This window comes from Mustelus asterias, chromosome 5 (genome assembly GCF_964213995.1).
Source record: "Mustelus asterias chromosome 5, sMusAst1.hap1.1, whole genome shotgun sequence".
NCBI lineage: Eukaryota > Metazoa > Chordata > Chondrichthyes > Carcharhiniformes > Triakidae > Mustelus > Mustelus asterias.
The window spans coordinates 72,365,669-72,509,847 of NC_135805.1; the positions used below are offsets into that span (position 1 = coordinate 72,365,669).

Below are 144,179 nucleotides of genomic sequence, written 5' to 3' on the forward strand. Positions count from 1 at the left end.
CAGCAATAACTCCTCCAATTAACGCACTAATCTGTGGCCAGGGCAGTGATTATGTCTGTTTATCTATTGCTGCTGTTAGTGTAGCCTGGACATGGGATCTTTCTGATCTGTCTATCGGCAGCTACCGGGCGGCACGGTAGCACAGTGGTTAGCACTGCTGCTTCACAGCTCCAGGGTCCCGGGTTCGATTCCCGGCTCGGGTCACTGTCTGTGTGGAGTTTGCACATTCTCCTCGTGTCTGCATGGGTTTCCTCCGGGTGCTCCGGTTTCCTCCCACAGTCCAAAGATGTGCGGGTTAGGTTGATTGGCCAGGTTAAAAAAAAAAAATTGCCCCTTAGAGTCCTGGGATGTGTAGGTTAGAGGGATTAGCGGGTAAATATGTGGGGGTAGGGCCTGGGTGGGATTGTGGTCGGTGCAGACTCGATGGGCCGAATGGCCTCCTTCTGCACTGTAGGGTTTCTATGATTTCTATGGTTGTAGGTGGATCAGGGATAGTCTGGTTGGGGGCTAACGAGGTCGGCACAGCAGCAGTCAGATTGTGTGGGGTAATCAGATCTGGTAGGTGGAGGTAGTCGCAGTGTAAGTGACTCAGGGTCAATTCTTTAGTTGCCCATGAGCTAGACTTGGATTTTTCTGTCTAATATTGCCTACATAATTATTCAGATAAGTCCCGTGGAAGTGTCTGAAATCTTCGACTTTAGCTCAGATTTGGAGACATTCAGGGAGGGTGCTGGAGAATGTGGGTATGCCCATTAGAAGCTCAAAGTTCCCATGGAATTCCTACAGAGATCAGTGTGCCAGAACTTCCATGGAATTCCAATGTGCATCTTGGATCATACATTCAGTTTCTGAAGATTGGAGACTGGAAGATCTATCCCTGTACCTTTCTTCATTCTCAGCTTCTGGATCCTCTTCAGCCTGCCTCTACTACACCACTGGACTCACCATCTGTTGAGCTCTGATGGCTCTGTCTCCTGTTATATAGTTTCAACCAGGACTTTGGTTTCCAATTTCAGTTTCAGTCGTGGTTTCCTTTAAAACTGGGAGTGTCAGTTTCCTTTCTCAATTTCCCTGATTTGGGTCTATCTTAAAATCTACAAGTTTTGGCCACAGATTTAATCACAAAGATGATGGTAACAAATCAGGAGAGGTGTAAAATAGACTGTTGATGCAATATTGGTTTTGATATGTACTTCAGAGCACATAATGCTCCATTCATAGTGAGTAATAGTGTATGCTACTGAGACTGACCAGGTAATTTGTGCTGTAGTATATATTAATTTTCCTGCTTTCATAGTACTGAATTGCTGTCAATTAACTCTCAATACCAATAGTAATATCTAGATATATGTACAGTGTTCATGGTGCCTGCTATTCTGAGGTTCTAAAATGTTCTCCATTTCTAAAAGAAGACCACACTCAGACCACACTCCAGCAACATACATTTTGATTTGTCTTAATTTCATGTTCAGTTAGTCACTACTTGGTCACTCAGGAAATCAACCAGAGAAAGATAAAGCAAAGCAGAATATTTCCTGAGATGAATTCTGAGGTACCAATCATTCCTGTTTTTTTTCACTTTGTAATGATGTCCTGTAATTCCCACAACCATGGAGAGCCTTCATAAAGACGTTTACTGAAGCTGTTGGGAGATCAATCATTCAAATAAATTCTTATAAGAAGGAACACCATTTAAGGAACAAATTTGTGTCCCTATTTTATCCTTGACAATTATTGGTCAGTTACAAGAAGTGTGCCTACTGCCAGCATCAACTAATCTTGACTTTGTTTCAGCCTGATGCAGCAAATTGTAGGGCCATCGTTCAAGTGATAGAAAAGCTTTGGAAGCATTTTGTTTCTTTTGCATCTGCCACTGACAGCCTGCGAATGTGAGAGATCAGCACAAACTGTGAGAGACCACCACAAACTGTGTGAGACCACCACAAACAGCAAGAGACCACCGCAAACTGTGTGAGACCACCACAAACAACAAGAGACCACCGCAAACTGTGTGAGACCACCACAAACAACAAGAGACCACCACAAACTGTGTGAGACCACCACAAACAGCAAGAGACCACCGCAAACTGTGAGAGACCACCGCAAACTGTGAGAGATCACCGCAAACTGTGAGAGACCACTACAAATGTTCTCCCCACCAACGGTAAGCCTTTCTTAAAATCTTCTTACTCAGTCCCTCAGGTTCAGGGATGACTCCCTTCCACTCTGGATTCTCAAATGACCGATTAGTCAATGCACGATCTAAAGACTCTGCAACATGTGGGGCAGATGGTGCTTGGAAGGTTGTGTCAATGAGTAGCTTGGAGGTTTGTGTTCTTTCTCCACAGTCTCAACTTCACTTTTGCCTGTTCCTGAAATAGTCAATAAGGAGACACCTGGTTGCCTGGAGGGACAGGAGGTCCTGCCTCAGAAAGCTGCCACCCAATCAAAAGCCATCAGCTCTCCAGGACTGGAAGTATCACCAGAGCAGTGGCCAGTGCCAGTAATGCGCTCACGGCTGGAGGAGGTGAGCTATGTTAGATTATGACTTTGTAAATGCTTGCGTCTTACCAAGTGCTAAGCTGACAATCCCTGGCAAGGGAGTGGGGGGTGTGGTGGGGGTGCGTTTTGAGAAGCCATGGCAGGATGGGGGTGGAGGGTTGGGGAGGGGGGCTAACACCTTGAGGGGGAGGAGCTCTCCAATGGGCCCAAGGGATCCATTAAGGATGATCCTCCTTGCTGCCATCAGTCCACACAGAGAAATCCGCTTGGTGTGGACCTTTCCCAAAGTCAGTTATATCCAAGTGGAGGCAGAATAAGGCTCTTGTCAGGAGGGCCACCTGTTGCCTCCCCAGTTGCCAGTAGAACTGTGGTGGGGGCAGGGCAAGGTGGGTAGCAGAGGAAGTACCACCCTCTGGATTTTACCTGTCATCTTGGTTTCAAACCCGATAGTGCGGAGCATAAAATCCAGCCCATAGGAACAGCAGCGGGCCATTTGGAAACTTCAACCTGTTCCGCCATTGAATGAGATGTGACCTAACTCCATGACTTAATACATTTGGCGAAGAAAAAAACTATCAAACTTAGTTTTAAAATTAACAAATGGTCTAGCATGAATTGTCATTTGTGGAAAGGAGTTGGAACATCTACCACCCTTTGTGTGAGGAAGTGTTTTCTAATTTAACTCATGAAAGATTTGGTTTTTATTTTTTAGACAATGCCCCCTAATCCCAAACTTGCCAACCAGTGGAATACTTTCTCTATATCTGCCCTAACCATTCCCCTTACTATCTTGAAAATTTTGATCAAATCAACTCTCACTCTCCTGAATTCCTGGGAATATAACCCGAGCATGTTGATTAATTGATCCGATTTATTGTCACATGTACTGGGACACAGTGAAAAATATTATTTCCTGCACACTATACAGGCAAAACATATCACTCATGAAGTACATAAGGGAGGAGGAAAAGATAGGGTGCAGAATATAGTATTGCAGTTGCAGATACGGTGAAGAGAAAGATCAGTTTAATATATGATAGGACCGTTCAACAGTCTGATGACAGCATGGAAGAATCACAGAAACGAGAAGCAGGAGAAGGCCATTCGGCCCTTCAGACCTGTCCTGCCATTCATTTTGATCATGGCTGATCATCAAATTCAATATCCTGATTCCCCCCTTCCCACCATATCCCTTTATCCCTTTAGCCCCTAGAGCTATATTCAACTTCTTCTTGAAATGTTTTGGCCTCAACTACATTCTGTGATAGCCATTCTACACATTCACCACCCTCTGGGTGAAGAAATTTCTCCTCACCTCAGTTCTAAAAGGTTTACCCTTTATCCTCAAACTATCCTAGTTCTGGACTCCCCCACTATTGGAAACATTCTTCCCGAATCTACCCTGTCTAATCCTGTTAGAATTTTATAGGTTTCTATGAGGTCCCCTCTCACTCTTCTAAACTCCATTGAATATAATCTTAACCGACTTAATCTCTCCTCATAGGACAGATCTGCCATCCCAGAAATCAGCCTGGTAAACCTTCGCTCTACTCCCTGTATAGCGAGGACATCTTTCCTCAGCTAAGGACACCAAAACTGTACACAATACTCCAGGTGTGGCCTCACCAATGCCCTATGCAATTGTAACAGAACATCCCTATCCCAATACTCAAATCCTCTTGCTATGAAGGCTAACATATCATTTGCCTTCTTTACTGCCTGCTGTACCTGTGCGCTTACTTTCAATGACTGATAGACGAAGACACCAAGGTCTCGTTGAGAATCCACTTCTCTCAATTTACACTAATTCAAGTAATAATCTGTCTTCATATTATTGCTGCCAAAGTGGATAACCTCACATTTATCCACATTATACTGCATCTGCCATGCATATGGCCACACACTCAGCCTGTCCAAATCATGCTGAAGCTCAGCATCGTCCTCACAGCTTATGCTCCCACCCAACTTTGTATCATCTGCAAATTTAGAGATAGTACATTCAGTTCCCTCTGCCAAATCATTGATATATAATGTGAATGGTTGGGGTCCTAGCACAGATCCCTGCGGAACCCCACTAGTCACTGACTGCCAATCAGATAAAGACCCATTTATGCCAACTCTTTGCTTCCTATCTGCCAACCAGCTTTCTATCCATCTCAAGACATTACCTGCAATCCCATGTGCTTTAACCTTATATCGTAGTCTGTTATGTGGCACCTTGTCGAAAACCTTCTGAAAGTCTAAATAAACCACATCCACTGGTTCTCCTCAGTCAACTCCACCAGTTACATCCTCAAAGAATTCCAATAGATTTGTCAAGCATAATTTCCCTTTTGTAAATCCATGCTGACTTTGTCTGATTATACCACTGACTTCCAAATGCTGAGATATGAAATCCTTGATAATGGAATCTAGCAACTTCACCAGTCCTGATGTTAGGCTCACTGGTCTATAGTTCCCTGTTTTTTCTCTATCCTCTTTTTTGAATAGCAGGCTTACATTAGCCACCCTCTAATCTGTAGGAGCCCATCCAGAATCCAAAGAATTTGGGAAAATAAACACTAAAGAAGCTGTTCCTGAGTGTGTTGGTAAGAGTTTTCATACTTTTGTATCTTTTTCCTGTTGGAAGATGGTGGAGTACAGTATGTCCGGGGTGCTTGGGGTCCTTGATTATACTGGCTGCTTTCCCGAGGTAGCGGGAAATGCAGACGTAGTCAATGGATGGGAGGCTGGTTTGCGTGATAGACTGGGCTACGTTCAGAACCCTTTGTCGCTTCTTGCGGTCTTGGTCAGAGCAGGAGCCAACCCTTATCACTACTCTCTTCAGGCTAACATACCCTTCAGAGGGCGTGGTGCTTGGAACTGCTCACAGCACTCCAGATGTGATTGAACCAGGGCTTTGTATAGCTGAAGCTTCACCAAAGGCAATGAGAACTATGCCAACTGCTGCAGTGAGACCTGCAGGAAAGATTAGTCGCCTGGAAAGCTCTGCCTATAGCCATGAAAGACACTAGCAATTAGTGAAATTTAATGTCAGTGGTAACATCTTTGCAATGATAAAGCTAGTATTTACCATCATTCAAAAATTGTACTTACCACGACTGACTGATGGTAGTGTTCAATGCCAACATAATAAAGAGCTAATTCAGCTGGTAATTAGTTCCAAAATGGCAAGAAAATTACTCCTACATTCAATGACAAATTCTGGTGTTAATCGCTGGTTGTATTTAGGCCATGTTGAAGTTATTCTTAACAACATCAAAACATCTATGAAACTCATCACAAAGGAATAAATCACTCCAGGACAACACAAGAGGTAAATGCTGCAGATGCTGGAAATCTAAAATCAAAACAGAAAATGCTAGAAATACTCAGCAGGTCTGGCAGCATCTGTGAATTTGGACACAGCAGTGATGTTTTAGGTCTGGCTGGAATTTCAATGAAGGAGAAGGGGTGGTCAAATGGCAGTAGGAGGCTTCAGGAGAGAAGATGGACATGGTCCGGCCACAATGGTAAGTTTAAGTTTATTTATTAGTTACAAGTAGGCTTACATTAACTCTGCAATGAAGTTACTGTGAAAATCCCCTTGTCACCACACTGAGAGAGCAATCATTGGATAATGGAACTAAAGAATTGCCTACGAACCAAAACAATAGTTATAAATGGACAGATGAAATTCAATGCTCCTAAGTGCAATTCTTGCATACTGATTGAAAGATAGGATCTGCATTTATATATTTCATTAGGGCATTCAATGTTCTTCACACCCAATTAATTACTTTTGAAATATACTCACTGTTGTCTTGTAGCTCACTATGACAGTCACTCTGCACATTGCAAGGTCCCGCAATCAGCATTGAAACTAATGACTGGTTGATCTATTTATCTTCTTGAAAGAATTTGGGAAAGTGAATTCACAGAGGATTAAAGACAGCCACAAGTTAAGGGCACCAAAGCTATATGTTGAAACCAGATAAACCAATGTAAAATAGTCTATATTATCATTGTCTGAGTGCAGACCACTAAGCCTGGATGACCACTGTTCATCCTGAGAATAGTAAAAAATATTTTACTTAAAACCAATATTCCAAGATGGCAGCTATTCTTAGTGACAGATGATCAAAGGAAAAGTTAGCTATGCTGAGGCTGTCTACGGCTTTAAACAAGCCACATCTATAACATTGCAGTCAATTCTCATCATTTATACTACTGATGAACACAAGCAAACACAAACACTAGAATTGGTGCTGAGAATAACCATAAGGTCTGGGTTATTCGAAAAATGATCTCCACCCACATAACTCTGCTGGCATTCAGCTCCATTTTCCATGAGAACCTTAGATACATTTGCAATATGGATTGAATGTCAGGCCTACTCTACAAAGTGATAGCCATGATGTGGAGATGCCGGCATTGGACTGGGGTGGGCACAGTAAGAAGTCTCACAACACCAGGTTAAAGTCCAACAGGTTTATTTGGTAGCACGAGCTTTCGGAGCGCTGCTCCTTCATCAGGTGATAAAGGGGCAGTGCTCCAAAAGCTTGTGCTACCAAATAAACCTGTTGGACTTTAATCTGGTGCTGTGAGACTTCTTACTGTTCCTACTCTACAAAAGAAGTACAATTCCAGAATATAGAACTTATGTTCAGCCAGTGGAGATTGTCTCCTATTAGAGGTTGCAGAAAAGGAAATAAGTTGATCGAGCAGTGCAGCACGGTGGCACAGTGGTTAGCACTGCTGCCTCACAACACCAGGGACCCGGGTTCAATCCCAGCCTCGGGTCACTGTCTGTGTGGAGTTTGCACATTCTCCCCATGTCTGCATGGGTTTCTTCTGGGTGCTACGGTTTCCTCCCACAGTCCAAAGATGTGCGGGTTAGGTGGATTGGCCATGCTAAATTGCCCCTTATTGTCAGGGGGACTAGCTACGGTAAACGTATGGGGTTGTGGGGTTGGGGCTGGGTGGGATTGTGGTCGGTGCAGACTTGATGGTCGAATGGCCTCCTTCTGCACTGTAGGTTTCTATGTTTGGTCATGAGCATCATCGGCAGCATGTTACAGAGAGAGGCGATGGAATAATTTTTCCCCTTTTTACCGCTGCTCTTGGTTGTCTGCAATTAGATGTGTTTAAGAGGAAATGCTTTAAACCTTTTGAGTGTTGTGATTTTCAGTAATAAACATGCAGACTTTCGGGTCAGTTTAAATCAAAAAAAAATTAATGTTTATGCACAAGACACCCTGAAATGTAAATGTAACAAAACTGACTCACTCCCTTCTGCACACAAAGTAAAAATGGACTCTGATTTGATTTGATTTGATTTATTATTGCCACATGGATGAGCATACAGTGAAAAGTATTGTTTCTTGCACGCTATACAGACAAAGCATACCATTCATAGAGATGGAAAGGAGAGAGTGCAGAATGTAGTGTTACAGTCATAGCTAGGATGTAGAGAAAGATCAACATGATGTAAGGTTGGATTTGAAAGTCTGACGGCAGCAGGGAAGAAGTTGTTCTTGAGTCAATTCAAAGCATGCATTTAGTTTATTAGCAAAAAAAAACAAGAAGCAAATCACCTGGATAAATAGTTTTAGGAAGCACACATAGCAGTTTTGATGGGTTCTTTCTAGTTCAAAGTCTTTGGATTTCCAGACAAAGTTCTGGCCAAGTTTCAGTGAAGTGGAGCTTTGCAGGTGAAAATGAATTAAGTTTAATTTTATTTATTACTGTCACAAGTAGGCTTACATTAACACTGCAATGAAGCTACTGTGAAAATCTCCTAGTCGCCACATTCTGGTGCCAGTTCGGGTACATAGAGGGAGTTTAGCATGGCCAATGCACCTAACTAGCACAACTTTTTTTGGACTGTTGGAGGAAACCAGAGCACCCAAAGGAAACCCATGCAGACACAGGGAGAATGTGCAGACTCTGCACAGACTGTGGCCCAAGCTGGGAATCGAACCCCAATCCCTGGTGCTGTGAGGCAGCACCAGTGTGCCACCAAGCTGCCCAATTAGTCCCCTTTGCAATGCATGGGTTGAATGGTCTTTAGACAGGGTTCTGTTCTCCTGGCTGGAAGAATTATGCCTCTTGCCCTCTTGGTTTCAGGCTGCCCGATGTGGTTTTCTTGTGGAGTTATAAGATCTCGACTCCCCTCCAGTTAGTTTTGATAATGTGATGGCAGGTTTTCGTGCCTTCCATTGTCCACATAATGGGTTGGTACACAATGGGGAAATGATTGCTCACATATGAATGTACCAGCTATAATTAGCTCACTGGAAGACTTTAATTGGTATTCCATACTCATGACCCTGACAAATCTGGTTGTCATCATCTGCTAAGTCTGTTCCAATAAGCAGGTAAGGATGGTTAATTTGCACATGGGAAATACATTTGCAAACTTTCCAGAGGCAGGTTCAGACATTAGTTAATTCTTTATCTGTACTGAAATTATGGACAGTAGTCACCTGACTTGAGGCAGCCATTTTCAAGTATCATTTTGATGACCTTTTGAGTCAATTTTCAAAAGTCTGCATTGATTGAAGTCCATATTCTGAAAGTTAGGAGTGCTTTACCCAGGCATTACAAACACATTGAAACAGGCATGTCACAACATGTGGATCAATGTGGTGAAAGTAGCAGCAAGATGTCTGGAAGTCATTCTAAGCATAACTGCAGCTTCAAAGGGCTTGCTTGGATTCCCTTAAAGCTCCCTAACTCAGAACTTTCAGGGCTTCCTTGGAACTATTTGAGTTAATTCATTCAGATCATTAGCTCAAATGAATCCACGCTGCAAGTGGGCTTAAAGAACAGGCATTGCCATTTCAGTGTGGCTGCATTATCTCGACTTCATTGCCAATATAAAAGGGATTTCTGGGTCATTAAGGTATAGACAACACCAGTGATATGATACAGAGGCAGGCTCAGCAGGGTAGGGTCAATGATCAGGCAGGTTGATCTCCCAGGCTAGAGTCGAGCCAATGGTCAGGGTAGCCAATGAGGTTTAACCGAGGTGTCGCCGGACGCAACTTTTCAAAGCCATCTCGGCCTTTTGGTTAAGATGAAGTGTCGGATCAAGCACAAGATGGGGTGCAATGCCTCAACTTGTCAGCTTGGATCTTGTTTGTCTCTCTCATGAGGACTGTGAATTGGATGGAATAAACATTTTTAAAAAAGGACATCGACATCACTGAGTTGAATGCCATTCCAAACCCTAAAGGATCTATTAGTGCTGTCCCAGCCACCAACATCAGAATCTCCTCAGGTAGCACATAGGAGTTACAAATTAGGCACAAAAAGTAAGAAATAATAGCGGAACACATCAACAGATATTCAGTGAATGTGAAAATCTTTGACAAATTGTTTACAATAAGTTTATTTATTAGTGTCACAAGTAGGCTTACATTAACACTGAAATGAAGTCACTGTGAAAATCCCCTAGTCGCCACACTCCTCCACGAGGGGACATAGCTTCAAATTGAGGGGTGATAGATATAGGACAGATGTCAGAGGTAGGTTCTTTACTCAGAGAGTAGTAAGAGCGTGGAATGCCCTGCCTGCAGCAGTAGTGGACTCGCCAACATTAAGGGCATTTAAACGGTCATTGGATAAACATATGGATGATATTGGAATAGTGTAGGTTAGATGGGCTTTAGATTGGTCTCACAGGTCGGCGCAACATCGAGGGCCGAAGGGCCTGTACTGCGCTGTAATGTTCTATGTTCTATGTACACGCCAGCGCCCGTTCGGGTACACTGAGGGAGAATTTAGCATGGCCAATGCACCTAACCAGCACGTCTTTCGGACTGTGAGAAGAAACTGGAGCACCTGGAGGAAACCAACACAGACACGAAGAGAACAAGCAGACTCCGCACAGACAGTGACCTGAGGCCGGAATTGATCCTGGGTCCCTGGCGCTGTGAGGCAGCAGTGCTAACCACTGTGCCACTGTGCCGCCCTTATTGATTAGTTTGTGAACATTTTTTAAAAGTTTGGGCCCTCAAGTGAATTTGTGTTTGTTTGCGAATGTTTGTAGGTGCTCATTCCTTGAAAGAATGGAAGCCTGTACAGAGAGATTGATCTGTCTATTGTGAGCATTGCAAATGTTCCCCAAATTAAGTGCTCTGAAAAATGGGATACAGCAGGTGTTAGATGTTGTGCATATTTGCAATCGTTTGTGTTGATTTACATCTTTGAACTAATTTACTTCATGAATTTAGGGTGACTTAGTTTTTTTTTGTTTTAATTTTAAGCCTCATATCTAATGAATATCTTACCCAATTCTGGAATTAAATCACTAATGAAAGGAAAAGGATATAGCAGCAGAGCATTTGACTGCAGATTAAGGCATCCCTGCTTCAAATCCAGGTGCTGCCGTGCAACATTTTAAGAGGCCATAAAAGCAAAGAGAAGGAGTGAGAGTGAATTCAGGGCTATAAAAGTGGTGAGAAACAGTGAAAGTTTGGGGCTAAGTGGTGAGAGAGACTGGGAATGAGAGAATGGGGCTATAAAAGTGGAGCGAAAAGGAATGGAAGTTCGGTCCAAGCCTGTGGACAGTCAAAGCATTCTGAAACAGAAACCGAGGTGTCACATTGTAGGAAAGTCGTAAGTTAATTGGCTGGTGGGTATTGCTGCTTCGGGACTGTTTCTAAACAGCTAGCAAATTAAAAATGATAAAAATATTAAGTGGTAGTAAGTAACAAGTGAGTAGCTGATGGACAGGGCACTCCAGTTAAGGCTGCAAGTGTTTTATAAAGGCTTATTATAATTTCCTTACTTTTGTTCTCTATGCCGCTATCTATAAAACACAGGATCCTCCATGCCATTCTCAACCTGACCAGCCACTTTCAATGGTCTGTGCATGTTTACTCCCAAGTCTCTCAATTCCTGCGCCACCTTTATTTTCTAGTAACTTTTCTTGCCTTTATTTATGAAAATTGTATCACTTCACACTTATCAGCATTAGATTTCATCTGCCACATATCCACCCATTCTACCAGCCTATCGATGTCCTTGAAGTCTCTCTCTATCCTCCTTGCAGTTCACAATACTTCTCTGTCTATAAGGTTTTAGAATGCATCCTTTATGGTTCACTCTAGCTGATGTTGAGTAATGGGCCTTTAGATATTGTTTTATCCCCCTTCTAAAAAATTGGAACTATGTTCTCGATGCCAACAACCCATTAAAGATATGGGCAAGGCCTGTTGTCCTCATTCCTTAAGGATCCTTAGTGGATATTGGCTGCCACCCAGATCTATTTTAAGGTTCTGTGTTCTTTAGAAAACAATACCTTAATCAATGTTAATGTTAACTTTATTATTAACAGCAAGACTTTTTATGCTGACAGTTGTACATCATCTTCGTTTAGTATTTCTGTCACACTATGAGTGTCCTTCCCCCTGTTCTTGAACATCTTTCAATGGCTCAGTACACTCTTTGGAAGCTCTCTGACACTTATCACTTCAAAATTGTCCCAATAACACCACAGTTGCCCACAATGCTTTTTTCATGCACCTTTTAGCTGACCTAATATTACCCCTGGTTATTTGTTATTGTCGTTGGTCCTCGTCTTTGTTTGCTGTGTATTGGATACTGTTTAGCTTCTGAAGAGAGGATCCACAAAGCTGGAGGATCTTTGGTTGTTCAGCCTAGGAAAGAGACTTGTGGAGTATGGCTTGAAATCAAACAAGAAGGGTTGGACAAGGGGCCATAAATTTACACCAGGAAAAGGGAAACTTTGACTTGATGTCAGGGACGTTTTCGTTTCACAAGTTGTGATCAACCTTTGGAAAGAATGTCCAGGCAAACTGGAAGAGTTGTACAACCTGAAACCTTTTAGAAATAATTTTGTGTGGAAATGGATGGACTATCAAGAACTGTCGGATCCATGAATTCAGAAGTATCAGATAATTGGCCCTTTCAAATCCATAAGACCATAAGACATAGGAGCAGAATTAGGCCACTCGGCCCATCGCGTCTGCTCTGCCATTCAATCATGGCTAATTTTTTTTTCATCCCCATTCTCCTGCCTTTTCGCCATAACCCTTGATCCCCCTATCAATCAAGAACCTATCTATCTCTGTCTTAAAGACACTCAATGACCTGGCCTCCAAAGCCTTTTGTGGCAAAAAGTTCCACAGATTCACCACTCTCTGGCTGAAGAAATTCCTCCTCATCTCTGTTTTAAAGGATCGTCCCTTTAGTCTGAGGTTGTGCCCTCTGGTTCTAGTTTTCCCTACTAGTGGAAACATCCTCTCCACGTCCACTCTATCCAGGCCTCGCAGTATCCTATAAGTTTCAATAAGATCCCCCCTCATCCTTCTAAACTCCAATGAGTACAGACCCAGAATCCTCAACCGTTCCTCATACGACAAGCTCTTCTTTCCAGGGATCATTCTTGTGAACCTCCTCTGCACCCTTTTCAAGGCCAGCACATCGTTTCTTAGATATGGGGTCCAAAACTGCTCACAATACTCTAAATGAGGTCTGACCAGAGTCTTACACAGCCTCAGAAGTACATCCCTGTTCTTGTGTTCTAGCCCTCTCGACATGAATGCTAACATTACATTTGCCTTCCTAACTGCTGACTGAACCTGCATATTAACCTTGAACAATGGCTCCCAAGTCCCTTTGTGTTTCTGATTTCCTCAGCATTTTCCCATTTAGAAAATAGTCTATGCCTCCATTCCTCCTTCCAAAGTGCATAACCTCACACTTTTCCACATTGTATTCCATCTGCCACTTCTTTGCCCACTCTCCTAACCTGTTCAAGTCCTTCTGCAGCCCCCCTGTTTCCTCAATACTACCTGTCCCTCTACATATCTTTGTATCATCTGCAAACTTAGCAACAGTGCCTTCAGTTCCTTCCTCCAAATCGTTAATGTATATTGTGAAAAGTTGTGGTCCCAGCCCTGACCCCTGAGGTACACCACTAGTCACCAGCTGCCATGCTGAGAAAGACCCCTTTATCCCCATTCTCTGCCTTCTGCCAGTCAACCAATCCTCTATCCATGCCAGGATCTTACCCTGAACACCATGGGCACTTAACTTATTTAACAATCTCCTATGCGACACTTTGTCAAAGGCCTTCTGGAAATCTAAATAAATCACGTCCAATAAATCACATCCACTGGCTCTCCTTTATCTAACTTCCTTGTTACCTCCTCAAAGAACTCTAACAGATTTGTCAGACATGATCTCCCCTTGACAAAGCCGTACTGACTCAGTCCTACTTTATCATGCACTTGCAAGTACTCTGCAATCTCATCTTTAATAGTGTACTCTAAAATCTTGCCAATGACTGAAGTCAGGCTAACCGGCCTATAATTTCCCATCTGCTGCCTCCTTTCCTTCTTAAACAGCGGTGTTACATTAGCTACGTTCCAGTCCTCTGGTACCCTCCCTGCCTCCAATGATTCCTGAAAGATCACACCAATGCCTTCACAATTTCCTCAGCTATCTCTTTTAGAACCCTGGGGTGTAGTCCATCCGGTCCAGGTGATTTATCCACCTTCAGATCTTTCAGTTTCCCCACAACCTTCTCCTTAGTGATGGCCGCTACACTCACCTATGCTCCCTGACTCTCCTGGAGCTCTGGCATCCCACTAGTATCTTCCACCACGAAGACTGATGCAAAGTAACTATTCAGTTCCTCTGCCATTGCTTTGTTTCCTATTATTACTTCTCCAGTTTCATTTTCCAGTGGTCCAATGGCTATTTTTTGCCTCTCTCTTACCTTTTATATATTGAAAAAATCTCTTCCTATCTTCTTTTATATTACTAGCTAGCTTATACTCATATTTCATCTTTTCTCCCCTTATTACCTTTTTAGTTATCCTCTGTTCATTTTTAAAGGCTTCCCAATCCTCTGGCTTCCATTAATCCTTGCCACTTTGTATGCTTTTTCTTTTATGTTGTCATTGACTTCACTTGTCAGCCACAGATACCTCATCCTCCCCTTAGCATGTTTCCTCCTCCTTTGGATGAATTTTCGTTGTGCCTCCCGAATAACTCTCAAAAATTCCTGCCATTGCTGTTCCACTGTCTTCCCTGCTAGTCTCCCTTTCCAATCAACTCTGGCCAGCTCCTCCCTCATGTCTTTGTAGTTACCTTTATTTAATTGTAATACTGTTACATCAGACTCCAGCTTCTCCCTCTCAAACTGCAGGGTAAATTCTATCACATTGTGGTCACTGCTCCCTATGTTCCCTAATCACGTCCGCCTCATTACATATCACCAAATCCATAATTGCCTGTTCCCTAATAGGCTCTGTCACAAGCTGCTCCAAAAAACATCTCTTAGACATTCCATAAATTCCTTTTCTTGGCATCCACTATTTATCTGATTTTTCCAGACCACCTGCATATTGAAGCCCCCATGATTATTGTAATATTGCCTTTTCTATCTCCTGATTTATTTTCTGCCCCACATCCTGACTATTGCGAGGGGGCCTGTACACAACTCCCATCATTGTCTTTTTACCTTCCATAACTGTTTCATATTGAATCACAGTGTGGTATAACACAGGAGACCACTCAGCCCATCTAGTTTGCGGGCTCTGCAAGATGTAGGAGGAGAATTAGGCCATTTGGACCATCGAGTCCGCTCCGTCATTTGATCATGGTTGATAAGCTCCTCATCCCCATTTTCCTGCCTTCCCCCCATAACCTTTCAACCCATTACCAATTAAAAATCTGTCTAACTCCTCCTTAAATTTACTCACTGTCCCAGCATCCAGTGCACTTTGGGGTAGCAAATTCCACAGATTCACAACCCTGTGGGAGAAATAGTTTCCATGGGAGAGCAATCTAGTTCATTGCTGTGTCACAGTCATGAGAAATGGAAGCCACTGTGCCAAAATCACATTTAGAGGTTCTGAAAAGGGTAGCAGTAACTAGCTGGAGCTCAGTGCTACCTCATATCGGTCTAGTTCAAACGAGGAGAAGAGTATGTTAGGTGTTGTATTAATTTAAATCGAGTCGGTGTGATCCAACTGCAAGCACTCGGCAGCGGCTACATTCATTGCTCCTGTGGTGCAGCCCAGTCCTGTCAGGGTACCAGCGCTGATCGCAGCCTCCTTTTAGCAGCAGATATCACACTTTCACCAATCGACCATTGGGGATGTTCCAACTCCAAGTTGATGCCCCTGGCTTTATTCGAATTATGTGACGAATTTTCATTGCGCTTTGCCTATATATAGCAATGTTAATATTAAAAGCACGTGATAACATGAAATGCTGGTGGAGGTATATTATCTGCTCCATTTATCGGGAGGGGCACCTGTTCTGTGTGAGATATATCGAGGTCTGAGTGGAAATAACAAGATCAATACAGCGCGACATTTCCCCCGTAACAATAAAAATAAGGTCCTTAAATTCATGTAAAATGCCTGAAAACGATCCCTAATACATCTCGCATGTTCGCTAAGAGAATCCAGGTATTTCAGTAAAGGGGGAAAGGGAGACCTGCACAGAAAGCACTCTCAAACTAATCGATATAAATGATAAAAGCTTTAGCGCCCACGAAAGGTCACCCTGTCATTAAAGCGCAGATCCATTTTCCCAATGTGAATTGGGGGAGGGAGGGAGTCATCGTTTCTTATTGCCCTGATTTTCTTCTGGGATGGGAGACAATAGAAGGGGAGGGAGGAGGCTCTTTCGCTTTAAATAATAAATGAGATGAGCAATGGGGCTGGTGGAGACCAGAGCAGGTGGTGAGCATCTGATCCAGCTCTGTCTCTCTCTCTGTCTCCAGCCATTACACGCCCAGCTTTTCCCTGAAATTACATCGAGTCACTTTCACCACCACCTCCACTCCTGACGTAAACCTGATAGGACGCAGCAGCAGCAGCAGCAGGACGCCGAGTCATTGAAACAAAACAACACCCACCCTCCCCTCCCCACACACACCACACACATGCACACGGGTGCAAGAGATGTACAGCCGAGTGGAACTGCTTAAAGTCGACGTGAAGCTTCACTAGCCGCCTGTGGTAAAAAAAAATCAGTTGGTGAAAATTGAGATGACTCTTGCTGCAGGGTGCCGCATTGCCTGGACTATGGTAGGAACAGTGTTCTGCAATTTGGTGCTTGTTGTATTGATTTGAGATACATCCAGTGTATGTGGGCACCACATGCCGTGGGATTGCGCCTGCTGAGGTTTTTTTTAGCTTGTCCAGCCTCGCAGGGTGTTTTTTTTTAAATATTTCGATTGAATTACCGGATTCGCACGTTTCCAAAATAAAAACGACAGCAAGAATGATCATCGGAAGCTAAAAGGGCAGGTTGGCTCCCCCGTCCGCTGGCTGGATCAGTAAAGATAAACCCATTACAAAGGCAATCGGAGAACAATGACTCATTTGCAAGCGGGTCTGTCTCCAGAAACTCTGGAGAAAGCCAAACTGGAGCTGAATGAAAACCCAGACACCTTACACCAGGACATCCAGGAAGTAAGAGATATGATTATCACCCGGCCGGACATCGGCTTCCTTCGGACTGACGATGCGTTCATCTTAAGGTTTCTGAGAGCCCGAAAGTTTAACCATTTCGAGGCTTTCCGCCTGCTGGCTCAGTATTTTGAGTATCGTCAGCAGAATCTGGACATGTTCAAGAACTTCAAAGCCACCGACCCCGGGATCAAACAGGCGCTGAAGGATGGCTTCCCTGGAGTGCTCTCTAACCTGGATCATTATGGCAGGAAAATCTTAGTCCTCTTCGCTTCCAACTGGGACCAGAGCAGGTACAAGGCTGAATAAAAGCATTCGATCAGCCCCAAATGAACGTTGTGGTGTCTGATCCATTTCGAATATAGCGTGAATGACAAACAAAAAAAAAATCCCCCCCCCCCCCCTAATATTAGGTTTTTGTATGAATATGCCTCCTGGATGCCCCTGGCCTATATCCCACCGAATTACATAGGACAAAAAGAAGCATCAAATGGATGTGACCATCCTTCAAATACTGCTGTATAAAAATAAGACGATCCGAAAAATCCTTAGTTAAAAAAACCCAAAATCACAATTAAAAACGAAAACAATGTATTCCTGAATCCAACCTATTAATGTCAGAGTACTATATTGAGGTGGTAAATATAACACAGCAGGGGTTCTTATCAAGGCGAATATTACTGATTGATTTTAAAATCAAAGACATGAAATAATCAGATATCTTTGTAACATGACATCATCAAGCCAGTGCCAATCCTCACCATCACCGTTTCAGGAATACTTGTCTGGTTGCTAATTATGTTGAGGAATATTAAATGAATACCAGTGATGATGTATTTTCCTTTAACCCAAAGCTCAGGATTTATCTTTACACTTGAGTCGGTGGGGACGGGGAACCCATGGAAAGATCCCAAAAATGACTTCTCCGAAAACCATGGGGAACCAAATGCTTCTTGACGACATTTTAGGTAGCAACAGTTCAGTCTTTAATGGGGAAACATTGAAAAAATTGGCTCATTTGAATGCTCACTTAAAAATTAATAATATATGAAGTGAAAAGGAACAAAGCTTATTAATTTCCCAGTGTTTGATTACAGTTCTTACAGTTATAGCAAGTATCAATCAGATCAGTGGTCATAACATAATATATGCTCTTCAGCAGGATAGGAAGTTGTTAGTGATATATTAGGAATATGGTATTAATCTGAGCAGATTCATCACTAGATTTGCAGTAACGTATCTCTTGCCTCCCCTATTCCATCATCTGCCATGGAACTTGGATGGTAGCATATTTCACAAACTACCTTTAATGGCAACATTATCCAACTGCATTACATCAATGTAAAGTACTGACCAGTACATTTTCAGAAGCATGTTAGTTCTCAGGTTGTAAGTGAAACTTAAATTAAAATTTACATTCATTCAACACTTAAATATATAAAAGCCATCTTAATGTGCCCAGCATTTGTAAAGTTCTATGCTTCCATGATATGGCAGTGGAGCCATTTATTGATGTTATAGGTGCCTTTAACAGGATTTGGAAACTTTTGAAATATTTATTTTATTAATATTTGCAAATCCACAAACAAGGACTGTTGGAAATGAGCAATCTCCATGCATCTTGACTGCTGCACAAAGCTTGTTTACACCAATTACAGTGTCATAGCTTGCAGGCCCATAATTGAACTTGAAAATTTCTACAGTAATGTAATCTCATTTGAAAGGTAAAGTTTACCAAGAATTTGTGATGTATACAATCTGGATACAAGGTAAATGCATGTTGTATATAGGAACATCGAAACACCACTGAACTTGGAATAATTGTTGTGGGTCACCTGACTGGTACCAGAGTTCAAAAATATAATATTTCTTACACTATTCAATTGCTTCAGTCACTTAAGAAAATTCCAATTCATTTTGAATTTACTGTCACTATTTCCCTTCACTGTATCCCTGGTTATTTGTTCAATGCATTTGTTACTTTCTGTGTTCTGCAGTTAAATTTAAATGTCTTCTTCTTTTTCTTTCTTAGTAACAAGAATTGCTTGTACAATTCCAGACATGGATATACCATGTTTTATACAAACTTCCTATCGTCTTCAAGGCCAAGTTTTATTCCTCTTGCTGCACATCCTAACAACTTATTTGTGTCTTCAATGCTGTGGCACTCTGTTGAAACATCCAATGAAATATCCATCAGCATATTTCGACTACTATCCTGAGTTATATTTGTCTCATATTTTCATGAATTTTTTTTGACTCTCATTGTCTTACATTTCTTCTCACCAAATCACATTTATTTTCTCAGCCCAAAGCTATCAGTCTATGTTTGGCTTACTTATTTATTTACACCTTATACATTAAAAAGACAGGGAACTTATGTTACACTTGTATCAGAACTTAGACCACACTTAGAATTGTGCACAACTCTCCATATTGTAAAAAAAAGATATAAATGTGCAAAAAGACTCACAAGGATGGTACCAGAACTGAGAGGATGTATTTATCGGAAATGACAGAATTTTTTTTTAATACCTGATATGATCTTTAAAATTAAGAAAGGGTTTACAAGGGTAATTTAGAGATGTTTCCACTTGCAGGGGACAAAGTAAAGTTAGGGTCATAAATGTAAGGTGGTCACCAATAAATTTAATCGGAAATTCATGAATTTCTTTACCCAAAGGGTGGGCAGAATGTGGAACTCTCTATCATAAGGAATAGTTGAAGTGAATAGCATAGATGCATTTGAGGAAAAGCTAGATAAATCCATGAAGGAAAATGACTAGGATATGTTGATGTGATATGATGGAGTAGGAAGAGACTCAAAGCAACACATCAGTTGGACCAAGTGACCTGTTTCTGTGCGATACATTCTATGCAATATCTGTAACAATTTTGTATTATTCCAAAAAAAAAGCAACTGTCCCTGTCCAAGGTGACTTTCAAATCTCATGTTCTATTCATCCATATCCTTACCTCAACTCTAGACTTGATTAGTCAAACACTCTCCCTTTTGCCTTAAAATTTTTTGCTCTACATAAACTCAACTGATATGTAACTCATACTCCTTGTTAAGTAATGCTGGTCTATGTACCTTGTCTTGGCCAACCTCAATGATGTCTCCACATTTTTGTGGATTGATTTTTGCTCTTTTCTACCTTCTCTAGTCCTTCATATCAGTCTACTGTTTATTTATTAGTGTCACAAGTAGGTTTACATTAACACTGCAATGAAGTTATTGTGAAAATCCAATACTCTCCATTCTTCCAACTCTTGGCTTTGGTATAACTCCCTTCCCTTTGTCTGTTCACTGGCAGAGTCTTCAGCCATCTTGGCCTTATAAGCTATCTTCCTAAACCCACTGGTTTGCTGTTACTGTCCCCTGCCCTATTGCACGGAAATGTTCAAACATATTTGACCATGTATCATTCACTTTCTCTAACTGATCTACCCTTATTTATCTCCTCTGTGAAACAACCTGGAACATCTACTGCATTAAACAAACTGTACGAATACAAGTTCTTGATTTGTTTTTGTGTCTTCTGATGTGGTGGACCAATTTTTTGTTCAGCACTGAGCCAGGTCCTTTGCTAAATTCAGAAAGTTATTTAGCCTGTCTTATTTGTAATGACTCTTTGCTTAGGCCCACATCCCACCTTTTTGTCTGTAACCCTGTAAGTTACTCGTCCTCAAAATCGGCCGACTCTCTTTGAAATTTAAAAAAAAAATCATTTATGGGATGTCGGCATCACTGGTTGGACCAGCATTTATTGTCCATCACTAGCTGCCCTTGAAAAAGTGGCCGTGAGCTGCCTTCTTGAACTGCTGATGTAAGTACACCCACAGTGTTATTACAAAGAACAAACAAAGAACAAAGAACAATACAGCACAGGAACAGGCCCTTCGGCCCTCCAAGCCCGCGCCGCTCCCTGGTCCAAACTAGACCATTCTTTTGTATCCCTCCATTCCAGTATTCCAGAATTCCAGTATTTTGACCTAGTGACAGTGAAGGAACAGCGATACATTTCCAAATCAGGATGGTGAATGACTTGAAGGGGAACCTGCAGGTGGTGATCTTCCCATGTATTTGCTGCTCCTGTCCTAGATGGTAGTGGTCATGGGTTTAGAAGGTGCTGCTATGAGGAACTTTGGTGCATTCCTGCAGTGCATCTTGTAGAAGGCACACACTGCTGTCGGTGTTGGAGGGATAGAATGTTTGTGGAAGGGGGTAGTAATCAAGTGGGCTACATTGTCCTGGATGGTGTCGAGCTTCTTGAGTGTTGTTGGAGCTGCACTCATCCAGGCAAGTGGAGTGTACTCCGTTATATTCTCAACTTGTGCGTTGTAGATGATGGACAGGCTTTGGGGAGTCAGGAGGCGAGTTATTTGCTGCAGTATTCCTAGCCTTTGACCTGCTCTGGTAGTCACAGTATTTATATAGCTAGTCCAGTTAAGTTTCTGGTCAATGGTGACCCCCCCCCAGGATGTTGATAGTGGGGGATTCAGCGATGGTAATGCCATTGAATGTCAAGGGGCAATGGTTAGATCCTCTCTTGTTGGAGATGGTCATTGCCTGGCACTTGTGTGGCTTGAATGTTACTTGAATCAGTTTCTGCTACCTTTTGATCTGGAGTGGTCAAGCTATTAACAACTCACTGAGTGAAAGCATTTTGTCTCATCTTCCCTCTAGATCTTTTGTTGGTAATTTTAACTCTAAGATTTCTGGCTGTTAGCCTGCTCGCTAGAGGGAGTAGTTTTTCTCTATCTACTTAATCAAAACCACTATTAGAAACATAGACAATAGGAGTAGGAGTAGGCCCCTTTGGCCCTTCGAGGCTGCTCTGCCATTTACCATGGCTGATCATTCAATTAGTTCACCCATTAGCCTTCTCTGCTCCAAGGAAAACAGTTGTAACTTTTCCAATCTATCTTCATAACTGAACTACTTCATTTTTGGTAACATCCTGCTAAATTTCCTCTGTACCCTTTCTTTGGTCTTTACATCTTACTTGATTGTGGTGCCCTGAATTGTCCACATTACTCTAATTGAGGTCAAACCAGTGATCTATAAAGCTCCAGCATGATCTCTTTGCTTTTATCTTCTGCGCCTCTATTTATAAACCCAAATAACTCATAGGCTTTTATAACCACCTTACCAATATACCCTCATACCTTTGATGATTTGTGTCAATGGACGCCAAGGTCTCTCTGCTCATCTGCTCTTTTCAAAATCATGTAAACTGTCTTTACATATCAGTCCTCCCAAAGTGCATCACTCCACACTTCTTCACAATGAACTCCATCTGCCATACTTCTACTCATTTAAACACCTGTTTATCTCATCCTGAAGTGTCCAACTGTCGTCTTCATAATCTGCTACATTGCCAATTTCTATATCATTTTCAACACCCAAATTTAGGTCATTGATAAAAATTGAAGAGAGTAATGAACCCAAAACTGACCTTCACAAACACCACTGCTAACCACCCCACACACCAGAAAGTCACCCGCCACCTCTGCTTTCTGTCAGTGAGTTATTTTCCTTTTTATCCATATGCCAGTTTCCCATTAATTTGATAGGCTTCCATCTTCTTAACTATCCTCCTATCTGGCACTTAATTGAATGCCTTTTGGAAGTCTCTATATGTAACATCTGTTGCATTTCCTTGAGCGAGCTTCTCTGTTACTTCATCAAAGAATTTAATCAAGTTAGTCAGACACAGATTGCCTTTACCAAATCCATGCCGGCTCTTCTTGATTAAGCCATGCCTTTCCAACTCATAGAAGTGTAAAATTTGACAGCACAGAAGGAGGCCATTCAGTCCATCGTGTTTGCACTGGCAGATGAAAATTTATCTTGATACTATTGTTAGACGGTCTGTTTTTTATTGAACATTACATTTGATGGATGTAGGCAACGAATACATGAGGAGGAAAAGGAATAGATATTCTGAAAGGCTGAGATGAAATGCAATGGGAGGAGACACATGGGAACAGTAAACAGCAGCACAGACAAGTTAAGCCGAATGACCTATTTCTGTGTTATATATGCTATGTCATTCAACGCAATGTTTTGCACACAATGAATGACATTGGCCATTCATTATAGAATGATCCAATAAATAAAATTTTTCTATACATTAGTACCTTAAAAAAATTATTTAGCCTTGGAAGGAAGCATTGCTGGCTCTGTGATTACTAGTTATCCTTGAGTAGATGGAAAGCTGCCTTCTTGAACCAGTGAATCCATGTGGTGAAGATATTGCACAGCATTGTTCTACATAAATACAAATATACAAACTAGAGCAGGAGTCGGCCATTCAGACCCTGGAGCCTGCTCCAACGTTTAATAAGATCGTGGCTGATCTGATAGTAACCTCAAATCTGCATCCTTCCTTCCCTCAATAACCTATCACCTCCCCCCCCACCCCTTGCTTACCAAGAATCTACCCATCTCTGCCTTAAAAATATTCAAAGATTCTACTTCCACCGCCTTTTCAGGAAGAGAGTCCCTAACACGCATGACCCTCCAAGAGAAAACATTTCACCTCACCTCTGTTTTAAACGGGTGACCCCTATTTTTAAACAGTGGCCCCAGTTCTAGATTCTCTCACAAGAGGAAACATCAGAATCATATATTTTTCAATCAAGTCACCTCTTACTCTTCTACACTCCAGTGGATACAAGCCTAGCCTGTCCAACCTTTCCTCACATGGGAACAGTAAGCAGCAGCACAGACTAGTTAAGCCGCATGACCTATTTGTGTGTTATATATGCTATGTCATTCAGCGCAATGTTTTGCATACAATGAATGACATAGAATTGCATTGACTGTTGGTCAGCAGAGACAAGCCATGGTCATTCATTCTAGAATGATCCAATAAATAAAAAATTAGTTCCTTAAAAAACTTATTTAGCCTTGGAATGTAAGCATTGCTAGGACAACCTACACATTCCAGGTATTATTCTGGTAAATCTTCTCTGAACTCTTTTTAACCTATTTACATCTTTCCTTAAATAGGGTGACCAATACTGTACTCAGTACTCCAGATGTGATCTCACTAGTGCTCTGTATAACTTAAAAATCATCTCCCTCCTTTTGTATTCAGTTCCCCTTGCAGTAAATGAGACCATTCTATTACCTTTCTCAATTTTTTGCTGTACTCTGTGCATATGCCGTTGCAGTTCATGCACTAAGATACCCAGATCTATCTGCGTCTTAGAGCCCTGCAATCTCCCACCATTTAGATAATATGCTTCTCTTTAATTCTTCTTGCCAAAATGGACAAATTCAGTATTCCACTTTATACTCAATTTACCAGATCTTTGCCCACTTACTTATCCTATCTATATCTTTTGGTAGCCTCCTTATCTCCTCTTTGCAACTTACTTTTCTACTTATCTTTGTGTCATCAGCAAATTTAGCAACCATCTCATCCATCACTTCATCCAAGTCATTTATATAAATTGTAAAATGTTGAGATGCCAGCACTGATCCCTATGGCACATGTTAGTGCACACATCAGAAACCCTAAGTTTTATTATGAAGTTAGACTGGACCCCCCCAAATATTTGCTATTTTGGCATTAATGTAAGGATATGATGTTTCACTCCAGGTGTGTTTCTACTGATAAACTGGGAAGCTTTTTATCAAAACAAACTTCATTTGACAACACGGTTTAACTATAACAAATTATTTAGCTTAACATTTACCAACTTAACAATGCTTAAATATGACAAGATACAATTCTTAACTGCTAACCTATTCCTATGAGTTCCAATTCAAACATTATTCCTCTTACAGACTTAAACTGTTCTTTAAAATCATTTCTCAAACCCCAGGCTTATGTGCTTGTACTCAAGTTGCCAGCCCTGGAGCTCTCAGACAACCTCCACAGAGTGAGACATGCATTCCTCATTTCAGAACCAGGCAGGAACTGCTTGTCTTTAAAAATTGAAAGGAAGACCGTGTATATTCCCTGCAAGTTTAGCTCCTCCCATTGACTTGGTCCCTGTCAATCAGCCTAATCAAAATTCAACTCTGAAACCCCAAGGTAAACCTAGGTAAACACAAATGCATTAACTCTGTTTAGACAAACACATTATGAGCTAAAATGAGTTATTATCCCACAGCCTCAGCATGGAGCTGCATGTTTTTTCAGACAAATTGACTCCTTGCAACAAAACACTATATCTTACAAGAAGCATAATATTAATATATCTTAAAGGCACAGTATCATCACACACATCTCTCATTACATCTTGCCAACCTGTAAAAGACCCATTTATGACTACTCTCTGCTTCCTGTTAGCCAACCAATCTTCCAACCATGCCAATATATTACCCCCTTGCATCATGAACTTTTATTTTTCGCAATAACCTTTGATGTGACACTTTATCAAATGCCTTCTGGAATTCTAAGTATAGTACATCCATCAGTTCCTCTTTATCCACACCACATATTACTTCCTCAAATAACTCCAATAAGTTGGTTAAACATGCTTTCCCTTGCACAAAACCATATTGACTCTGCCTGATTAGCTTGAACTTATTCAAGTGCTCTGCTATAGCTTTTCTAATAATAGTTTCTAATATTCCCCTAAGATAAAAAGCTTATTATCTAAATGTTGAGAGAGATTGCAGTGCTGTGAGGTTGAAAAGGGTCTGGGTACCCTAAAGGCTGGTACACAGGTAGAGCAAGTAATTAGAAAAGCTAATAGAATGTCTTTGTTTATTATGAGGGAAATTGATTACAAAAGTAGGGCGGTTATGCTCGAGTTGTGCAGGCATTGATGAAACAACACCTGGAGTATTATGTACAGTATTGGTCTCCTTATTTAAGGAAAGATGTAAATGCATTTGAAGCAGTTCAGAGATGGTTTACTAAACTCATTCCAGGAATGGACAGGTTGTTGTATGAGGAAAGGTTGGGGAGCTTAGGTTTTTATTCACTAGGGTTTAGAAAAGTAAGAGGTGACTTGATCAAAACCTTAGATCCTGAGGGCTGTTGGCAAGGTGAATGTGGAGAGGATGTTTCTTCTTGTCAGAGAATCAAGAACTCGGGGTCACTGTTTAAAAATAAGGAGCGGGATTTTCCTGCCGTGTTTGTCCCAAAACCGGAAATTCCCGCCCGTGGTCAATGGACCTTTCCATGGTCTGCCCCTCACCTGCTACGACTCCCATGGTGGGCAGATTTGCCCCTAGGTGTCACTCATTTAAGACGGCGATGAGGAGGATTTTTCTCTCTCAGAGCATTGTAAATCCCTGGAATTCTCTTCTTCAAAAAGCAGTGGAAACAGAGGGGGCAATTCTCCCATTGTGACCCACACATTTTCTGGCGGGTCCGGTCAGGAGAATCACGTGTCGGCCATGTCGCGAGATTCGCACATGCATTTCCAACGCATGCGCGCGTTTCCCAAAGCCGGAGGACAGTCACAGTCGGGACCGCGCTGGAAACCGACGGGAAGAGTGGTAAGTCATTTAAATTTTTTTTAATGCATTGTAAATATATTTTGCATTTGATTATCAGGCCCGGCACAGAACCTGCCGGGCCCGATAGCATCTCCCACCCCGCCAGGAGTATTTCATTCCGGCAGGGTTTAGAGTAGCTCCCCACATTCAGGGAACTAGCGGGAGACTCCACCTGAGTGAAAGGGGGCAATTGGGACCTCCCAGGGGGTCAGGCGGTGGGAAGCTGGTGCCCCCTGGGCATGAGCACCCTGCTAGTGCCAGCCTGTGCCTCCTGGCACTGCCCAAGGGGCAAAGTGCCTATGCCCAGGGAGCACCTTGGCACTGCCCATTGGGCATCGGGCAGTGCCAAAGAGGTGGGGCCTATTGTGGGCAGGGCCTAGGGCTGATTGGAGGGAGTGGGGGGTCCCACTGCCACTCTGTATGTGGATCGGTCTTGGATGGAGAGAGGCCAGCGATTGGGGTGGGCTGGGGGGTGGGGGGGGGGAGAGGCAGGGGTGGGATCTGCCTTCTGGGGGGGGGGGGGGGTGGAGGGGTCTGACCCCGGTTGGGGAGTCAGCTTGGGGGGGTCTGCCAGGGTGAGGGGGGTGGGGGGATCGCCACTGCTGGGTGCGGGGGGGCTGGACATCGGGGCGCTCCAAGGCAGGGGTGGTCAGGCTAGCCCGGGAATTGTTGTGGGGATTGCGATCGGGCCATGAGGGGGGCCATGAGGGGCAGCTTTGCGGGGGCCCTGGGCTGACCAGCAAACAGGAGACTGACAGATCGGGACCACTGCGCATGCGCAGAGTTCCGGAACTGTCAAACTCCGGCGCAAATAGGCCTCGCCCCCCGCTGGGTTTTTAATGAGATTCACGATTGTGACCTCTGCATTACAGAGTGCAGAGATTCAGGTCTGAAGCTGCACTGAAAAACAATTATGATCTAGAAAAGTTTTCTCACCAATTCGGCACTTTTGGGAAAATTGTCCCCAGAGTTTTGCATATTTTTAAGGCAGAGCCAGAGAGATTATTGATTAACAATGGGGTGAAAGGTTATTGGGGTAATCAGATAAGATCTTATTGAATGGCTGAGCAGTCTCATGAGGATGAGTGGCCTACTCCAGCTCCCAATTCATATTGTCATATATTCACACCTATCCTAAAGGGTGTGATCGCCTACTGGAATAAAGTGTCCAGATAATTTTCCTCATTCCTGATGTTCTGCAGTGTCTGCGGTTCAGCCTCCAGCTCAATAACTCAGAGCCAAAGTTCCTGCAGCTGCAAACACTTACTCCAGGTGTGTTTGCCCTGGATCACACCAGTATCCAGAGGCTCCTGCCTCCTGCAATCGCAGCACATCACCTGCATTGCATAGAGGGCTAGAATACAAGTGCAGGACTATACTTCTGAGGCTGTATAAGGGTCTGGTCAGACCCCATTTGGAGTATTGTGAACAGTTTTGGGCCCCATATCTAAGGAAAGATGTGCGGGCCTTGGAAAGGGTCCAGAGGAGGTTCACAAGAATGATCCCTGGAATGAAAAGCTTGTCTGTATTCGTTGGAGTTTAGAAGGATGGGGTGGGGTGGATCTTATTGAAACTTACAGGATACTGCGAGGCCTCGATAGAGTGGACGTGGAGAGGGTGTTTCCACGAGTGGGAAAAACTAGAACCAGAGGGCACAACCTCAGACTAAAGGTTCAATCCCTTAAAACAGAGATGAGGAGGAATTTCTTCAGCCAGAAAATGGTGAATCTGTGGAACTGTTTGCAGCAGAAGACTGTGGAGGCCAGGTCATTGAGTGTCTTTAAGACAGAGATAGACAGGTTCTTGATTAATAAGGGGATCAGGTATTGTGGGGAAAAGGCAGGAGAATGGGGATGAGAAATAAATCAGCCATGATTGAATGGCGGAGCAGACTCGATGGGCCAAGTGGCCTAATTCTGTTTCTATGTCTTATGGTCTTATGGCATTGCCATCTCCAATATGTGTTCATTAATTAATAATTGCTAATTAATTTATAAATCTCTCAATATGTTTTGGCACTGCCAGTAAACTTTACAAAACTGATCAAACGTACAGGTTTTAATAATACCAGTTACTAATTTATCTACTCCTTTTCTGCACCAATGGAAATCAAATACTGGAGGTTGAAAAAAAGCACCTCCTCCCTGCCCTTCACTGAACTCTGTACTCGGCACATTTTACTTCTTGCAGTAAATCTTACCTAAATCACCTGTATCCCCCTATGTACTGAATTCCCACTTTGAATCAAATTCGCAAATATATTCACTCAGTCTCTGTCTCACTCAGGCCGAAGTCTCTCCTCACTTGACCGTGCCTCTTTTATTGATCTTGTTACTTGCCTAGTCTGTGGCACAGCTCCCCTAACTTTGACAGAAATCTCCAGATGTAACTGAGGACAATTTTGCTTGGTCAACAAGGCTGGATGTGCTTTTGGTGTACCTGAATTTGATCCCTGGGTTACAGCTGGGGACACTTTTATTTTTTTTTAGTTTGATCCAATTGTGTGTTATTTCAGAGGGCAATTAAGAATCATAGAAACATAGAAAATAGGAGCAGGAGTAGGTCAATCAGCCTGCTCCACAATTCATTGTGATCATGGCTGATCATCCAACTCAATAACCTGATCCCACCTTCCCTCCCATTTCATTTGATCCAATTTGTCCCAAGAGCTATATCTAACTCATTGAAAACATACAATGTTTTGGCCTCAACTGCTTTCTGTGGTAGCAAAATCCACAGGCTTACCACTCGCTAGATGAAGACATTTCTCCTCATCTTAGTCCTAAAAGCTTTACCCCATGTCCTCAGATTATTACCCCAGTTCTGGATAACCCCACCATCCTTCCTGCATCTATCCTGTCTCGTCCTGTTCACATTTTATAAGTTTTTATGAGATAGAATCATAGAATCCCTACAGTGCAGAAAGAGGCCATTCGGACCTTTGGGCCTGCACTGGCAACAATCCCACCCATGCCCTATCCCCAAAACCCCATCTATTTACCCTGCTAATCCCCTGATACTAGCGGGCAATTTAGCATGGCCAATCAACCTAACCCACACATCTTTGGACACTAAGGGGTAACTTAGCATGGCCAATCCATCTAATCTGCACATCTTTGGATTATGGGAGGAAACCAGAGCACCTGGAGGAAACCCACGCAGACACGGGGAGAACATGCAGACTCCACACAGATAGTCAACCGGGTCCGGAATTGAACGTGGGTCCCTGGCGCTGTGAGGCAGCAGTGCTAACCACTATTCCCCTTCATTCTTCTAAACTCCAGCGAATATAATCTTAACCGACTTAATCGATCCTCATACATCAATCCCGCCACCCCAGGAATCAGTCTGGTAAATCTTTGCTGCACTCCCTCTATAGCAAAAACATCCTTCCTCAGATAAGGAGACCATAACTGCTCACAATATTCCAAGTGTGGCCTCACCAAGGCCCTGTATAATTGCATCAAGACATCCCGGGTCCTGTACTCAAATCCTCTTGCTATGCAGGCCAACATTCCATGTGCTTTGTTTACTGCCTGCTGCACCTGCATGCTCATCTTCAGCAACTGAAAGACGTCTGAAAGACATGCTGGTTAGATGCATTGACCCGAACAGGCACCGGAGTGTGGCGACTAGGGGATTTTCACAGTAACTTCATTGCAGTGTTAATGTAAGCCTACTTGTGACTAATATATAAACTTTACTTTGATGTATGAGGGCACCCAGGTCTTGTTGCACATTCCCCTCTTTTATTTTCTTGCCATTCAGATAATCTGTCTTCCTGTTTTTGCTACCAAAGTGGATAACCTCACATTTATGCATCTGCCTTGCATTTGCCCACTCACTCAACTTGTCCAAATCACATTGAAGCATCACTGCATCTTCCTTACGACTCATCCTTTGTGTCATCAGCAAATTTGGAGATATGACATTTAGTTCCCTCATCCAAATTATTAGTGTACATTGTGAATAGCTGGGGTTCTAGCACTGATCCCTGCAGTACCCCATGAGTCATTACCTGCCATTCGGAAAATTACACGTTTATTTCTACCCTTTGTTTCCTGTCTGCCAACCAATTTTCTATTCATCTCAATACACTACCCCCAATCCCATGCGATTTAATTTTACATGCTAATTTCCCATGCGGGATTTTGTCGAAAGCCTTCTGAAAGTCCTACTAGCTCCCCCTCATCAAGTCTACTAGTTATATCCTTGAAGAATTCCAGTAGATTTGTCAAGTATGATTTCCCTTTTGTAACCCCATGCTGACTCTGTCCATTTCTACCATTGTTTTCCAAGTGCTCTGCTTTGAAATCTTTAATGGATTCTTATTTTCCCCACTACTGACAGCAGGCTGACTAGTTTATAATTCCCTTTTTTCTCTCTCCTTTTCTCTCCCCTTTTTAAACATTGGGGCTACATTCACGACCCTCCAATCTGTAGAAATTGTTTCAAAGTCTATAGAATCTTGGAAGATGACCACAAATGAATCTACTATTTCCAGGGCCACTTCCTTAGTTCTCTGGGATGTAGATTATCAGGCCTTTAGGATTTATTGGCCTTCAATTTCATCAATTTCTCCAACACCATTTCTCTATTAATACTGATTTTCTTCAGCTCCTTCCTCTCCCTGTGTTCCCTAACATTTCTGATATGTTATTTGTCTCCTCCTTTGTGAAGGCAGAACAAAAGTATGTATTTTTCATCCCCCATTATAAATCAAATGCATTGCTGTGGGTGTGGTCTCACAGGGCCAACTAAGGAAGTCTGGTTTCCTTCACTGATGGACTTCGATGAACCCATTGGGTTTTTGATTTAATGCAATAGCTTCATGCTCGCTATCATCAACATTATTGATACTAGCAGTTTATTCTAGATTTTATTTAATTTTTTGAAGCTAATTTGAAGTCCACAAACTGTCAATGTGTGGTCTGTGATTATTAGTAAGAGTTTTAACAACACCTGGTGTTGTTAAAACTCTTACTGTGTTTATCCCAGTCCAACGCTGGCATCTCCACATCTGTGATTATTAGTCCAGACTTCTAGATTACCAACCCGATAGCATAACACACTTTCAAATTTAAGTTATTGTTAGCCAAATGAACTAATTGGCATACCAAGAACATTTTCTGTTTACTATTTTGGCTAAATTAGTATTTCAGTCACCCAGAGAATGTGGTTATTGATAATATTGGTGACGATTAACACCAAATGCTGGAGTTAACCAAAGAGTTGTCACAATTCTTTGGCCACACTTTGTTGTTCATTGCTTAAAAATGTTCTGATTGTTAATGACAGAGTCTCTGTTTATAGGTACACATTAATAGATATTTTGCGTGCCATACTGCTATCATTGGAAGCAATGATTGAAGACCCAGAACTTCAGGTGAATGGATTTATTCTGATCATAGACTGGAGCAACTTCACCTTCAAGCAAGCCTCGAAACTAACCCCGAGTATGCTTCGACTGGCTATTGAGGGTCTGCAGGTATAGATGTTTTCTGCTTGTTTAATTAACATACAGAGATTTCCAGTGTAATATTTTTATTCATATTTGTGAATCAAATCCCCGTATTTTATAGAAAATATAATATTGCCCAAGATTTTCTTTTGTATGTTATAATTATATTTTGAGAGCAAAATACTTCCTATGCATAATTGGATATTCCCCAGGAGAAACTTGTGCTATTAAGTACATGAAGGACATTGCTTTTTCAAGAAGAAATAATTCAGGTTGAAGTGATTTTATGGAATGAATATACTGCAATACTAATCAAATTATTCTCATACTTCCTATGTTTTATCTACCCAAGGAATATGTATCCATCTAGCATTATGAATATCCCATTATGTTAAATTAACTCACCAAATATATTTGTGAATAGATTAATTTAAAATAAAAACATTTGCACTGAGAGATGTTGCTCCAGGATGGGGAATCAACATGTATATTGCTTAATTTTTACTTGGCATAGACTGTTCTTTGAAGCTGGGAATTTAGTTCCCGTAACACATTTCCCTGAACATCTGAACATTATAAACTGAAACAGAATTGCATTTGAATGAAGCTATTAGCACCACAATAATCAACTCAAGCAGCATGATCAGATTTAAGCACATTCCAATAGTCACTTAAATATACCAGTTTGTTCACAGAATTTACTTATGCGTGACCAACAATCACTGTTTTATTGAATGGCAAAGATTTCCTCTTTATTTTAAAAACAAACTGGAGAAATTCCTATTTTCACCTGAAGTGATGATCCAAAAATGGGGTGCTTTTTGAAATGAAGGATTGCTGAGTATGGGATTTGATGAGAATGGGACAAGAATAGAAAAAGCGGTCATTTGTGACATGTTTACATGCACCTTTAATGCTTCTCAGTCAGCTATTGAGTCATCTAGACTATACACATTTGAAAAGTTCACAATTGCGTTTGAGGATAACATGGCCACAAATGCTGGCCTGGTCAGTGACACCCACATCCCATGAAACAATTCAAAAGAATACTTGTGAAGAAGAACTACTCAATAAAAAATATGGAAAGCTTAGTTTTCCACTCAAACTTCAGTAGGGTTGGTAAACTCTGTAAAGGATTGTTACAAACGGAATTTTTAATGGGAGAAGGCAACTCCAGGGTGCTAAAGTGACAGAAGGTGAGATTTAGTGGACCCGTTCGCCGCGGGTGCAAATTTCATACTGGCTGCTAAATCTTGCGAGAAGGCCACAATGCGATTTGCGCCGGTGAGATTTTGGTTTGAGATCTTTCCATCCCCCACTGGTGATGTAATCAAGGCGTGACCATCCCCCACTGGTGATGGGATTAGGGTGTGAACCTGATTTTCATGAATTTAAATTAATTTAGTTATAACTAAATGGCTTTATGCTGTAGCAACCAGTCCTGTGGAGTGCGCCAGCGTGACATCACAGCGGTGCAATTCACTACCGGTTTTAGAAATTGAAAAGCATTCGAGATGACCGTGTTGGGGGTGCGGAGGTTTCTGGAGGTCTTGGGGGTTGAGTGCCAATGCTAGGCATTGCATCCTGGCAATGTTAGGGGGCATTGTCAGGGGGCATTGAGTTAGACACTGCCAAGGGTCACCCTCCTTCATTGGGGATACTTCCCTTAGTGTGTGGTGGGGGGAAGGGGGCACATGCAGAAGAAAGTGCAGAGACGTGGAGGGAAAGAGCCCTCCGACACTTTCGTGGGGTGGGGGAGAGCTGTGGGGCGGTCACCCTGAAGCTTGTGGGGGTGGGTCCTCCATGGCTATGGAGGGGGCGTGGGAGGGAGTTTTTTTTTCGTCAATCAGGTTGCCCTTTAAAGACGGCACCCTGATCTCTATGAAGTCAGCCTTGCCAGCACTATCAGGCCCCACCCTGCCACAATGACAGCGCAGATCATGCTCACCGATTTCTTATTTTGGCAAGTGTCAGAAGATCTGGCCAGAAAATTTGGCTGTGTTTCTGGGGAGAAACTCGCTGTTTTTCAGTCAGAACTTGACTCTTTGCCACTTGGAGGAAATATGTGGCTGAGAGAGTAGCAGAGTGCCGATTACTTGATAGAAATTCCTGAAGAAGCATACAGAGAATGAAAAGGTGGAGGATAAAAGAAGACAAAGTGAGGGAGGGAGGTGGGAGGGGTGCTGGCGTGTGGAAAAGGAACACTCCTCGTCTTTCTGGCCCCCAAACAGTGCTGCTAAGACACTTACCTCCTCTCCACTACTGGCATAAAGGTGCTAAAAATAAAACATTTTTTAAAATGGAGGCACACAGTCTCCGTAAAATACTTTAATGACTGATCTACCTCCTGAGAGCAGGTTAATCACCTGACCTACTGTTGTGGCACCATTAAAACCAAAAAAACATCAGTTTGAAGGCAGATTGGGGTCAAGTTGTACTCTTTATTTTTAACACTAGCAGTGAAACTTGCGACTTTATGGGGATTAAAACTGGTAATATTGGATCAGCTGTTCACTTTGCACCACACATAATTTTCCTTTTCCATGCAGAGCATTATGATGGCAAATCTGCTCACCGCCATTTTACTGACACCCCAAGTCTGCATTTGACAGTTATTTGCCTCAAGAAACATTGGGCAGAATCCCCCCATTTTGAGACTAAGTGCTGTGGCAGGGGTGAGAAGGTGGATTGTTTCCCGCTGAGGCGGCCAATGGGAAAACATGCCACATACTCCAGTCCTGACCTCATTGATGATGCACCTGCTATATTCAGTGGCAGGACAGGGCAGGATGGCACGTAGTTCACCATCATGTCCAGGTGCCATATTGAAAAGCGGCCAACATCGTTGACCCACTATTGCAGAAAGAAGGTGGAGCACCTGAAAATGAAGATAGGTCTCTGGGAACACTCTGAGACCAGAAGATGGACTTCCTGAGAATGAGGGTGGATCTTGATGAAGATTCCGAGGCTGTAAGATGGACCCCCTATCCAGGACAACTAATCTGGAAGTTCTACCTGCAGATGCACCCCTGACCCACTGCTGTGGTGTTCCACGGTCCAGGGTTGCAGGCGGCCTCCATCCTAAACTCTGGAAGCAGCCCGAGGCATTGTTCTGATGATATGGTGCGGTTGGTGAAGGATCAGCTGGTTCAAGATTTGTCATGTCCAATTTCAGTCCATTTGGAGAATAGTTATGAGGAGCTACAATGGCAATATTCTTTATAAATGCCCAGTGTTCCTTGTTTGCAGAGCCCAGTGGACATTGCAAGGAAATATAATAATTACATGTGTGGTGATTTACTGTCAATATCAGTTTTGTCCAATTATTCAAGCCCTGTTCATGGAACATAAGCAGTGGCTTTGAAAGCAATAATCCTATAGCAGAGGCAGTAAAGGAGACATCTGCTACCAATCTAGGTTCATCAGGATTTGTTATTGATAATGAAATTAGGCTTTTTGAATCCCCTGCAATTGAGTAGTTGGCTGTGTATTCATTGACTGGTGGTGACCTTTCATCCTGTAAGATAATGGTTTGTACTGTGATGGTCAATAGTATTACAAGAAGTATCAATAATAATTTGTAATATTGACTGATACAATTGGGAAAACACTTATAGCAAAACCCATTTACAAGCACCAAAGATGGTGAACTGAGCTCACTAAAGCACTGTTGCTTCATCATGTCTAAATGGCTGATGTATTTCTGGGCCATCCACTGGATGTATTTGGAGTTGCTCGGAAATGGTGACTGACCCCATACACTGGGGCAGTATATCCTTCAGTACTACCCAGTGCTGCGGTGAGATTTCAAATCTTCTCGAGTAGAATCACTGACTAAAATTTGGATTTAAATACTCTCCTTTTGACTTTCTCCCAAATTGTGTAATTGTATGCAAGTATTTTTAAACATTTAACAATGATTTATATAACACTTTTAATGTAGAAACCACCCCAAGGCAAAACAAATAAAAATAGAATAGGTAGGGAAGGGCCCAGAGAGGTCAATTAGAGGAAACTTTTGAAGAGGGGAAGATGGTGATGGGTAAACCTTCGTAAATGTAAATTTACTCTTTCTCGCTCTTTTAATTAACGTTTTTTTGGATTAGTATGATCTACAAATATTCAGTAGGTTTGAAACAAAATGTCCATTGGTGTTTGCTACTGAAGTGTGCCACTGCTGGTGTACATTTATTTATTTTTTCACTAAGATGATAAAAAAAAAGTGATGAAATAAAATACAGTCCATCAGGAAATTCTCCACATTTCAAGTGGTTTTATAGCAGCTCTGTCAGGTTCTCTGTGAGAATTCATGAGCTCAGTTTGACGTTGTTAGATGGGAACAACCCACTGGTTCAATTGTCTTGCCTGGTTACTAACAACAATACAGGAGAGAATCCTTTCTTGCATTACAAAGAGAACCCTCTTGTTGATTGACCTTTCAGACTCAGATGTGTGTACGTCTTTTTATTTTATTTCAATGGCAAAGTACTTGCATAGAAGCCAGTTTTTGATTCATTTGATTGCTTTTGTTCACGCATGGTACAATTTTCTAACTGGTGCAAAGCTATATGCATCCATCACGATGGTTAGCAAGCTAGCTGTCAGCCATGAGATAAAAAAGATGCATTGGAAAGAAAAAATGGTAAATAAGATTGGAGAGTGGAGAGACCTATCGTGAGGAGAAACAGGGTGAGAAGCCAACAGATAAGAGTGGGAGAACCGGTGGCAATCAGTGAAAGCAGAAAGAGAGTGGGACAAATGACAGCAGGGATTTAGTGAGAGTGAAGATAGCAGGGACACAGTGAGAGCAGAGAACACAGGAGAACTGATAGCAGGGACACAGTGAGAACAGAGAGCACAGGAGAAATTATAGCAGAGACACAGTGAGAGCAGATAGCACAGCAGAACTGATAGCAGAGACACAGTGAGAGCAGAGAGTGCAGGGGAAATGATAGCAGACACAGTGAGAGCAAAGAGGACAGGAGAAATGATAGCAGACACAGTGAGAGCAGATAGCACAGCAGAACTGATAGCAGGGACACAGTGAGAGCAAAGAGCACAGGAGAACTGATAGCAGAGACATCAGGGGCGATCTTATCTTCTGTGGTTGTGATGGTTGAGACAGACATGTTGAAACATTTAACACTTATCTGGATAGACGCATGAACAGATAGGGAATAGAGGGATACAGGTGGTTCATCCAGATAAGGCAACATGATCGGCGCAGGCTTGGAGGGTTGAAGGGCCTGCTCCTGTGCTATACTGTTCTTTGTTCTCGCCCCGCTGGCTGATGGGCAGGGCAAGCTGGTAAGATAGCAAGAGAGGCACAATTTTGGATTTGTGCAATATTTAAATCTATTTTAAATAGAATTTATTTAAGTAAGATAGAATCTATTTTAAATAGAATTTGAATATTATGCTCGCAATCACCTGGGCTCATTTGCCTCAGCAGCCGCAGTAGTTACGGTCCTTACTGGCAAGGATTACGTATGGTCCCCATCAACAGGGACGTGTTGTGATGGCCTCGCCAGTAGGACCAGAGGCCATTGAGGCTCCCAGTGGGCCCCAGGAACTGAAGAGCTGCCGGCCATCCAATCTCGCCTCTTAAAGTGTCAGAGGTTTCTACTGCAGGCAGTTCACTGTCTGATGTATGCAACATGCTGTCAGCCTTCCGTGACCAGTCAGTTTGGTGTTGCCCCCAAGTCCCCGATCTGCGACCCTGTGAATCCTGGCCCCTATATTCAGAAATGAAAGAGAATGAAAAGGAGACGGGGTTATGGTAGTATTGATTAAGGATAATGTTATAGTTTTAAATTGAAATGACCATAATAGATTAATTCAATTTATTTGATTAGAGTTAAGGAACAGAAGGGGAGCTGTTATGTTCCTGGGAGATTTTGTATCGAGCTCCAAACAATGAGGAGGAGGTAAATGAGCAAAATTTGTTAGCAACATTCACACAAATATGTTAATTGGAAGCAGGTGTAGGCCATTCGGCCCCTTGAGCCTGCTCAGCCTTTCAGTAAGATCATGGCTGATCTGATTGTGGCCTCAACTCCACATCCTGCCTATCCCAGGTAACCTTTCACTCCCTTGGAAGACAAGAGTCTATTTACCTCTGCTTTAAAAATATTCATATTCATTGATCCAATCTCCACTGCTCTCTGGGGAAGAAAGTTTCAAAATTCATAACCCTCTGAATAGAAATAATCTTCTCAACTCCAACTTAAATTGGAGACCTTATTTTTTTAATAGTGTTCTCCGAGTTTTAGTCTCTCCGCAGTTGGGAGGATCCTTTCAGCATCCACCTTTCAAGTCCCCTCAGGATCTTATAAGTTTCAATGAAATCACCTCTCAATCTTCTGAATTCCAATGAATACAGACCCAACTTGTCCAATCTATCTTCGTAAGGTAACATCCCCAATCCCAGCTTTCAGTCGAGTGACCCTTCTCTGAACTGCCTCGAATGCATTTATACCCTTCCTTAAATAAGGAGGCCAAAACTGTACACAGTACTTTAAAAGTGGTCTCACAAATGCCCTGTACAATTGTAGCAAAACAATATTCCATTCTCCTTGCAATTTGCCTTCCTAATCACTTGCTGAACCTGCATACTAACTTTTCCTGATTCATGTACGAGGGCATCCACCAGATCCCTCTTTGCCTCAAGTTCTGCAATCTCTCTCAATTTAAATAATATGCTGCTTTTCTATTCTTCGTGATAAAGTGAACAAGTTCACATTTTTCCACATTATACTCTGAAGACCTATATTGTTATTTAAGAAAGGGAGACGAATAAATCAGACTCCAAGCCAATTAGACTCCAAGTCAATCAGCCTAAAGTTTATGGTGGGATAGTTATTAGAGACCATTATAAGGGTAAAATAATTTTATTTGGGAAGGCATGGGATTAACAGTCAGCCTGGACTTGTTGAAGAAAAGTCATGCTTAACTCACTTTGGTAGCAAAAAAAGGGGTTTGATGCAATGCAGTAGATGTTGCATATTTGGACTTCCAGAAGACATTTGCAAAGTGCCACTCCGGAGACATGTTAAGAAGGTGGAAGCCAATGGAATTTTAGGGAAAGTGACAATATAGATGCAAGATTGGCTCAGTGACTGGAAGGGGAGGGTGGTGATGGTGGAGGTTTTTCAGACTGGGAGGTGTTTCCAAAGGTTCAATTTTGGGTTCATGGCTCTTTTCAATTTTTATAAACGATTTGAATGTATGGAGCAGCATTATGGAGTTTGCTGATGATATAAAACCTGGCAATATAATAGATAGTGATGAGAAAAGTTGCAGATATCGGGATGATGCAGGTCACCTCTTAAACGCTTTGATTCCAAGAACAGTCTTAACTTTTCCAACTTCTGGTTAAACAAAAAGTAAAGTTTATTTATTAGTCACAAGTAAGGCTTACATTAACATTGCAATGAAGTTACTGTGAAATTCCCCGAGTCGCCACACTCCAGCACCTGTTTGGGTCAATGTTACTAACCAACACGTCTTTCAGGCTGTGGGAGGAAACCGGAGCACCCGGAGGAAACCCATGCAGACACGGGGAGAAGGTGCAAATTCCACACAGATGGTGACCCAAGCTGGGAATCGAACCCGGGTCCCTGGTGCTGTGAGGCAACAGTGCTAACGACTGTGTCATCATGCAGTGAGAAGCATGGAGATCATAATGCAGAAGCGTGAAGTGATGCATTTTGGAGGATTGACATGGAAATACAGGGCACAATGGCATACATTTAAGATCATCATTCAAAGAATGAAAGAAAGGCAGAGGGTTGTTAAATCATAGAGTGCTTTTTTCCCAGGGAACAAAATAGCTTTTACGAAGGATAAATATCAGAAAAAGAAAAGAAAATGAAAGTGGTTAAGGGATGGGACTAAGGGAATCAAGAGAAATGGAGATAGAACTGGAACGTGGAGTTGATATAGATAACCAATCATGAGCCTATTGAATGGTACCAGATCAGGCTTTACATGAACCACTGCTGCTTTATTTCTTATAGTTTTATGTTCCTATAGCTCTCTGCACCAAGCTGGTATAGATTCGTGGACCAAATGATGATTTCCTGGGTCATATATGCTGAAATAAATGAACATGTGAAATTATAAGGTTTATTTTGTGCATTAAAAAAAACTGAGTTATAAATCAATCTCCCACTTATGCCATTCTATTCATATTAAGAATAGCTGGCTTTATGAATTGTAAGTTCATTAATTTGTTTGAGTATGTGGCCTGCGAGCAAGACTCTGCTCACTTTAGAATTACCAGCAGGATCAGGTGGAGTCAGAGCTGTCAGAAAATTCAGGGCAGCGTATTGCAATCAATCTGTGTATTAAGGGCACTATATTCCTGTCTGCTATTCAGACTTTACAGAGTCTTTATCTGGCACATTTCATTAATCTTTGGTCATTTCATAGATGAATAATCCAATACTCACTATTTATGACAGTAATGTTTCAATCATGCTACAGGACGAATGTGAAATGAACAATACCAGTTTCATATCTGGTTGATTTTTCTGTCATTTCTGTTTTTTTAATTTGTTTTGGATAAAATCAGCCAAAGTAGAAATTAAAGCATCCATCATTTTCACTGTTACCCATTAAACCCAACCAAATGTAAGATCCAATCACCTTAATTCCTGTCAGTTTATTTTTCTCTACCAATCATTTCGTAGAATAGCATAAACATAACAGCACAAAAACAGGCCACTTGGTCAACTTGCCTATGCTAATGTTTAGGACAAAAGTCTTCTCCCGCCTTACTTTATCTCACTCTGTTAACGGGATCTTTTATTCCTTTATCTTTCATGTGATTTAGCCTCCTGTTAAATGCATCTTTGCTATTTATCTCGACTATTCCATTTGACCTCATGGGCTGCATTTCATCTTTGAGCTGGGGAGAGGGAGTTGGGAATATTCCTGACTTTGTCTGCCCGCCTCAGGAGGAATTATCCGCAAGGACGGGGTTTTCATTGCCGGGATATCGGTGAGAGCCGCAATCAGCTGACCTGAGAATAAATCTGGAAACAGGATGTGGGGGTGGGCTGATCAAAAGGCTTTCCTCAGTGCAGTGGGACATTCCCCCAGTTATAATGAAAAGAGAAAGGCCCTCATCCCTCCCCATGCACACCCTATGTCCCATACATGCCACTTTACACCCTGCACCTAACCCCAACGGCTCTTCATGCCCCCATGTCAAGGTATGACCCCCACTCTTTCCCTGTGGACATTCATGCCCCCTATTCTAATCTAAGTCTCCCAATCACCCCCTTTGTCTCTTCATGCCCTCCATTCCAAGGCTTGGTGGTTCCATGCTCTTTCATCCACTACATAAGGCATAGAATTAATTAACTCTATACTGACAATAGCACATGTAAAAAGTAATTCATTGATGAAGGAGCTCTGGTCACTGTCTGTGTGGAGTTTGCACATTCTCCTCGTGTTTGCGTGGGTTTCCTCCGGGTGCTCCGGTTTCCTCCCACAGTTCAAAGATGTGCGGGTTAGGTTGATTGGCCAGGTTAAAATTGCCCCCGAGATGCGTAGGTTAGAGGGATTAGCGGGTAAATATGTGGGGGTAGGGCCTGGGTGGGATTGTGGTCGGTGCAGACTCGATGGGCCGAATGGCCTCCTTCTGCACTGTAGGGTTTCTATGATTTCTATGATTTCTATTGGTGCAGTGGGTAGCACCCCTCCCTCTGAGCCGATGGCTCTAAGTTTGAGTCACGGTTGGCAGCACGGTGGCACAGTGGTTAGCACTGCTGCTTCACAGCGCCAGGGACCTGGCTTCGATTCCTGGCTTGGGTCACTGTGTGGAGTTTGCACATTCTCCCCGTGTCTGCGTGGGTTTCCTCCAGGTGCTCCAGTTTCTTCCCACAGGCCAACGATTTGCGAATTAGGTGGGTTGGCTGTGAAAAATTGTCCATTAGTGTCAGGGGGATTAACAGGGTAAATATATGGGGTTGCAGGGATAGGGCCTGGGTGGGATAGTTGTCAGTGCAGGCTCGATAGGCTGAATGGCCTCCTTCTGCACTTTAGGGATTCTATGATTCTGAGTCCCACCCCAGGACATGACGCCATTTGTTCATAATGTGGCCAAAGTGGTTAAGTGATGACAGGCCAGCAACCTGTCCCAGGAAATTCTAAGCTATAGGAAGGGACATGAGTCTGTGCTCATACGTATGCATTCATTGATGACTTTCCATTTTATTAAAAAACTACAGCCCAATAAAATGTCAATCATCATTTGAAGTATCCATATCAGAAAGGGCAAGCACTTGAAACCTTTTATCTTGTGTAAATAAAACGATCCAATAACAGCATAGATCAGAGAGCCAGAACTTCTGGTTTGGTACTCCAATGATGTCTGGGCTTTCAGCCAAGAATACACAACAAGGCTTGGCTTAGAGCCCAGAAATTCATTAGCCTGTTGAAACACCTGAACCTCATGGAAAATACTGCTTGATTGACAGCTCTCACTCTCTAATCTATGCTGTCAATTTCAAAATGTTTATTTACACAAGAGCTTGTGGTTTCTGCTATTGATACTTTAAAGGGTCTGGATGATTGACACTTGAATTGGGCTGTAGTAAAAAGTTTGTTTTAAGAAATTGAAAAATATCAAAGGATGGCTTTATTTTACACATCCTCTTGGCACGATAGGATTCATTGATTCTATAGAGTATATGTTGGGTGAAAGGGCATGGAAGTGAGCTGTAGGATGCATTAGGGCGGGTGAAGGGCATGATGTGGCATGAGAATATAAGGGACCATGGGGGATGGTTGGGGACATGTCATGGCATGGGAGGCAAAAGAATGACCTTTTCAACTTACCTTAAAAATGTAGAGTATAAGTCAGGACATACTTATCTATCCTTGCAATGCAGATTGCCAACACAGGAGTATAGAGTGCGGCTCCTTACCCAAACCAGTATGAACCCTAAAAAGGGACCCTTGAAAATCGGAAACTCAGAGAATGGGATCAGTAATCCCAGAATCGGAACCTGCCCACCATTTTAAAGAACTCACAAGTCATCTGAACTGAGTGAAAATCCAGCCCCATGTTATACAATCTACCACTCTCTGGGGAGAAATATTCTGAATGCCTTAATGGTTTTATTATTGCCTACCTTATATTTATGACCTCCAGTTTTGAACTTCGCCAGAACTGAAAATATATTCTCTACATCCTATCCTATCAAACCTTTCATATTTGAAAGTGTTCCATTAGATCACCCCTGTCCTCTGCCAGCCTATTCGGTTACTTCTGATTGTTACAAGTTCTCAGTCTTGCTGCCATCCTCGTAACTTTATTTGCATCTTCACAATGTGGAGACCAGAATTGTTAACAATCCTCCTTGGTGTAGTCAAATCAATGTTCTACAGAGGTTTAACATAACCTCTCTGCTTTTCAATTCTATTCCTCTAGAATTGAATTCCAATATTTTGTTTGCCTTTTTATTGCATTATTAACTTGTCCCATTGCTTTTAGTGATTTGTGTGTCTGTACCCCTAATTTTCTTGGCGCCTCTATCCCATTCCTATTTTTTCCAACGTGTATATAGCCTCCTTATTCCTGCAGCCAAAATTAACTGCTTCACACTGAGCTATCTTGAAATTCATTTGTCATTTAAAGCAGAGGGGAATAACTTATATTGCTCAGCATGCCATAACTGCTGCAAACATATCAAATGATAACATTGTTGCTGATATCATCATTAAGAGTGGGAAAATATGAGTTTTAAGAGTGGGGAGCCAGTGAATGAAGATATGCCGAACTCCAGTGGTTATCACCAAACGCAGGAACAGTCGCCAAGATACGGAGAAAAAAAATGCTTCAGAATTATGGTAGGGAGAAATATCTCAGATAAATAGCAAAAATTTGGAAATTGCTGTCTGCATTATGAATGGCCAAACACTTACATGTTCATATGGTGTTCCTCGATCCACTGTGACCTTTGTTAAAATAGGACACAGAATAATAAATTAAGTATGGGTTAATGCATTAAGTATTCTCCATTTACTACCAGCAATGGAAACAGCCACATGTTGCATAAAAACACTGAAAAAAAGGATGTCCTGAATAGACTTCTAGTCTATCTGCTATTTATCCTAATTAACATTTTCCAACAATTGGACTATTTACCTGTGTCTCAAGGAGAACGATTTTCTTGTTCCTGCACCTGGACCTACTGGATCACCTGGTCACAACACATAGTGGACCATTACATGAGTCTTTAAAGTGTGTGTGATCCCCAGTTTTCCTCTATGCTCTGCACTCAATTCAATCTGGTCTAGGAATAGAGAAACCTGTCCCACTGTCTGCATCGATAGCATTTATTACATTCAGTTTCTTTTAGCTGGTATGTTGAATGGCAACTGAGGATTTAATGCAATGTTGATAATCAGTCATGCAGATAGTTGCTCCTGGAATGCGCACATGAAATTTCACCCTCTCACTTTGAGAATTGTTCATTGTTTTCAGACGAGATTCTGGATCTTCTCCTATCTTTTACTGCCATCTATTTGGTTGGCTATCTTGACAATGACCCTTCATTATTTTATTCGACTTTTGCTTTTTAATGAAATGCAGGAAAATCTTTTCAATAATTAGAGGTGTTTGCTGTATATCTTGTGACATCTAATTGGAATTGAAGAGCTGTAATCTTTGCATCATATTGCCTTATTGTTTTGAGCAGTGATTGTTTACAAGGTTGCTGAAAATGGAGTAAGGGGCTTAAAATTGAGATTTTTGTATTTACTAATGTGTGATCTGTAAGGTCAATACTGTGTCATATGCCAGCAATCGATTTGATTGTGATTGCATGGTGGCAAATGTGATCGATACCTTAATTTCACAATAGCATCTGTAAGATGTCATAGTATTATGGTGTGAATTTATCTTCACAATACATTTCATGGGGTGGCACACTGCTTCACAGTGCCAGGGACCCAGGTTCGATTCCCAGCTTGGGTCACTGTCTATGCGGAGTCTGCACATTCGCCCCATGTCTGCGTGGATTTCCTTTGGGTGCTCCGGTTTCCTCTTGCTTCCTCTTAACCTGCACGTCTTTCTTTTCCGAAAGACATGCAGGTTAAGTGCATTGGCCATGCTAAATTCCCCCTCAGTGTACCCGAACAGGTGCCGGAGTGTGGCGACTAGGGGATTTTCACATTGACTTCGTTGCAGTGTTAATGTAAACCTACTTGTTACACTAATAAATCAACTTTAAACTTTAATAACAGTTGTAAACTGTTAATGTAGTGTTTCAGTTCGGGTTTCCTGAGATCACATATTTACAATTTTTAGACCATTCTGTTTGCTTTATTGTAATGTTATGGACTGTGCTGCATATAAATTTGGAAGGATCTGACAGTATCTTTAGTTACTGAACTGTCACTTAAGGTCAGACCATTTAATCATTTTGAGGATTATAATGCTGACAGAATTAGGCACAGACATGGTAGCCGTGTTATGATTGCAGGCTGCACAGTCATAAAGCGAGCACTGAGAAATTCAGGGTGTTGCTATCTCTCACACAGTGAAATAGATGCTTTTTTCAGTCATGTCAGAATGTCTATATGTTTGAATCCAGTAGGGTAGAGGATTAGAAAGGTGAAAACATAGGAAGGAAAGCAATAGTGATGGACAGGATTATCAAAAACAAACAGAAGAATCAGGAAACGTGCAGAAAGAGGAATAAATAAATCTGAGAAAAATAGGAATCAGCCAACCAGTCAGATGGTAAAGGGAAAATAACTAAAGCAAACCAAATTACATATAAAGAAAAGGAACGGACCGAAAATCAGGCAATGTGCACTGACCTCCACGTGTGAAGCTCAGCCTCAGGAATGCTACTTTGTAAAATCTCCCTGATAGTCAAACAACAAAGATAGAGATCTGGACAGCAGCAATTAAGACATTTTCTTATTTCTTTTTTCAGAGTTAATTTTTTCATCTATATTCATTCTGTCTCTCCTTTCCCCTTTACCTTCACCCATTCTGCTTCTCCCAGTATTACAATCATCGTTAGTGCAGTTACACCAGCCCCCCCCCCCCCCCCCCCCCGCACCCCGTCCTTTATTTAGCTTTGTTGTGAATCAGTCCTGCCTGCTCTAGTCAGTCACCTCGGGTTCATTGTAATCTCCCCAGACAGAGGAAAAAGTAGCTAGAATATCAAGTAATTAAATTAATCTGTATAAAGAAGGGTAAGACAGGGGAATGAACAATGAAAACACTTAAAGAAAGGGGAAGGTTTGAAAAATAGAAAGGCAATAGTAAACATGGCTTCTCATTGAATATTTTCAAACGTTTACATTGCAGTTCCAATTTCATTCTCCCATTTTGTCAAAGTTTCCAGCATGTTTTATAATGTGAATTATAAAACATACTCCTCCAGTGGTCCTCAGCATCTCAGATGCCAGCGTCCAGCCAATACGATTCACTCCACGTGATATCAGGTAATGGTTGGAGGCACCGAATACTGCAAAGGCAATGGGCCCTGATAACATCCGGCAATAGTACTGAAGACTTGTTCTCCAAAACTTGCTACTCCCCTAGCCCAGCTCTTCCAGTACAGTTACAACATTAGCACTTACCCAACAATGTGAAAAATTGCCCAGGTATGTCCTGTACACAAAAAGCAAGGCAAATCCAACCCAGCCAATCAGTCTACTCTCGATCATCAGCAAAGTGATGCAAGGGGTCATTGACAGTGCTATCAAGCAGCACCCGCTCAGCAATAACCTGCTCAGTGACGCCCAGTTTGGGTTTCGCCAGGGTCACTCAGCTCCTGACCTCATTACAACCTTGGTTCAAACATGGACAAAAGAGCTGAATTCCAGAGGTGAGGTGAGAGTGACAGCCCTTGACATTAAGGCCGCATTTGACCGAGTGTGGCATCAAGGAGCCCTAGCAAAACTGGAATCAATGGTATCAGGGGGCAAACTCTCTGCTGGTTGGAGTCAAACCTGGTACATAGGAAGATGGTTGTGGTTGTGGAGGGTCAGCCATCTCAGCTCTAGGACATCTCTGCAGGAGTCCCTCAGGGTAGTGTCCTAGGCCCAACAATCTTCAGCTGCTTCATCAATGACCTTCCCTCCATCGTAAGATCAGAAGTGGGGATGTTCGCCGATGATTGCACAATGTTCAGCACCATTCACGACTCCTCACTTACTGAAGCAGTCCATATTCAAATGCAACAATATCTGGACAATATCCAGGCTTGGGCTGACAGTGGCAAGTAACATTCGTGCCACACAAATGACAGGCAATGACCATCACCAATAAGAGACACTCTAACCACCGGCCCTTGACATTCAACGGTGTTACCATCACTGAATCCCCCACTGTCAACATCCTTGGGGTTACCATTGACCAGAAACTCAGCTAGACTCACCACATAAACACAGTGGCTACAAGAGCAGGTCAGAGGCTAGGAATACTGCGGTGAGTAATTCACCTCCTGATGCCCCAAAGTCTATTCACCATCTACAAGACTCAAGTCAGGAGTGTGATGGAATACTCCCCACTTGCCTGGATGGCTGCAGCTCCAACAATACTCAAGAAGCTTGACACCATCCGGGACAAAGCAGCCCGCTTGTTTGACACCACATCCACAAACATTCACTCGCTCCACCACCGATGCTCAGTAGCAGCAATGTGTACTAGCTACAAGATGCACTGCAGCAATTCACCAAAGATCCTTAGACAGCACCTTCCAAACCCACGACCACTTCCATCTAGAAGGACAAGGGCAGCAGATACATGGGAACACTACCACCTGCAAATTCCCCTCCAAGCCACTTACCATTCTGAAATACCACTCGGAAATATATCGCCATTCCTTGGCAATGGCTGGGTCAAAATCTTGGAATTCCCTCCCTAACGGCATTGTGGGTCAACCCACAGAACATTGACTGCAGCGATTCCAGAAGGCAGCTCACCACAACCTTCTCAAGGGCAACTAGAGATGGGCAATAACGAGAGAAGAAGTATTAGAGGAGTTGGAATCTTTAAAAATGGATAAGTCACCAAGGCTGGATGTTGAAGGAGGTCAGGGAGGAAATAGCAAATGCTCTGAGGATGTTTCTGCCCGATTGGTAAGTGGGTAACAGGATAGGATGATGGCGGTGAGTGTGGTTAATCAGAGTGTCATATTAGTCCGGTAGTCTGGGGTGGATGGGGGAATCGGGAGGGTAATCAGGTGGTTGGGAGTGAGGAGCTGATCATGGGGGTGTGGAATACACTTGTGTGGAAGGATAGTCATTTGGTGGCAGGTAATTGGGTGGGTGTAAGGAGAGTGGGGGCTATTTAGTGGGGTAGTAGGGATTGGGGTTAGCCAGGTGGTGGGAGCTAGATGGGAGGAATGGAGAGGGCCAGGGACGGGGAGGGGGATCCAAAGACTGTGGGGCCAGGATGGGGAGGTAGCTGGGAGTCAGGGGATGTGGGGTTAGTTGGGGGTAAGGTATCAAGTGGGTAGTCAGATTGTGAGAGGTTAGTCAGGGATTTGAGTGGTCGGGGCGTGGGAAGTAGTGAATGTGGTGGAAAGTACCAAGGTTGGGTGGATCAGTAGGGTAGTCGAGTGGTCAGGGGGAGTGGGGTTTAGTTGAGGAATCAGGATGATTGTCACAAAGTAGGGGAGTAGTTGGGGTGGTTTGGGGACAAGGTCATAAATCGAGGAAGGTTTACTCAGGAGTCTCAGGGAGGGGGAGTCATATTCAAGCAGTGGTGTGGTAGTTCGGGACAGCCAGTGCTTGGGGAAACTAGTCAGGGGCTCAGAAGGAATAGTCAGGGATAGAGTGCATTCTGGGCTGAGAGGATAGTCAGGGATTGGGGGGATAATTGGGTGGTCAGGCGGGTTGTCAGGGGATCCAGTGGGAGTTTGGAGGTAGGGCTGTTCAGCAATATAGTTAACCAGGAGTTAATTCTTCTAACATTCCCTGGATAATTATTCTGCTAAGAGAGCTGGAACCATCTGAAGATTTTGATTTAAAATTGGAGCTTTGGAGGGTTCCAGGGTAATTGTCCAATGGAAGTCGAAACTTCCCAGGCAATTTCCATGCAGTCCTGTATGGGGACTTTGTGAAGGCTCCTCCGGGATACCACTGTGGTATGACTCTCTGGGGAACAGAAGATCTGGGTCATTAGTTTTATGCCCAAATTTCTCATCCTCAAATTATCACATTATGATCATTCTTACCTCGAGGATCCCTTATTATGAGGTCATTAATTAATTTTGTCTCATTACACACATTATCAGGTCCAAAGTACACTGTTTTCTGATTGGTTCTAGAACATATTGCTTTAAAAAATTGAACCAAATGCACCCTATCAACCCATCCTCCAGGCTACCTTTACCAATTTGCTTAATCCAATCTGTAGGAAATGTAAAATGTCCCATGATTATCATAGTGCCTTGCTTACAAACCCCCATTACTTCTTGATTTATACTCTCCTACAGTATAGCTACTGTCATTGGGCCTATAAAACACTCCTTTGGTGACTTTTTTCCTTTGCTATATCTTATTTCCACCAAACCGATTCTAAATCTAGATACTCTGAACCAAGATTATTTCTCACTACTGTACTAATCTCATCCTTTATTAACAGAGCTACCCCACCTCTTTTTCCTTTCTTCCTGACCTTTTGTAATCTCAAATATTCAGGAAGTTGAATATTCAAGTCCTAAACTGTGTTAACTTTGCAATCGTGTCTCTGTGATAGCTATCATATCATTCTCATTTCTTTTTATTTGTCTTATCAATTTATCAATCTTGGCGCAATTGCAACATGCATTCAGATAAAGAGCCTTTAATTCGGTCTTTTTTCCACTTTTCTCTACTCTGGCCTTATTTTCTGGTGAATTCTTATGTTTGAATGCTCTGTCCCATTCTATTACGCTCTGGTTATCATTACCAATATTGCTACTCTGCATTATCCTTTATCTTTAACTTTCCAGATCTCCCCTCATGTGAATCCTCCCCACAACTATTTACTTTAAAGCCCTCTCTAAAGTACTAATTATATGATTCAACATTACATCAGTCCCTGCGCCGTTCAGCTGCAGGCTATCTCAACAGTATAGCTCACTCTTTCCCCTGTACTGATGAACCATGAATTGAAACCCATTTAACCCATACCAATCTTTGAACCATGTATTTAACTCTCTAACCTTATTTATCCTGTCCCAATTTTCTCACGGCTCAGGTAGTGATCCAGAGATTATTACCTTTATAGTTGTGCTTTTTAATTTGGTCCCTGACTGCTCCTATTCCCTCAGGAGAATCTCTTTCATAGTCGTACCTATGTTGTTGGTACCCACGTGGACCATGAAAATGGGATCCTGCACTTCCCACTCCAAGTGAGACTCAGGAGCTGCATTAATGAGTGCTGGACCAACAGATATACAGTATCCAGACACTATTCATGAAAAAAACCACAAATGTGCCCACTAAGAAAGAGCACCAACCCTTGTACATGGTCTTCATTGACCTCACAAAGGCCTTTGATACTGTCAACCATGAGAGATTATGGAGCATCCTCCTCTGTTCCAGCTGCCCCCAAGGTTTGTCATGATGCTCCACCTGCTGCACGATGACATGCAATCTGTGATCTTGACTAACAGATACACCACAGACCCAATTCACATTTGGATTGGGGTCAAGCCAGGCTGTGTCATCGCACAGATGCTCTTCTCAATCTTCCTTGCTGCAATGCTTCATCTTACCCTCAGCAAGCTCTCCACTGGAGTGGAGCTAAATTACCGAACAAATGGGAATCTGTTCAACCTCCATTCCTTACAGGCCAGATCCAAGATCGTCCCATCCTCTGTTATTGAAGTATAGTATGCAATCGATGCGAGTGTCTGCGCACACTCGGAGGCCGGGCTCCAAACCATAGGGCGGCACGATGGCACAGTGGTTAGCACTGCTGCCTCACAACGCCAAGGACCCGGATTCAATTCCTGGCTTGGGTCACTGTCTGTGTGGAGTTTGCACGTTCTCCCCGTGTCTGCGTGCGTTTCCCCCGGGTGCTCCGATTTCCTGCCACAATCCAAAGATGTGCGGGTCAGGCGAATTGGCCATGCTAAATTGCCCCTTATGTCAGAAGGACAAGCTAGGGTAAATGCATGGGGTAATGGGGATGGGGCTGGGTGGGATTGTGGTCAGTACAGACTCAATGGGCTGAATGGCCTCCTTCTGTACTGTAGGGATTCTATGATTCTATGACAGTTAACACCTTCACTGAAGCATATGAGAGCATGGGCCTTACACTAAACATCTGTAAGACAAATATCTTCTACCAACCTGCCGCACCACACAGCACTGCCTCCCCTATTTTCAAAATCCACAATGAGGCCTTGGAAATGTGGACCACTTTCCATACCTTGGGAACCTACTGTCAACAAGAACAGACATCAGTGGTAAAGTTTAACAACACTTTCAATGTGCCAGTGCAGCCTTTCATTGCCTGCAGAAGACCAGAACCTCAGACCCAGCTTCAAGCTCAAGGTTTATAGAACAGTAAAGATATTCACCCTCCTGTATGGCTGAGATGTGGACTTCTCCAGCACTGCCACAACAAGAACCTGCAATCCATTGGTGGGATAGCCACCAATGTTAGTATTCTCATTCAGGCCATTTCATGCCCAGCATCAAAGCATTGACCACATTCGATCAGCTCCTCTGGGTGAGCCACATTGTCTACATACCTGACACGAGACTCCTGAAACAACTACTCTACTCGGAGCTTCAACATGACGAAGCAGGGGGCAGAGGAAGTGCTTCAAGGACATCCTCAAAGTCTCCTTGAAATAGTACAACTTCTCTACCAACATCTGGGAATCCCTGGCCCAAGACCACCCAAAGGGGTGAAAAAACATCTGGGAATGAGCTGAACACCTTGAGTTTCATTGCCAAGAGCAAACTGAAGTCAAGCGTTGACAGCAAAAGGTGTGGGGGAGGGGATGGGAAGCAGTGAAATATTGTTGGAACCCTCAACCTCCTCACCGGAGTTGACATTCAGGTGGGTTGGTTGATGTTGGCTGCTGGGGCACAGTCGGCGGCCCCTTCAGCCACTGTTGTACCACCAGCGTGAATGTCTTGTTGTGCATATTCAGCTCTTCACAACTCCAAGGAGATCAGCACTCATCTCTGAAAGGCCTTCAGATACAAAAGGAGATAATTAAAATAGACATTTTGAGAGAAGGCCTGGCTTTAGATCAGTATATTCAACCATCTTAGTGGAACCCTGAGCCCACAATCCACCCTTTGTACTCCCCCAATAAACAGAAATCCGTTTTCTGCACTGACCATTGACACCATGTTCAAAAGTGTCTGCACATGAACCTGCTAGTCTGCTCCCTCTGAATCACACTAATCTGCAATGAAAGTACACCAATGTGAATGCACAAAGTACTTTTGAGTTCCCATACCTTTATAGATCCATGGTGAAAGGGTAAAAGGAAGGGGAAAGGTTCTGCATGTGGCACCTAAAAATCAACCATTGAAGCATTATAATAATCTCGGTTAATACAGAGTGTCAGGACCTGCTGAAGCTGCCAAGATGCGGCCATCTGCATGGCTCGGTCTTGTGAAACTTAGCCAGCATTAAGTTACTGCTGTGTGGTTCTTCATTAAACAAGGTCAACAGGCAGCATTAAAAATCTATACTTTGCTATGGAAGGAGTATAATAGGCTCGCTGTTCCAGTGTAACTAACCAGCTGCCCAACAATTATAGTTCTTACTCATTTAACTACTGGCAGACATCTCCTCCCACGAACCTGTGAAAGTCCTCCAGCAAGAACAATGTCAAGGGAGTTTCTATATGTCAGGCCCAGGACGTGATCTATCCTCTCCACCATCAATCAGTTTCAAGGGTCAATGGGCACTTTTTATCAAAGTAGGTCTGCTGAATCAGGAAATTTCCCAACTTCACATACCTGCTTCATTAACAAAGATTTGGTCCTTACTCTTTTAAAACTCTCTTGCATGTCATGCAGTTAATAACCTGCAACCCATATCCTTCAACCACAATTATCTGTTCAATAAAAACAGATCAGTTTCCAGTGGTTTGTCCATAGAAGGTCAGGACAAATCAAATTTTCTTTAGAGTGCTTCAGTGCAAGTGAAGGGGCAAGACATACATGCTTCTTCCCACCTTCTCTTCCCGTCGCATGATTGAGAAAGACAATAGCTGAGGATCATACTTTCCCCATTATCTTCACCATTCAAATGCCTGTGAACTTTTCCCCACCACTTGCAACATAAAGAAAAGAAGAAAAGAGTAAGAGAGGGAAACAAAAAGATTTAGGTATAGAGAAGCATAAAGCAGAAGAGGCAGGAATGAGAGAAAGAGATAGAGCAGAAAAGAGAAATAACATCAAATCATGGAATCGGGTGCAGTGTATTGAGATGGATAGAAAACTGGTTGCCAGATAGGAAACAACGGGTCTTTTTCCAGAAGGCAGGCAGTGGCTAGTGGGGAACCACAGGGATCAGTGCTGGGACTCCAGCTATTCATTATATGTATTAATAATTTAGATGAGGGAACTAAATATGAAATCTCCAAATTTTCAGATGACTCAAAGCTGGGTGGGAGGCTAACTGTGAGGAGGCTGCAGAGATGCTTCAGTATGATTTGGACAAGTTGAGTGAGTGGGTAAATGAATGGAAGATACAGTATAATTTGAATAAATGTGAGGTTATCCATTTTGGTAACAAAAACGGAAAGGCAGATTACTATCTGAATGGCCATAGATTAGGAAAGGGGAATGTGCAATGAGACCTGGGTGTCCTCTTATGCCAGTTGCTGAAGGTAAGCATGCAGGTGCAGCAGGCGGCAAAGGCAAATGGTATGTTGGCCTTCATAGCAAGAGGATTCAAATACAGAGACAGGGATATCTTGCTGCAATTATACAGGGCCTTCATGAGGCCACACCTGGAATATTGAGTGCAGTTTTGGTCTCCTTATCTGAGGACGGATGTCCTTGCACTAGAGTACAGAGTACAGAGAAGATTTATCAGACTGATTCCTGGAATGGTGGGACTGACGTATGAGGAGAGATTGAGTGGGTTAGGATTATATTCACTGGAGTTCAGGAGGATTAGGAAGGATCTCATTGCAACCTATAAAATTCTAACAGGACTAGACAGGGTAGATGCAAGAAGGATGTTCCGATGGTGGTGTGTCCAGAACCAGAGGTCACAGTCTGAGGATACAGGTAGATCGTTTAGGACAGAGATGAGGAGAAATTTCTTCACCCAGGGAGTGGTCAGCCTGTGGAAATCACTACCACAGAAAGTAATTGCGGCCAAAACACTATATGTTTCCAAGAGGAAGTTACATATAATACTTGGGGCGGAGGGGATCAAAGGATTTGGGATGAAGGCGAGATAAGGCTGTTGAGTTGGATGACAGGCCATGATCATATGAATATAGGCTCAATGGGCTGAATGGCCTCCTCTTACTTCTATTTTCCATGTTTCTATATATGTAGCAAAGACATGTAAGACTCACCATGCACAATGGTATGGGAGATTAACTAATGTACAATTAAATATTTAAATGAGATCAAATATAGGATTTTAATCATGTATACATTTTACATTATCTAGAATTTAGAACTATTATACAGAATCAGCACAGGTTACACTCAGGAGAAGGCCATTTGGTCCATCATGTCTGTGCTGGTGCTCTGAAGGAGCAATTCACCTAATGCAACTCTGCTGCCTTCTCCCTGTAGTAATGCACATTCTTCCTTTTCAGATAATAATCCAATTCCCTCTTGAATGCCTCAGTTGAAACTGCCTCCACCACAATCTCAGGCAGTGCATTCCAGAACCTAACCATTTGCCGTGAGGTTTTTCCTCGTGTCGCCATTGCTTCTTTTGCTAATTATCTTAAACTAGTCCCCTCTGATTCTCAGTTCTTCCAACAATGGGAACAGTTTCTCTCTATCTATACTGTCCAGATCCCTCATGATTTTGAATATCTCTACCAAATCTTCCCTCAACACTCTGTTCTCCAAGAAAAACAGTCCCAACTTCTCCAATCTATCTGCATAAATGAAATTCCTCTTCCTTGGGACCATTCGCATGAATCTTTTCTTCACTTTCTCAATAATGCCTTCTTAAATAACATCCGTTCTAAAGTGTAGTGCCCAAGATCGGGGCACAAACTCTAGTTGAGGCTGAACCAGTGTTCTATCCAAGTTTAACATAACCTCCTTGCTTTTGTACTCAGTGACCTAATAATAAAGCCTATGATGCTGTATGCTTTATTAACAATGCTCTCAATCTGTCCTGCCATGTTCAGTGATTTATATATTTATACACCTAGGTTCCTCTGCTCCTGTATCCCTCTTTAGAATTGCACCCTTTATTTTGCTTTGCCTATCTGTACTGTTCCTACCAAAATGAATCACTTCACACTTCTTTGCTTTAAAATTCATCTGGCAGTTGTCCGCCCATTCCACAAATTTGCTTGTGTCCTTTTGAAGTTTTACACGATCCCCTTCACAGTTCGCAATAGTTCCAAATTTAGTATCATCTGTACATTTTGAAATTGTGTCCTCCACACCAAGGTCTAATTCATTTATATATATCAGGAAGAGGAAGGGTCTTAATGCCGACCCCTGGGGAACTCCACTACAAAACCTTCCTCCAGTCCGAAAAACATCCATTAACCTGTTTACTGTCACACGGCCAATTTTGACTGTGATTTTCATTCCGTTTATAAGTCTGTTCTGCAGCACTTAATCAAATGCCTTTTTGGAACTCCATGTACACATGAAACAGTATTGCCCTCATCAGCCCTCTTTGTTATGTCATCAACAAACTCCAGCAAGTTAGTAAAACATTATTTTCCCTTAACAAATCCATGCTAATTTTCCTTCATTACCTTTCAATTACCCAAGTGAATATTAAGTTTGTCCCAAATTTTTGTTTCCGGAAGCATCTTCACCACTGAGATTAAAGCGACTGGCCTGTAATTGCTGCCTTATGCTTATGTCCTTTTTTGAACAAAGGTATATCACATGTAATTCTCCAGTCCTCAGGCACCACGCCTGAGTCTAAGGAAGACAGACCAGTGAAACTGCAATTCCCACTCTCACTTCCACAGAATCACAGATTCCCTATAGTGGAGAAAGAGGCCATCCGGCCCATCGAGTCTGCACTGACTCTCCGAAAGAGCATCCCACCCTCCACCCTATCCCTGTAACCCCACGCATTTACCATAGCTAGTCCACCTAACCTACACATCTTGGGACACTAAGGGGCAATTTAGCATAGCCAATCCACCTAACCTGCACATCTTTGGATTGTGGGAGGAAACCGGAGCACCTAGAAGAAACCCACGCAGACACAGGGAGAATGTGCAAACTCCACACAGACAATCACCCAAGGCCTGAATTGAACCCGAGTTCCTGGTGCTGTGAAACAGCAGTGCTAACCACTGTGCCACCGTGTCGCACTAATCAACTTCTGACTTACCAAAGCTTATCCAGCTTCTGCTAGCACTAGTCAGGGGACTGAGGGGATCAGGGGTTATAGGGAAAAGAATGGGGATGAGAAAAATATCAGCCATGATTGAATGGCGGAGCAGACTCGATGGGCTGAGTGACCTAATTCTGCTCCTATGTCTTATAGTCTTATAAGTCAAGAGTGAGATGGAATATTCTTCACTTGCCTGGATTACTGCAGTTCCAATAAGAAAGTCAACTCCATCCAAGACAAAGCAGCCACTTGATTGGCATCCTGTCCACCACAATAAACATTCACTCCCTCAATCACTGACATGCGATGGCAGTAGTGCATATTATCCACAAGATGCAATGCACCAATTCACCAAGGCTTCTTCGACAGCACCTTCCAAACCTGTGACCTCTAGCACCTTAAAGGACAAGGATACATGGGAACACCATCACGTGCAAGTGATACACCATCCTGATTTGAAAATATATTGCCATTTCTTCACAGTCACAAAATCCTGGAGGGTCCTTCCTAATAGCACAGTGGATATACCTACACCACCTGGACTGGTACAGTTCCAGAAGGCAGCCTACCACCACCTTCTCATGGGCAATTAGAGATGGCCAATAAATACTGGCCTAGCTAGTGATGCCCACATCCCATGAACAAACAAAAAAAATGCCCTTCAGTATAGGTACTCAATAATATTTTCACCTCTCTTTAATCTCCTTGTAATATCTTTTGTCTAATTCTTGTCAACTTTCTCCATTTTAAAATTCTATCTTCACTGTTGAAATAAAATCACCAATATAAATGTCAGACAATAATTCAACTCTCTTCCTAATAGTGCTGCTGTAATGCATCCACTGTGCGGATGTGTAATGACAGTGTCACATGTATCTATCGGTCTTTTTCTTTCCAAATGTGGACACAGGAATTTATAATGGGAATTGGACAGGAAGATACAAACATTAGATTTTTAATACAGAAACTTGAAATGACCTTTCATCTAACATATTGTTGTGCTTAAAAACATAAGATATAGGAGCAGGAGTAGGTCATTTAGCCCCTCGAGCCTGCTCCACCATTCAATAAGATCATGGCTGATTTAATTGTGGCCTGAACTCCACTTTCCTGTTTGCTCACATAACTCTGATAGATCACAGAGCTGTCTAATTCAGCCTTGAACATATTTAATGACACAGCCTTCATTGCTCTATGTAGAAGAAAATTGCAAAGACCAATGATCCTTTGAGAGAAGAAATTGCTGCTGATCTCTATCTTAAATGGGAGACCCTTTATTTTTAAACTGTGCCCCTTAGTTTTAGAATCCGCCGTGAGGGGAAACATCCTCTCAGCATTTACCCTGTTAAGTCCTCACAGGATCTAACTGGTTTGAAAAGGTCACCTCTCATTTTTCAATACTCCAATTCATATATGCGCAACTTGCTCAACCCTCCTCATAAGACAATCCCTTCATTCCCAGGAAATGAATCTAGTAAACCTTCTCTGGGCTGCCTTGCTAAATAAGGGACCAAAACTCTACACTGTATTCTAGCTGTAGTCTCACCAATGTCTTGCACAGTTCTCGCAAGACTTTGCTACTTTTGTAGTCCACCCCTTTATTTACTCTTGTAACAGTTTTATCATTTCTAACAATTTTAGGTGTAAGTTATGATTACTTTTGCCTTGGAAATTTATATAATCTTTTGTACTTAAGCACAATAGATAGGAAGAGTAGGGGGATCCTAAGAGAGCAATTCAGGGAGTTGGGAAATAGGTTAAAAAGTAGGGTCACTAGGGTGGCCATCTCTGGGCTGCTCCCAATGCCTCGTGCCAGTGAGGCTAAGAATAGGGAGTTGGTACAAATGAATGCCTGGCTAAAGGACTGGTCCAGGAGGGAGGGCTTCATTTTCATAGATCAATGGGAAGTTTTCAGGAGAGGATGGCACCTGTACAAGAGGGAGGGGTCACAACTAAGTTGGAAGGGCACAAATATCCTGGCTGGGAGCTTTGCTAGTGCAGTTCGGGGGGGTTTAAACTAGTATGGCAGGGGGGTGGGGATCGAAATATTAGGTCTACAAGTGTGGAGGCTGGGGACGAGCTTGGGGCTGGGACAAGGCTGGCAAAGAAGAAGAGCACTCTGGGGGAGGACGACCTCACTGGGTCTGGAGGTCTGGAGTGCTTATACTTCAATGCAAGGAGCGTAGCAGGTAAGACAGACGAACTTGGGGCCTTAATGCGCACGAGGAATTTGGATGTGGTTGCGGTGACAGAGACTTGGTTGAAAGAGGGACAGGACTGGCAGCTGAATATTCCAGGGTACAAGTGTTTTAGGCGAGACAGAGGAGGGGCCAAAAGAGGTGGGGGAGTAGCGGTATTAGTTGGAGAGCATATTACAGCGGTGCAGAGGGAGGACAATTCAGAGGGGTCGTGTAACGAGTCACTCTGGGTGGAGCTTAGAAACAGGAAAGGCGCAGTCACTATGTTGGGGGTGTACTACAGGCCCCCCAACAGCCCAAGGGAAGTGGAAGAATGGATATGTCAGGAGATACTGGATAGGTGCAGGAAAAATAGGGTTGTTGTAGTGGGAGACTTCAATTTCCCTGGTATAGACTGGAAATCGCTGAGGGCAGGGACTCTGGATGGGGAGGAATTTGTAAAATGTGTACAGGAGGGTTCGTTGGAACAATATGTAGACAGCCCGACTAGAGAGGGGGCTATACTGGACCTGGTACTGGGGAATGAGCCCGGTCAGGTCTTCAAAGTTTTGGTAGGGGAACATGTGGCAAATAGTGACCACAATTCTGTTAGCTTTAGGATAGTGATGGAAAAGGATGAGTGGTGTCCCAAGGGTAAGGTGTTGGATTGGAGGAAGGCTAACTTTAGTGGGATCAGGCAGAAATTGGCAGCTCTTGATTGGGAGAGGCTGTTTGAGGGTAAATCCACATCTGCTATGTGGCAGTCTTTTAAGGAACAGTTGTTAGGGCTACAGGACAAGCATGTGCCTGTAAAAAAGAAGGATAGGAAGGGTAGGATTAGAGAACCGTGGATAACCAGGGAAATTGAGGGACTGGTCAACAAGAAAAGAGAGGCGTATGTTAGGTCCAAGCAGCTAAAAACGGAGGGAGCTCTGGAGGAGTACAAAGAAAGTAGGAAAGTACTCAAACGGGGAATTAGAACAGCAAAAAGGGGTCACGAAATGTTCTTGGCAGACAGGATTAAGGAGAATCCCAAGGCATTTTATTCATACGTTAGGAACAAAAGGGTTGTTAGGGAAAAAACCGGACCTCTCAGGGACAAAAGTGGGGACTTATGCTTGGAGCCCAAAGAAGTTGGGGAGATCCTAAATGAATACTTTGCGTCGGTATTCACAAAGGAGAGGGATGTGTTGACTGGGAGTGTCTCGGAGGGGAGTGTTGAACCGTTGGAGAAAATCTCCATTACAAAGGAGGAAGTGTTAGGTTTGTTAGAGAATATAAAGACTGACAATCCCCAGGGCCTGATGGAATCTATCCAAGGCTGCTCAGGGAGACGAGAGGTGAAATCGTTGGGCCTCTGACGCAAATCTTTGTCTCGTCACTGGACGCAGGTGAGGTCCCAGAGGATTGGAGGATAGCTAATGTGGTCCCGTTATTTAAGAAGGGTAGGAAGGATAACCCGGGTAATTATAGGCCGGTGAGCTTGACGTCCGTGGTGGGGAAGTTGTTGGAGAAGATTCTTAGAGATAGGATGTATGCGCATTTAGAAAGGAATAAACTCATTAACGATAGTCAGCATGGTTTTGTGAGAGGGAGGTCATGCCTCACTAACCTGGTGGTGTTTTTTGAAGAAGTGACCAGAATGGTTGACGAAGGAAGGGCCGTGGATGTTGTCTATATGGACTTTAGTAAAACGTTTGACAAAGTCCCTCATGGTAGGCTAGTGAAAAAGGTTGGATCTCATGGGATAAAGGGGGAGGTGGCTAGATGGGTGGAGAACTGGCTTGGTCATAGAAGACAGAGGGTGGTAGTGGAAGGGTCTTTTTCCGGCTGGAGGCCTGTGACTAGTGGTGTTCCGCAGGGTTTTGTATTGGGACCTCTGCTGTTTGTGATTTATATAAATGATCTGGAAGAAGGAGTAACTGGGGTGATCAGTAAGTTTGCGGACAACACAAAACTGGCAGGACTTGCAGATAGTGAGGAACATTGTCAGAGGCTACAGAAGGATATAGATAGGCTGGAAATTTGGGCAAAGAAATGGCAGATGGAGTTCAATCCTGATAAATGCGAAGTGATGCATTTTGGTGGGAATAATGTAGGGAGGAGCTACACGATAAATGGAAGAACCATAAAGGGTGTAGAGACGCAGAGGGACCTGCCCACAGATCTTTGAAGGTGACGTCACAGGTGGAGAAGGTGGTGAAGAAGGCATATGGCATGCTTGCCTTTATAGGACGGGGCATAGAGTATAAAAGTTGGGGTCTGATGTTGCAGATGTATAGAACGTTGGTTCGGCCGCATTTGGAATACTGCGTCCAGTTCTGGTCGCCACACTACCAGAAGGACGTGGAGGCTTTGGAGAGAGTACAGAGGAGGTTTACCAGGATGTTGCCTGGTATGGAGGGGCTTGGTTATGAGGAGAGATTGGGGAAACTGGGGTTGTTCTCCTTGGAAAGACGGAGGATGAGGGGAGACTTAATAGAGGTGTATAAAATTATGAAAGGCATAGATAGGGTGAACGGTGGGAAGCTTTTCCCCGGGTCGGTGGTGACGTTCACGAGGGGTCATAGGTTCAAGGTGAAGGGGGGGAGGTTTAACACAGATATCAGAAGGACATATTTTACACAGAGGGTCGTGGGGGCCTGGAATGTGTTGCCGGGCAAGGTGGTGGAGGCGGACACACTGGGAACGTTTAAGACTTATCTAGACAGCTATATGAACGGAGTGGGAATGGAGGGATACAAAAGAGTGGTCTAGTTTGGACCAGGGAGCGGCGCGGGCTAATTGTTCTTTGTTTCTCGTTTCAAGGCTTCATTCTATGATCATCTTGCTGGTGCCAGTACAGAGCGAGACTGCGGATAGTTGGGAACCTGTCTCGGGGGCAGGGAATTCAGATGGTGTTCGTAAAGCAGAAGTGGAAATGAATAGGGTTGGGAAGCATTTTCTGATCAGGGCCAGTGTGATCTCCTGGACTCGTTTCGATCGCCACAGGGGGTCGGAGAGGAATTTCCCAGATTTTTTTTTCCCCATATTGGCCCTGGGGTTTTCACTCTGGGTTTTCGCCTCTCCCTGGAGATCACATGGTCTGGAATGGGGGGGTGGGGGTGAGTTAATAGGTTGTGATGAACAAAGCATCGTAGCTGTGAGGGACAGCTCGGTGGATAGGATATTAGGATGTAGATAGGCTGGAAAATTGGGCGGGGATCCTGGATTCAGGATTCAATCCTGGACTGGGGAGCGGCGCGGGCTTGGAGGGCCGAAGGGCCTGTTCCTGTGCTGTATTGTTCTTTGTTCTTTGTTCTTTGTTCACACTATCTATTTGCTGGGTGGAATATTTCACAGCAGCACCGGTTAGCTTTATATAATAGTTTAGAGAATATTCATCACAATTAACTAAAATAAGGAAGTTTTTTACTTGCTCTCCAGGTTGACTTGGAGACAAAAATTGATTAAAGAGTCATTTAACAGGGCCCCAACACTCGATGTCACTTTAGTGATTTTCTGTTGGAAGGGACTTCACCCGTACAATATGTTCACTCAAGTGCAGTCAGGCTGTTGTAATCAAAATAAAGTACATAACAATGTAATCCCTGTTATTTGCATCTTAGCAACACTGCTGGTAGAAGACTATAAGCCCAAAAGACCGTAAGACATAGGAGCAGAAATAGGCCATTTGGTCCATCAAGTCCACTCTGCCATTCAATGAGATCTTGACTGATCTATTATGATAATCCTCAACTCCACTTTTCCACCTTATCCCCAAAACCTTTGATTCCCTTACTGATTGAAAATCTGTTTAACTCTGTCTTAAACACACTGAACACCCTAGCCTCTATAGCCCTCTGTGCTAAATAATTCTACAGATTCACTACCCTCTGAGAGAAGAAATTCCTCCTCATCTTTGTCTTAAATGAGTGAGATTATGCCCTCTGATCTGAGACTCTCCGACAAAGGAAAACATATTCTCAGCAGTTACCCATCAAGTCCCCTGAGAATCCTACATATCCCAGTAAGACACCTCTCATTCTTCTGAACTCCAATGAGTACAGGCCCAACCTACTCAACCTCTCTGCCTCTGGGGAGGCCAAGACATTCCCGATCCGCTGCCCCCTGCCCGCCACCACCACCAGGATGCTGCCTGGTGGACGTCAAACCTTCACTGGTTAACCATTTGCTGGGGCCCAGACTTAGCCCCAGGCTATCCAAAACAGGCCTGGGCTGTCCTGGCCAGGTACGAGTCTCCTCCAGAAAAGCCCTCCATACATGGGATCAACCTGGTGAACCTCTTCTGGACTGCCTCCAATGCCAGTATATCTTTCCTTAGATAAGGGGAATGAATCTATTCCCAGTGTTCCAGGTGTGGTCTATCTAGTGCCTGGTATAGTTTTAACAAGACTCCCCTATTTTGTAGTCTATCTCCTTTGAAATAAAGGCCAACATTCCATTTGCCTCCCCTATTACTTGCTGAACTTGCATACTACATTTTTGTGATTTATACATGAGGACCCCAAGTCCTTCTGTGTTGCAGCTCTCTGCAGTCTTTCTTCATTTAAATAATAGTCAACTCCTTTATTCTTCCTTCAAAGTGCATAACTTCACATTTCCTGCATATTATTCCATTTACCAAGACTTTGCTCCTCATTTAACCTGTCCATATTGTTGTGAAGTTTAGTAGAGAAATTGTAAAATTGTAAAGTGCTAGGGAAAAAGCATTACATGGTCCCTTTAAAAAGGTGGTGATTTTTCTGTGCTTAGAAAGTTTTTTAAAATGCAAGTACAAATAGAGTGTCCAGAATGAAACATTTGTATCAGAAGGCCAAGCAGCAGAGTGACCAAGGCAGCAAGCTTTCAGGCATTTGAATTATTTGAATTCAGCCTATCAATTTGAATTAGGTACTTAGATACCAAGGACCAATCATATTGTGGGGGATATTGATATGTCATCACAAGTATAAAAGAAGGGTGGCAGTGGGCCAAAAGCAGAGAGCAACTGCCATCTGCCAGAGTAATAGCTCTTAGTTCAGCTCTCAGCACCAGAGAGGAAGAGAGAAACTGCCACCTGCCACAGATCATAGCCTTTAGCTCAAAGCCTCATCCAGGTAGCAAAGAAGACAGAAGAATCAACAGAGAAGGCCCCGAACATTTCAGAAGACACAAAACCTGGTTATAATTTAGAGAGTGATTAAATTCTATTTTTTGCTAGTAAGTGGGAATTGTATTTATCTGGGCGGCATTCCATTAGAATCATGTTTTATTCGGTTTGTCAATAGTTTAGTTAACTTGTTTACTGTTAGTTAGATAAATAAATTGTTACTTGTTGATTTTAGAGAGAGAGTGTCAGGGAGTTATTTTGATTTAACCATTAAAAGTTGCTGAAGAACAGATTGCACCACGTCACACGCACTTTTACAGATTATGAGGCGAGGTACTCCTCTTTGAGTGGTTAGTTAGTTCTCAGAGGGGGGAATCCACCTCTGCTTTATAACAATATGCCTCAGTAGACACTTTGTAACATCCTTACCACCTATTTTTGTGTCATTTGCAAATTTGGCAATAGTATATTCACTTCCTTCGTCCAAGTCATTAATATATTGTAAATAATCGTGGCCCCAGCACTGATCGCTGTGGTACTCCACCAGTTACAGGTTGCCATTCTGAAAATGCCCCTCTGACCCCAACTCTTTGTCTTCTATTATCATAGAAACCCCACAGTGCAGAAAGAGGCCATTTGGCCCATCGTTCTGCACCGACCATGATCCCACCCAGGCTCCACCCCCATATCCCTACATATTTACTTGATAATCCCTCTAACCTACGCATCTCAGGACACTAAGGGGCAATTTTAGCATGTCCAATCAACCTAACCCGCACATCTTTGGACTGTGGGAGGAAACCGGAGCACCCGGAGGAAACCCACGCAGACACGAGGAGAATGTGCAAACTCCACACAGACAGTGACCCAAGCCGGGAATTGAACCCAGGTCCCTGGAGCTGTAAAGCAGCAGTGCTAACCACTGTGCTACCGTGCCGTCCTCTATCCATGCTAATATACTACCCCCAACACCATGGGTTCTTATCTTATTAAGTGGTCTTTTTTGTGGTACCTCATCAAACTCTTGTTGGAAATCCATGTATATTGCATCTACTGATTCCCCTTTATCTACCCTGCTCATTGCCACCTCAAAGAATTCTAATACATTTATCAGGCAGGATTTCCCCTTCATGAAGCCATGCTGACGCTGTTTGATTATAGTATGTATTTCTAAATGCTCTGCTATTACATCTTTACAATGGACTCTAAAGTATTCCCAGATGTTAAGCTAACCGACTTATAGTTACCTATTTTTATCTCCTTCCCTTTTTGAATAAAGGTGTTACATTGACAATTTTCGAATCCTCTGGCTCTTTTCCAGAATTTAAGGATTCTTGGAAGATTACTACCAGTGCATCCACTATTTCTGTAGCTACTTCCTTTAATATCTTGGGATGCAAACATCAAGTCCAGGGAACTTAATCGCCTTTAGCCCCGTTAGTTTCCCTCGTACTTTTTCTCCAATTATTGTTGTATTTATTTCCTCTTCCCTAACCCGCCCCCTCCTGCTTTTGCCCCTTGATTATTGAGTATTTTTGGAATGTTATTAGTGTCTTCCATCACGAACTGGCACAAAGAATATTTATTTAACTCCTATGCCATTTCCTGGTTCCCCATTATTATTTCACCAGTCTCATTCTCTAAGAGGCTTATGTTCCCTTTGGCCTCTCTCTTCCTTTTCATACATTTAGAGAAGCTCTTATTGTCTGTTTTTATATTACTTGCCAGTTTACCCTCATAGTTTATCTGCTCTCCCTTTATTTCTAGTCATCCTTTGTTGGTTTTTAAACATTTCCCAATCCTCTGGATTATCAGAGGATTATTCTGGGGCGGCATGGTGATACAGTGGTTAGCACTGCTACCTCACAACACCAGGGACCAGGGTTTGATTCCCAGCTTGGGTCACTGTCTGTGTGGAGTTTGCACTTTCTCTCCTTGTCTGCGTGGGTTTCCTCCGGGTGCTCCGGTTTCTGCCACAATCCAAAGATGTGCGGTTAGGTGAACTGGCCATTCTCCCTCAGTGTACCTGAACAGGCGTTGGACTGTGGTGACTAGGGAATTTTCACGTATCTTCATTTCAAAGTGAATGTAAGCTTATTTGTGACTAATAAATAAATTTTACCACTAATCTTTGCCACATTGTCTGTCTTTTCTTGCAGTTTAATACTCTCCTGAACATCTATGGTAAACCATGGCTGCTTTATCCCCTTTCTAGAATCCTTTGTTGTGAATCATGAACTGTTTTCATAAATGTCTGCCATTGCTGATCAACCATCTTTTCTCATAACTTCCTTTCCCAGTCCACTCCAGCCAATTCTGCTCTCATTCCTCAGGAAGCTAAGGTACTTCTCCTCTGGTTTTATAATGCACTTGTCACAGATGCACCCAGTGGTGCTGCACAAAATGCCAAGAACTTGACTGGAAGCACTTCATTTTTAACCTGTGAGAAGATATGGAATTGTTGCCGCAAAATAGTGGTCCATTGAGCAAATAGAACTAAACTTAATTGAAATGCCAACAGTGTAAAGCACTTGATAGAAAATATGTTGTCTGTGCTCCTGAAAGGTTATGAACCACTGAACCTCTTTAACTGTGAAGAGACTGGTCTTTTTCACATGTACATTCTTCACTTGTAAAGCTCTGCTTCACTAAAAAGCAGGGAAAATTCCTTTGTGCTTTGCTGCAATATGGATGACAGTTAAAAAAGCTATGATTAGCAAATCTTGAAATACTTGTTGTTTTAGAGGAGGTCACCATGTGCCTGTGGTTTACAATGCAAATGAGACCATTTCAAGGACTGTGGGTATTTTTTCTGATTAGGTACATTTGTAGCATCATAAACTGAATCAACCACGACACTGCCTGGAACTGGCACCTATGACACAGGAAAAGAGTTGGTGCAATGACAAAAAGCAAATGCAGGACTTGGATGAAATGTTGACATTAGCAGCACAATGTTCATGTTGGATTTAACATCATAATTAAGGACCTCATACACCCTGGACATACTCTCTTCCACCTTCTTCATCGGGAAAAAAATACAAAAGTCTGAGGTCACATACCAACCGACTCAAGAATAGCTTCTTTCCTGTTGCCATCAGACGTTTGAATGGACCTACCTTGCATTAAGCTGATCTTTCTCTACACCCTAGCTATGACTGTAACACTACATTCTGCACTCTCTCCTTTCCTTCTCTATGAACGGCGTGCTTTGTATAGCATGCAAGAAACAATACTTTTCACCGTATACTAATACATGCGACAAGAATAAATCAAATCAAATCAAATCAGTGCAGTGTATAGATCTTGATATGGAGCCAGACTTCGACATGCTGAGAATGGTAGAAAAAGACAGTGAAGTTAACAGACACAAAAACAGAAAACTTCAGCAGGCCTGACAGCATCTGTGGAGAGAAAATAGAGCCAATGTTTTGAATCTGGATGACCCTTTGTCAGAGCCGCTCTGACGAAGGGTCATCCAGACTTGAAACGTTGGCTCTATTCTCTCTCCACATATGCTGTCAGACCTGCTGAGATTTTCCAGCATTTTCTGTTTTTGTTTCAGATTCCAGCATTCACAGTATTTTGCCTTTATCTTAGTGAGGTTTACAGAGTTGGTTATTGGAGACAAGTAGGACTACTGTGGTTCAAACTGCACAATTATATAGTCTATTAATGGAATGAGAAGTTAGTATTTTTGACTTTGTTAAAAACTGCAGTATAAATAAACTTTGTGAGCCTACATAGACATAGGTTTACCTTGTTTACTGGTGAAACGGAGTCATTTTGATTTTAAATTAACATTTGAGAAGCAAAAGTCATTTTGTTGTCCGTCTCATACATGGAGAAAACCACCTGAACAACCACAATATAAGTAATGGGCTGTATGGAAATATGTCATAATTTTTTAGGACAGAACCTGAAGATACAGGGGGACTAGGACAGTCAGACTGAAGATTTCTGCTGATGCTGCTTTTCAACATCTTTATTTATAAAGAACTCTTTTTCTTCATTACTCTGGTGGTCCCTGTCACATACAAATAAGATGTGCTCATTGCTTTTCAAACAATAGTTATATTTACGCCTTCATTAATTTCTATAAATCACATCAATGTTATGAAGATGGAGTGTGCTACTATAGATTCAGCACCATTCACAACTCCTCACATATTGAAACAGTCCTTGTTCATATGCAGCAAGACCTTAACATTCAGGCTTGGGCTGATAAGCGGCAAGTAACATTTGCATGACATAAGCACAAGACAATGACTATCGCCAACAATAGAGAATCTAACCGTCTCCTCTTGGCATTCAGTGGCACTACCATTGCTGGATGCCCCACTAGCAACACCTTGGGAGTTACCACTGACTAGAAACTGAACTGGAACAGCCATATAAATAAGTGGCTACAAGAGCTGATCAGAGGTTGGGAATTCTGTGGCAAGAACTCACCTCCTGACTCCTCAGAGACTTTCCACCATCTACAGGGCACAAAATAGGAGTGTAATGGAATACTCCACACTTGCCTGGATGAGTGAGGCTCCAACAACACTCAAGATGTTCCACGCACTCCAGGATAAAGCAACTTGCTTGATTGTTCCCCAGACATGACCTACTCCTGTTCCTATTTTCTAGGTGTCAATCCATCACTTTCAACATTCACTCTCTCCACCATCAATGCACAGTGGCAGCAGTGTGTACCATCTACAAGATGCAGCACCTTACCAAGGCTCCTTCAACAGCAACTTCCAAATCTACAACCTCTACCTCTTAAGAAATGTAGATACATGGGGACACCACCCAATTTTTCCTCCAAGCCACACAACATCCTGACATGGAACTTTATCACCATTCCTTCACTGTCAAACTCCCTTCCTAATAGCACTGAACATTTACCTACACCACATCGACTGCAGGAGTTCAAACAGGTGATTCACCACCGCCCTCTCACGAACAATTACAGACGGACAATGAATGCCGTGAATGAAGAAAAAATTTGATACAAGTTGCATAGATGCATTTAAGAGGAAGTCTGGCAAGCACGCAAGGGAGAATGTTCTGGAACATGAAGTGGAAGGAGTTAGATAGACTATGTAGGAAGGAGGCTCAAAACATGCATAATGTGGAATGGATTTCCGCTAGCTTCAAAGTGAAACACAGAAATTGGGAGTAAGGGGTATTAATTCAAAACAGCAGAAGGTGGGAAGTGGTGTTCCACTGTCTCAGTTCTGGAACAACTGCGATCTACAATTTACATCAACAATTTGGACTTTGGAATCAAAAACAAAATTTCTAAGTTTGCAGATGACACCAAGTTTGGGGGATGGCATTGATGGTAATAAAAATACTCAAGTGGACTGCAACAAATTATAGGAGGACATTAATAAATTTGCAGATTGGGCAAATAATTGGCAAGTTAAGTTCAACGCAGATAAAAGTGCTGTAGTTTGTTTTGATAGGAGGATTAGGGATATCTTTTATTACTTGGAAGGAGAAATTCTAGGTGGGATAGGAAAACAAAGAGATCTCAAATACATCAATCATTAAACATTGCCCTGTAGGTTCCGCCTCCTTGTGATATCAAAGCCCGTAGACTTCCATTGGATCAATCCATGATAATGCTTGGCAAAGTACCTCAGTGTTAGCCATTGTCTTCTGCAGTTTGGCTAACCAGGAAACCCACTCACTCTTACCACCTGCCATCAAGTGTATTGAAAGGATTTACAGGCTGATATCAACCTGTTTGGCCACATGCACCTTTCATGGCTATTGAGCCCTTAAGTGGGAATTGAACTTCTAGCTTCTAACTGAGCTCTGCCCCAGAGGAAGGGATACTACCACTGCGCCAAAAGAGCATGATTGGTTAGCAAACCATTAAAAGAGGCAAATCAAGCTAGTCGAGCATTAGTGTCTGCATGGATTGATTAGATCAAGTAGCCTGTTTCTGTGGTGTATAACCAATATGCCAGAAAATTAAATGCTCGGATTTATTTGCATTCACTATTGATGAACTAAACTTCCTAACTTGGACTTGTGCCAAATAAATCTAGAATAGAGTTACTAAGTCTTGTTTGAATAATATCACTATACTGGAAGAACAGCCCTTTACTGTCACGGTCTAAAACCTTTTGATTTCCCACTTGAGCCATTTGTGGCTTATGTGAGTGATTCTACAATGCAAAGAGGTATTGTTTTTGTATGAATGTAATTTGCAAACTTGTTTCTTCATTTTCCAATATTGTCAGGCAAAACATAGCTCATATAAAAACGTATGCTATTGCTTCACTGTTTAATGATGTAATTCCTCTTCTCTAGAGATCAAAACTAATTAGAGCCAAACATGAGCAGGTTAATGCTGTGATCCCACACCGACTCAGAACGAGCTTGAGATGATTTCAAGCTAATTTCAAAGTAGAAACTTTCAGTCCCATCAGTTTGGGTTAAGCAAGCTCAGCTCCCAGAAGTCATCATCTTTCTAACCTCCTTTACCTTAGCTGAATAGTTGTTACTATGTGCAAGAGTCATAGGACATTTAAAGGTCTATATAAATCATTGTTGTTTACTCAAAGGAAACCCTTTTCCTCCCAAGACGTCAATTAAAATCTTAAAGACCATCTAAATTAACAATCTATGTTTAGAAACCAAAAAACTAATTTAAGGCAACATCTGTTCAGAAAACATCTGCTTGCTGTAAAACAGCAGAGTATGCTGCATCAGTGTGGTGTGGTTCTCTGTGATAGATTGATATTCTGTAATGGATTGTACCATCCTAAGATAACATCTCGCCCAGGCAGTTATAACTTCTGCTTCGTCCAAATCACCGTGATTTGTAATATTTGAAGTACATCTTTAGTTGGAGGATTACTCAGTATAGTTTAGAGCACTGAAAAATGTATAATTCTTTGATGGAATGTCTCAGGGGTTCTTTTTACATTTCTGTTGGGTCACTCAAATTAGTTAGGTGTTATTATAGAACCATTAACTGGTCTAATCCAAAATTATACTTAATACATGTTATTGAGAGGTCTGGAGATCTGAAATAAGACAGAAATTTTCAGATCTGAAAGAAAATGGTTGCCATATTTGCGTACATGTTTGTAACAGCAGTTATTAGATTTCACACATAATGAATTGTGTGTACAACACTTTGAAATATCCCCATGAGAAAACATGCTATGAAAATGTAATTATTTCTTTCTGCAGCTCTCATTTTTTTTCCTATTCTCCAGTTCTTTCTGAATGACTTAGTGAAATGAAGAAGAATTTAACCTGTTTCATGTTGGTGCAATGTGGCTGCCGAATAGCTGTTTGTCAGTGTTTCAGATACGAGTTGTCAGAAAGCAAGGGTCTTAATAATGGTGAGTGGGAGAGGGATATAGTGGTGTGGTGCAGTGATTGTTGCAGGGCGAAGGGACTTTGGGAAGACAGTTTGCTAAGTGGTGTAAATCCTGTAGCTTTTGAAAATGGAAATGGTACACCTGTAAGCAGAGGCTAACATGCTTACTTTAACAGCTCTAGTGCGATCACTGATTCTCATTCTGCATTACAATTATGTACTGAGTGCTAGGCTCTAAGTATTTATATATTGTGCAATCAACTCCTAATGACAGTGGAACTGATGTTTAAGGAGCATGTTTCCCCTTAGTGAAGGAAAATGGCACTCCTCCTGTTCACTATCTGTACCACAACCTCCAAGGCAGCATTGAGAAACACTGGTGTTCACTTATTACTTGCGAAAGAAAATCTCTCCTTCCAAAAATGTTTCCACCCATAACGGTACTGGTTGCCTTTATGTGACATTATAGACAGCTGATATCCACCCACACCCCCTAGGGTGTGCAGTGAAGGTGTGCATAGGTAGCACTCATAATAATGATCAGACAGCACTAACATTGCAACTTATCTGAGTCAATAGTAACAGATGCATACAATATGCATCCACCTCCTTGCATTAGTGGAAAGTAAGAGAAAGCAGTTGAAACATTAAAGGTATAGGGCTGAGTTTTAGCTAAACAGACCCTCATCCACTCAGAAGGCTTTTAGTGGTTTGTCTGTAATTGAAGCCAGCTTCACCATGGCTCTTTATTAGCTATGGAATTATTATTCCGCTTCCAGGTTTCCCAACCCATCATAGAGTGTAGGCAGGAAGACATACCAAATCTGGCAAAGCAAGATTCACTCGACTGATAGGTGGGATAGGAAAGGATGGGGGGAGGGGGGCGGGGTGCAGTGTTCTCTTATGAAGAAAGGTTGGGAAGGTTGGGCTTGTATCCATTAGAGTTCAGAAGAATGATTCTTGACTAACAAGGGAGTCGAACATTACCAAGGGTAATATTTGGGGCGGCACGGTGACCCAGTGGTTAGCACTGCTGCCTCACAGCGCCAGGGACCCGGGTTCGATTCCTGGCTTGGGTCACTGTCTGTGTGGAATTTGCATGTTCTCCCTGTGTCTGCGTGGGTTTCCTCCGGGTGCTCTGGTTTTCTCTCACATTCTGAAAGACGTGATGGTTAGGTGAATTGACTCGAACAGGTGCCAGACTGTGGCGACTAGGGGAATTTCACAGTAACTTCATTGCAATGTTAATGTAAGCCTTACTTGTGACTAATAAATAAACTACTTTTTTTACCTTTACTAAGGGTAGATGGGAATTTGGAGTAGAGGCTCCCATCAGATCAGCCACAATCTTAATAAATGGCAGAACAGGCCCAAGAGGCTGAATGGCCAACTCCTGCTCGTAATCTACATATTGTACGGGCAAGATTTTCCGGCCGTTTTTGCTGGTGGGAACTTCTGGTCCTGCCGATGGTGGCTCTCCCCATCAGAAACCAGGCATAGGGGGAAAATCTCACCCCAAGGGTGGGATTCTCCAGCCGCGCTCGCCTGTAAACCGGAGATCCTTGCCCGACTTCAATGGACCTTTACATGGTTCCCCCCCCCCCGCCATTAGAATTCCAGTGTTAGGCGGGATGGGAGAATTCTGGCCTATGTTTGTATGAAGGAATATCTAGTTAAAGGAGCCCCATTGTTTCTTTTGCCAATAATCTTTAATCTGTGCCTTCTTGTTGTTGATCCTTCCACCAATGGGAACAGTTTTCCCCTATCTACTCTGTCTAGATATTTCATGATTTTGAATACCTCAATCAAATCTCATTTCAACGTTCTCCTGGGACTTCCAATTTGTACAATCTAACTATGTAACTGAAGAGGAGGAGGTCGGGCGTCTGTGGGGGTGATGGTGATCAGGTGGTTTCTGTGGGGAGTGGGGGAGTGTCTGTGGGGGAGTGTGGCGATCAGGTGTGTCTGTGGGGGAGGTGTGACGATTGGATGTGTTTGTGGGAAGGTGGCAATCAAGGGGGATCTGTGAGAGGTGGTTCTGTGGGGGGTGGGGAGGGGGGGGGGGTGGTGATCTGGGAGGTTCCGTGGTGGGTCTGTGGGGGCATGGCAATCGGCGGGGGAGACAATGTCTGTGGGATCGGTATGGGTGCCAAATCTCCATATACTGTGTATACTTGTACACAGAATGTGGGTAATCAGGGCACATGCCTCGCAGTTCAGGTGCCGCGCTCCCCCCCCCGCCCCAACGGGCGTGAAACTCCAAAAGGTTGAGAGTGTGGGAAAATTGCATGTGGTAGCTCGCTGAAAAAAAAATGGAGTGAAACTCTCTAGTTTTCAGACATTTGTGACACTTAATTTTTTGGGAGAAAATTCCGCCTTTGGTGTTTGAATATCCAAATTCAGGTATAATTCACCAGCACATTCCTTGACTTCCCCACGGCAGGTGATACCTTAGACAATTTAGTTTTTCCTATGGGAAGTTTCCATGTTTACAACTTAATGGAAGAGGGGACAGAAAGCAACAAAGGAAAATGAGGCAGCAACAAAAGAGAATGAAGCTAAAATTCCCTGCAATGCATCACCAATCCCTGAAAATCTAATCAGGATTTGAGTGAGGAGCAATGTCTCTAACCTCTGCTCACTAAGAAAGCCGCGGATGAACTGTGCCACTTTCTGCATGATCACAGTCTGGAGAAGTGATACTCATGGCTAAAAATAACCTCTCATGCCTTTTCTCCAGAGAACTGTGATTAAGGAGCATTGATGTTCTGTACAAGCCATGGTGCTGGTTTCTATATATAAGGTTAAGTTGATGAGCACGTTGAACAAAGCTTCTCAGGAACTGCAGAGCACATTTGGAGAGAGTGACAGCCCAAGAGGTTTCTGCAGCAACAAAGCATAAGGAGGAGGTATTAAGGACAATGGTGGCTTCCAAGTCTTTAAGAAATGTTTTCAGGGGTAGCTTGAAAGCTAACTTTCCAAGATCTGGATGGGTCATTTAGTTTGTAAAGACATTGACTTTAATGACGGTTGACTGCAAGGAATGGTTATAGATGTTGTTATCTTCAATTTGAATGTCCTTAAATTATTTGTTATCACCCAACACTGTATCAATCTTTCCCAGATGTGAATGTGTTAAAGCCCTCCATTCAGGTTTCCGACCTCCTACTGTACCCAAACAGTTTTGCCAAAGTCACATATGTCATCCTCATTATATCCATTGTCTCTATTAGTCTCAGTCAGTCTAAGATTAGTTGCTGGAAGTGTAAGTTGATCACCAACCAATTAAACATCTGAATACATAGCTTTTAAGTCAACATGCCACTTATTTTTTTACTCCTTCACAGGATGTGGGCTTCGCTGGCTAGGCCGGCATATATTGCCCATTCCTAATTGACCTTGAGAAGGTAGTGGTGAGCTGCCTTCTTAAACTCCTACAGTCCATGTGGTGTGGGTACACCCACGGTATTCTTAGGAAGGAAGTTCTGGGATTTTGACCCAGCGACCGTGAAGAAATGGTGACATAGTTAAGGAGCTTTCATCATACTTGCTGCGTCTCAGCATTGGAGATGATTAGCATCAAGCATTAACGATATATCAATGCAATGAAAGCCTTTTGTGCCCATGAAATTGAGGGAGTTTAAAAGATTTGAGCATCACATGCATTATTTCATTTCTTCCTTGCACCTCTGGGAACCCAGCCAGCCTGTGGAATAATTTAGCTCTGGTTCTGGTTCCTTAGGGAGAGAAATAATGTGTGTGGCATACCTGAAGAAAGCACCAGTCATCTTCTTTATGTCTTGTTGAGCAGTTAGCTATCGAATGTGGCACAGGTCAGCGGATGTTGCAAAGAAAATATTGAAGGTGATGCTGACTTTGACTGGAACAAACACTGTTGTTCCCCTAATGGAAGTCGTGAGTAGCTAATCAGTCAGTCGCTGACATATCGCTTCCTTTGTCTCTGCCAGGAAGCATAGCCCTAGGCACTGATCTGAAGAAACATCCAAATAAAATTTTCTTGCACTGTAGAATTTGTTGATTAGGTATCTGTGTGTAGGGAAAAGACACCGCAATCTAAAATCTTCCAATCAATCCTCTTCTATCACTTCCTTTTGAAAATATCTTAGTAAAAGGATTCTTGTTGGATAATCTGTGTTTAAAATCCACAAGTGTATTTTTTGCAAAGCTAACAAAATAAGCCAGTGAAAGTCTTAGCAGGACCTACTGAGCACCAGACAAAATTAAATTCAATCCTTCAATTTGCAAGTGTTTTGTCTGCCCCATGGCTAATGCTGGAGGGTTTCAGCTTTGAGGAGAGGCTGGGGTTGTTCTCCTTAGAGCAGAGAAGGCTGAGGGGGGCCCTGATGAAAGTGTACAAAATTATGAAGGACATAGATTGGGTAGGTAGGAAGAAATCTTTCCCCTTAGTAAAGGGGTCAATAACCCAGGTTATAGATTTAATGTAAGGGGCAGGAGATTTAGAGGGGATTTGAAGAAAAGCTTCTTCCCTCAGAGGGTGGTGGAATTCACTGCCTGAAAGGACAATAAGAACACAAGAACATAAGAAATAGGAGCAGGAGTAGGCCATCTAGCCCCTCGAGCCTGCCCCGCCATTCAATAAGATCATGGCTGATCTGAAGTGGATCAGTTCCACTTACCCGCCTGCTCCCCATAACCCTTAATTCGCCTACCGATCAGAAATCCATCTATCAGTGACTTAAACATATTCAACGAGGTAGCCTCCACCACTTCAGTGGGCAGAGAATTCCAGAGATTCACCACCCTCTGAGAGAAGTTCCTCCTCAACTCTGTCCTAAACTGACCCCCCTTTATTTTGAGGCTGTGCCCGCTAGCTCTGGTTTCCTTTCTAAGTGGAAAGAATCTCTCCACTTCTACCCTATCCAGCCCCTTCATTATCTTATATGCCTCTATAAGATCACCCCCCAGCCTTCTAAACTCCAACGAGTACAAACCTAATCTGCTCAATCTCTCCTCATAATCTACACCCCTCATCTCCGGTATCAACCTGGTGAACCTTCTCTGCACTCCCTCCATGGCCAATATATCCTTTCGCAAGTAAGAGGACCAAAACTGCACACAGTATTCCAGCTGCGGCCTCACCAATGCCTTGTACAGATGCAGCAAGACTTCTCTGCTTTTATATTCTATCTCCCTCACGATAAATGCCAACATCCCATTTGCCTTCTTGATCACCTGTTGTACCTGCAGACTGAGTTTTTGCGACTCATGCACAAGGACCCCCAGGTCCCTTTGCACAGTAGCATGTTGTAATTTTTTTCCATTTAAATAATAATCCAATTTGCTATTATTTCTTCCAAAGTGAATAACTTCGCATTTGCCAACGTTATACTCCATCTGCCAGATCCTCGCCCACTCACTCAGCCTATTCAAATCTCTCTGCAAACCTTCCGCTTCCTCCACGCAATTCACTTTCCCACTTATCTTTGTGTCGTCAGCAAACTTTGTTACCCTACACTCAGTCCCCTCCTCCAGATCATCTATGTAAATAGTAAACAGTTGAGGCCCCAGTACCAATCCCTGTGGCACGCCACTAGTCACCATCTGCCAACCAGAAAAGCACCCATTTATTCCAACTCTCTGCTTCCTGCTGGATAGCCAATCCCCATCCATGCTAACACCCTACCCCCAACTCCGTGTGACCCAATCTTCTGCAGCAACCTTTTGTGAGGCACCTTATCAAACGCCTTTTGGAAATCCAAAAACACCGCATCCACCGGTTCCCCTCCGTCAACCGCACTAGTCACATCTTCATAAAAATCCAGTAAGTTCGTCAAACATGACTTTCCTCTCATGAATCCATGCTGCGTCTGCTTGATCGAACCATTCTTATCCAGATGGCCTGTTATTTCTTCTTTAATGATGGATTCCAGCATTTTCCCAACTACAGATGTTAAGCTAATAGAGGCAGGAATCGTCACAACATTTAAGAAACATTTAGGTGAGCACTTGAAACGCCATAACTTACAAAACTATGGATCAAGTGATTAGAATAGGTAGGTGCGTGATGGCTGACGCAGACATGATGGCTCGAAGGGCCCCTTTCTGTGCTGTATGATTCTATGGAGCCTACTATGATGTGTGCCACTTATGTAATAATTAGGCCAAGGTTTGGGTGGAATCCTTTTGGAAAATGGAGGTGGAACGATAGTCAGGCCCACTTGAATTCATTTAAACATACTGGGCTGTAGCTGAATGTTCAATGCAGATGGTGCTTGCTCTGGAAGAAAATTCAAGTGCAATTCTTTTACTGACAGTTTAATTGAATTAACAGAGTTTGGCATTCAAAAATGGTCTTAACATGAGTGTTGAATAAATTGATACTCCAGCCATTGGTTATGGTTTAACATGTGAGTCCCAGGGAAAAAGAGGAGTGAGTGTGGATGAGATGTGGAAAAAATGGCACTTACTGGATGGTAGTACCACATGTCCAAACTCAAAATCAACAATAAAAGCTGGAAATCTGCAATAAAAACAGAAAATGCTGGGTTAACTCAGCATCTGTGGAGAGAGAAACACAATTAATGTTCGAATCTAAAAAATTGAAGAGGGATAGAAATTATATAGTGGATGGAGGTGGGGCAGAATAAAAGGTTAGGGATAGGTCAGGGCAAAGGAGAGATTGAGATGCCATGGACATAAGATAAAGGGGGTGCCATTAAGGACTGAAGAGTGCTAATTGTGGTAAAAGGTAAGATAGCATAATGTGTTAATGGAGGAACAAAGGTCAGTGCTCAGTGGAAGCAAAACTGAACAAGGGACAGGAGGGATATCCCATGTGGGGGAAGGGTGGGGTTGATTTGAGGTTAACCAAGGAAACGGAAAACTAAATCCAAAAAGGCAGGACTGGGGGAGGGCTTCAAAATGGAGGGGAAAGTTCACAATCTAAAGTTGTTGAACTCAATGTTGAATCTAGAAGGCTGTAACTCACCTAATCAGAAAATTGCTATATAATTTATTACATTCCTATCCCACTTCAATTATGTAAAAGAGTCATATTTGACTCAAAAAGTTAACTGTCTTTCTCTTTCCACAGATGCTGTCAGACTTGCTGAGTTTATCCAGCATTTTCTATTTCTATTTAAATATCAACAATGCCTTCCACACTTTCCCTGAGGAACAGAGAAAAGATTATCCTAAAGAGAGTAAGAGTTTTGATGATTATAGGTCACCCATCCCTCATTCCCCCAGTCCCACCAATCTCTGCGACACCATAGACCTGTCCCTCCAACCAGTCTACATCCTCAATTTGTCTGATACCAGGACTAAGGTCTTATAAAATATCTTGGAATGAATTAATATAAAAAATGATGTGCCTTCTTGTTTAAAAGGTGACATATGAGTGTGGGTGGCAATGGTGGCACAGTGGTTAGCACTGCTGCCTCACAGCTCCAGGGACCTGGGTTTGATTCTCGGCTTGGGTCACTGTCTGTGTAGGGTTTGCACGTTCTTTCCGTGTCTGCATGGGTTTCCTCCCACAGTCCAAAGATGTGTGGGTTAGGTGCATTGGCCATGCTAAATTGCCCCTTAGTGTCCCCGGATGTGTAGGTATGAGGGATTAGTGGGGTAAATGTGTGGGGTTACAGGGATAGGGCCTAGGTGGCATTGTTGTCAGTGCAGACTTGATGGGCCGAATGGCCTCTTTCTGCAGTATAAGGATTCTATGGTTAAATATTGCCTGCAATCTGACAAATGCCTAAAATAATTTACTTGGGTTTACTTAAATTAAATGATTTCACTCTGTTTTACAGGTATCTTCATATAAAAAAAGCATTACAGGAGAGGGTTTGAAATGTTTGGGCAGACATTTCTCTTTTTATTTTACCCCTATCAGTTTCTAAATTTGAATATGCATTGAAATAAAATTGAATGTTCCAGCGCGGGCATTCATGTAGTGCTCATAATTACTGCTACTGATGCAGTAAATCCCAAAGAGGAAACCCAACTTGTAACCTTATAGATGTTGCTAAGACAACATCTCCAGACACAAGGTAAAATCTTCATTTGTCGTGCAATGAGCAGACTGTTCATAAAGGTGCCAGCCAATGTTAGTGCTTAAAACCTCCAACTTCTCGGATATCTTGGAAGGTTTTCAGTATCTCAGGAAAGGATTTTTTTTTTTAATCGGACAGGGAATTGTTCCCTGTTTTCCCAGTTGATTGTCATCAACCCTAGGATATTCTGTCAGATATGATTCTAGCACTGCACATCACTGACACTGTCATGTTACTGCCAAGCACATGTTGCTAAGGGCCAGTGGAAGTCCTCCTTGAATATTAAATCCCTTTCTCCCTCAAGGAGTGAATTGATCACAGATGATCCACATGGAATAAAAAAAAATTGAATTAAAGATCATCCTGCCCCATATGGAGAAAGGACAGATTAATGTTTTGGTTGTAAGCCTTTCTCAGAACTCAGTTATAATCTCCTGGTTTGGAGGAGGAAGAGGATGTCTGATTGAAGGTGATCCAGGACATAAATGATACAACCCAGGTACAACTACTTAATTCTGTCAGAAAAAAAGGTGTTGAATTTAAAGTGCTTTGCAGATTGCATCACTGATGTGGCACCATGCTGTAGTCTGAAGAATTGGTGAAAGCATAGTTAAAAACACTTCCTTCTCTTCCTTACAGTAGGCATCCTTTGCTTCAGCTTTTCTTGGCATTGTTCCTTCGCCCTGACATTTGTTGTGTGCGTAGGCTGAAATAAGAATAGGATGTGGGAGAATGCATTTAGTGGCGGAATTTAATCAGGGCAGCTTGGGGAGTGGGTTGTGGGGGAACATAGAACTGGGAGGGAACTGGGAGAGAGGAGAAGTCGTAACCTTCCTTACTCTCAGTCATTCAGTCAAGGACAGGGAAGGTTGAGGACAGCCTTTCTGTCCAAATGTAAATTCAGGGCCACTTCACACTGCTGCAGGCATCCTGGCAGTGGCGGGGGGATGGCTCCAATGCCAAGTGGGGAAGCTGCCCAGTAAGAGTTGATGGCCTCTTTGCAGGCTCGAGTGGATGGGTGTGCGTATGGGATCCCTCCTGGTCAGGTACTCAGTGGACATGGAGGGTCCACCCTCTCCTGATGGCAAGGGATTTTCCCTCTGAAACACCCGCTTTGTTCTCTCCAATGATCCCATTACCATAGAATTGTATCTTGGTCCCTGGAAACAGCCACAGTTGAGTTGCCACCAACTGCTTCCTGGGCCAACACGACTAACATTAAATTCAACTGACCATTTTTGTCACCTATTATCATGCCTGCTATAACGTAGCTTTGCCACAGGCTCCCAAAATGGCCACTTTTCTGAGTGATTCCCCTCTCAAGCACCATGACCAAGCTGTTCCCAGGGAAGGAGGCAATTCCTTCCACACCCAGTGCCTTCGTCTTTGTACAACTTTCAGCCTCCAGAGAAAACAATGCTGCAGACCTTCATACTATCCAAGTCCAGGTGATTCAATAATCACGAGTCACGTAACAATGGTGCAGGAAGCCAAGGCGATTAGTTTGAATTAGCCAGCCTTACAGATTCAGCGGAGTAAGTCCAACCACAGGATCAGAAACTGAGTGTGCTGGGAGCAACAAACATCTTTCAGTCCAATCATAGAATCAGTTCTTCTGAAAATCATTTCTGTTAATGAATGATGCATAGCATGTTCTATTCTGTGTCTGTGCACAATCGCCCTACGCTGAAACTCAATGGAACTACAGACAATGAATTTCCTTGCAATTCCTCCCACTCCACCTGCTATAACTGAGGCAGAAGTGCAGCAGGAACCCTGTATCTACCACACTTCATGCAAAGTCACAATGGTATTGTGGGAGCAATGTTGAGAAGTTCTGGACCTGTAGAGTATCAGAATCATATGACAAAACCAGTCATTTTGTAATTGAACCTCCATGAATCTATAGCTTTAATTATTTCTCTACCAAAATATCAATCATAGCCTTCTCAATAAGTATTTCTTGTGTGCATCCAACCACCTTTTGCAGAGTGCCCCATTTTCTACCTGCTGGTTTTACCTTTAAGGGGAAGAGTCATTGAAATCAAGACATAGAAAGATAATGTCAATCGTAGAAATTCCTTCTCACACTAGTTCTCACATGATGACATGTTTAATAATGTTGGTGCTTACTGTTCATAATATTAATGGACAAATATGAACATCTGCCCACTAGCAAATATTAACTCATTTATTTTAAATGGGTTAAGGCCTGTGTTATGATATCATGCTGAGATTATCATACACATCTTAAGTGTTTACTGCTGATATCGCCAGCAGCTATTCCTAGGCTATAATTATCTTACTTACCACATCCTTGTTAACATTTCTCAGCCAGAAAACATTTTTTTGGGTGCTTATTTCCCTTTGCCACTGATTACAGCGATATTTGCCTTAACGTTATGCTCTAAACTTAATGGATTTTTTCCCTCCTTTCCTCTCAGGGTTGTTTAATCTGCAAGCTGCCTTTGTTACTACATGTTCTATTTATTTCCGACCCTTCCTTGTCCTCCAAGTATGTTAACCCGATGCTTCATTATAATAGCCAGCTGAGCTTGGAGTCCTTTGTTATTGAAATATGCTTCTCTCTGCTGGCAATCAGCCATTTGTTCCCATAATTGCACACTCCAGTTTGTGAGATTTAGACATAATTGGCTTATTAGGTGCTTGAGAAGTGTTAAAGAATTGTTGTTTAAGATGCATTGTGATTGGCTGATATTTCTCATTACAGCTGACATCCATTTTTGGTAGCATCACATTACCGAATTATAGGCTCTTATGTTTTGCAATTAGAGCAGGCCTCATTTCGAATATTTTATTCAAGAGTAATTTGAGGCCGCACAGTTCCTGATGGGGGAGACTAATTAAACATGTTATTTGAAAAAGCGCTGTACTTTGAGTTCAACAACTTTGCAATTCTGTGATCGTGATCTCTGCAGGAGTCCCCATATGTTGCTTGCATGTAGTGTGAAGGGGGTAAACAAGTAAATCCATTGGAATTAAATACAAATCTGGCACCGTTAAAAGACTCACTCCTTCCTAAGTGTATTCCTTTCATTACAGGACAGCTTTCCCTCTCGATTCGGAGGAATTCATTTTGTCAATCAGCCCTGGTACATTCATGCTCTTTATACTGTGATTAGGCCCTTCCTGAAAGAGAAGACCAGAAAAAGGGTAAGACAAATATGTTTAATAAAAGTACGAATGCTAGAAATTTGAAAAGGAATAAAATGCTGGAAAAACTCAGCAGGTCTGACAGTATCAGTGGAGAGAGAAACAGAATTAATGTTTCGAGTCCATATGAGTCAAAGCTTAGACTAAATTGATGATTAAAGGACATGAAACCGCACCCAGCCTGTTATCAGCATCCTACGTAAATAGTATCTTTGCTGTAGACCTGAAAATTAGCAATTTTCTCTGTTCACCCAAGTGTAACAGGTTATTTATAGCAATGGTGCAATTATAATCATACAAGAGGACTGTCTTTCTTAAGTTTCTGTAACCTGTACTCTATTCAAGTGCAACTCCCTACTGGGAATACAGGATCAGTTAATTTATCTTCTTGTGTGTACAAGGCATTGTAATGAATTTTGATCAGATTTACTTCATTGTGCCACATAAGCAAACAAAAAAGGCTTTGCCAAACAAGTTGTCATGTTAAACAGTCCTTGTTTAACATGACACTCTGTTGTTAAGGGTGAGTTTATGACTTTGCAGTCACGTTAGGGAGTCTTTTCCACTGATAGTACAGACTAGAAACTCTGATGTGTTCTGTACACATAACAATACATGCCTCCATTTATACCATGTGCTCTCAGCAGACAAGGCTCCCCATGGAGAAAACAAAGTTGAAAACTCGTCCCTTTCAGTATTCTTCCATGAAAGCATAGCTTTAAGATGAAATATTGCATCACTGAATGTTACCTTATTCCCACTTTTGTGTTACTATATATTATATTAACCAGCTGTTCACAAATCTGCTCATGGGAGCAATTTAAACTCATTCTTTTGGGGTAACACACTTCCAGTCAGATAAATGTCCTGCTCTGTGCTCCAAGAATCTGAGTTAGATATAAGCATGGGAATTAAAGACAGGGTTATATGCTAAGGGCAGGCTGCTTGCACCCCAGCATGGATTTTGGGAGCGAGCCTGCCTCTGTTTGGCCAGCTCAGGCTGCTTTAATTTTTCAAACAGCGCCCCTTTAATTAGAATAAGATGCGACTTCCGTCCATCTCCAGGAGGAAGTCTTGCCTCATGGAGCTGTGGGCCAATCGAAGGCCAGCAGGTGCAGACCAATCAGAGGGCAGGGTGGATATGGGAAGACAAAGCTGTGAGGAGGATCCCCCAATTGGCACAAGAGGATGGGGAAGGGAGCACACCCCGCTATTTCACTGATCAATATCCAGCAGAGTTAAACCTATTGGATTACTGCTCTGACGAAGGGTCATCCAGACTCAAAACATTGGGGCCTATTTTACCATTTTGATTCTAAGTGCTGGGCGGACTTGAAACAGGGAGTGTTTCAGATCCGACTTTTAGACCCGTTCTCAGGCGCCCCCATTCGCACTCTACCTGCAAAAATATCAGCGATTCCGAATCTCGCTGCACAAGCCTGTGGGCGAGGCTTAACGCGCCCGAAATCCTGCAGCTCCAATAGGCACCTCTAACTGCGCATGCACAGAAAAAAAATGATAGAATGCTGCTCCGCTGCCACATACCTCCCGGGCTGGATAATGTCTCCCCCTGGCCACCACAGACATTGCCCCACCCCCACAACATTACTGACCCCTTATCCTCCCCACACCCCGCCACCCAGACCAATCATGGGACCCTCCCCCCTTCTCCCCCCTCCGATCTCAGGCAGAGTGGTAGTGGACCCCCTTCCCCCCACTGATCACAGGCAGAGTGGCAGCGAACCCCCTTTCACAACCACTGATCTCAGGCAGAATGGCAGCAGACCCCCCTTTCACCGCCCCCCCCCCCACTGATCTCAAGCAGAGGGCCATCAGATCCACCTTCCCACCTGCCCCCCAACCCATCCCCCCCACCGATCTCAAGCAGAGAGCCATTGGACGCTCAGCACTTACCTCCTCACTAACCCTCACTGATGGAGTGCCCGAATCAGATTTACATGAAGCATATCTGTTTCGCATCGATTCCGAATGGGGGAACGCAGTGGTAAAGGGGGAAGTGTTGGTAAAGTTGGGTGTGCAACCCATTAAGTCAATTTAATCAAGTTTTTTGCGCCTGAAAACAGGTGCAACGCGATGGTGAAATTGGGCCTGTTGTCTCTACTCTCGCTCCACAGATGCTGTCAGAGCTGCTGAAATCTTTCAGGGTTTTCTGTTTTTGTTATTGGATTGCATGTTGGTCGCAATCCTCTCTTGAAGCCTCCTAAATCAGAGTGGTGGTGGGGTGCGTCCTTCAAGGGACATTAATTGTCCACCTAAGAGTCTCAATTGGGCCATAGCTGGGCAGCCCAGCTGTTCCTAAAATTATGGCAGTGGCAGGGGGCAGTGAGCGCATCACTAGTGGCACAGTGCCCTTGTTTTATGGATGCACCCACCTGTTTTTTCCCACCAGTTGCCTGTAAAATTCAGCACTAAGTACTTCATTCTTCCAGACTGGATCCATTTTAATTGATGTTCTCATTTAAAATTCTGAATAAGATCCTGAGATTTAAGACTGTCCACTATATTCTTCTATGGTTCAAGTGCAGGCTTAACTGAGAGAACTTTGCAGCTGCTCATGATAGACCTGATTTGGAATGATGAGGGTATTTGAAAATTAGATTTTTTTAAATCTCCCAACCTAAAGAACACAAACTTTCACTGAAAACGTCAGAAAACAAGAAATTTCCCCATGTTCCACAGGACTATCAGCATGTGACCAACATTCACTCTAAACTGCACAACAACCTGAAAGTTCCCACAAGGGCAATACACATGTTGGCATCTTGGGTTGACACACATGCTCAGCCATGCAAAATAGTTTGTTATATCGTTGTTACATTATTCATAATTGTTATGAGAATGTACATCTGGGGCGCCACATTTAGTTGCTGTACTGCGTTGTTGTGCCAAGCGAGAATGTCTACCAGCCACATGGAAAGCAGCAAGAAAAACACCCAGCATTTTGAGTTTAAAGTGTGATTATTTGTGACTCATGAGAACCAGAAGACATAATGTGGCAACAGCAGGTTCGCAGTGAGTAAAAACCCAACCATTTTTAATGGATTCGATGCTGAATTAGACTGAAAAAAATCAACCTGAATTCATACCAGAGAGGAAAAAACTGAGTGAATCATGCAAAATTGAAATGGTCACTGCCAAGCAATGATGCTCAACTCTCCAGCCCATGATGAATTGGGAGACTGATGATGTTATAGAGGCATTTGAGAAGTTGAAAGAAAAGTGCATGTTGACATCCTGCAGCTTTCTAAAAGATACAAGCCAACAGGAAAAGTTCGGCTACATCCTTTTGTGTGGCAAGAATGAAAGGATTAGATTTGTTTAATAGCTGGAAGCTGAGGCGAACAGCAATAGAAACCCAAACACATTTTTTGAAAAATTGAACATACCTCACCATCAAAATCAAATCATTGGATCTACAGATATACATTTCAAGGCCTGCGGCAGGAATCAGGTAAGCCTGTTGACAAATTCATAACACTATTGAGAAATGTAGCCAAAAAATGTAAAATTAATGACACAGATGAAAAGAATTGCTAGATCAGCTCATTTGGGACTCTGCACACCTTGAAGTACAAAAAGATTTAATTTGAAGGGCAGGCTCACAATATCACAGGTTGTAGACACTGCCAGACCAGCTGAAGCTAGAAGTAGACATATTGAGGTCCTGACTACCCAAATATCTAGCTTTCAGTTAAGTCAAGAGAAAGACAGCAGGTTTGACGCAGTGAAACCACAATAAAAGAATGTGTGCCAGACAGAGGGAAAGCTATGCAAGAGCTGTGGATGACCATGAGTTCATGACAGAAGGAAATATCCCACATTTGGAACAAACTGCAGAGCTTGTGGAAAGCCCAAAGACTGGGAAGATCTGTGCAGGACAAAGAAAGAAGATGTACATGAGGTATCAGAGACAGAGTGACTTGATGAATGAGAAGTAAAAGTAACATCCATAGCCTGGAAGATGACGATGAGCTTGGGGATGCCATAGGAATGGGAACCAGACAACTGCATGAAATGGCTGGAGAAAATTCACGCAACCTTTCCCATCAGGAAGAGAATGAGAAATAAGCCCACAGCAACAAATCTGAAGCTAAAGCTTGGTACCAGAGTAACATAATTCTACTCCGAATATTCCGGAAGATTGTTCATGAAAATTTAAAAGTAAATGGTTACTCAAGGAAAGATGCTCTGAAGCCAAGAATCGAGGAACTGAGGAACTGAACCATCCAAATGAGAGTGGCACATGAGGGAAACGTTGCATGTCACGGAAACAGGTGGTCCTGCTATGAGAAGTTGTGGAGAGCTGAAGCTTATCTCAGTAACCATGAGTTGAAGGAGATGGCACTGAGGGTTGTAGATCCTACACCCATTGAAAAGCATCTTTTGATCAGAAGCCAAAATTAATCTAGTGCAAATGTATGACAGGGTGGTACCCAGAGTGTTTTGATGAAACAATTGGATATTTTGAAGCATCACATTCACTACACACCCAGCAATGAAACCGGTGACTCATTCCACATGTAAATTAGTAGTAAACTAAAAAGAAAGCTTAAAAGCAAAGAGATGGATGAAATGAAGGTGATCCCAGGAGACACAGAGCCTACAGATTGGGTAAATTCCATCGTGATTCCATTGTGGTAAGACAGTAGCCAAATGGGCAGTTAAAAATTTGCTTGGATTCTAAAGGTCTTAATCAAAGAATAAAGATGATTCACTATCCGACTCCAACCCTGGATGCAATCACACCAGCATTGGCATGGTGGAAGTTATCAGCAAGTTTGATGCAAATAAATGAAGACTGGAACATGAAGCTTGATGAAGAATTTTCATTGTTGAGAACATTCAACACACCTTTTGGTACAACTTCCTGCGTCTACTCTTTGCCCTTAAATTGAGCCAGGGTGTTCAAGCAGAAAGTAGATAAGACATACTGAGGCTGTAGAAGAGCAGTTGACATAACTGATGATATCCAGATCTGTGATGTAGACGAAAGAGATCACGACCACCTTGTACATGGAGCCATGGAGAGAACCACTAAAGCTGGGTTCAAACTAAATGCAGCCAAATGCTTTGTGAAGATGACAGAATGCCAGTTCTTCAGAACGGTGTACGTATTGGACACAAACCAAGTCCTGGAGCAAACCGCAGAGCTTGTGGAAAGCCCAAAGACTGGGAAGATCTGTGCAGGACAAAGAAAGAATTTGCAAATGAGGTATCAGAGACAGAGTGACTTGATGAATGAGAAGTAAAAGAAACATCTATAGCCTGGAAGATGACGATGAGTTTGGGGATGCCATAGGAATGGGAACAGGACAACTGCGTAAAATGGCTGGGGAAAATAAATTCACGCAACCTTTCCCATCAGAAAGAGAATGAGAAATAAGCCCACAGATATCCCTGAGACAGAAGCTCGAAGAGACAAGAAAGTGCTGAGGATTGCCTTGGATTGATTAAGTACGTGAGTTCTTTCGTACCTCACATGTTAGAATAGACAGCAACTATGAGAGATGATAAAAGAAGATACTGAGTGCCAGTGGTCAGAGTTACACAAGTAATATGCAAGGAGACAAGTCAGTCATACTACAACAGAAAGAAACCTGTCACTTTACAAGTACGTGCTTCCACAAAGGGACTGGGAGCAGCCCTGATACAAAATGGGAAATCGACAGCATTCACATCAAAATCACTAACATCAGCTGAGATCAGATATGAGGCTTCAGAGTTATAATTTAACACTGAAATACAGGCTAGTAACAGAAATCATGCTGGCAGATTCCCTATCTCAGTTGTCGCCAGAGGAGAATTTTTTTATTATTTTGTATTCATTCACGGGATGTGGATGTCGCTGACTAGGCCAACATTTATTACCCATCCCTAATTAACTCTGAGAAAGTGGTGGTGAGCTGTAGTCCATGTTGTAAAAGATTTATCTATAAGGATCCATCACTTAGTGAACATTATACAACTGAAACTGAGTCAAATTAGAGATAAGACCATTGAAGAGTTCAAGATGCTCTCCCTGTAAGTGATTCAGAGACAACTTAGAAACAGCAAGTGCAGCTGGCAATATGATAGTACTGGCCTATCAAAGGTGACATCCTACTAGGAGATGGTGCTCCGCTGGCAAAGCCCAGAACAGTCATACCCAATATGATGCAGGAAAAATTTGTCCAGAAGGTGGATTAGTTTTATCTTGCATTGACACCCACAAAGATATACAAAGATTGGAGTCTACGTGTAACGTATGCCAGAAGTACAAAGAGAGCAGAAAGAGGAGATGATAGCTACCGAAGTACCACCCAGACCATGGCAGGCTGTGGGTCCAACATATTCACACAAAATCAAGAATGGTATTTCGTAATTGCAAACTACTACTCAAAGTTCCCTTTTATCTGAAAGTGAAAGATTTAACAGCTGTAACAATCATCTCAACAGTACAAGTTCTGTTCACTGAGCAAGGGATTACTGAAAGAACAACAGAGACATAGATAGGATGCAAAGCTGGGCTGAAAAATGGCAAATGGAGTTTAACCCTGATAAATGTGAGGTGATTTATTTTGGTAGGACTAATTTAAATGTGGATTACAGGGTCAAAGGTAGGGTTCTGAAGACTGTGGAGGAACAGAGAGATCTTGGGGTCCATATCCACAGATCTCTAAAGGTTGCCACTCAAGTGGATAGAGCTGTGAAGAAGGCCTATAGTGTGTTAGCTTTTATTAACAGGGGGTTGGAGTTTAAGAGCCGTGGGGTTATGCTGCAACTGTACAGCACCTTGGTGAGACCGCATTTGGAATATTGTGTGCAGTTCTGGTCACCTCACTATAAGAAGGATGTGGAAGCGCTGGAAAGAGTGCAGAGGAGATTTACCAGGATGCTGCCTGGTTTGGAGGGTAGGTCTTATGAGGAAAGGTTGAGGGAGCTAGGGTTGTTCTCTCTGGAGCGGAGGGGAGCTGAGGGGAGACTTAATAGAGGTTTATAAATGATGAAGGGGATAGATAGAGTGAACGTTCAAAGACTATTTCCTCGGGTGGATGGAGCTATTACAAGGGGGCATAACTATAGGGTTCATGGTGGGAGATATAGGAAGGATATCAGAGGTAGGTTCTTTACGCAGAGAGTGGTTGGTGTGTGGAATGGACTGCCTGCAGTGATAGTGGAGTCAGACACTTTAGGAACATTTAAGCGGTTATTGGATAGGCACATGGAGCACACCAGGATGATAGGGAGTGGGATAGCTTGATCTTGGTTTCAGATAAAGCTGGGCACAACATCGTGGGCCGAAGGGCCTGTTCTGTGCTGTACTGTTCTTTGTTCTAATAATGTGTGACAATGGAACCGAATTCACCTCCAGAGAGTATAAGGGTATGGATTTAACATCATCACCTCATCTTCACATTACCCAAGGAGACAGGGGTTTATGGAAAGACATGTCTAGACAGTCAAGAGAACCCTCATGAAATGCTGAGAGAGAAAGGAAAACCTAAACCTTGCCTTACTGTCACTCGAATCTACACCTCTCAAGGCTGACATGAAACCATCTGCTGAGCTATTACTTGGAAGAATGTATAAGATTCCTCTGCCAAGGAAGATTCTCCCTCCAAGTGAACAGGAGGAAACAGAACAACTTCTGATGCATAGGTAGAAGGCGGTCAACACTTCAACAAGTGTGCTAAACCCCTGCCTGAGCTGTTGAAAGGACATACTGTACATGTACAGGATCCAATCATGGAAACCTAGAAACCAGCAAATGTTGCTGATGAAGCTGAGAGTTCAATGTCATATACATCACTGAGACCAAACCCGCAAAAACAAAATGTGAAGGAGCAGAGTCTATATTCAAATTACACCTGAGCTGGAGAAGCCAGAAAAGATTACCAATAACACTAGCAACAGCACTAACCAACAAGACAACTTCAACAAATGGTGCAATATCAACAACTGTACTAGCAAATGACACAACATTAGCAAAATCAAGCATGATTCTACAACACCAGGAGCAACAAGTACAGCACAGCCGATACTGTGTGCCAACTCACCACTGAAAGTGATTCGTTCTAAACCTACAAGATGGAGGTATACAACCTCCTATAAGCAATACTCTCAATAATGCTTTGAGAAAACAAGCTTTAAAAGATTCTTAATTTTTTTCATTTTAGCCAATTGTTAATCTTTAATTTAGAAAAAAACCATCAATGAATAGAACGGTTATATTGATGCGTCATTATAGTTGAACAAGGTATCTTCAAGGTGAGATTGACATACTGTGAGATCCGCTGGAAACTCACTTGCACAAAAAGGGTAATTGTTATTCATGGATTGGTCATTGCTGGTAAATCCCAGTGACTCCCACTAATCAGAAAAAAAACAGGAAATTAGTGGCCATCTTTATCTTGTTCCACACAAGGTGTGACACAGAAATTGTTGCAAAAAGGTAAGGATCACATGGGATTCTGTTGAGTTTAACATTGTGACTAACTTTATTTCAAAATTAGTTTGAAATGTGTAACTGTTTTATTATTTTTGGTATCTAAATTTATGTGCTATTTGCTGCATTTATCTTTCTAGATATTTATGCATGGAAATAACCTAAACAGTCTTCACCAGCTTATACATCCGGAAATCCTGCCTTCAGAATTTGGAGGGATGTTGCCACCTTATGATATGGGAACCTGGGCACGAACTCTGCTGGAGCATGAGTATGATGATGACAATGAATATGTCAGTGATTCCTATAATATGTCTTTCAAAGATGTAGATAAGGGGCTCTCTCCAAAGTCCATGAAGAGGTCTGTATTCTTCTGTTTATCAAAACTGTGTCCCTAATTATACACGGTTAAAATACATTTCCCATCAAATTGTTTGATAGATTGGATAGAAAGTAGATGTTACACAGTTTCAAAGCTGTTAAGAATGTGCCTTTTCTTTTGAAATTGTGGTATTTGGCAATGAAAGGATTCTAAGTTTTGTTTTTGCAGAGGACTGCGAATGGTAAATTATTTTGCATGGTTTCTCCTACCTTAATTTAGTTTTAGTGGATGAAAAATCTTGAAGAGACTGCTGACCTTTGCAGCTAAATTCTTCATTGGTGCCCAGTTCATGACTGACCAGTATTCAGCCTTCAGGTTTTAAAGTTAAAGGTAACTTTAATTTAAAATAATCTAAATCCCATTATGCGGTCATTAAAAATAATGGAGGTGATTCTCCCAGCCTGCTGCGCTGCCAGGAGACTCAAGTGGAGGCTGTGTAGTGGGCTTCCTGCTGGGAGCCACAGCCTCCGTGCATCCGTGGCCACCAGAAATCGGCGTGGAACTGTATAAATTATTCAAATGAAGATTTAAACCTCATTAGCGGGCCCGGTACTGAAGTCTCCGGGCCTGCTGGCCTCTCCTCTCCCCCATCCTAGCCCCCCCCCCCCCCCCCCCCCCGCCCCACCTGCCCTACCCCCCGCCAGGAGTGTTTACTACAGTGGGGTTTCAAGGGAAGATTTAACTTATGCAATCTAGGGAGGTGCTAGGGCTTTCTGAACTCCAGTGTAAGATCAATACTTGGTATTTGATCTCACAATTGTTACAACAGTAAAATTAAAACATTTCCTACTCATAGCTACTTTTATGTTTATGAAAACACCAGGACAATTACTTTGTTTCTGGTTCAATGCCTATTTTAGACCGCTGCCTTAAATAAATGGGTCTGACAGATTTAGCAGTAGGCCAAATGCCTGTGCATATTGGGCACAAACTGCTACATTTGTCAGCATTTTGTCAGCTTTGTCGCCAAAAGAAAGGTATAATGCAGTCCAATGTCTACCCCATAATGCCAGCGCAACACAAAAACAGTTTGCAGCAACACTATACTTAAAAATTAGTTGTAATTCTTGTACACTAAATTGCATGATATATTTGGGTTAGTTGTGATTGAAATCTGGAATGAACAGAGGGAATCAGTGTATCCTGTTCCAATTAATCAATATTGGATTGGATGAGTTTAAATTGAAGAAAAGGAAAAGAGCTGAGAAAGTTGAAATGCAGTGAGCACGTTAAAAAAAAAACCTGTTCTTGGTTAAGTTTCATATTGTGATCAGTGATGTACTCTGATCTTCCTGAAATGGAACTGCAGTTGGGCACCCTGCTTGTTTTTCCAATTACAATTTCAATGCAAAATTTAAATCTGTACTTGGAGGCATGCAATTTGTTATCAATATTTTGACAGCGAATACAGCCAACTGCAGTTTTGCTTCACAAAGTTCATTAAAACCATAAAAGTGCTGACAGTTGAGATTACTTGCCAACATAAAATGAATGAAGGGAGAAGAAACAGCTATTAATTCTATTTAATTCCCGTTGTTATTTAGACCTTTATCAGAAGTCGCTAAATCATTTTCAGTTGGAATCATTGGTTCCTCAGAGATGCAGCATCAAAGGAGTCCAGTGGTCCATCTACCTGTGCTAGCTCTTTGAAAGAGCCTTCCAATAATCCCAATCCCTGTTTTTTCCATTACCCCTCTAAATAACCTCTGATAAGGTTCACCATGGTAGGCTTCTGCAGAAAATGCAGATGTATGGGATTGGGGGTGATCTAGGAAATTGGATCAGGAATTGGCTAGCGGATAGGAAACAGAGGGTGGTGGTTGATAGTAAATATTCATCATGGAGTGCGGTTACAAGTGGTGTACCTCAGGGATCTGTTTTGGGGCCACTGCTGTTTGTAATATTTATTAATGATCTGGATGAGGGTATAGTTGGGTGGATTAGCAAATTTGCTGATGACACCAAAGTCGGTGGTGTGGTAGACAGGTTGTCGTAGTTTGCAGGAAGACTTAGACAGGTTGCAAAGTTGGGCCGAGAGGTGGCGGATGGAGTTTAATGCGGAGAAGTGTGAGGTAATTCACTTTGGTAGGAATAACAGATGTGTTGAGTATAGGGCTAACGGGAGGACTTTGAATAGTGTGGAGGAGCAGAGGGATCTAGGTGTATGTGTGCATAGATCCCTGAAAGTTGGGAATCAAGTAGATAAGGTTGTTAAGAAGGCATATGGTGTCTTGGCGTTTATTGGTAGGGGGATTGAATTTAGGAGTCGTAGCGTTATGTTGCAACTGTACACAACTCTGGTGCGGCCGCACTTGGAGTACTGTGTGCAGTTCTGGTCCCCACATTACAGGAAGGATGTGGAGGCTTTGGAGAGGGTGCAGAGGAGGTTTACCAGGATGTTGCCTGGTATGGAGGGGAGATCCTATGAGGAGAGGCTGAGGGATTTGGGATTGTTTTCGCTGGAAAGGCGGCGGCTAAGAGGGGATCTTATTGAAACATATAAGATGATTAGAGGTTTAGATAGGGTGGATAGTGATAGCCTTTTTCCTCTGATGGAGAAATCCAGCACGAGGGGGCATGGCTTTAAATTGAGGGGGGGTAGTTATAGAACCGATGTCAGGGGTAGGTTCTTTACCCAGAGGGTGGTGAGGGATTGGAATGCCCTGCCAGCATCAGTAGTAAATGCGCCTAGTTTGGGGGCGTTTAAGAGATCCGTAGATAGGTTCATGGACGAAAAGAAATTGGTTTAGGTTGGAGGGTCACAGTTTTTTTTTTTAACTGGTCGGTGCAACATCGTGGGCCGAAGGGCCTGTTCTGCGCTGTAATGTTCTATGTTCTATGTTCTAAATACCCCCCCCTCAAAATATATTTCCAATTTCTTTTGAATATTACTATTGAATCTGCTTCCACCCGCCTTTTGGGCAGTGTATTTTATATTATTTGGTACAGTGGTGTGAAAAAAATACTTCAACATGTTGGGTGGGATTTTCTGCACCCACAAGGCATGTTTCGTGGCGCCAGAGGCTGTTTGCCATTGGTGAAGATCTTGCCACTGTCAACAGCGTTTCCCATGATATGCACCCACCACTACCAGGGTTTGCCATTGGCGGGACCGGAAGATCCCATCAACAGGAACAACCAGAAAACTCCAGCCATTGTCTCTGACTCTTTTGCCAATACCTTAAATCTGGTGGCCCATATTTTTGCCACTGGAAACAGTTTCCTTTCTTATGCTATCATTACTGTCTATGATTTTGAAGTGGAGATGCTGGCATTGGACTGGGGTAAACACAGTAAGAAGTCTCACAACACCAGGTCCAACAGGTTTATTTGGTAGCAAAAGCCATTAGCTTTCGGAGCTTTCGCATTCCAAGCATTATTTTGTAAATTGAGTTTGTATCTTTATATGCCCTGTTTGTGAACAGAACTCCCACTTACCTGACGAAGGAGCAGCGCTCCGAAAGCTAGTGGCTTTTGCTACCAAATAAACCTGTTGGACTTCAACCTGGTGTTGTGAGACTTCTTACTATGATTTTGAATACCTGTATCCAATCTCCGCTTCACCTTCTCTGCTCTAACGGGAATATGCTCAGCTTCTCCAGTCGTTCTACAAAACTGAAGTCTGTCACCCCGAATATTATTTAACTAAATCCCTTCTGTTTCTTCTCTGGATCCTTAACAACCTTCCTACAGTGTGATGGGTTAAATAGAATACAAAGTTCAGCAGTGTTTTCTAAAGATTCCTTGGCCAGGATTTTCCGGTCCTGGCGCGATGGGTCTCACCATGGCGGACCATTAAAACATCCGTTCACTTTGGCAGGACTGGAAGATCCCACCAGCAGGAGAAGCCAGAAAGTTCTGGCCCTCGTTTTTATGTTCCATGCTCTACTAATAGAGTCAAAGAGCTCCACATGCACTTATAATAGTTTCTTAACTTGTCCTGTCACCTTTAAAGATTGTATGCAGAGACCCCCAAGGCATTCTTGCTCATACACCCACATCAAAATTATATTATTTAGTTCATACTGCTTCTCCTCATTCTTCATATCAAAATGTATCATTTCACACTTCTCTGCATCAGATTTCATCTGTAGTGTATGTCTGCCCATTTCATCAACCTAAACTTCCTGAAGATTTTTAATATGCTCCTCACTATTTAGTATATTTCCAAATTTCATCTGCAGTTTTTGAAATTATGTCCTGTATATCAAAACCTAGATCAGTAATATAAATTAAAATGTGCATTGGTCCGAATACCAACCCCTGGGCGGCACTACTATAGACTTCCCTTTGGTCTGAAAAAAAACTGTTCATCACTACTCTGTCCCTTAGGCAAAGGCACTCATTTGATTTTTAACCGATTGTAACCCATTTTTCTTGTATAAATCAGGCAGCCAGGAATAGAATTTCTTCCCAGCCTGTAGAAATCTCAGCTCCTGTAATATATTTCCAGATAATGGGACGTTTGAAGGAAAAAAATTAATAATTTAAACAAGATCATTACAGTATCAATGCTGAAATAGGAGTAAAAATTGCCTCACACTTGAAGTCTGAGGAAAAAAAACTGTACACACTATGGAACAGAAATTCCACACTCATTTTAAAAATTAAATTTCCATTTTTGTTTTATTCTTCCATGGGATATGGGCGTCGCTGGCTGGCCAGTATTTATTGCCCATCCCTAGTTGCCGTTGGAGGGCAGTTGAGAATCAACCACATTGCAGTGGCTCTGGAGTCATATGTAGTCCAGACCGGATAAGAGTGGCAGATTTCCATCCCTAAAGGAGCATTAGTGAATCAGATGGGTTTTTCCGACAATCGGCAATGGTTTCATGGTCATCAGTAGATTCTTACTTCCAGATATATTGAATTCAAATTCCACCATCTGCCGTGGTGGGATTCAAACCCAGGTGCCCAGAACATTAGCTGAGTTTCTGGATTAATATAGTCTACTGATAATACCACTAGGCCATCACCTCCCTTTTGCAAGGAATGAGAAGGAAACAGGGTGCTGTAAGCAGATTCTGAGAATCTGGCCTGTCCGGATCTTTGGCTTTCGACATTAATTACATTTGACAAGCTATGTACAGTTATTGATTGCAGAATCAACTCACAGGTTCCTTGTTCTCTGGCCTGATCATAGCATTCTGCTTGTTTTGATTTCTTTCCCCGTCCCCCCCAACATTTTCTTTTGCAGTCCTGAAGATGCTGACTCAAGCTGGGTACAGTTCCATTACAACCAGCTGTCCTTCAGTGCCTTACCCGAGTGACTATTCAGTATCTTTTGAGCCTAGACAGTGAACGGCTCAAACACAGCAGGTGTTGGAAAAATAAAATCAAAAAAGCATCGCTCGTAACATATTTGTGGTCAACTCCTCGTGCTGAATACACTTTCATTTTACTTGCAGGTCTCAGTCAGTGGTTGAAGCTGGAGTTCTGAAACACATAGATAAGGATGATGAGAACACTCAACCATTACTTTCCCTGGACTGACCGCTTCCAGGCCACACATTTTTCATGAAAGAGCAACGCACTTCTTAAGGAGGAGTTGTGTGCTTAACACGGAGGATTCTGTGTAAACTATGATGGTAACATGTCACTCGGTATGAACATTACAAATTAGAAATAGGCTGTAATATTTGCAGATCCATCCTTGCCTGCCTGTTGGGATGGTAACTATCGGTATTCAAAAAGTGGAAGTGCCAACTTTACTGTAAATACATTTTCTTAACATCATCGGAAAGTATTCAAAATCCACAAGTTTAGCAGAATTCAATGTAAAATAACAGTGAAAAATATTTTCTGAGCCAAGTTTCACATGTTGTGCAGCCTGTATTAAATGCTGTCTGTTTAATCTTTTGCTCTCACCAACAGCCTTTTCCTTCAAAAAGGTTATATTTTGGTAGGAGAAAAGTAGCTTTGCCCAAGTAAAGGGTTAAATATTTCTTGTCAATTTGATTGTTTTATGGTTAACACTATAAGAATAATACTTGCATTTGTATAGCGCTTTATCACAATGAGAATGCCTCAAGCACTCCACTAAGAATTCTTCTTACCTGACACACAGTGCCCTCAAAAGCAGACAGGTTTCGCCATAATAAATAATGGACAGGAAGAGGACACAGGCCAGGAATTGACTCTCTTAGTCTGAAAATTTCACTTCAAAAATCACTGTCATGGCATTATATAACAAAAAAATATTTGTGCTGTCTTACAATTCTCCATTTTAAATTGAATGACTTTTTACAACACAAAGGCCATTCAGCCCAAAAGACCCATGCTGGTGTTTATGCTCCACTTAAGCCTCCTCCCATTTTGCTTCATCTCATCCAAGCAAATATCCTACTGACTCATAGACTGATCTAGCTTCAGCATAAATGCATCTATGCCAATCAACCACTCCCATGTGGGAGCAAATTCTACATTCACTCCTGACTTTCTTATTGGGTTGGTTAGCGGTTGTTATGTCCTTTGGTTTTGGATACCCTAGGGGTAAGCTAGGGGAAAAAGACAATTTCCCACTATTTGGCTTGTCTCAAAAGTCATAGACATCCTATCCATTTTCTTTCTTTCCCTTCAGTAGCCATGTCTGCCAAAATTATATCCATGATTCACTCGTTTATGTTTCCGCGTGTGCGCGCCGCACACACACACACACACACACACACACACACACACACACACACATATACACACAAACAAACAACAACCCTCTCGGGAGATCCTTTTACATTTGATTTTCTTCAACACATGAACAAGTTGTATTTTAATTGTTTTCTTATCAAAACTGAGTTCACTACACTCTCCATCATGACCCCTTGCCCTGTAAATTATGTTAGTGTTGGGCATTGCTCTGAGATCCCAGTTTATTGATTTTGTGGGGTTCTCTTGAATATTTCAAGATTAAAGCGCATGGGATTGGGGAAGTGTATTGAGATGGATAGAAAATTGATTGGCAGTGAGGAAACAAAGAGTTGGAATTAATAGGTGCCCTTCAAATTGGCAGACAGTAACTGGTGGAGTGCCACAGGGATCGGTGCTGTGACCCCAGCTATTCACAATATATATTAATGATTTGGATGATGGAACAAAATGTAACATCTCAAAGTTTGCAGACGATACCAAGTTGGGTGGGAGGGTGACCTGTGACGAGGATGCAGAGATTCTTCAGAATGATCTGGACGGGTTGGGTGAGTGGGCTAATCAATGGCAGATGCAGTATAATTTGGATAAGTGTGAGGTTATTCACTTTGGAAGCAAAAACAAGAAGGCAGATTACGACCTGAATGGCTTTAAATTGGGAGAGGGGAGTGTGCAGCAGGACCTGGGTGTCGTTGTGCACCAGTCACTGAAGGTAAGCAGGCAGGTGCAACAGGAGTTAAAGAAGGCAAATGGCATGTTGGCCTTCATTGCGAGAGGTTTCGAGTCTCGGAGCAGAGATGTGTTGTTACAATTATAAGTGGCCTTGGTGAGGCCACACCTAGAGTACTGTGTGCAGTTTTGGTCTCCTTTTCTGAGGAAGGATTTCCTTGCTCTCAAGGGAGTGCAGCGAAGGTTTACCAGGCTGATTCCAGGGATGGCGGGACTGATGTATGAGGAGAGATTGACTAGTTTAGGATTGTTTTCACTGGAGTTCAGACGATTGAGGGGGGATCTCATAGAGACTTATAAAATTCTAACAGGACTAGACAGGATAGATGCAGGGAGGATATTCCCAATGGTGGGGGAGTCCAGAACCAGGGGTCACAGTCTGAGGATTCAGGGTATACCATTTAGAATGGAGGTGAGGAGACATTTCTTCACCCAGAGTGGTGAGCCTTTGGAATTCATTACCACAGGAAGTAGTTGATGCCAAAACATTGAATTTATTCAAGAGGCGGCCTGATATAGCACTTGGGGTGAATGGGACCAAAGGTTATTGGGAAAAAGTAGGATTAGGCTATTGAGTTGGATGATCAGCCATGATCGTAATGAATGGCGGAGCAGGCTCGAAGGGCCAAATGGCCTCCTCCTGCTCCTATCTTCTATGTTTCTATGTTTCTATGATCACATCTGGACATGTCACGTAAACATACATAGAAACATATATATAAGATAGAAGCAGGAGTAGGCAATTCGCTCCTTCGGGCCTGCTCTGCCATTCATTATGATCATCAAATTCAATATCCTGATCCCGCTTTGATCCCTTTAGTCCCAAGAGCTATATCTAATTCCTTCTTTAAATTACACAACGTTTTGGCCTCAATTACTTTTTGTGGCAGTGAATTTCACAGATCCACCACTCTCTGTGTGAACAAATTTCTCATCTCAGTCCTAAAAGGTTTATCCCTTATCCTCAAACTATGACCCCTAGTTCTGGACTCCCCACACCATAGGGAACATTCTTTCTGAATCCACCCAGTTTAATCCTGTTAGCATTTTAAACGTTTTTATGAGATCTCCTCTCACACTTCTAAACTCCAATGAATATAATCCAAATTGACTTAGTTTCTCCTCATATGACAGTCCTGCCATCCCAGGAATCAGCCTGGTAAACTTTTGCTGCACTCACTCTATAGCAGGAACAACCCTCCTCAGATAAAGACACCAAAACTGCACACAATACTCCAATTGTGGCCACACCAATGCCCTATACAATTTAAGTTAAACATCCCTATTCCTATACTCAAATCCTCTCGCTATGGAGGCCAATTTGCCTTCATTTGATACCATTTTCCTTCTTTACTGCCTGCTGTATCTACGCACTTTTAGCGACTGATGTACGAGGACACCAAGGTCTCACTGAGTATCCACATCTCTCAATTTACACCCATTCAAATAAGAATCTGCCTTCCTATTTTTGCTACCGAATAGGATAATCTCACATTTATCCACAATTTGTTGCATCTGCCATGCGTATGCCCACTCACTCAGCCTGTCCAAATCACGCTGAAGCATCTCTGCACCTTCCTCACAGCTCACCCTCCCGGCCAACTTTGTGTCATCTGCAAATTTGGAGATAATACATTTAGTTTCCTCATCCAAATCATTAACATATAATGTGAACAGTTGGGGTGCTAGCACAGATCCCTGAAGTACCTCACTAGTCACTGCCTACAAATCAGAAAAAGACCCATTTATGTCATCTCAAGGCTTTTTTCAAAGGACACAGATTTAATCCTGTTTCTCAACTTAGTTGCCTTTCTGTGTACTTCCTGTTATATCAGATTGTCCCTCTTACAGCACGGACACAGAACTGTACATAATTTTCAAGGACTAGTGTTTTGTAAAAGCTAATGAACTTTTCCTGGGATATATGCTGTGTCCCTCAAGCCATGCATTCCAAGATTCCGTTTGTCTTTTATCCGACTACTCCAATTTAAGAATGTTTTCCATTATATCTCTCTTTCCTTTTATGTTTTAACTGGTGATGAACATAGGATGAACATAATACAGTGACAGGAATTAAGACACTCTTTAGAATAAGTGTTAAACTTGTAATTGAGCATTTGCCACAATGCACTAATTGTAGATGTCAGTGATGATAACAGTACGATATAATGGCCAAGATTGTGTCTCATGCATTACTATTTTGTGAGAGGATTCTAGGCATTATACAATTCTCATTTACAAACTACAAAATATAACTTGATTTATATAATGCATTTCATGACTCAAAACATCCCAAATGGCTTTATAGCCAATGTATAATTCAAAGTACAGGACCTGTGATTGTGCACAACTCACAATACTACAACCTGGCTTATGTGCTCAAGTCACTGGAGTGGGTTTTGAACACATAACTTACACACTCAGAGACAAACTCACTGACCCAAAGTTGTCATAAAAGGCATGAAAATCCAATAAATGTTTATGGTTATGTATTTAATTTTATATTACCATGGTATTTTGTAAATAAGACTGTCACTAAGAGCAGGAATAAACCAGATACATGCAATGGAGACTAACAGCAGGAATAAAGGGGTTTTTCATTGTAATTCATAAATACTTCAGTAGATCAAAAAATGATGCGCAGTGGCAGCTCAGGCGGAGCACGGAAGTTAATTAGAAAACTCTGTTCTTGAATTTAATTAAATGAATAGATCATTCCAATTTAGTAGAATCTATTAAAATTTGAACCAATGGAAATATAGATAAACTGTAGTAGACTTCATCTAAGAAATTAGCTCCAAGGTTATTTTGTTGAATTTGGAAAAAAAAACAAACCTGGGGTTTGACTCAAATTCTGATTGAGTTTTTAAGGCAAAACTATGAATCCAGTGGTCCAGTGTGGGGATACTGAATGTGCTATACCAGACTGATTGAAGGAGGTGAAGGGGCTTTAATAGAGAGAAAAATTTGGCAGGGCAAAATGGCGGCCAGTGGGCTACCTTCCATTTTATGCCCTGCTAAAGCTGAAAGTCCCAGCCTATAGATTCCATATTTAAATACTTAAAATGTCAGCAAAGAACCTTTAACAAATAGTTTTGATAAATGTAGTTATTTCTACCAAGACTACTGAATGTTGCATGTTCTTCACATGACCAGCCCATGTTATTTAATTATTGCACATCTAAAATATTTTTCTGACCTTGTTATGCTGATGAACAAACTCTTGAAATGCACCGTTTCCATGTATAATTCAACTCTTTCTGATAAAACGTTGTTGATGCATGTTCAGTTCCTCAGTTGGGTCAAGAACCTGAAGTATTGCCATACATGTAATGGCAAATTTTGTTCTCCATATTGTCATTTATTTTAAAGTAAGGATGTCCATTGGTCTGTTACTTTTATGTTGCCTTTGTTCCCATGTCTTCCATTGTTCTAATTTGTTCATAAGCCATCTTCATGCAATGACTGGAATGTGAAGTCCTGACTGAGTTTAAACAAAAGTGTCTTTTTTAAATATGGTAACCACGAGGTCACTGAAATAAGCAACTGCAAATTGAAGCTTTCCAGTAAAATTGTGGGGTTCGTTTTGCTCCAATGTGACAATTTGTTATTATTGCAGTTTAATTTATCATTCAGTATTATTTGAACAATTATATGTCATCATTGATTTTGGCAGCTTTCACCGTGCTAATGAGAGATATTAAGAGGTTTACTTTAATCAGTTTAGTCTATGTTTACCAAATGATGTCAAAATAAGCCATGTAAAACAAAGTAACCTGGGAGTATACATCAGTAAAGAAACTACAGAAAGGTATATTCTTATATTCCCAATGTGTTGATTTGTGCTAAAACTGATGTTAGTTTGGGGACTGTTGATATTGCATTGTATTGTAATCTTTTAAGGAATCTACAATGCTCAAAAGGTTTCTCAATTTTTCATGAATTCCCATTTCCTGCATTTATGAACATTAATTCAATTCATGAAAGGCATGTTTTCGCTTCCACAATTCACAATGTAATTATAGCATCTGCAACAATGAAAACATGGTTTGAATCTCTTTCAATAAGATACACATTATTAGTCAGTTGCTTCTAGATATCAGATAACACAGATCTTATAAAGGAGATAGAACTATACTATACGTTTGTTATATTTTATTTATTAGATTTTAAAAATATTAATTTTTGCCCAACTATAACCTATGACACTTCCAATCCTCTGTGATTTACTGCACAGGATTATTACTGTGAACATTGTGCAAAATATTTGGAGCAACAGAATGAGAGGATTAGTATGGGAGTGATATTAGTATTTTGTTCTGCCGGCAGCATTCACTGTACTGAGATGAGCTGAGAAAAGAGATATGCTGTCAAAGCAATGGACTCACCCACATGCCATCCAATCAGCATCATCTTCTCATGCAGGATACATTCTTATTCCCTTTGGTATTTGGTATTCTTGCATCTGTCCGATCAGTGCAAGACAAAAAGCTTTGACAAAATGTCTATTTTCTCAGCAATACTTAGTTCTGTACTACCAAATGACTATTTGTACTGAGATTGCATTTACAACTGAAAATATACCCAATTTCTAATCATTTGCTACTTGATGCTGAGCAGTAAAGTGTAGCACAATATAAATAATATGCAAGTATCCTGTATGACTTTTGAAACAGCCATCAAAGCTCGCATTCTGGAAAATAATTGAGATGAAGTTAAATTAGATAATCTTCTCTTCAACAATGTAATGCATTGTCATTGAGTCATTATGGCATAGAAGGAGGCTGTTTGGCCCATCGAGCCCATGCTGACACTTCGTAGAGCAATCAAATGAATCCCATTCTATCCACATAACCTTGTCAGCTAATTTCCCTCAAGTGTCCAATCCAATTTCCTTTTGAAATCATTCATCACCTCTACATCCATTACCCTTGCAGACAGAGTGTGCCAGGTCTTTAAACTTGCTGTGTAACAGTGTTGTTCCTCATGTTGTCCCTCTAGTTCCTCTAGGCGGTACGGTAGCACAGTGGTTAGCACTGCTGCTTCACAGCTCCAGGGACCTGGGTTCGATTCCCGGCTTGGGTCACTGTCTGTGTGGAGTTTGCACATTCTCCTTGTGTCTGCGTAGGTTTCCTCCGGGTGCTCGGTTTCCTCCCACAGTCCAAAGATGTGTGGGTTAGGTTGATTGGCCATGCTAAAAATTGACCCTTAGCGTCCTGATATGCGTACGTTAGAGGGATTAGCGGGTAAATATGTAGGGATATGGGGATAGGGCCTGGGTGGGATTGTGGTCGGTGCAGACTCGATGGGCCGAATGGCCTCCTTCTGCACTGTAGGGTTTCTATGTATCCCTTCATTTTTTGCTCTAAACATATAATCTGTGTCCCCTATCCTTCTATCATCAGATAATGGGACCAGCTATTCTTTGTCTACCTTATCTACTTCTGTCATAATCTTGTACATCTCTATCAAATCTCCTCTCAATCTCCTTTGTCCCAAGGAAAACAATTCCAACTCTCCACCCGAACCTTTTGTTAAAGACCCACCATCCCTGAAAGTATTCTGGTAGATCGTCACTGCAACCTCTCAAGAACCCTCACATCCCTCCTAAGGGTGACCAGAATTGGATGCAATACACTAGTTGTGGCCTCTGCAGAGCTTTATGCATGTTCAACATAGTGCCCCTGCATTTGTCCTCAGTACCTCTATTTATGAAGCCCAAGATTCCATATGCTTTGCTAACTGCCCTCTCAATCGAATCTGCTACCTTCAAAGATCTATACATATGAATCCCAAGTCCCTCTGCCGTTAACACGCTCTTTTTACCATTACACGCTCCTTTGAACTGTGCCGTTTAATCTCTATTGCTTTCCCCATTCCTTCTGCCAAAATGCATCACTGCACACTTGTCTATTAATTTACATCTGCCACTTGTCTGTCAGTTCTGCCAGAAGCTAGCCTATGTGTTTTTGCACTCATTTGGTGTCACCCTTACTGTCAGCTGCAATTCCAAGTTTGGGGTCATTGGATATATATGGTCCTAATACTGAACCTTTGGGAATACCACTGTCTGCCATCCTGCAGTCAGAAAAACAACCATTTACCATAACTCACAGCTTTCTGTCTTTAAGCCAATTTCTTATCCAACTTGACACTGATCCTTCTGTTCCAAGAACATTGATGTTTTTTTTAGCCAGTCTTTTATGTGATACTTTGTTGAAGGCTTTATTATAATCTATGCAAACAAAATCCATTGCTTTCTCTCCATCAACCTTATCCATTACTTCATCAACACAAGCACAATTTACCTTTTACAAATTTGTGCTCGATCTCCTTAATTAATTAAAATCTCTCCAAGTACCTGTTGATATTTTCCCTTTTTAATTTTTTCATGGGTTTTGGATGTCGCTGGTGAGATCAGAATTTTTTTTTCCAATTTCTAATTGCCCTTAAACTGAGTGGCTTGCAAAGGCATTTCAGTGGACAGTTAAGTGTCAATCACATTGCTGTGGTTCTGGAGACTAGGTTGGGTGAAGATGCCAGTTTCCTCTCTTAATAGACATTGGTGAACCAGATGTGTTTTTACAACAATCAACAATTGTTTAGTGGTCACCATTACAGCTTTCATCAATTAAGTTTAAATTCCACCAGCTGCCAAGGTGGGATTTGAACTCTTGTCTCCAGAACATTTGTGTAGTCCCCTGGAATACTAGTCCAGTGACATTACCACCATGCTACCATAACCTTATCCACCACTGATGTTAAACTAACTGACCTTTAGTTACTAGTAACGTGCTTACACCCTTTCATGTCACATTTGTCACTCTCCAATGCTCTGAACCACTCCTGTATCTAAGGAAGATGAGAATTAAAAGCAAGTCCTTTTACTATCTCCATTGCCACTTCCTTTAGCAACTGATGATGCAAGCTATTCAAACCAAATTAATTATCTACTCTAAGCCTTTCCAGCGCTTCTTTCCTATCCATTTTCATCCTATCCATTACCTCTACTGTCTCCACTGCTCCTGATATTTTGTCAGCATCTTCTCCCTTAGTAAATACTGATAAAAGGCACTCATTAAGTAGTCTAGCCTTGCCCTATGCCTCTAAGCATATGTTACCCTCTTTGTCACTAATAGGCCCTACCCCACATCTTACTACCTGCATGCTCTTTACATGCCAGTAGAAGATTTTTGAGATATTTTGTTAACTTCCATCCTATTCTCTTATTCTCCCTTTGCCAATCTTATCCATCAATGATTTGGATGAGGGAACCAAAAGTAATATTTCAAAGTTTGCTAACAACACAAAACTTGGTGGAAATGTGAGTGGTGAGGAGGATGTGAAGGTGCTTTCGGGTGTTTTAGACAAGTTGAGTGAGTGAGAAAATACATGGCAGCAGAATGTGGATAGGTGTGAAGTTATCCACTTCGGACAGAGAAACAAAATGGCAGAGTATTACTTAAATGATAGATTTGGAAACATTGACGTACAAAGGGACCTGAATGTCCTAGTACACTAGTGACTGGTTAGAATATACCTGGTTTGTACCTGAAACATTTCCTTAAAGATCACCTACTGTAGTTTTTCCTGTCAATCTGGTTCTCCTTTACTCCGACTGGATCCCTTTGCAGCTCATTGAAATTAGCCCTTTTCCAATTTAAACATTCTACTCTAGATAGTTCCTTGCTCTTCTCCATTGCTAATCTAAACCTTATGATCCAATGATCACTTTTACATAAGTGGACCAAATAAATGTGGGGATCCTTTAGAGTACTATTGAACACTCACTCCTTCATGCATCTCATTCCTTTTTTCTACTTCTATATGTTGGTTGCCACTTCACTGCCACTTCAATTTAAATGTTCCTCAACTGCATCAGCAAACCTTATTGTGAAGACATTGGTCCCAGTCCTGTTGAGGTGCAAACCATCCCTTTAAATAGATAGCTCCTGTCACAGAAGTAATCAAAATTCCTCTAGAATCTAAAGCCCTACCTCCTGCATTACACTTCAAGCCATGTGTTGACCCTCATTATCTTTCCTATTTCTACTCTAACTATTGCTTGACACTGGGAGTAATTCAGAGACCTTTCCAATTCTCTAGAACTAGGGGCCACTGCTTAAAAATAAGGGGTTGTCCATTTAAGACAGAGATGAAGAAATGTTTTTTCTTTCTGAGGGATAAGAGACGTTGGAATTTTCTTCCTCATAAGGTGGTTGAGGCAGAGTCTTTCAATATTTTTAAGGTAGAGGAAGATAGATTCTTGATTAGCAAGGAGGTGAAAGGTTATCAGAGATCAGCAGAAATGTGAAGTTGAATTTAGGATTAGATCAGCCATGATCCTATTGAATAGTGGAGCAGGCTCAAGGAGCCAAGTGGTCTACTCCTGCTCCTAATTCATGTTTTCATCCTACTTTTTAACTTCCTCCCTAGCTCATGAAAATCTGATTAGGATCCCAGTACCTATTATCTCTATGTTATTGGTCCCAACTGTTCCACAGCTTCTGGATTACTCCCTTCCTCCCGAAGAATATCGGCACCCTTCCCTTTACCGTGGCACCAGAGAAGGTAACACAACCTGCAGGACTTACAGTGACATTTACAGAAATGCCTGGCTGTCGCCCTGACTATAGAATCTTCTATAACAACAGAATTTCTGCACCTTCTTTAGTTGTTTCCCCTTTGCATTCCCTTGTCCATTGGTACCTGGGCTAGCATCCCTTCATGATGTTGTCACTACCTGCATTCCCCAATGCTGACTACAGGTTTGAGAGAGTGGCACCCACCCCAAAGACTGCTGCACTTCCTGTCTTGTCTTCTGGCTGGCCAGCAACCTACTATCCTGAACACGGCATTCTTCCATCATATTGTCACTGGAAAAGGGTAATCAAAGGTCACCATTCCAGTACATTAAAAATGCTGAAGTTTGATACACCCGTTGGCCTCCCATCCTGATACTATGAAGTTCTGTTAAGTGACTTTTGAATAAGAACTCATTGGTTTAGAACTTATGGACCTCCGTCAAGGTTGTTTGCGGCAAATGGGCACATAAAATATGATAGGTGGCTAGCCCAATACCTTGTCGCCCATTCCTGACCCAGTCCCTATAGTGTGGTAGACGGAAGGGTGCCAAAACTTACAGCCTGCTTAGTATTTTTTCAGTAAATTATTAACAGGCAATTGAGCTTGTTACCAGGCCAATTGACCAAGATAGTACACTGCCGTCATGATAAAAGGATTGCTATGGACAGACAGCTGGGAGGGGCTAGCTGTTACTTTAAGCAAACAGTTTAAAATGCGGGAAGGAAGGGAGTTATGTTCATTGTGAGGGTTGCCATGTGTCAAGATGTTACCTCCTCCTTTGTTCCACCCTGCCTGGCCTCCAAAAACCACAACTCTTCCTAGGTTCCCCACTCGCTCACTATCTATAACCTCTGACTTGTCTCACTCTGGGATCCATGACTTCCTCATCCCAGGGCCTATTCATGGTTCTAGCAGCTCCCACTACTGAGTTGAGGCCCTGCTTGGGACCATTGGTTGGCCAATGGCTCGCGAGGACAGTACTTCCACTGAGGGTTCACCTCCTTGATGCCACCAGCAGCACTTTATTACTGCCGGACAGCCCTGGCTGAGCATTGGTCAGAGTTGCATCAACATTCCTTCTGGGCAATGAGCAATATATCCCCGCCCCCCCTCAGAAAATTCAGCCCATTGTCTTCTTTTGTTGTATCGAAAAGACTAGCACTTAATTTTGTTTTGTTCATTGACGGAATGGTGTATCCGCTAGCCAGGTCAGCATTAATAGCCCATTCTTAATTACCCTTGAGAAGGTGGTGGTGAGCCACTACAGTCACTGTGGTATAGATACGCACACAATGTTGTTATTGGAGGAAGTTGCATGATTTTGACCCAGCGACAGCGACAGGGCGGCACGGTGGCACAGTGGTTAGCACTGCTGCTTCACAGCTCCAGGGACCTGGGTTCGATTCCCGGCTTGGGTCACTGTCTGTGTGGAGTTTGCACATTCTCCTCGTGTCTGCGTGGGTTTCCTCTGGGTGCTCCGGTTTCCTCCCACAGTCCAAAGATGTGTGGGTTAGGTTGATTGGCGATGCTCAAAATTGCCCTTAGTGTCTTGAGATGCGTAGGTTAGAGGGATTAGTGGGTAAATATGTAAGGATATGGGGGTAGGGCCTGGGTGGGATTGTGGTCGGTGCAGACTCGATGGGCCGAATGGCCTCTTTCTGTACTGTAGGGTTTCTATGAAAGAAAAACAATATATTTCCAAGTCAGGATGCTGTATGGCTTGGAGGGGAATTTGCAGATGGTGGTATTCCCATGCATCTGTTGCCCTTGATTGTCCTTTTAGGTGATCGAGGTCGCAGATTTGAAAGGTATTGTTGAAGGAAAAGATGATGAAAAAGTTGTGAGAAAAAGGTTTCAAGACCACTTCTAACATAATGTCAAGAATAAAATAGGAAAAATGCGAAGGAAAAACAGTCTTAGCTTAGAAACTCATTTAAGATGTATTTTTCTCCATTCATTCATACTCTTGTATACTTCTTCATTAAAATTAAATTTCCTAATCAATAGCAAATTGGAATAATATAACCTCGTAGAACTGAAATTCATCAGTTCAATGGACAATGCTCCTTCCTTAATGACTTTGTTGAACTTTGAACTTGTTAAAGTGGGAGTCATTCAAAAGATTTGACCTCTAATTTGGGTCATGCCAGTGTGCCACACATCAGACCTGCCTGATGAGGTTGGTGACATGGCCGCAGCAAATTAATTCATGGACCTCATTAGGGTAATGCAAGTGAGTTGTGACTACCATTCTGGCCCAGAGAAAACGTGACAACAGTGGGGTGGGAGCAGTAAAATCAGCCAGCCCTGTCATCAACCAAGGCTTTCAAGTGTATCTGTGTTAGGTAGAGGGGCAGAGACAGTCAGAATGGGGCTTTAGGGGTGGTAAGCCGCATGGGTCCACCATTTATGTGTGGAGTTAGGAAGAGTATTCCTGGTTCCATAATAATTCTATTAAATCTTTAAACTTACCTTTAGGGTGGTAGCCTCCAGTAGTTCCTTTATGGACTGCTGGTTTGAATGCTGCATGAGCTTCTGAAGAAACCGACTACCGATTGCATTGTGCAGTTCGGCAAAGGGGCCTGCAATAAGCATTAGGCCTCTCCCTCACTCCTCAAATTAGAATATACAAGTCGGAGATATGTGCCTTGGATGCTTACTGAGCTGCCCTAATTAACTTCAAATACAGAAGGGCTGTATCCCTTGGGCTCCAGTTTTATACATGTAAGATAAGTATGGTGCGATTCATCTCTATCCCATTAATTTGGCACTAACCTAGAAATAAACTTTTAAAATTTGGTGTTCAGGTTTTATTTGAAATGTGCCTCAAGGAAAAGGTACTGAAATCTCCTTTCAATTTGCTGTATGACACAAAACCAGTGGACACGTCACATTGTTCATCAGGACTGGGAAAGTTAGGAATTTGACTGGGGTTCATTTTTCAATGTCATTTTATATAGTTCAAATACCTCATGAGATTCCTAATTGATCCATCAAACATACTTTCCTAAACGTAACTGGATCCAGCTGTCATGTGTTAAAAGAATCTATTTTATGCAAGAGTCTGTTCCATATTTCTGAGATTGTGCTCATTTGCAATCAGTGTAGTCCATTTTGCCAATTTGTCAACTTTAATGCACTATCTAAATTTTTTAAATGTGATGAGAATGCATACATTATCCATTTGAATTGCATTTAAAGTAGATTATCAGTCATTCATAATATTTCTCGTTGCTTTATTTTGGATGGACCAAAATGATCTTTTTCATTCACTGGGACAAGAGGTTCTGCTGACATTTTGTACAACAATAAAAACAAAACTGTGGAATACAGCCACTGTATATAAATAAGACTCTTAATAAGCATGGCTTATGTGCTTTCTGAAGGTTAGCAAGGGACTGAAACTGAATTAATGCCTCCTGTTTGCGGACAGCTTTCCATTTCTTTAAACCCTGGAGCTTTCTAGTTTCTGTGTTAATGGAGGGACATGGATGAAAGATTGTGTTTTTCATAGTTGTACAGCAGTTTAAGATGGGATCATGCAAGATATCTATTATGCATTCACTCAAATATTTATACAGTGCAAAAGCACCCAAAATATAATATAAACATTTCAAATAATGCCTATTATTATGCTGATGGAAACTGAATTGCCCATTTCAAACGAAGTCCTGTATCTTTAAGTTATGAAATTGAGAAAAAGGAAAATAAGGATAACGTTCTGCAACAAGTTAATTGCAGCTATTCCTATTTTACTAAATATTTGTTGCTCCCCTTTAAACATTGCTTCTAAAGAAAGCAAAGGTTGTAGATACGTAAACCTTTCATGTTTTGGGTAGACTTGCTCTCTAAACTATCCAGTCACTTTTAAAGTTAGAAAAGTAGAAAATTCAGATGAATGATATATTTTTCCTCTGAACTAAGATGATTTGAAGGGAAAATGAAGCCTAGCTACATTAAAATGTGAGACTTTAGAGGGGATTTACATTAATTAGATCAGCTTTGCTTTAAGTCCTGGAGGATGATTCTGAATCTAGAATAATAAAAGTAAAATAAACATTTTGGCAGAGACAGCAGAAAGAAAGCTTATTGCCATGTTTATCAACATGCACCATTACTTAACTCATTCTCTTATTTCAGAATAGAATTCCTCTGACGCACATCGCTCCCTTTAGTGAAAAAAAACTGTTGATGGGAAAGTGCTAAAATTTTATTGGTTTAATATCACAAATGCCACCTTCTTCAAAGAAATTTTTAAAATATTTTATTTTTTATACCGTTTTATTTTTCTTTCAGCCACTTTTCAGATCTTTTGCCAAATACTGATTCACAGAAATAAAATGGAAGCTGGTTGTTATGGTAACTGTAATATGGTTGCTGCTCACTCTGCCAATATTTGTTTTCCGTTAAAAAAAAATCCCATCTTTCATGTTTTCTATTGAAGCAATGGCTATAGATGATGCTTTCTATAAGAAGTGACCATTTATTGGAGCTGTGCCATTTCTGTTCTGCCTCCATGACAGTGATATTGTTCAGAATATCAAATTCAGATTCAAATAATAGAACTGATACTGATGACATACTTTACATAATGTTGCAAGTTTTACTAGTACTGTGTGCACCATTTTCATATGTGCAATATATATTTTATGAACTGCGAAATGATGCAAAATATACTGGACAAATGTAAAATTTGGAATTAGGATAACTTACCTCATTGAATCAATTTTAAGTTGCTATGTTTATTTATTTACAAGTATTAGTGTGCACCATAATTTCACAAAAATTACCCTCATTTATTTTTACAAAATTACGTGGTTTAATGTGTATTTTGGTAAAATTATGCTGTATATACTTAACATTAAGTGGAGGCTCCCCCCCCCCTCCACCTGTTGCTGAAGAAGTCACTATCAAACTCACCCTTCTCCAAAGGCCCCATGGCCATTGAATGCTCTATGATTTGAGACGCATCTTCTGCCTGGAAACCCATTCACAGGGGCCCATAAATCTCTGCCAGAACCACACTTGGCCATTATTTTTCACCCTTAAACTATCTTCTAAATATCTTTAAATCCAAACGATAACTGTGGCTCGAAATTCTTCAGATCCTGGGGCGGCATGAGGCAGGGTGGAGTAAGATAAAAGGGAAAAGATGGATGGAGAAGTGGACAGAGTCTGGGAACATAAAGTCACCACCGAGAGAAGTCAGAAAGACTTGCTGATGGAGCCTAGGGCAGGGAGAGCTTGTTTCCAAATAGCAACCTGAGAACCAGGAGAAAAACCAGGAAATTCAGTTTGTTGTGGCAGAAGTAGGTTCTATCCGAAAAGTGTCCGTATGCTTGGGCATATCATTCTCCTTATAAAGGAAGCTGAATGACAGTATTGAATAAAAACTCCTGAGCCAGTGGCATCAGGCCTGTACGAATGTTGCCAGCTGCATTTTAGCCTTTTCTTCCTCTGGTGGGTGCTGAAAATGCAGTCATACTGCTGCAGGTGCCTTCTGATAATAAGAAATAAGATAATGCATCCTCACCTCAGACACTCTGGAGGAATCAACCTCACCACCACGCATATACTGGTGAAGTAGGTCGAAGGATTTTGGGACCATCACCTTTGCTATCACAAGGATAGAGGATTCTGTACCAGTGACGAGGTACATCCCTATTGTAGCTCAGAATTGTCCCAACGCCCACTGACAGCAAAATCTTTACCTCACTACTTACTCAAGCTTGGGAATGTTACCATCTTATTGCACTTGTTACTTGTAGATAAAATGGTACTGCCAGCTTGCTGCAAGCTTGTACCTGTCTATTAATATGATTCCTGTACCTGGAACATTCAAATTTGCACAATGGGTTATTTTCATGAAATTATGGGAAATGTAAGCTATTGTTATACAATATTTTCATGTAAGGTAACTGCGAAACTGTAAGTCCGACTTTATGTAAAAGCTTTCATTAAAATACCATGTTCTGTATAAACTCTTTGTATTATAGTGTTGAACTTCACCCCAGGAGGCCCAGATCTGTCGAGTTTCAATCTTTTGGAGTCATATTCCCTATTTTTGGTTGGAAAATGTAAACTGTTTCTGTACGTCCTACTCTTTGAAAATAAATGCATCTCTATATATTTAAATAGCCTTGTAATTCATCATCAAGTATCACTTTTAGTAATATACTGAGAGGCAAAGGGTCCTGCCTAAGACAGTCAGAAGCATATTATTGAAATGGTAATGACTTTTGACTGAAGCAACATTACCCCAAACATTGGGCAGGATCTTGAGTCTGCACTCTGTCTGCGAGATTGCCACGGGGGCCCAAGATCCAGAGGAATGCGGGAATTCCGAATCTCGTCAGCAAGATCTTGAGCTCCGATTTTCGCTGCCCCTTGCCAGTGACATAATCAGGTTCACACCCATAATAGACGAGAACCTATTTTGTATTCATTTCAATAACTTAAATCTAATTAAAGACCCCTTTACGATCCTCCCCCATGAGATCTTCAGATGCGTTGGCGAGGTATACAACAGGTTCACCCAGACATGAACCTGTCGTTGAAATCCCCCTGGGGACGCAAAGGTCACTATAGCTCCTGGGTGAGGGGGAGATGGGCAGGCAGTGCCCCTGGCACAAGTTGGCACTGCCAAGTTGGCATTGTCAATCCCAACCTGTGCCAGGACAGTGCCAGATCAGGCCCTGGGGGAGGAGGAGGGGGGGGGATCTCATATGCGGGGACTCCTATTTGTGGTCAGGCAGAGCAGGGGGAGGCACAAGCGAGCGATGGTGATGCTCTAAGAGATGGTGCAAACCATACCCACTCTTTCATTTTGCAGTTAAAGTGACAAGATCTGGAGAGAAAACTGGCCAGTGGAGCTGGAGGATTCCATGCCAGTTTTCTCACCAGAACCGCCAAATTCTCATAAGATTCTGCCCATTTCTTTCCTGAGCTTTCATCTGACAGATCCCTAAAATGTCCACCCCTTCAATGCTGTAAGCAGTAAGTCAGCCTTAAAAATTGCAGCCAATGATTTCAGATTGGAAGAATCGCAAAGTAATTCTGACTAGGGTCATATTAACAGATCACTGGTGGGAAAGTATGTGGTGGGGGGCGGGGGTTATAGCAAGAACTTTCAGGCCTGCAACTATAGACATGCACTCCTTTAATCTGCAGTGTTTAACCATTTGTAGGGCTTTTTGACAGCATGCTATGCAAATTGGCTGAATATTTCCAAAATATAACTTGAATTTTCACACTGGGAGAAATTCAGGACTGTCCACTTTTGATGTATCCACCTTCACCCCCCACATTGCTTAATTCTGGGAACAAATGGTGAGGTCTGGATATTGAACCCTGAACTTCATCAGACTGAAGAAGTACTGTAGGTGGAGGCCACAGAGGCGAGAACTGCAAGTTTGGGCCACTGGTAACTAGATAATTCCTGTGGGGATTCTGAGTGGGGCCTTGTGGTTGGGAAAAGAGATGATCAAGGCCTCAATGAGGGAGATATCAAGGGAATCAAGGGATATGGGGGGATGGGGGCAAGAGGGGATCAGGATATTAAATCTGATGATCAGCCATGATCAAAATGATTGGCAGAGCAGGTTCAAAGGGCCGAATAGCCTACTCCTGCTTCTAGTTTCTATGTTTCTATGACTTGAGGGAGGGAAAGATTGGGACCTTGTAAGGAGGAGGGAGAAACTGAAGATTGGTGGGGGTGTTGACAGGCTGGTTGATTTCCTTCAATGCTGTAACCAGTCTATGATTCCAGACCTAATAAATATCAGTTGTATTTTGCAAAGACTGATGGCTCATGTCTCAAAGCTCTTGCAATATGTTTTCCACCTTTGCCTCCGAACAGTCTCTGGCAACCTAAATTACAGCAATCAAATCTTTGGATGCACTAACTGATCAGAAAGTTTCTCTATCAGATGATGCGGATTGTGTCAAAACTGAGCCCAGATACCCATGTACTTTATCAAAGGCCTTCTCAGATGTTATTCTCCAATCTCATCCGTGGCTGCAAGTGAGAACAGAGAATTCAGCCAAAACTCCATTCACTTTCAGCGGCACTGGAGAATCCCAGCCACGAACAAGGACAAAGATTTCCAGTGATTGTTCAATGCCATGGCCCCTTCTATATCCATATCTGATCCCCTGAGATGGTCATCTATGCTTCCATGTGATTGTGATGCTCACCCAGAATTCTCCTTTTCAGAGCAGGACCCCAGATGGCTGAGTCCACGGATTTAAAAACCACTGGCTAACTCCTGACTCTGTTATCAGATCTCATTTTGAGGGTAATAAAGGAATAGTGGTAATGTCACTGGGCTAGCAATCCAGTGGTCCAGGTTAATGCTCTGGTGACATGGTTCAAAACCCACCACTGCAGCTGGTGGAATTTAAATTCAATTAGTAAAATCTGGAATCCAAAGCCAAGCTCAGTAAAAGTGACCATGGATGGAGTCGTGTTGGGGCCGTACCTGTTATCTGGAGAGTCAGCAAGAGTCCCCACTGCCTCTTTTTGGGAAGGTCCACCGAACTTCAAGCCATTCAGGCAGTGGTAAGGCAAGCAGCGGGCCTTCCCCTAGAATGAAGGCCAAGGGATGAAGGTCTCACCGAGAACTGCCAGCCTATCAGAGGTCAGCAGATCTTGTGCTCAGCAGTGACTAAGGGGAGGTGGTGGCCGCTATAGTAAAAACACCCACTGATGAAATGATAAAGGAAAAGAATTGAGGAAGCAGATAGCTTTGTCTGTATGATGAGGTCGCTAAATGTCCTACATTGCAGATTAATTCTGAATTAAAAGATTTAGTAATTAGTGTCCAAGTCATTTCCTTCCAGAGTATGTACTACATACTTAATAAATCTCCAGCCTCTCAAACAGAGGACAAATAAGTGCAGGATTCTGAAGCCTGCTGATCATTTCTTCAATCTGACTGCAGTTCTTCTTCATCCAGTGCTGACATTGCTCCTATAAGCAGTAGCAGGTCTTACATTAGGTTGCCTCATTAGGTCTTACTCCATGTATATTTTGTCCCCCTCCCTCTCTCGTTTGCCTTAATGAGAGCTAGCTCTCACCCTGTTTCTATTTCCCACAGCCCTCCCGCTGTAGGTGTGCACCCTGTATTTATACGTCCTGCCTGCCTCTATCCATGTGAATTCGCGAACCCAAACTTACAGCAGAGTCAGCCTTGCTACCTGAAGGTGTTCGAAAATCCTATCCCATCCAGTACCAATGGTGGCATGACATGGTGGGAATCTTGGTTCCTTTCTCCTATAAAAGCTAGCACTTTTTATCCTTTACTCATTTCTCAGTGCGGGAAACGCAAATCATGCTGATCTGTGAAGAAGTCACACAACAGCTCTCACTTTCATGGTGACTGTCTCCTGAACAACTACCATTCTCTGTGTGTTATACGTCCAGTATACCCTTGCAGCACACTTACTGCGCTGTCAGACACGCTAGATATTGTTAATTCAATATCAGGAGCTGAGGCAAAGAAGGTGAAATGCAATGCATCTTTTTATCATTTCATAGGTTTTTGTGCCTTGGTCAATTTACAATCATTAGATACTTTCACTGCTGTACAACGACCAATCCTTCTGCAATCTGAATCTTTGAATAAATTTGTATTTTCTGTACCAAATCTGTTTCCTTTGGAAATGTTCCAAAAAAAATCCATGCATTTGTATGTCTTTTGTTTAACAGTTGAGAATGGAACAACAGGGACTCCTAATACAAAAGTGAATCATGCTTTGGCATTATCCTTAGGTTCCAGTAGACAGTTTCTTCATCCTAAGTCTGCCATGGTGGTTATAATAAACACTGAATTTTATTGTTATGAGATAGATACTTTTGAAAGTACCATCAGAAGCTATAATCAGACCACTGGAAACAGCTTCAAACTCAATCTCTACTCTCTGCCATGATCTGAATGCATGGAGTATCCTCAATAAGGGAGAGGAATGAGAGGCACAAATAGAGGTAAATGGTTTAGATCTAATCGTCACTACCAAGACATGATTATGGTTGGGAAATAAATAATCATAGAATCATACAGTGCAGAAGAGGCCCTTCAGCCCATGGGGTCTGTACTGACACACGAGAAACACCTGACCTCACACCTAATCCCATTTCCCAGCACTTGTCCCATAGCCTTGAATGTTATAACGCGTCAAGTGCTCACCCAGGTATTTTTTAAAAGATGTGAGGCAATTGGCCTCTAGCACCCTCCCAGGCAGCACATTCCAGACTATCAGCACCCTCTGGGTAAAAAGGTTTTTCCTCACATTCCCCCTAAACCATTGCCCTTCACCTTGAATCTATGCCCCCTCGTGACTGACCCTTCAACTAAGGGTCAACTAAGCTGCTCCCTATCCAGTCTGTCCAAGCCCCTCATAATCTTGTACACCTCGATCAGGTTGCCCCTCAGTCTTCTCCGCTCCAGTGGAAACAACCCAAGCCATTCCAACCTCTCTTCATAAGAACAAAGAACAAAGAACAATACAGCACAGGAACAGGCCCTTCGGCCCTCCAAGCCCGCGCTGCTCATGTGCCCAACTAGACCATTCGTTTGTATCCCTCCATTCCCAGTCTGTTCATGTGGCTATCTAGATAAGTCTTAAATGATCCCAACGTGTCCGCCTCAATCACCTTGCTTGGCAGTGAATTCCAGGCCCCCATCACCCTCTGTGTAAAATACGTCCCCCTGACATCTGTGTTGAACCTTGCCCCCCTCACCTTGAACCCGTGACCCCTTGTGCCCGTCACCTCAGACCTGGGAAAAAGCTTCCCACTGTTCACCCTATCTATGCCCTTCATAATTTTATACACCTCTATTAGGTCGCCCCTCATCCTCCGTCTTTCCAGGGAGAACAACCCCAGTTTACCCAATCTCTCCTCATAGCTAAGACCCTCCATACCAGGCAACATCCTGGTAAACCTTTTCTGTACTCTCTCCAAAGCCTCCACGTCCTTCTGGTAGTGTGGCGACCAAAACCGGACGCAGTATTCCAAATGTGGCCTAACCAACGTTCTATACAGCTGCAACATCATATGCCAACTTTTATATTCTATGCCCCGTCCAATAAAGGCAAGCATGCCATATGCCTTCTTGACCACCCTCTCCACCTGTGCTGCCACCTTTAAGGATCTGTGGACTTGTACACCCAGGTCCCTCTGTGTGTCTATACTCCTGATGGTTCTGCCATTTATTGTATAGCTCCCCCTTACATTAGATCTACCGAAATGCATCACTTTGCATTTATCTGGATTAACTTCCATCTGCCATTTCTCCGCCCAATGTTCCAGCCTATCTATATCCTGCTGTATTCTCTGACAATGTTCATCACTATCCGCAACTCCAGCAATCTTTGTGTCATCCGCAAACTTATTGATTACACCAGCTACATCTTCCTCCAAATCATTTATATATATCACAAACAGCAGAGGTCCCAGTACAGAGCCCTGCGGAACACCACTCGTCACAGACCTCCAACTGGAAAAAGACCCTTTGACTGTTACCCTCTGTCTTCTATGGCTAAGCCAGTTCTCCACCCATCTAGCTAGCTCACCTTTTATCCCGTGAGATTTAACCTTTTGCACCAGCCTGCCATGAGGGACCATGTCAAACGCTTTACTAAAATCCATATCGACGACATCCACGGCCCTTCCCTCGTCAATCGTTTTTGTCATCTCCTCAAAAAACTCAACCAAATTTGTGAAGCATGACCTCCCTCGTACAAAACCATGCTGTCTATCGCTAATGAGATTATTCAGTTCTAAATGTGCATATATCCTATCTCTAAGAATCTTCCCCAACAATTTCCGTACCACAGACGTCAAGCTCACCAGCCTATAATTACCCAGGTTATCCTTGCTATCCTTCTTAAATAACGGGACCACATTTGCTATCCTCCAATCCTTTGGGACCTCACCTGTGTCCAGTGAAGAGACAAAGATTTCTGTTAGAGGCCCAGCAATTTCACCTCTTGCCTCCCTGAGGAGTCTAGGATAGATGCCATCTAGCCCTGGGGATTTGTCTGTCTTAATGTTTCCTAAAAAACCTAACACTTCCTCCCTTGTAATTGAGATTTTTTCTAACGGGTCAACACGTCTCTCTGAGACAATACCAGTCAACATGTCCCCCTTCTTTGTGAATACTAATGCAAAGTATTCGTTTAGGATCTCTCCTACTTCCTTTGGTTCTAAGCATAATTCCCCTCCTTTGTCCCTGAGAGGTCCGATTCTTTCCCTAACAACCCTCTTGTTCCTAACGTATGTATAAAATGCCTTAGGATTCTCCTTAATCCTGTCTGCCGAGGTCATTTTGTGATCCCTTTTTGCCCTTCTAACTCCCTGTTTGAGTTCTTTTCTACTTTCTCTGTATTCCTCCAGTGCTCCATCTGTTTTTAGCTGCCTGGACCTCATGTATGCCTCTTTTTTCTTTTTGGTTAGACCCACAATTTCACTGGTTATCCACGGCTCCCGAATCCTACCTTTCCTATCCTTCCTCTTTACAGGCACATGCCTGTCCTGCAGTCCTATCAACTGCTCCTTAAAAGACTCCCACATGCCAGATGTGGATTTACCCTCGAACAGCCTCTTAAATGTTCCATCCTAGGCAACATCCTGGTGAATTTCCTCTGCACCCCCTCCAGTGCAATCACATCCTTTCTATGGGGTGGCACAGTGGTTAGCACTGCTGCCTCACAACGCCAGGGGTCCGGCTTGGGTCACTGTCTGTGTGGAGTTTGCACATTCTCCCCGTGTCTGCGTGGGTTTCCTCCGAATGCTCCGGTTTCCTCCCACAGTCTGAAAGACGTGCTAGTTAGGTGCATTGACCTGAGCAGGTGCTGGAATGTGGCGACTAGGGGAATTTCACAGTAACTTCATTGCAGTGTTAATGTAGGCCTTACTTGTGATTAATAAATAAATAAACTTCCTATAATGTAGCGACCAGAACTGCACACAGTACTCTAGCTGTGGCTCATCAAAGTTCTACACAACTCCAACATGACTTCCCAGCTTTTATGATCTATGCCTCAATTGATAAAGGCAAGTGTCCCATCTGCATTCTTCACCAGCCTACTAACATTCCTTCTGCCTTCAGAGGGTACATTACATTTCGATATGTTGTGTCGATTATAACAAAATCCAGGGTACATAACATTTCGAAAGACAGGCAGAATGGAAAAAGAGGTGGGATAGCCCTGATATAATGTTATAATTTGTGAGAAATTATTTTGATTTAGAAAATCAGGAATAGAATCATTTTGGGGGGAGATTAGGAATAGCAAGGGTCAGAAAACACTCATGGGAGTATTTTCTAAGTTCCATAACAGGACACCATTCATTGGACAGTGCATTAAACATGAAATGATTGGAGTCTGTAACAAAGACAATGTAATAATTGTGGTGAACTTTACTCTCCATTTAGACCGGACCAGTCAAATTGGCCAAGTTGGTCCAGAAAAAAAGCTGATCGAATGCTTTTGTGACAGATTCCTGGATCAATATACTATAGAGTTAACTAGGGATAAAGCTATTTTAGATGTACTATTGTGTAATGAGGCTGATGATGCAAAGGTAAGTGGGATGCAAGCTGTGAGGAGAACAAAAGATGCTGCAAAGAGATAGAGGCAGGTTAAGTAAGTAAGTAAGAAGATGGTTGATGGAATGTAATGTGAGGTAAATGTGAGGTTGTTCACTTTGCTCATAAGAATAGGAAAGTAGAATACTTCTTTAAACAACTGAAGCTTGTGAATGTTGATATTCAGAGAGACTTGGATGTACTCGGACAAACAACACAAACGTCAGTATGCAGCTTCAGCAAACAATTAGGAAAGCAAATGTCATGCCCTTTATTGCAAGAGGACTCGAGTACAAAAATAATGAAATCTTGCTGCAATTGTACAGGCTTTAGTGACACCACTCCTGGGATACTGTGTGCAGTTTTGGGCTCCATATTTAAAGATGGATGTGCTTACATTAGGATGCAGCACAGCAAAGGTTCGCAAGACTGATGCCTGGAATGAGAGGGTTATCCTGTAATGAGAGGTTGAGTAAATTTGGCCATATTCTCTGGAGTTTATGGCAAGTGATCTCATTGAAACATTCAGGATGATGAAAGGGCTTGACAGTGGTGGTTCACCCTGATGGGGAATCGAGAACAAGGAGGCACAGTTTCAGCATAATGGACCAACTGTTTAGAACTGAGATGAGGAGAAATGTCTTCTTTAAAGGGTTCTGAATCTTTAGAATTATCTACTGCATCATTGGATGCCCCATTATTGCATATATTTAAGGCTGAAATAGACAAATATTTGGCCTCTCAGGGAATCATGGGATATTAGGAGTGCTTGGGAAAGTGGAGGTGAAACCCAAGATCTGTGATGATCACCTTAAATGGTGAAGGAAGCTTGATTGACTGTATGGTCTTAGAATCATGGAATCCCTACAGTGCAGAAGGAGGTCATTCAGTCCATCAAGTCTGCACCATATCTCTGTCAGAGTATCTTACCCAGGCCCTCTTTCATTGCCCTATCCCCACAAACTCATACATTTACCATAGCTAATCTATCTAACCTATGCATCTTTGGACACCAAGGGGCAATTTACCATGGCCAATCCACCAAACCTGCACATCTTTGGACTGTGGAAGGAAACCATGTTCGTATTTCCTGTGTTCTTATATTCCCTATAGCAGAGGATTTTCCAACCATTCACAATTGAATAATGGTTGGAAAATCATCAGCAATGCAGCACAAATTTCTGATTTTCAGTCTCATTGGCAAAATATCTGAGCATGTAAAGAAAGCTTTATATTGGAACAGGAGCAAGCCAATTGCCCCCTTGAACCTGCTCCAGCATTCAGGTCATGGTTGATCTGTATCTGAACACCAATAAACCCACCTGCCCCAAAATGCCCTTACCTAACAATATATACCAACCTTAATTGCAAAAATTTCAATTGACCTAGCCTCAACAGCCTTTTGGAGAAGAGATTCGAGATTTCTAATACCTTCTGTGTAAAGAACTGTTTCCTGACAACACCCTTGAAAGGCCTAGTCCTAAGTTTTAGATGATGTTTGCTTTTTCTGGACTCACCACCAAAATGTGATAGGTTTTCCCTATCAACTCTGTCCTGTCAACTCCTTTAATTAACTTCAATAAGCCAATTCAATTAACTCATAATCTTCTGTACTCAAGGATAGAATTTTCCCTACATTCAGCAAAGGCCCATGGTGAGCGGGAAAAGTGGCATTTATCCCGCTGGCAGGTTTTCATGTCATATTGTTAGCCGCTGAGTTCAGGCCATGGGATTCATGCTGGCTTCGTGGCAGGCCCCTCTGATTCACCCACCCCACCATCACCTCAGTGTGTTAACCATTGGGGTGCTCCATTTAGAGGTTGCCCCAGTGCTCACTTCACCTTTGTCCATGGCAACGAATAGCTCGCTCTCCCACACACATCTTCATCTCCCCTGTGATCGTGTCCTCATAGCTGCAAGGAAGTTTGCCCCCAGGCTTTCAGATGCCTCCCTCATCAGACTACTGGATGCAGTGGAGGTGTGATGTGACATCCTCTACCCACACACAGGAAGGACACCACTGAACCAGGACACCAAACCTGCATGGGAGGTGGTCAGCGTCAACGCCTTGCAAAAGAGGACAGGCATCCAGTCCAATGCCACTAAAGAGTGAATGATCTCCAGCATGAATCTCATGGCCTGAACTCAGCTGCGAACAATATGATGTGAAAACCTGCCAGCGGGCTAAATGCCACTTTTCCCACTCACCATGGGGCCTTTGTCAAATACAGGGAAAATTCTACCCATGAGTACAGAAGATTATGGGTTCATTGAATTGGCTCTTTGAAGGTGATTAAAGGAGTTGACAGGACTGAGTTGATAGGAAAACCTATCATATCTCCGTTCTGCCAGAGTAGGTCACCCTTCTCATCACTCTCAACTCACACACTCAGACATCCATTACATATCCACAGGGATCTCACTCACTGCCAGCTCAGGGGACACCACCACTCACTCTCCCACACACATCTTCATCTCCTCTGTGATCGTGTCCTCATCATTTCACTGCTCCCACTCATCATCCACACAGGCCAGGCATCCTTAGCATCTGTCGTGGCCCACATCCTTCATCTGTTCTCACGCAGAACAAGCTGACACATAATAAGAGGGAGCGATCCCAGACAGGAAGAGGGATGCCCAGATTGAAAGTCCTGACTCACTTTGTGGAGTGAGCCTTCCAGCTGGCCAGGACCGTTGCTATGCCAACTGTGAGCTGGCCAGTGATAAGTCAAGCAAGGGTCCAGAATACATTATCCTTTACACAAAACTGATGTGAGTCATGTCTCTTAGATCTGAAGGCCCGTGCCATGCACTAATGAAAACTCCCTCCTCCGGGGAGCAATCCAGCTCCAGTACCAGCTCAGATGATTTCTTCAGATGTTGACATAGGAAAACCATTGCAGCTTTCACCCACACCCTCCACCATCGCAGAGATACACATCTCAACAGAGTCGAGTTCTAGAGAGGCCTCAGGGTCACAAATAGGAGAGCGTCTTACTCTGATTCAGAGCAGGCGGAGGCAGGGATGTCCCAGGGTGCTAGCATGTGGAAGACATGAATCTGCTGAGTACCAGTCAGGTGATGGAACCTTCAGCTTGGTAGCACTAGACCCTTTGCCGGTTCCCCTTCCAAGTATTTCCTGGAAACCCAAGGCTTCTCCTGGAAGCCCAAGGCCACACTTGAAAACCCCAAGTATTTCTTGGTGTCCTCTTACCCCTCTGAGTCAGCAATGCTGCTTTGCAAGCTGTGCGCTCACCTCTGAACTCCCTTGGAGTTCAGCTTTCCAAGTGCATTGCTTTTGAAAGCAGTCGTGAATCGCACCATCATGACATCATGTTGTGACAGGTGGACATTTGAATGGCAGGGTTTGATTCCTGTGGGAAGGCCTGATAATGAGATGGAAATGAATCAAAATGAATCTCCTGACATTGTATGGCGGGAAACCCATTACGTCACTGGTGGGGGGAAAGGGCGTTCACGATGAAATTTGCCATCGACCTAAAACCATTCAGGCCTCTCACAAAGATTTTCCACCACCATTGCCAAACCTGCTCGAAAAGAACAGGAATGGAAAATCCTGGTTCTAATCTATATTAAATCTGTGTTAAATTGCATGTCAATTGTGTTTACTTATATACAGGAAAAAGACTTAATTGGGATTTACTTAAGCACATATAAAGAGGCACCTTCTGAAGTTGTGTGTAGGTGAATTCGAAGGGATGTGTGCTTGAAATGTTTCACTCTGTAAATATGTTCAAGGCTGAGTAAAGATTGATCCCAGTATTCTCCTTCACCAGCTAACTTTTTGGATTAGAACAAACTTCCCCAAATATAAAGTATTTTAAGGAGTTCAATACAGATCAGCCATCCATTATACACCCACCTCATGGAAAGGAAAGTTTAATTGACATCCGACTCAATGCTAGTTGGTCAGCGCTCACTTCAAAATTGAATTTTGCCTCCATATAATCTGCAATCATTCCTTGGTGTTAGGTACTTTGAGGTTGGTATGTGGAGTCTTGACAGTTTCTTGTAATGTTCTGGACTCTTGGGAAGTGTGTTATATAAAAAATCCCTCTGTTTTCTCTCCAGTTAGTGTCTCCTTTCCATTATGATGAAGGTATTTCTAACAAACAAAGCAGCATTTTTTGTTCTGGGTTCAAGACCCCGATATCAGGTGCATTTCTAGGTGAGCGTCTGACACTCAACATGATTTGTGTTTTACTCTCGTGTTTGTACAAACATGAAGTCTCAGCATGATCTTTAATGAACAAGCCCAGAAGTGACCAGGTTGCATGCCTGCTGTCCAATTGAATTTGGCAGGTAGGCTCTGTGGTAAACCACTGTTAAGCTTATTGCCTGTGTGTGTGTGTGACATGCCTGGGCATGCCCCTGCTGGCCCTGCCTGACACTCCTTCCTCCCCTGGTCCAGGTATAAAGGTGGCTGCTCCCAACCCCGCTGCCTCAGTTGCTGGACCAGTTCATCAGCATGGGTGTGCTCCAAGTCTTTTGCGAATAAAAGCCTATTTGTTCTTGCATACAAACTAGTCTTTGCTTGATTGATAGTGCATCAATTTTATTCGCAAAAAGTTTTGGGATGGAGCAGATACTAAAACCCGATAGATCAGAATTGGATCCTCAAGCCATAGGAGTCTCTAACAGCTTCGATCACTGGCTGCGATGTTTCGAAACTTTCCTCACCGCCTCTGCCTCCATCGTCCAGACCGAAACCGACAAGCTACACGTGCTCCATGCCGGGGTAAGCGATCAAGTATTCTTGATGATTAGAGACGCTGAAACTTACGAGAATGCGATCGAACTTTTAGAAGGCCAGTAAAACAAACAGACTAATGTAATCTACGCCAGACATCTTCTGGCTACTCGCAGACAACAGCCAGGAGAATCGGGTGATCAATTCCTGCGTGCGTTGCGAGCACTTGGCAGGGCCTGCAACTGCAAGGACGTAACAACCGCCCAAAACACTGAGGACTTAATCAGAGATGCCTATGTCACGGGTATCAGGTCAAACTATATCCGACAACGACTGCTGGAACAGGGTGGGCTGGATCTATAAAAGACTGTGGCGCTTCCCGACTCATTAGAGGTGGCCTTCCCTAATCTCGAGGCCTATACCCCCGACCACGGGGGCGCATCGTGGACGCTGCAGTCGCCGCCACCTCTGTACTCGGGAGGGCCGCAGGCCTACGCCATGCTACGTCCCACCAATGACCCGACCGCTGCGGCAGTCTCTGGAGGCCCGAAGTGCTACTTCTGCGGCCTGGGGAAGCACCCCCGTCAACGCTGCCCGGCGAAGGATGCGATCTGCTCCGGGTGTGGAAAGAAGGGCCATTACGCAAAGGTATGCAGGGCGAAGTCGACCTCCAAGCCCAGTAGCGCCACGTGTGAACCGCCATCTTGGACACCTTCAGCCGCGTGTGAGCCGTGCGGGCCGCCACCTTGGACGCCTTCAGCCGCGTGCGAGCTGTGCGGGCCGCCATCTTGGACGCCTTCAGCCGCATCGCAAAATCCAACGGTGGCTTCGGTTACGCTGGACCAATCCAGGCCTCACGAACTCGCCAGGTCCATGATGGACATCGAGGTAAACAGTTGCACTACAAACTGTTTATTTGACTGTGGGAGTACAGAGAGCTTTATTCACCCTAACACAGTGAGTCACTACGCCCTTTCAGTACTGCCAGTGAAGCAAACGATCTCCATGGCTTCAAAGTCCCACTCGGTGGTTGTCCTCGGGTACTGTGTGGCGACCCTGACTGTACGGGGCACGGTGTACAAAAATTTCAGGCTCCTCGTGCTGCCACAACTCTGCGCTGCCGTACTCCTGGGGCTAGATTTCCTGTGTCACCATGGAGTATAATGGGCCTTTTCCCCCGCTCTCTGTTTGCAATCACCAGTTCTTAGATCGCCCACCGCACACCACCTGCAGCCTCTCGACCCTTAAAGTCGCCCCTCCCTCACTGTTTGAAAATCTCACCCCCGACTGCATGCCCATCGCCACCAAGAGCAGACGGTACAGTGCTGGAGACAGGGTTTTTATCAGGTCCGAAGTACAACGGCTCCTAGGGGAGGGGATCATTGAGGCCAGTACCAGCCCCTGAAGAGCCCAAGTAGTAGTTGTTAAGACTAGGGAGAAACATCGCATGGTCATTGACTACAGTCAGACCATTAACTGCTACACGCAGCTGGATGCATACCCCCTTCCCCGCATATCTGACATGGTTAATTAGATTGCGCAATATCGGGTGTTCTCCACCATCGATTTAAAACCTGCATACTACCAGCTCCCTATCTGCCCGGAGGACTGCCAATATTCTGCCTTCGAGGCGGATGGCCACCTCTACCACTTCCTTCCTTTGGCGTCACCAACAGGGTCTCGGTTTTCCAGCGTGAGATGGACCAAATGGTAGACCAGAACGGGCTGTGGGCCACCTTCCCGTACCTGGATAACGTCACCATCTGCGGCCATGATCAGCAGGACCACGACTCCAACCTCCACAAATTCCTCCACACCGCCGCACTCCTAAATCTGACCTATAATAAGGAGAAGTGCGTATTCCGCACACACCGCCTCGCCATCCTTGATTGTGTTGTGGAAAACGGGGTCATCGGTCCCGATCCCGACCGCATGGGTCCCCTCCTGGAACTTCCCCTCCCCACCAGCCTCAAAGAACTGAGGAGATGCCTGGGCTTCTTCTCGTATTACGCCCAGTGGGTCCCCAATTATGCAGATAAGGCCTGTCCGCTCATCAAATCCACCTCTTTTCCCCTGACGGCAGAGGCCTGCCTGGCCTTCGACCGCATCAAAGCAGACATCGCGAAGGCCATGATGCACGCTGTAGACGAATCCATCCCGTTCCAGGTGGAGAGCGATGCGTCTGACTTCGTTCGCCCTAGCCGCCACCCTTAGCCAGGCGGGCAGACCCATGGCCTTCTTCTCATGAACGCTCCAAGGCCCTGAAATTCGACACTTCTCTGTCGAGAAGGAGGCCCAAGCCATAGTGGAAGCTGTACGGCACTGGCGCCACTACTTAGCTGGTAAATGATTCACCCTACTCATGGACCAACGGTCAGTTGCATTCATGTTTAACAACACGCAGCGGGGCAAGATCAAAAATAATAAAACATTGAGGTGGAGAATCGAGCTTTCCACCTACAATTACGACATCTTATACCGGCCCGGGAAGCTCAATGAGCCCCCAGACGCCCTGTCCTGGGGAATATGTGCCAGCGCGCAAATAGACCAATTGCAGACTCTCCACAACGACCTCTGCCACCCGGGGGTCACCAGGTTTTTTCACTTCATTAAAGCCTGTAACCTGCCCTCCTCCATTGAGGAAGTCAGGTCTATAACCAGACACTGCCAGGTCTGCGCAGAGTGCAAGCCGCATTTCTATCGGCCAGACAGAGCACACCTCATAAAGGCCACCCGCCCTTTCGAACGCCTAAGCGTCAACTTCAAAGGCCCCCTCCCCTCTCCTGACCGCAACATATACTTCCTCAATGTCATTGACGAATATTCACGTTTCCCCTTCGCTATTCCCTGCCCGGATATGACCTCGGCCACGGTCGTCAGGGCCCTGCACAGCCTCTTCACTCTGTTCGGTTTCCCTAGCTATATTCATAGTGACCGGGGATCATCCTTTATGAGTGATGAGCTGCGACAGTACCTGCTCTCCAAAGGCATAGCCTCGAGTAGGACCACCAGCTACAACCCCAGGGGGAACGGACAGGTAGAGAGGGAGAACGCGACAGTCTGGAAGGCCGTTTTACTAGCTCTGAGGTCTAAAGGTCTTCCAGTCACCCGCTGGCAAGAGGTCCTCCCTGATGCACTACACTCGATTAGATCACTCCTTTGCACAGCTACCAATGCTACCCCTCACGAAAAAATGTTTGTTTTCCCCAGGAGGTCCTCCTTGGGGACCTCACTACCGTCGTGGCTGACGTCCCCAGGCCCTGTCCTGCCTCTGGAAGCACATGAGGACCCATAAGTGGGACCCCTGGGTCAAAAGGGTCCAGCTCCTCCACGCCAACCCCCAATACGCCTATGTGGTGTACCCCGACGGGCAGGAGGACACGGTCTCCATTCGAGACCTGGCACCCGCAGGTGCCCCAGGGACCACGACGACCCACAACCCCACACCCCCAACCCCCGTATACAGCACGCCTGAGCCCCAGGAGCCGCCACCACACACCCGACAATCGGAAGGGACTACAGACGACTCGAGCGACTATGGCCTGGCGCCTGAACCAACACCGCGGCCACCGGAACCGACACCACAACCGGCACTACGGCGGTCGCAGCGGCAGATCAAGCCCCCAGAGAGACTGAATTTGTAAATTTGTAATTCTGTAAATATCATTCCACCCACCTCACCCCCGCCAGACTCTTTTTAAAAGCAGGGGGTGAATGTGGTAAACCACTGTTAAGCTTATTGCCTGTGTGTGTGACATGCCTGGGCATGCCCCTGCCAGCCCTGCCTGAGACTCCTCCCCACCTGGTCCAGGTATAAAGGTGACTGCTCCCAACCCCCCTGCCTCAGTCGCTGGACCAGTTCATCAGCATGGGTGTGCTCCAAGTCTTTTGCGAATAAAAGCCTATTTGTTCTTGCATACAAACTAGTCTTTGCTTGATTGATAGTGCATCAGGCTCCTAAGGCTGAAGGGTCATAGAAATCATAGAAACCCTACAGTGCAGAAGGAGGCCATTCGGCCCATTGAGTCTGCACCGACCACAATCCCACCCAGGTCCTACCCCCACATATTTACCTGCTAATCCCTCTAACCTACGCATCTCAGGACTCTAAGGGGCAATTTTTTAACCTGGCCAATCAACCTAACCCGCACATCTTTGGACTGGGTCAATAGGAGGTGGATGTTGCTGATGTAGGGAAAACCTTCCACTGGACAAATAGCGGCCATAACTGAGCTCCTGGGGCCATGGTGGGTGCTGGGACGGGGTGAGGGGGGTGCTCTTCTAGCACCTCACCTTCTGGCAGCTTCCAACTCCTGGCTGTGTTCCAGCTTCAGCAGGGGCCCAAATGCAAAGAAATGTTAATAGGTTTAATTGGGCTCATTGGCTGCCGACTGCTTGCAGGTGGGTTACTATCATTCCCCACCATTAGCCCCCCCCACTGGCCCACTTACCAATCCTGACTGAATGAAAATGGCCCGGATGTGGGAAGGTGGCAGGCGACTAGCATACTGGCCGGTTGCAGAAATTGAGGGCCTGCTGCCCCCAGTCCTGTCTCTTCAAGTGAATGACATTCCAGCCTATGAAGCCTGTCAATTGTTTTATGCAGGCATAAAATGCAGACTGGGAACACACAGCTAAATGCCCAATATTCACATCCAGCAGGTGAGACTTTCTGTCGCGAGGGCAAATTTATAAATGGTTTCTTTTTGTTCGGCCTATGTTGCCCTTTGAGGGACAAGATAAATAAAACAGTATATCGCATCAGGTTCTACAGATTGAAGATTCCTAACTGTCTCCATTACTTAAATTTGTTTCACTTCCAGATCCCTGTGGGTGTAGGCTGTCAACTTCAATAAGAGAACTCCCCAAGTTTTAAAATTCACCATGAGATATAACCTTGAGGATATACAATCCATAAAAGGAGCCGTGATTGCTTTGTAACATAAAGATAGATTCATATGGATAACTGTGAAAGAATCTCACAGCTGACTTCAAAGCCAAGGATTTATATTCTGTTGTGGAATAATTTCTTTCAGCCTCATTTAAATTTCTACTGACATAAAAAAAAACTCCTCCTTCTCTGCCAGTCCATTTTCACTTGAAACAAAACCTTCAAGACTGGTTGCTCAAATATTAATTTCTAAACAAAAATGTCAGATGTGATGCTTACCTTTTTGAAATCATTAAGAGAGGTTTGTCTTTATGAGTCAACTAATAAAAATGTACAATTATTTCCGGGTTAAAAAAGTAAGACATCTTAGAAAAGGCTAATCTTGAGAAAGGGTGGTCCTAAGAAACAATGGGCAGTATTTAATGGAGGCATTGAGGATCTTGCCAGCTGGCTGGAGAGCAGCAAGAGCCTCACGTTGCCTCTGTTGGAGAAATGGGAGGCAATGGACTAGTGGTATTATCGCCAGACTATTAATGCAGAAACTCAGCTAACGCTCTGGGGACCCAGGTTCGAATCCCTCCACGGCAGATGGTGGAATTTAAATTCAATTAAAAAAAATCTGGAATTAAGATGAGTGTGAAACCATTGTCGGTTGTCAGAAAAACCCATCTGGTTCACTAATGTCCTTTAGGGAAGGAAATCTGCCGTTCTTACCTGGTCTGGATTACATGTGACCACAGAGCCACAGCAATGTGGTTGACTCTTAACTGCCCTCTGAAATGGTCCAGCAAACCATTCAGTTTCAAGGCCGACTTGGGATGGGCATTAAATGCTGTGGTCCCTCCATCAACCATTGAGTTCCTTTGAACAGGGGACACCTCTGGAGAATGCAAGCAACCCTGCACAGGTTTGCCTGTCATGCTTCCGATATGCCGAGGCCCCCACACACATACTGGCAATTCAGCACTGTAAGCTAGGGCTATCAAAATGATGGATAACATGATTGCGAACACCAGCTTCTGTAGCAATGAGGTTATCGAGGTCTCTCCTTAATTTTTATCAGCAGCAAATAAAACCTCAGAACTCCAGGCAAGATATCACATCATTGTCTGGCTTTGGACTCAAGAAAAATAGCACCTCCAGCTGCTATGTAACATCAATTGTGGTGGGTGTGATTTCTACAGTATACATACAGCATCAATTCAGCGAAATGCGAGCTGGTTGTGATTTTCACCGTATGCATTCACAATCTTCGAGAGCAGGAATGGAAAATCTCTAAAGGGTGGGGAGGAAGTTTCAGAAAAAATCCGTCAGAAGGAATCATACATTTTAATGGGAACAGAAACACTCCTCATATTTGTATAGCTAAAGATGGAAATTGCACTCCACTTGCCTTTTTTTAATGACGTCTTGCCCAAAGATGTGTGGGTTAGGTGAATTCATAGAATCATAGAAACCCTACAGTGCAGAAACAGGCCATTTGGCCCATCGGGTCTGCACCGACCACAATCCCACCCAGGCCCTATCCCCATATCCCTACATATTTTACCCGCTAATCCCTCTAATCTACGCATCTCAGGACACTAAGGGACAATTTTAGCATGGCCAATTAACCTAACCTGCACATCTTTGGACTGTGGGAGGAAACCGGAGCACCCGGAGGAAACCCACGCAGACACGAGGAGAATGTGCAAACTCCACATAGACAGTGACCCAAGCCAGGAATCGAACCCAGGTCCCTGGAGCTGTAAAGCAACAGTGCTAACCACTATGCTACCGTGCCGCTCCGTTGCCATGTTAAATTGCCCCTTAGTGTCAGGGGGGCTAGCCAGGGTAAATACATGGGATTTTGGGGATAGGATCTGGGTGGGATTGTGGTCAGTGCAGATTCGATGGGCCAAATGGCCTCCTTCTGCGCTGTAGGATTTTATGATTCTATGATGTTATCAAGCGCAGAACTCTCCCAAAAAATTTCTCAGGGCGGGATTCTCCAAGCTTTTTTGTCCCGCTCTCCCCATTGTCAGTGAGAATGGAGAATTTGGCGCTCAGCCAAAACTCCAATCACTGCAGTGGCACTGGAGAATCCCAGCCGCAGATGAGGTCGGAGGATTCTGGCGTAAGTGTTGTCCCCAGCGGGAAAACCAGTGAGATTCCTACAGGGTGCTTTGATTCACGATTCGCAATTCAACCACACTTGGACATTTTTGTGGTGCCTCGAGAGATTCTTATTGAATTCTCCCACACCCAGAATTTATTCTTGGAGTTGTGACCTAAAGACGGCAGAGGTTAGCGATCCCCTATCCAGACAACTCTACAAAGCACCCCCCACCTATTCACTGAAGCCTGTGCCCCACTCCCCCACTCACATAAATCACGGCTTCCCTCCCAGTGAGCAACATCCTGCTATGGGGTCGCCTAAGGCTGCCCCCCCCACCCATTCAGGCCCCTCCCAGCCCATCTTAGGCCTCCCCATTCAGGAGCCCCCCAGACCTTCCCCCTTCAATAGTGCCCAGCCCCCAATGCTCCACCCTGCAGGAGCCCCCATGTTCCTCATTCAGCCACACACACCACCCCCCCCTCACCTTGGCACTGCCAACCTAGCACCCTGGCACTATCAGTGCCAGGTGACTACCCACAGGCTTCAATAGCCTCTGAGCACATGCAACCCTCCTCCATCCCCACCCTCAGTGTGGCCATTATGACTGGTGTCACATACCTGTGTGGAGACCAGTAGTGATTCTCATCAGGTTCCCGCTGTGCTCAAAGGTTGGAGAGTTGCAGGAGCCAGGAGAATCTGTCTCCAAACTGATCTTGCATATTTAAATGAATATTTAAATATGTTAATCTGGTTCACGCCCTCGCTGTGTAAGATTCTGTCCTTCAAAAATACTTAATTACCTGTGAAGCGTCCTGAAGTTGTGAAAAGTACAAAATAAATGTTAGATACTGTAGATCACGACCCCATTTTTACAATGTCATAGATCATGTTCAGGTTTACAGTCGGCATATAAATTAACTCAACTTTTCTGCTAAGTAATGTTATACTTGCATTAGGAGTCAGCCTCAATTTTGTGCTTTAGGAATGCATATTTTACTCACCTTGTAAATTGGCACTTGTTGGCACTTGAATAAAGCAGACAATATGGGCTGAGTTGTCAAAAAGATGCACGGGAGTTTAAGTCATAGCCACATGGAACAGACCATCTGTGATGAATATGACCAGAATTAGTCCTCTGGCAAAAAGAATGCAGTGTGAAGCTAGTTTTCAAACTAAAAATCAATTGGTAACTTGTCCAGTAAGTGTGCTGCAGTGAGAATTTTGTGTTAGTGAATGGAAGAGGAAAGAATCTGCCCTGAAGATGTCTGAGACCAAATGCACCATGAGAACTGGAACCAGACATTGACCTGATCTTGAGAAGCATGTTTTGAAATGGGTTCCTTAAGATTGTCAGAATGGTTACATCGTCACCAGAAATGCAATGCGTACATGCACATTTATGTGGGCCAAATCAAACCTCGAGTCCAGCAAAGATTTCAGAGCAGGAGCTAGTTGATGTAACTGGTTAATGGAATGAAAATGCCTCATGTTACAGCAGAAGGCCAAGATCGCTCAAAGACTACCAAAAGTACACACTGCCAAAATTACCAGTCTGCACTGCTTCATCATTAGACAATGGCAAAAACATGAGTACCCATGAAATCACATCGGTCACATAGATGAAACACTCATGAATTTCAATACGTCCAGTAGCTGAACTATGGAGTGACAAGGTTTGAAAACTGTTCCAATGAAAACCACAGGACATGAAAAGACAAGATTCACGGAGTGGAGTTGGGGATTTATTATGTGTGGAATAGACATTCTACTGGCTTACACAATGTTCAATTCCCATATAACCAATGAGGTTAAAAAGTCCCTGTGAAGAAATAACACCTAAATTGCAGTTACAATAGGGAGTCTTACAATCGTATCTCATGTCAACATTAAATGGATGGTTGATGGAGAAACAAATCTTCAGAAAGAATACGTGTACTGATCTGTCTGATGTTTTGTCAGGATTTATTACCAAATTGTGAGAAGGTTTTAATGCACAAACTTGTCATAGATTATAGGGATAGTTAAGTAAAATATAGAGATTAGGTAGAAATAATTTATAATTAGCACATTATTGTTTAGAATTAAGAAAATGGTTGCAAGCTAATAGACAACAATTTTACCGAGAAATCTTTTCACACATGCACATAGCAGCACTGAACTTAATTAAAAACAGCTCTAAATGTAATTAAAGTCAGATAACATTACTTGGTGTTGGCAGCATCCACTGGAATTCTGGTGCTGCTGCCTTTTTTGTAAATAGGTAACAATGAAGATAATCCTTTCACAATTTTAATGCTTTATTCACGACCAAATTAATTTTTAAAAAGGTGATAACACACATTAGCGATAGTTCAGTCTGGGATTTGGTATTGATACCTGGTGTCAGAAGACATTCTTAAAATTTAGCTCAGTGTGCCATGAAAGATGATTGGGCTTCAAAAAGTCAGAATTGAACAGACACCTGACACTGAAGACAGATGCTATAAGAATTTACTAAGCTAGTAAAAAAAACTTTAACAATCACTATTTCTGGGTTAAAGGTTTAAAATCACATTCTGAAAATACAGAAGCAAGTGAAATTAATTAGGGTTGATATTAGAACGCATCACAACATTTACTGACCAGATACATGTTCATATAGTAATGTCATCGCCAACAATTAAATAACAGTGAATTATATGGGATGATCATAAGGGAGGAGTTTAAACAAGCAACCAGAACCCATTGCTGCCAGAAATTATGCAATTCAGTTTAGTGGGGTATGAAGATACAGGCTTTCCTCCAGAAAATAAGTATTGATAAAGAGTTTAAGATGCTGCTCAGGTTGTTGAAGAATTGAACACTTTAAACAGCTCTTTGTGTCCTGCTGTTCAGACAGCTGAAATAACTTGGGGGTTTAAGTTAATATTTTGCGTTAAATATTTGATGGACAGCCTAAGAGAATTTCTAGTCTGCAGCATGATTTATTTAAAGTCTGTTTTACTGAATTCTATATAAGAACTGAGATAATGTTTTCGATCTTTCTGTAATCTTTAACGTTGCAATGTACTTATTCATTTTGAGAATATTGCATGTTAAACAGTGCTGTAATAAACTTGTAAGTAAGTTAGTAAAATATAAAGTCTCATGTTGTCTTCTGTATGCAGTTTAAGAACCCTCTCTTCTGTATTTTCTGAAGTGGGGTATACAATCTTTTGAAGAGAGACCCTCAGACCTTTATAATATCTGGGTAATTAAATCCTAACTGATAATTACTTAAAAAGGTGTGGTGAACCATCATTGGTTCCCACTGTGGGATTGTTCTAATGTTGTTGTTGGGCTAGGGTGGGATTGATACACCTGTGGTTGTTACTGTTGTGGCACATCCCAGTCGGGCTCCGCCTCCTGGGAGAGGTATAAGACCCCCTGCTCGGGCGGGACCCCTTCAGTCTGGGATAGTGTGTTAAAGTTCTGATAGTTCCATTGTTAGTTAATAAAAGCCTTCTTTTACCGAAGCTTTGTGCTTCGTGTCCAATTGATGCGCATCAAAAGGCATCTGGAAGGAGGTAATATCTCTTGATAATTATCCTCCTTGGGGGGGAGGCGAGGGATTGCTCAGATCCAGGACAAGGATCTGTGAGAAGTGGCTAATTTGAACTCAATTGAGGATCATTATTAAGGGAGTACTCCTGATCCGGGATAGCCACCAAGAAGAGATTAGGGTTATAACGTACTTCACTATCATCAACTCAGTTTAATTTAATGGATGTAAGAGGAAGATGATCTGTTGTGGAAGGGTGATTCTGAAAGCAGAAGGTTCAAATCTGAGGGTGGGACTCTTACGATGATGTCATCGTCAAAATGACACAAAATGAATTCAATGAACTCTGTATCATTTGCTGAAGATATTTGAATTTGATTATAGTTAAAGATATCCTTGTAGAATTAATTAATTCACTAAAATGTGTTATATTGATTTAGTTTGAATTACCAATATTCACCAATTATTTACAAGTTTATTACAGCACCATTTAACATGCAAAACTCTCAAAATGAATAAGCACATTGCAACATTAAAGATCACACAAAAATTTAATTTGAATTACTTATCATTCTTTTCACCTTTCAAAAAGGGGACCGCCTACACCAAAATTGACTATTTTTTTCTGATGCTTAGCCTATAAGTCGATCCCCATTTTTTGAAAGATTGTTCAAGGCTTCAAAAATTGATTTACACATCATGATCTACTGATAATTCAGTCCTTTCTATACATTTTGTATTTCTTTTAGTTCTTTTTTCATTATTACCCATAAATTTATCTTATACTTTGAACTTTTTTTACTTGAATTTATTTGCTTATCACAGAACCTTACGCTTTTCATAGAATCATAGAAACCCTACAGCACAGAAAGAGGCCATTGGGCCCATCAAGTCTGCACCGACCACAATCCCACCCAGGCCCGACCCCCATATATTTATCCACTAATCCCTCTAACCTACGCATCTCAGGACACTAAGGGGCAATTTTTAGCATGGCCAATCAACCTAACCCGCACATCTTTGGACTGTGGGAGGAAACCAGAGCACCCGGAGGAAACCCACGCAGACATGAGGAGAATATGCAAACTCCACACAGACAGTGACCCAAGCTGGGAATCGAACCCAGGTCCCTGAAGCTGTGAAGCAGCAGTGCTAACCACTGTGCTACCGTGCCACCCAAGTTACTCCAAGTTATGCTGTAATTAACCTGTATCATATCCATCTCAGGTTTAAGTACTTCCCAGTGCTGGGTTGTTGTTTCAATCTGCTATTTCTCTAACCAATTAATCTGAGCTAGGTCTCTTTTAAGTCACTGAAATCGATTAATTGCTAGTCCAACATTTTTATAGTGATTCTTCTCTCCCATTATCTGACTTCAATATGAGTCTAATTAGGATTGTATCTCTACTTCCCAACTGTCTGACCTCAAACTGCTTATTTGCCCTATCTTTTGTTGGGAATCAGATCTATGTTTGCAACCTTTTTTCAAATATGCTTCGTATAAGTATAAAAGCTAATGAGACTAAAGATGCATTCTGAGTTCTCCTTCACAATTCTGACCACTAGCTTTACTTTAAAGATGGTTAAAGTCTCCTTTAATTTAAATGTGCAAACTTCTCACAATTTATTTGACACCTTTCAGTTGTTTATACTGTACTCCCAACATCACTCCCTTTTTATTTCTTAACTCTGTTCATCCTATTTATGCATCGCCATCAGTAAAAACTTGATTTTTATAGCTGTGATATTTTAAAGCAATAAGACCATTCTTCCTCCCACTTTCCCTTCTCTGAATGATATTTGTAATGTTTATGTCGCTCAGTCATGCACCAATGTTGATCATTGGGCCTCATTAACATTTGAAAAGCATATTTGTGAGGACTGTGGTGTCATGTACTCCAATTCCTCCTGGCTCCACAGGAAAGGTTTTCAATAAATTTTTGTTTCTTTAAAGCAATCTTTAATCTTAGGCCAGAGCACCTGTGAAGAGGCATGTCTCATTTATCACTGCTCAGTTTCTGTGAGGGACCCAAGACAGGAATTAGGTCCTTTATTTACATAAAGAAGGAATTTTACATTAGACTTGGATAGCCATCATGTCCTGACCCAATTTTTGGGTTATTTTTCAGGTGCTTTTAGGACCCAGAGTCTTGATCCCGAAAATTGGGTCTCACAACACAGGAGCAACAAAGTCCAATTTCAACCCAAGATCAGGTTAATGTCACATTTTGTACTATTACTTATATAATCAAAATACTTAGTTAATGTTGCAATGTACTTATCCATTTTGAGAGTATTGCATGTTAAACAGTTCTGCACTAAACTTGTAAATAAGTTGAAACCTGAACTGAGTATCACTGAACCAGTTATTGTTGAGTGCGTTGCAACAACAGCAAGGGAATTGTGTTGTGCTTCTGTCTTGTAGGCGGGGAGTTTAAGCAGCCTTTCACAGAAGAGTTCAGGTAAACAGCATAATTACTGTATATTTATTGTCACAAAGTCTGCTTCAAATAAGCGAAGTTCTTCAAAATGATACGGAATTAAAACAAAACAAACCCCAGCTCTTTGTTGAGTGCTATCGTTACGTTGATTATCTTCTCTATATATTGAACCAGATAGCGAAGCTATTTACCAGTGCAATCAAATAAAAACAGAATCTCTTAGTCAGAATTCACTCCTATAAGGATTGCGTTCACAGATAGTCCCAGTTTGCATTCCAATTCAATGCTGCACGCTAAACAAAGTTCAAAACCAAGTAGTCAAACAAATGTTCCCTCAGCTTGTTCACCAGCCGCCCTCCACATCAGTTTAGCTCTGCAAGTACTCAGACACAAGACTCTATTCAAGCCCCCTTTTGTATCTGCCCCTGCTCACCTATGCCTGTTCCTGTACCAGTGCGACACCTTCTGGGAATCATATTTCTTCCTACACTGGGCCCATTGTCTGTGCTTCACATTCCATCTCCTGACTGTGTCAGCTATCTCCATCCAGATCTGTTTTGTCCACTGGTCTACTCCAGGCAGATGACCTTTCTCCTCTTTCTCAGAAACTTAAGGAAAACTTCATGGTTCACATTTGCAAATCGAGGGGCTGCCTTGAGTAGGCTTCTAGTCCTCTGTGTCTCCTGGGTGGAATTTCCTGCTCACCTCTGCAGCAGCGGAGGTGGGCCACCATTAACTGTGGCAGGATCATCTGGTCCCACCACTGTCAATGGGGTTTCCCGTTGTTTGCACCCCATAGCAGGGATTCGCCATCAGCGGGACCGGAAGATCCCATCAGCGAGAATGGCAGAAAAATTTGGGCTCTTGGAATTTTATGCCGGTGGGACTTTACGGTCCCAACAAAGTCAATGGACATTTGAACAGATCACTGCATTTTTCAGCTTCGCCCCAGCCGCAGTGGAATTGAAAAATGTCACTCACTGTTCCAGCTGCAGGTAATACAATGAAATGGCTTCCGTCATCTGCTTAAATCAAGTCTGCTTTTATAAAATCCCATATTTAAAGAGGAGCCCCCACACCACACCGCATCCCCCCTCGCTAAGTTTGAGGCATGTTTGCTCTGTAATGCGTATTGTGTAAGGCATGTGTAATTTAACATTAGAATTGGTCAGATCTGGTGATTTGAGTTAGCTGGTCTCAACCAGGACAGCAATTGAATATTTCAACCGGACTCAGTGCCCTTGGGAGAAGAGAAAAATAAGTTGGCATTTCTACCCTGGACCCCAATACACTGTCAGGGTGAGAGTGAACATTACACATTGAAGGTTGAAATTTCTGAGATGACAGAGATGCAATTAAAGTGAATCACCCGTCTGGCAGTGGCACGTATTTTGGGCAGAACCAGATCCATTGAGCTTCTATTGCAATAGTGTTAGAAAGAAAATTCTGCAAGGAGGAGACTATTCCGTTTCCCACATAATGCAGCCACGTTCACTTAGAGTATATTTCCTGGCCAAACGGTACCAGACGGCAAGTTCTCCTTAAGCCCAATACCTGTTGGAGTAAGGTACAATGTCCATTAAGAGCCTATTAATGGTCTCAAAAACTTCGCAGAGCTTAGATAATCAATCCCAGAGTGGATTGGTGACCATTGACTAAAAAAGGTTCTTGTTCCCATTTGGAAATATTTGAATGTATGGGTGGCACAGTGCTTAGCACTGCTGCCTCACAGCGCCAGTGACCCGGTTTCGATTCTTGGCTTGGGTCACGGTCTTGTGGAGTTTGAACATTCTCCCCGTGTCTGTGTGGGTTTCCTCTGGGTGCTCCAGTTTCCTCCCATATTCCAAAAGTGAATGGGTTCGGTGGATTGGCCATGCTAAATTGTCCCTTAGTGTCAGAGGGACTAGCTAAGGTAAATGCATGGGATTATGGGTTAGGGCCTGGATGGGATTGTGGTCAGTGCAGATTTGATGGGCTGAATGACTACCTTCTGAACTGTAGGATTCTATGAACTATCGTAAGCTTATTTTTGGTCTCTGTCTAACCCAGCATTGAAGAGTTTCCTGAATTTAAGGCCTTCACAATGCAGGCTCAAAAATGAAGGGAGACCACTTGTGGGAGTTATTGAAGAGTTATAAACTTTACCCCAGTAAAGGTCAGTACCGGGATAAGAGGAGAAGGATAAACAAGGAAATGTAATATAAAACAACACGGCATTGTGCCAGATTTTAATCTGATCATTTGTGGTCTATAACATCTGCGGTGATTCTCATTAAGTAAAATATGTAAGTCCTTGCAATGTAAGTTGGTTTCTGGTGTTCTATTCCTCTGAGAGTATTAAGCCTGCATTTCCAGTCACCAGTTGTTACGGCATCAGTCAGGTGCAGAGGATGGCTGAAGTCTCACTCTGCTGTCCAGGCCTGCCTGCACCACCTTTGTAATCCTGATCCCATCAGTGAGAATGGCTGAAAAATTCGGGCCATTGGGTGGAATTTTATGCCGGTGGGATTTTACGGTCCCAATGAAGTCAATGGACATTTGAACAACTCACTGCCTATTTCAGCTTTGCCCTGCCGTAGTGGAACCAAAAAATGTCACCCACTGTTCCAGCTGCAGGTAATACAATGAAATGGCTGCCGTAATCTGCTTAAATCGAGTCTGTTCTTATAAAATCCCACCTCCATTCCAGCTCCCATGGCCACTATTTGGCTGTCAAACCTGTCTCCAAATCAATTTAGTGGGGGTGCCTGCATCAAAATTGGGCCCAGTGACTGTTTGCTCCTGGAGGCAGGTTTGGAACTTGGAAATGGTCAAGAATCAGTTTCTCCCCTCTCCATCCACCCCCCCACCCCCACCACCCCACCCCAAATAATGGTACAATACTGGCAATGTGTTTGATAATTGCCACGGTATTCAATTATTAACGTGTCAACTCTCCCTTCACTTTTTTCACCCAGTAGCATTTAATCCACAATAACTCTCTTAGTAGATGACTGACATTACTATTCCAATGCGACTGTAGGTACTTATCAGTCTCCATGTTGCAGTTTGAAGGTGATTCAAAGATTAGTCCTGCAGCCTTTATATTTGCTGCTTGGCTGTGTGGAAGTGAATGCCTGAGCCACAGGCCCAATTTGGCAACAGTTTGTGTGAACCAGTAGGACTAAATTCTCTCAGAACTTCTCGTCACCCACAGTTTACTCATGAATAGCGCACCAGCAGCACTTTTTAGGCAGTTGAGACGAACATTGGTATCTGCTGATGTTGAATTAATAGGCTGATTATCAGGCTGGCTGCATCTTAAAATTAATCTATTGTTTATTATGACTGAGCTGCAGCCTACCAGTTCTTCCTTAAGATGTTAGTTGATCAGTAACATTCAATCAGCTGCTTCTCGCTCAATGGAAGAATTGTAATAATGAGATTTTGCTATGGCAAACCAGTTTTCCATATACAGTTGTTCATTATAAAATTAGACACAACCATTTGAAACAGAAGAACATGGTGTGGCAATTTATGCTGCTGTTAAGACAGTACATTTACATTTCAAGTCCTTGAATTGACTTTTCACAGCAATAAAAATAATCGGCTGAACAATTCAATCAATTCACCTTTCTGTTATGGTGCTTGCATGTTTATTTTACTCTGAAATCAGAATGGATGTGTGCAGAGGACTCGTGCAACTCATATGCTGAGGCTTAGAGAGATTCTAACTCCTGAGACTCATTTCAAAAATGTGGCCCAGTCTCCAGCTCAAACCAGATCAGAATCATTGCCTGACTGGTAGGTGGGCAGCAGCAGGCCACTACCAGGGTCCTGTATTAATGGCCCCTGGCAGCAAGTTGGGATACTCAGGGGATGGGAGGCCCATGACATGCTGGAGTAGCACTTTGGCCCCACCCGGTCCTCAAGAGAATTGTAATTTTATTGTTCTTTTAGTGGGCCATCTCTGGGCCTCGATCCAGGTCCCAGCAGATTGGATTGCCCCCACTCCTCTTCTCAGCCCTGAGGATGAAGCTGCAGATCGTGGATCTGAATAATTATCAGAACCTGATGTGATTTGATTTTGTTTGATTTATTATTGCCACATGTATTAGTATACAGTGAAAAGTATTGTTTCTTGCGCGCTATACAGACAAGGCATACCATTCATAGAGAAGGAAATGAGAGAGTGCAGAATGTAGTGTTACAGTCATTGCTAGGGTGTAGAGAAAGATCAACTTAGTGTGAGGTAAGTCCATTCAAAAGTCCGATGGCAGCAGGGAAGAAGCTGCTCTTGAGTCGGTTGGTACGTGACCTCAGACTTTTGTATCTTTTTCCCGACGGATGAAGATGGAAGAGAGAATGTCTGGGGTATGTGGGGTCCTTAATTATGCTTGCTGCTTTGCCGAGGTAGCGGGAAGTGTAGACAGAGTCAATGGATGGGAGGCTGGTTTGCGTGATGGAGTGGGCTTCATTCACGACCCTTTGTAGTTTCTTGATGTGCATATTTAAAGAGGAGCCCCCCCCCCCACCCCACTCCTCATCCCCTTTTGCTACGTTTGAGGCATGTTTGCTCTGTAATGTGTAATCTAACATTAGAATTGGTCAAATCTGGTGATTTGAGTTAGCTGGTCTCAACCAGGACAGCAATTGAATATTTCAACCGGACTCAGTGCCCTTGGGAGAAGAGAAAAATAATTTGGCATTTCTATCCTGGACCCCAAGACACTGCCAGGGTGAGAGTGAACATTACACATTGAAGGTTGAAATTTCTGAGATGACAGAGATGCAATTAAAGTGAATCATCCGTCTGACAGTGGCAAGTATTTGGGGTAGAACTAGATCTACTGGGCTTCTGTTGCAATCGTGTTCAAAAGAAAATTCTACAAGGAGGAGACTATTCCGTTTCCCACATAATGCAGCCACGTTCACTTAGGGTATATTTCCTGGCAAAAAGGGTACCAGATGGCAAGTTCTCCTTAAGCCCAGTACCTGCTGGAGTAAGGTACAATGTCCATTAAGAGCCTATTAATAGTCTCAAAAAAACTCGCAGAGCTTAGATAATCAATCCCAGAGTGGATTAGTAACCATTGGCTAAAATACGTTCTTGTTCACCTTTGGGAATAGCTGAATGTATGGGTGGCATGGTGGCACAATGGTTAGCACTGCTGCCTCACAGTGCCAGGGACCTGAGTTTGCATGTTCTCCCCATGTCTGTGTGGGTTTCCTACGGGTGCTCCAGTTTCCTCCCACATTCCAAAAATGTGCGGGTTAGGTGGATTGGCCATGTTAAATTGTCCCTTAGTGTCAGAGGGACTAGCTAGGGTAAATGCATGAGATTATGGGGATAGGGCCTGGGTGCGATTGTGGTCGGTGGAGACTTGATAGGCTGAATGGCCTCCTTCTGAACGGTAGGAGTCTATGAACTATCGTAAGCTTATTTTTGGTCTCTGCCTAACCCAGCATTGAAGAGATTCCTGAATTTAAGGCCTTCACAATGCAGGCTCAAGAATGAAGGAAGAGCTATTGAAGGATTGTAAACTTTATCCCAGTAAAGGTCAGTACCTGGAGAAGAGGAGAAGGATAAACAAGGAAATGTAATATAAAACAACACGGCATCGTGCCAGATTTTAATCAGATCATTTGTGGTCTATAACGTCTGTGGTAATTTTAATTAAGTAAAATATGTAAGTCTTTGCAATGTAAGTTGGTTTCTGGTGTTCTATTCCTCCGAGAGTATTAAGCCTTAATTTCCAGTCACCAGTTGTTACGGCATCAGTCAGGTGCAGAGGATGGCTGAAGCCTCACTCTGTTGTCCAGGCCTGCCTGCACCACCTTTGTAATCCTGATCCAGTGATGAGGTTGGGGAATGGCAGAACACACGTCATCCTCACAAGTACCTCTCACACCATCAGTCACGTTTCAAGGCAGACATCAAAGAAGGAGCCAAGTGC

General features: G+C 42.8%; 2 protein-coding genes across 2 annotated transcripts in view; both read left to right on the forward strand.

Annotated features, from left to right (window-relative positions):
• pex26 (peroxisomal biogenesis factor 26) overlaps positions 1-377 on the forward strand; it is a 1,429-nt gene extending 1,052 nt beyond the window's left edge. The window contains exon 1 of the mRNA XM_078213707.1: positions 1-377. This exon is cut by the window's left edge and continues 1,052 nt beyond it. The gene's annotated coding sequence lies outside the window, so the exon portion shown is untranslated.
• A 16,473-nt stretch (positions 378-16,850) lies between these two features.
• On the forward strand, positions 16,851-96,526 carry clvs2 (clavesin 2). The gene is made up of 5 exons (XM_078213708.1): positions 16,851-17,239; positions 31,732-31,906; positions 82,095-82,205; positions 90,792-91,012; positions 96,442-96,526. The coding sequence occupies exons 1-5, from the start codon at positions 16,851-16,853 to the stop codon at positions 96,524-96,526; spliced, it is 981 nt and encodes a 326-aa protein (XP_078069834.1).
• Positions 96,527-144,179: the final 47,653 nt, after the last annotated feature.

What these genes read in the sequence shown, in the direction of transcription:
- clvs2 (XM_078213708.1), top strand. Translation starts at nt 16,851, where the DNA reads ATGACTCATTTGCAAGCGGGTCTGTCTCCAGAAACTCTGGAGAAAGCC. An exon ending in TGGCTATTGAGGGTCTGCAG is followed by an intron (nt 31,907 to 82,094) that starts GTATAGATGTTT and finishes CTTTCATTACAG; the next exon opens with GACAGCTTTCCCTCTCGATT. An exon ending in TCTCCAAAGTCCATGAAGAG is followed by an intron (nt 91,013 to 96,441) that starts GTCTGTATTCTT and finishes TTTTACTTGCAG; the next exon opens with GTCTCAGTCAGTGGTTGAAG.